Source organism: Anguilla rostrata, chromosome 4 (assembly GCF_018555375.3).
Source record: "Anguilla rostrata isolate EN2019 chromosome 4, ASM1855537v3, whole genome shotgun sequence".
NCBI lineage: Eukaryota > Metazoa > Chordata > Actinopteri > Anguilliformes > Anguillidae > Anguilla > Anguilla rostrata.
Genome location: NC_057936.1, coordinates 47687073 through 47831251, shown reverse-complemented (window position 1 = coordinate 47831251; position 144179 = coordinate 47687073). Strand labels below are relative to the sequence as shown.

The window sequence follows — 144179 nt, the reverse complement described above, 5'->3', positions numbered from 1 at the left end:
ATAAAGTAAAATAAATAAAACAAATCAAAATAATACCTGCTTTGTTCCAATGTCATGTACACAGGCCTAAACCAAATTAATCTAAACTGACCTGTCATAGTAACACCCCCTCAAAAGCAAGTATTTTCCATTATAACACTTTCTGTAACATCTCCGGAAAACCAAATTAGAACCGTAAAATCAGCACATGGGATCGCATCGTTTGATTTGGTGCGGGCCCCTGTGCTGACATGTGTGTCCATGTGCAAGTGGTTCCATGGCAACGCGATGGCCGCGGCGCTCTGCAGAACGCGCGCGCTGAACACTGCCGCAGACTCCTCCGCAGCAGCTGACGATGATATGTAAGATAACAGGCCCTGAGCACCGGAGCAGTGTTCAGACAGGGAAGCCCGTTTCAGACTCCGCCCAGTCCCGGAGAGGGTGTGACCGATGAGAGTGCCAGAGGAGCCGTGGAGGATGTGTGGGAGTGTGTGAGAAGTACTGGTGCGGTGCGGTTGGCACAGCCTGTGAGGTGACTGCGGGCACCACTGCCACAGCTGAGAAACGGCCTGGGGGGGAGGGGTTATCTCAGTCCGGCGCGTGATGTCATCCACTCCAAGCCTTGGCACAGTCTGACAGACACAAGACAGAGACCGATCAAACCCCTCCTGTATCTGACATGGCACACCAAAAACAGCACTGGTCTTCTGCAGTTTATTTCTCACAGACAGACAGAATCATTTAGTTACTGACTAGGAAGCCACATTGCTAGTGGATTTTCTGACCCCACCAGCAGAGGACTGTTCTGAGCAGACGCTTGATTGCATTTTGATTAAGTGTGCTTTCGTCAGGGGCAGACAAAATCTCAAGGCCCGTGAGGGAGTCTAAAGAGTGCCCCGCCCCGCTCCCCGCCCCGTCCCGTCCCGTCCCGTGGGAGCGCACTCACCCCTCTCCTGTCAGGGCGCAGCAGGACTGGATATGCCAGGGGTGATCCTTTATGGAGCTCAGGGTGAGGTATTTGGAGATTTCAGCAGCGGACATGCAGTCTTTCATATCCTGCTTGTTCGCAAATATCAACACAGCTGCCTTCCGCAGATCCTGGGAGACGAGAAAGCAGGACGTCAGAGTCCCACAGCAGGGGCCGGGGCGCAGACCAGCGCAGCGTATACCGCCACGATCCTCATTACATTACAGGCATTTGGCAGACGCTCTTATCCAGAGCGACGTACAACAAAGTGTACAACCGTAACCAGGGACAAGTGTTCTGAAAACCCTAGAGGGATATCAATAAATGAACCACACTGCCCGACTTCCACAGGCGAAAACACTCCGGAACGAATGCAGAGCCTGAACCGGTCGGTCCTGAACCTGTGGCGTGTGAGAGACCGTCTGGGTTTTAAACCGAGGGCAGTGAGAGGCGGGTCCTGTGGCTCAGAGACCGGCGGGGAAGGCCTCTCGCACTGCTGCCAGATGAGGGAACGCGAGCGCACTCACCTCGTGGGCCAGCATCCTGTACAGCTCCTCCTTGGAGATGACCAGTCTCTCCCTGTCCGTGCTGTCCACCACCAAAATGATGAACTGGGGAGAGGAGACGGCGCGTTAGGCGAAGTGAGCGCGGGGAGCGGGTGCAGGGCGGGTGTCCAGAAGTGGAAGGCGAGGGGGGCGGGATGCGGTCGGAAGCAGGCAGCCTGGGCTTTGGAACAGAGCTCTATTGAGTGCAGCTCCTCCTCTCCCCTCTCCCCCTCGCCTCTCCCCCCTCTCTCGCCTCTCCCTCCTCTCCCCTCTCTTTCTCTCTCTCTCCCCCTCTGCTCCCCTCTCCTCTCCTCACCCCGCCGCGTACCACCCAAGGTCCCGCTGACCCCGCTTTTCTTCCCGCTCCCTTTTGTCTGCCCCTGACCTTTGACCCCTGGCGCTCTGACGCGGCCGCCAGCTGCTGCTCCGCTCTGGGCAAACTGCTGCCCAGCAAAACTTTTGTTCTGCCGTCTGACAGCCTCTATTAGGGATTCCACCAACCATAGAATTACAGCCAACCGCCGCTAACTTGCGGCAGTAACTGTCCCTCCCCCCAACCCCCCCCCCCCACCCAAAAGCTCTGCCACATGCTGGGGGAGGACAGCCTGCCACTGAAGGGACATTTATTGTACGTGTAGCCTTCCTCTTCACTGGGTTGTTTAAAAGAGAAAGGAAGAAAAGGCTGCAGCCGCTTTTGAGAAAATGGCAGAAGGAAAGTCTTCTATACGAGGTCACGCTGCGCAGTCCTACAGGACTGCAATAAAACCATTAGCGCTGAGGCCCACATTAAATCTAACCACAGCGTGGTTTGTTTAAGCAGCTCTGTGTCACTCTTCCCACAGATAATTAAACACGGAGTTCAACTTTTGCTGACATGAATTGGAAATAAACAAGCCTATTTACATCTGTCATTCTAGGGTAAGGAAATCTACGTTTTAACTGAAAACAGAGCAGAATGTTATTGCCAATCAAAATTTGTTCTAATTTCCAACCCCCATAATACACTTGGCCAGAGGAAAATATATCCTCTTTTAACATTTGCAATAAATACATTACATATCCAAAGACTAAATAAACTTTAACAAACACTGTTCTTCCAAAATCTTTCTCCCGATGGTTTATTTACCTCTATATTTATAAGGAACTGCCAACCAGAAGCAATTACATTTCATAACGCTCCTGAAGAGAAAAGCCTTTTAAATATTGAAGACTGAACCATATCTTTAAGTTCACAGTGACATAAACGTGGCGATTATGAGGTATTCCCGCTGTGGCAGTAAAGCTGGGTGCGTGGCGGTTCCTGAGAGCTGGTTGGCGGTACCTCTGTGTTGGAGTAATACGTGTTCCAGGAGGACCGGAGAGACTCCTGGCCCCCGATGTCCCACATGAGGAAGTGCGTGTTCTTCACCACAATCTCCTCCACGTTGCTTCCTATCGTAGGCGACGTGTGGACAACCTCGTTCATCAAACTGTCAAACAAACAGACGGGGGGATTCAAAACATTTGCAAAACAACCTGGCGCAACTTCTTGCCTCAATCTGCAGTCAGCGCTGGGTGCTGAAAATGGCGTCTGGGAGCTGTGCGGGTCACAACCCCAAATCCTTCATTTTCTCATGATGGAAAAGAAAACTGAACGGCACTGGCCATTGTATTCTTTGGCGCATTAAATTTTATGTGAAATCTTTTTTTCCCCATTATCGTGGAATTATTTTCACATGGGCTGGCTTGGCAAAGGAAATAGTTCCACAGCCCCTGGAGAGGAGTATCTGTATTATTATGTGTCTGCTGACATTTCCAGAATGCGAAGCACATTTTCTCACACTGTGGTAGATGCAGATCGCCAGTCAATTTCTCTAAATAAATGAATAATCTTTTGAATGCCATGTCAAAGCAAAAAACAAAGGTCAAAGTGCATCCTGAGCGGGTTGCCCAGTCTTATTCAAGATTCAACAAGCCTGATTCAACAAATCAATCAAATAAGACTGATTAGAAGACTCTTGTCGGATGAGGCCGTTCACCACTGATCTTCACTACACCACTTACCCCACAGGCATCTTGCCTACTGCACACTACAGATAATCTCTCGCATGTCTGGCAAGCTAAATTGTTTTATACCATTTTTCACAATACTGCCACACTGCAGGGGAGACTGACACTGCCAAAACCAACGTTCTGAAAATAACCTTTCCTTTCTGACCCCTTCATTTTGTCTGAACACACAGCGCTGTGCGGTGTAGGGCTCTGCCACAGGCAAACAGAAACAGACAGCCCAGACTGAAAAACCCTCACGTAATTTACACTCCCACCTAAAACGCAGCGCGTCCCCACAACATCTGCTGCGCTGTGGAAAAGTTCCCACAATGAAATGTGGAGAAAAAGCTGTGTCGTGGTGGCATGGCCATATGGCGATCAGCAGATGCAACCAAATCAATGGAATACAATTATTAAGCCACAGAGGCCTTTTACTGACAACAGTAGTTTAGTTAGCTAATATTCCCTTCGGCTAAGGACAGCAGTACTTCAATGTGAAAATTAACTGGTTGAAATTGTATCATTGTAAAACCATTTACCCCACAGAAAATTATGTTTTAAATAGTCACAAAATTAATGTAGACAAATTGCAATGGGACACCCAAGAAAAAAAATAAGTTTTGCATACTCACAACTGATAAAGTATTGTGGTCTTTCCAGCATTGTCCAGTCCAACAATGATCACCTTGTGCTCTGTAATACATGAAAGAGAAACTCCAGCTAAAGGTGTAACACAGTGCTTAGCCTTGATTGAGTGAAACTAGAAAAACACTCCCCCCAGTCTTCCTCTCTGTACACTGCTACATTCCTCAGCTACTGGGGACATTTGGGGCAAATATCAAACAATGGTTATGTCCACATTCCAACAGTGATGCAAGTCATTTTTCCCCACATTATTACCATTTTACAAAAGTGAACTGAAGTCCAATTTACATTTTAGGAATTATAACCCCACAAAGAATTACTTGTGAAAAATGGATGTGTTGGAACAAAATGCCTCATCAAGTCCAGCACAGGAGTGTTGTGCTGAAAAACACTTACTCATTATGCATTCCAGAAAATCCCACTTGTTAGCTAGATTTCGACTGCATATCTGAGTCGAAACCTTTCCTTCAGATAGCATTCTTTCCACAGATGTGGAAAAAGAAACACCATGACATATCATCACAAACTGCAGTCAATGATGGATCAACCCAAATAACAAAGATCATAAACATCTGAAAAGTCAAACCAATGAAAACAGTGGACTGCAAATGAAGCTCCGCCTTCTGTGTCTGCATCAGAGATGACATCATTCTGGTTGCTTCCTTCCATTCATGATTTGCTGGCTTCCTTCTGCCAGAAGGCTAATCAGCACCAGCGTTTCTAATCAAAATATCCTGTTTTCAGCGAATGCTATCTGGCTGTCAAATCCACTTTCACCAATAAGTCTTAAGTTTTGATAAAACTCTTATCTGGCACATCAGACACATCCCAACATTTTGTGGGGCCATTTTCAAGCATGTTATCAGAACCCCTCCCATGTTATTCACAAATACATATGCGCTCCAACAATTAACAGAAAACTGGAAACTGTGGCTATAGTGAGCAGTTGGCCACACATAAAAAATGTGTGTGTGTGTGTGTGACAAGAGGAAAATACCAAACCTTCCTTCAGTCACATGTGGCTGAATTGTAGTACAAAATGAAGGGTATGGGCTTTTCAAAAACTTGTTTACAGTTTCCTTTCATTGACACCATTACCAAATTAAAACACTGTTTCAAATACTAAATTCCAAGAAAAGAGCTAGAAACAGCACTCAGAATGCGCCCAACAAGAAGGTGTCCTACCTCTAACGTGCAGACTGAGAGGAGAAGATGGAAAAATTTAACATCACATAGGAACAAATCCTGGGGCCAACAGTAACAGAGATGCCTCCAGGACACCATTAACTCAACTGTACTGTAGCAGTGTTCACAGCTGGAGGTAGGGAGTGGTTTGACCCTGTAACCCACGGCATTAGGAGAGAGCTATGGATTAGCAGTCCACTACACTAGTAAAGCAAGCAGCAGGTACCTTCTTTCCCCACCTCTTACCTACAGAGGAATTAGGTCAATCAGCTATCCCAGAATTCCAGGGGAACCCAGTACATTAGAGATCACAAGGCACATGTGAAGCACGCAGGAAATGACTGATGTGATCTCCATAGGCACACTGTGCATAGTTCAAACAAGTTACGGCTTGCCCAGATTAAACCTCTTCTAGAAAAGCTAAGTAATCACCAATGCAGACAGGCATGATATGTCTACAATGTGCTACATACATGATTTGAAGGACACAATTAATAAATAAATAATTTTTCTGGCTGTTTCTTTATCCCTCTTAAGAGTGAGGGAAAGAAATGTTAATCTGCGTCCAAAATAAACACAGTTTATAGCTACCCAAGACACTTTCTTCTCTTAGATGACAACTTTTCTGGCTATAGGCGACATACTATTATGCGCTGTTGTAATTTTTTTCATCTTTAAAATAGAAGTTGCTGTCACCACAGTCACTGACATAAAAGGTCAGCAAGTTTATGGCTTCCAAAACTCCATATTCAATGAAATCTTAAAGATTTTTTTGTGCAACTATTTATTGTTTTAGAAGAGAGGGCATTTATGAATCTCATAAACAGTATGCAATGTTGCAAAATATAACCACAATTCTCAATGCTAAACTATTTCACATCAAGAAGAATTGAATTGATCTGTGTTCAGAATGCAGGAGCTTGTAGAAGTAAAATTTGTAGAAAAATAATATTTATCTGAATGGGTACTGAGCTTACCCCCAAATGTGTAAGCCCTCAGTATATCACCCCCTCCATTCTTTCTATCACTTTCACTCACGTGAACTTCCTTGTTCATTAAATGGGTGTATAAGAGAGAAGGGGGTTTAATTCAATTGCAGCATCTAAGTAACAATGCAGCTTGCTGTTGCTCAGCTGGTGGCGTGACAGTCCCTGGGGGGCCGTGATGCTCTTTCTGAACTGTGTACTGTAATGAGGAAACAATGAGGAAGGAAAGGTCCTTCTCACACTCCTTTGTTACCAATTAGACCCAACCTTTGGGCCGTCTGCCATATCCTTTGAGGGAAGCGGCCCCCGTCTGCCCTGCAAACTGAACAAAAGCACCAGAGAATGGGGGTCTTTTCCAGCCTGCTATGAGAGGCCACCACCAATTCAGTTGAAAAAGGCACACTGTTGGTCTATTTTGCTCCATCTATTGTGCCCCTCAATGTTCGTCACTGACAAATATCATAGGTCAGTAAGCAGTGCAAACCATATAGGGTTTTTTATGCAAATCTAAAAATGAGTAACTATGCGTTAAAAGCGTGGCGGGTCTGGTTTTGAGATGGCATATGATAACTATTGGCGCGGCACACATGTCAGACAGTTCGTGGAACTACACACTGGTCACGCTGTCAAGATGTGCAGCTGCATCACGCTCCATTTGAGAGCTCGAGGAAGTTCTTTTAGACGCGATTCGTTTTGTTTGATGTCAGCTAGAGCAGGAGAGCTAAACGTGAAAAACAAATCCACTAGATGAGCTCTACTGTTAGTCAGCTAAGCAAAAATCTACCTGAGAATGGAACAGAAAGGGCATAAAGCCAATTTCAGAGGCTGGAATTTTAACATTGGATGGCTCGGCTGCATTGACATCACCTGAAATAACAAACCTGGCTGCCGACGTTAGATACGTTATTTAATTTAGTCTAGCTAGCTAAGGTTACATATTGTTCACAGTGAGATGATCAACAAGTTGGAAACGCTAACTATCTAGCATTACTGCCGTATGTTCTGAAACTAAATTCAAGTGTTAACGTTAACATGTTCATACATTGCAGAATGCTTCACTGTGGTTTCGACAATTTAGTGATCTTGCTAGCTATCTAGTTACATCAGCTACATAACCTTCTGCAACTGTTAGCTACCTTAAACACCAGTGGCCTAACCATTACCTGCTTTAGTTGTTATTGACTGTGCTTTGCCAGTGAGTATTTTGCGTTAGTTAACGTTGCCTAGCTATCGAGCAATTGAGGAGTTCCACGCAAGTTAGCCAACACTAGTCACGCATAATAAGAAGTCACGTTTTGTTTTGGCTTACGTTTGCTGTCTGTATAGTTTTCGAAAAAGATTACCGCCGTTGCGTACACCAAGCAACCATTAACACATAGCTAACATGTCATGTATAACTTGCAATCTATAGAACTGCATGTTGGCTAGCTGACATTATCCCGATATTGAGGTCGTATTCGTCTCAAAGCCAATACACAGACAAAACAAGTATTGAAAGCTAACTCACCTTGGTTACAAAAGAACCCCCAGAGTTTGGCGAATATCAGACCCATGTTTAGACTCAGTTCAATTAGCCAGCTAGCTTGCTACTCTTTGTAGCCGACTACTTCGCTTGCAAGATTAGCATGCAACCACACTAGCTAGCTACACACTGTGTTTTTGTCTCTCAAGGCTAAGCGCCAAATAGCAAACCAGCTAGCTAGCTAGCATTTCACCAACACAGAATCCTCTTTGCGGAACGTTTACTAACTACACTCTTCTGAAGTCGCATCCAGCAAACTGGCTTCACCCATACGAAGCGCGAGTGTATACGCATTTATGACTTCGTTTATTCTTCTAGCTCGCTGTCAGTTCTTTGTCTCGTGGAACCTGTGTCTCCGCATCTCTCCCGAGAAGTCTTGTGGAGAGGGTCTTTTCTTCACTCCCAAAATTCCGCTACATTGCGCATTCCTCCTCGCGTTTGGAGCGTGCGTAGGAATATCGACCTGTGCGGTGCAAGATGACGTGTACACAGACGTTCAAAAATAAAAATAAATAAATAAAACCAAAGGATAGGTCCCTAAACCCATCCACGGTTACTCATCCGACAGTACCGGTGTCAATCTGTCTACCCTAATGTGAGCAGAGCACAGAAATGCAGCTCAGACGCTCACCATCCCCCAACAGTTTCATGTTACACACCAGTGACGTCGCGCCCCTGCTCCTTTTTTGCAGACCAGCATGCAATAGCTTCGTTGTTTATCGACTACTAATTAATAGCTCCGTGGCCGTCTTAGGTAACTAAGGTAAACTAACAATCGTTATTGCGGTAGTTTTTACTATTTAATTACTCGTTTACCACGGATGTTGCATTTTTATACTAATGACTTTTCGCACTTATTTTATAGGATACGTATTATAATTGGGATTCCTACGTGATTAACATTGAAATTCCTGAAAAGTAATGTGTTAATAATACTAGAAAAAGTCCATCATTAAAATTGTAATGTTAGTTATTTACCTAGAAAAATATATGACCAACATGTACAGTTAAAGTTAAGGACAAATTTTGATGGCATAGGAGGTGACGATTCACCTTTTATGTGACACTAGTCCCTATAAATATGGTCACTGATCTTACAGGACCGGTTTGCGTAGACCTACTCGGATGAGCAAACAATGGCACTATTAATTCAACGTCCTTTCTTGAGACGTTATGCTCCCATGGATTTGGACCTGTTTAACCACCAAGTGAAAGATCCAGTACCCCTGGCATAGCATCCAGGCTTAATTCAGTGTGGTTACACTGGCTACTTATTAACATCAGCAAAGATTTTGCATAAGACCTCACTCCCATGTTCCCATTTCTGGAACGCTTATGTCGTCATTGTGTTTTTGCGCTCCTTGAATGGAATTCTTTATCACCAGAAACACAGCTTAACTCTGGCCTGCTTATTGCAGCACTGTGGGCCACTTTTTGGGGGAAGGGGGTATTGATCTGCCTATGCAAAATGGATGATAAACCAGTGAGCTTTACCCCTCCCTCCACTCTCTGTATTTACTGGGATGATGGCAGGCTGGCTTTCCACCATATCCTGCCAAATAATGAATGGGGTGGTAACTGAAGAATCACAAATACAATATTCCTGAGTTAGTGTTCCCTGTTGTCCAATGCAAAATAAACTGACTTTGAATTTGTCCAAGCAAAGCATTTGAGCCACCCTTTAAAAAATGGAAGGAAGAAAACTCAAAGAATGTTTTCTTCTTCAAAAATTGTAGAATAGTTTAACTCAGCTTGGACTAGCAAGTGATCATTGTGTAATTATGTGGTCTCTTTTTCTATGCGTGATGTTCTCAATTGTAAAAATTAAATTAGTTAAAGTATCTGGAGATAGTATGATTCAGCTTTACGGTCACAAGCCAGTTCGGAGACTTGTAGAACAGACTGTGGACCTAGTATGTCATCATTAATGGCATCAGAATGTCATCATTATTAGTGTATGGAGTAGCCTTAAAATAGAACACATTTGCTTGAAAAGTACTTAAGAGTAGTTTTTGAGCATTATTAGAGTGGGTGCAAGATGTCTTCACCGTTTCTGTTTTCTCAGTTCTGGAACTGTGTCAAGGGTATGTCTCCAAGGGCAATTCTATAGCAAATCCTACCTGTAAGTCTGCAAGCAGGATGAAGAAGGGGTGTTGCTATAGAGCTTTTACTGATCGAGAGGTGAGTGAAGAAAGAGTTAACCAGCTGATAGGGGTGGGAGAAGGCAGTGGCTGGGTCTAAGTGAAATTCTGTGGAAAGGGTGAGTTTTTGTGAAACAAGGGCTGTGGTCATGAGAGCTGAAGCTGGTATGCCAGAACCCCTGCAAAGCTTACTTGATATTGTGAGCCAGTCAACTGGAGGGTGCCCACTTAAATCCTTGCTGCATTCCCACAGTCCAACCCGAATGGTTTGCCATGCTGGTGGGTCAGGAAGTTCATTCAGGCAGCCGTTTTGAAATCATGGCTCAAGGAGGACGTGCAGCATGAAGAGGAAACATCTGGAAAGTGCATGTAAAGAAGAATGAGTGATGTCAGAGCCAGCTAGAAGTTTAGTTGATGTGGCCTTGGAGGATCGTGGCAAAACATTCATTGCTCAATATTAAATATTCATTGTTTTATTTCAAATCCAATGTGCTGGACCACAGAGCTAAAACAAAAAAACTTGTGTCACTGTCCCAGTACCTTTGCATTTAACTATACACAGTATATATTCTACCAGCATCCCCTCTCTGTTCTACCAGCATCTTGTTTTTCTTCCTGTCTTGCTGTTTTCCTTTGCATATCCAGCTGTCTTCCACCCCTCTGCAGACTTGCAGCTCCAGTCATGTTTGTGTATTTTCCTCTGACCTGTGTTCCCATTCTCCAGCTGCTGGAGAGATTTGAGCAGCCACTTCATGCTGGCACTGCAGCAACTGGTGGAGCAGCCACAGGCTAGCCTGGATCAGAGCCTGGCTAGGGCAGGGCTTGGCCTGGCCCATGTCCTCCTAAGACCCAGCAATTCATTTTTGTTTCTCTGTTGGGGTCCTGAGGCTCTGATCTATGCTGAAACATACACTACCAGGGACTCAATCAAAATAAAATACATTACATTTTTGAAAATATATTCACTGTGATGTTTTTGTCATCCATGATACATGATACTTGTTAATATCCCTCTGTGTCCAGCAGAGGGATATTAAGTGCAAAAAATTGCTGGCCCAGATTGGCAGCTTGGATGTCAAACTTTCAGCTATGGGACACACCCTCTACAAAGAATTTTTAAGAAAATGCATCTCTAGATCTGACCTCATTAGACAAAGGACAGTTAGCAAAGTGATAATCACAGTGGTGTCACATTCACTGTAGTCTATATTCGTGAATATAACTCTTAGGTCATATGAGGAAGGAATTCAGAGCACATAATTTAACATATTAATGTTTGCAGCTTTCATTTTCTATCAGTAGAGCGCAGAAATAAAATATGAAATTCATTTTTAAAAGTAGAGGTCACTGTTTTACATCTGTCTCTTTTCAGTCTCCCCCTGGTGGCCATAAATGTTAGCTGTATGCAGCAGAGTAGTTTGGATCATACTTGTAATTTACAGACATGCCTCTTCTTAGATCTCTCTCTCTCTCTCTCTCTCTCTCTCTCTCACATACACACATACACTGAATACAACATCACATTGCTAAGAAGAGCATGATACCATAAGCTATGTGATGTTTCAGTTCATATTAGCTGAATTTCTACTTAGGTGGGGAGGCAGTCTCCCACTACCTGGGGCAGTATCCTTGCAATTAAGATCCTTTCAACATGGGCAATTTGCATTTCAAGGAGGGAGAAAGGTGGGAGAAAGTTCTGTGTTGATTGCCCTGAAATATGAATTAGAGAGCAAATTATTTTAAGCACAGAAGTCACTCCAGTGAAACCTTCAGCAAATAATTTGAATTCAGTGCTGGTAATGAGGATTCCAGTGTTGGCTAAACCAAGTGGGGTTTGAGTCTGAGTGAAAGGAGAGAGCAGGGGAGGTCAGAATGGCAGTGTGATGCATTTGAATAAAGTGATAGATTGAGTGGATGAGGGGAGACAAGGGGAGTTCTTGGGAGGTTTGTGTGCAAATGAGTGTCTGCTAAATCCCGTCACTTCTCATTCATGTGGAGGCACAAGGTGCCAGAAGGTAATTTAATGGTTCCTGCATTGGCACCAAGAGGTCTGTCCTGGGGCAATTCCACCCCCACAAGTAGCGGCCTGAAGGTGCTGACAATAGGGGACATGATCCAGGTTCAGTGTGTGCAAAGCCAGATCAGTGAAACCCACTAAACGTGACACACAGGCATGGATTCAGTCAAAATCGGTCTCTTCAATCAAGTTTCACTAACTAATTCAAGCCCCGAGCATAGTTTTTGCCAAAGTGTTTTAAACTGAAGAAAATAACATTTAAAAAAAATCATATTTAAGAACATCTGTTGAGTAAAGCCAGATCAGACAGGTCACATGTCCCAGATCCTCTATATGACACCCATGTGTGGGAAAGCTCCACTTTACAAAGTTAGCTTCCTCCCTTCTAATGGTCCTCCAGCTCTCTGAAGTGTTTGACACAGCTGATCGCCACCTCCTGCTGTCTTTCCCCCGCTATCTGTGGGATCTGCAGCTCAGCTCTCAGATGGTTTGCATTTTACCTCAGTACTCACTCCTTCCATGTTGCGTGGGGGGAGGGGAGGGGGGCACAGTATAGAGACCTCATAACTTCTCTACGGGTATCCCCCCAAGGTTCCGTCCTTTGTCCTCTCCTCTGTATATCAAGTCTCTCTCTCGTCCGACCGCTGCCTTCCCATGGACAGGTCTTATGTTACGATGGCAACCCACAGCGTTTCCTCTCCTTCCCTCCCTCTGATGCACTGCTCTCAGCATGCGTCTCAGCTTGCTTACGATGCATCTCAAGCTGCACGGCATATCATGGCCTGAAGCTCAAACTGAGATGCTGTATGTCCCAGCCAAGTCCTCGCCCCTCATGTAATATAAGGAATCTCAAGTTAGGGCATCAATGATATTTCATCAGTTTTTTTATGTGTATGGGCGATATAGCTCAGGAGGTAAGACCGATTGTCTGGCAGTCGGAGGGTTGCCGGTTCAAACCCTGCCCTGGCCATGTCGAAGTGTCCTTGAGCAAGACACCTAACCCCTAACCTCTAACTGCTCTGGCGAATGAGAGGCATCAATTGTAAAGCTCTTTGGATAAAAGCGCTATATAAATGCAGTCCATTTACCATATTAAAAAAAAAGACAACCAATGTTTCAAGTCTTTGTTAATCTGTGACATTCCAGTTAACTCTTTCTTATCTAATATTTACATTCCATGGACATGCAATTACATTTAGTTTTGTTAATTGCATGGACAAACCTGTAATTGTTTTGCTCAGGATAATTTATTCACTTTTCTAAAGTTCAATTGGCTCTCAGTCCTAGCTGCTGTGCTTTGCCGGATACATGCAAATGAGATCACAAAATTGACTTTTGTTGTTTTCAATTTTTTCAAATGATCAAATTCATGAGGCTTTTCCTGCAGGCACACTTATCATTTCCTGCCCTTACAGATTAGATGCAACATTCTGTATTCACCCTCAGGCATGACCTTGCTCAGATATGCAAGCTGATCAAAGATCAGAATTTGAGGTTGTGCGTGATCATGCGGAACAGCTCATTTATCAAGAAGAAAATGTAAAATGTATTGACCGACCAGCCTTCAATTCAATGTGTTTCTGGTATTTAATGGTATGTAACATGGCTATTTGCCCACTGAGATGTTCTTGCTCTATTAACGAATAGATCTATATCTCAGGAAACATGTAAATGACTGAATTTATGACAGATACGCTATCTACAAAGAGCTTTAAAGTAGAAATGAATATGTAATTAATAAATATAAAACCAGCTAGAATAAAATCAGCATACTCAAGTGTATGCCTGAGGATATGGTTGGAAAAATGCTCTCCTATCCGACCCCTGTACTTGGCATCAGGACCATGACTCCATAATTGTGGCTCTTGAAAATGGCAACTAAATTCACATTGCTTCCATGCAACTGCACAGCCAGAATGCACTCTCGGAAATGTACAGGCTCCTCCTCAGAACTTAAGTGAACTATATGGGTAGGGCAAACTGTTGTTCATGGTTAAATAAAATAGCTGTCTTTATGCTTCATAAATTAATTAATTCAGGCTTCATTAATGTCGCTGATCTTTGTTTTTTCTTTCTTTCTCAGTCAGTCCTTTTGTGTTTTCTTCTCAGGTCTCTTCATATTTTAAATATTTCATTCAAAAACCAATAGCCAAATGAGGCTCTCAGTACTACCTCCCTTTCTGTGCACTGGTGAATTAGTCAAAAAAAGATGCAGGTTTCATTAGAGAGGACCAATTGAGGACCAAAGATTTACTATTATCATAGTGACTACTCCTTGAGATGAAGGCCTCATGGATGTTTACCGTATGGAGGCCAGGTCAGACACTGTACAACAATAATACAGGCATAGACCTCACAATGCAGGCTCTCTTGCGTATCTGTGGAGAGAATTGAGATGGTCACCTTGGGAAGAGGTTTGGGTAAGACAGTGTGAGTGAGTGACAGGTCAGTCACGTTTGTAGCGATGAACTGGACCCAAACAATTAGGGAATTGATTGCTCCTCTCTGCTCTTTTAAGTATGACAAATTAACCCAGAGCACCCTTCTGCCACAGCTCCTCAAGGGCTAATAGAATCCCTGCTACACCACTCATCGGTTTCTAATCAACAAACAAAAAAAATTCTTAAGCTGCTTTTACTATAGTACTCGTTCTTCTGAAAATAAAATAAAAGTTACCCTTAATATTTAATACATGGTGTAATTTCCTGTGGTAAAAATACACTGGGATAGATAAATCAAATCAAATAAAATTTTATTTGTATAGTGTATTTCACAGTAATTGTCATAATATGCTTCACAGACAACCCTGGCCTAGACCCCCACAGGAGCAAGCCTAAAGCAACAGTGGCAAGGAAAAACTCCCTGTGGCAGATGGGGAGAAACCTAGGAAGGAACCAGGCTCAAGGGGGAAACCCATCCTCCTCTGGTCGGCTCAAGGTGTTGATTGGTGACCAACATGGTCAGTCAGTCAATGTTTACGTTGTTCATATATAATATTAATAATAGTGCTTAACCGATGTGAAGATTAAAATGTTGTCTGATAAACACTTATATGGGAACAACTTGAATGAAATGTGTAATTCTTACTTTGGGAACCTATGTGGGAATGATTTGTATTATTTGTTTCAGTCCTGACTAGAGTTGGCTAGCTTCTTGGTACTGTCACTTTAGTGTCTTTTGGCATTTAGACACCCATTGTTTAAAAATTGAAGATGCGCAATGACAGTCATCTTACTTCATGCAGAAATGTGCCCCCAAAAGTCTGAAGTCTTATTATCCTTTTATCTCACTCTAATGATCAGATAGAGGAAAAAGGGTTTCTTACCTTTTATTCCCCCTGGAGCTTGTGTAGGTAGGCAAAGTTGGTCATGTCTTTGAAACCCTATATCACACTATGCTGGAGAGACTGAGTGGGACATTTTCTAATGCTGTGGTCATAAAGCATGAGTGATGTGAGATTTAAGAGGAGAGGGTGGAGATTTTACAAAATTAGCTCATTAGCCTTTGAGCTAGAGCCCTGCATGGGTCAATTTTTTGCACCAGCCCCCACCTTATTATTTTTATGGCTGAACTTTAAGCCATCCTCAGAAAAGTGCTCGGGCTTGCAACACATCCAACTTGCATAAAAAAGAACACTAGGGCTTCCCTGACACCATCATGATAAGACCAATTAATTAATTAAAGTAACTAAACCAATTAATTAATTAAACAATAATCCTAGTGCTCTATGATACAAAATATTTATTTTAGACAATGTAGAAATAAACTGCACTTTTCTAACTATACCATTTGGTCTTCTGCTATTCCTGTTAGCTTTCACCCCAGCTGTAACCTGTTCAACCCATTTTATTTGCTGACAACTACTACTACTGTCACTACACCAGGTTGGCCAGTGGAGGATGGGCTCCCCCTCTGTAGCCGGGTTCCTCTCAAGATTTATTCCCATCGGGAAATCTTTTCTTGCCGCCATTCGGGGGTTTTCTCCCCACTGGGAGTTTTTTTACCTTATGTACCTGCTATTTGGGGGTTCAGGCCTGGTGTTTGCTGTTTGCTCTTTTTGCTCTGTCTCTTGCCTTGCTACTTTGTAAAGTGTCTTTGTGACAGTTCTCTGTAAAAAGAGCTATACAAACAAAATTGAATTGAATTGTGCAATGTTTTTGGTCAAATAAAAAAGTAAGTAAATAATCAAACAAATAAAGATTCAAACACAGCACACAGCCCTGCTCTGAGTGATGTATTGTGATGTCTGAGCTGCCTCCTGTCTCAGTCCTGAGAATACTGCAGAGACACTGTGCACAACATAACTGGCCTTACCACAGCTGGCAGAGTCAGTCTCCCCACCTTTTATGGGGCTAGCTATCTGTATAGCTATAGGCTATAGCTGTAGGCTAGCTATAGCCTAATTTCTTTGTTTGTTTCAGCAAAAATCCTGTCATGCATTGCCCAGTCCATCATTACACAGCGCTGTAGGTGTAACTCATTGCTAAATTGTCTCTGTGAATGGATAACACTGCACACATGCCATGTTGCAGTGGAAGACCCATTCACTTCAAAAGGATTCAGAATACTGTCTGGCAGTAAACGTGTGCTTTCTGCACTGCTAACACACGAGAGTGACACCCTGAAAAATCACAAACACACACATCATGTGAAAGGTGGAGAGGGCACAAAACAAAGCTAAATTATTACAACTGAACCTTAAAAGCACAACACACAAAGCATGAAACATAAAAGCATTGCCACTGATGTCTCTGACACTTAGATCAGTGTATAGTCCACAGAGGTCCTGATCTGAGTGTAAACGACACCCGGATAGGCTGTAAATAAAAGGCAGCGCTGTCTGTAATCAATCTGTTCCCTACTCAAGGGGCCATGTGGCCTGGAGAGAAAGAATCTGCTCTGGACCTCATATATTTGTGTGATGGAAATATGGCCATGAGTGTTCCTGTTCTTCATTGATCTCCTCCAGCTTTACCTCACATATATTTTGATGTGTTGTACAGTAGTGTTACACTGGATGTGCTGTAATGTATTTATATTGCTTAGTTTCATTGACCATATTCAAGTTGGATATGTATGAATTGGTCACCACTGGCTCTGCATTTTTAAAGATCATTCCAAGTGGTCTGTTTTGAGGATATGTACATATACTGTACGTCATACAAATACCACAAAATATTGGTTTATGTTGCTGAAGGAAAACAGATAACCCCACCCCAAAAATCACACAGGTGATGATGCGTTTCCCTCCAACAACAGTGATTACACGCGGAGGGAAGCAGCTCATTTTTAAAATCTTATTATAAGAAACAAGAGTTATATTCCGGCAAATTAGCAAATTATATGTTGTTATTTGATTATACTGTAGCATTTATGGCATTACGCATGAAGAATAAACTGTCAAAATATGTTTTCTGAAAGATCGCCAAAACAGGTCTGACCTTCCTACTGGAAGCAGTGCTGGTCCAGGTTAGGGTACACATCTTAAGCCATAAGAATCTAGCTTTAATTATAGGCCTAGCTTTCAGGTTATAGCTAGGCAGCTAGATGTGCGACTCGTAACACTGTAAAGAACAATGCCTTTGAGAGCATTTGAATTTCAAAGTATTTCATTACATTTTCTGAGTGCTCCTCATCCCAAATGAGCTGCAACAATAATGAGCTTTAGATTTTTTTATGAGAGCTGATTGTTATTTTGGACCTCTTCTCAAACTCATTTGAACATTATTTAATTAAATTCTAATTATTGCATTCTTAAAAAACCCTGGACAAATAATTGCACTAATTTTCTAAAGTGTAAGGTCTGAACTACAGAAAATGGACCCCCAGATTGACTAAACAGACAGAGCTACACAATCAAACTACCATTTACTCGTCACTAGGTGGCAAGCAAGTACTTTGAGACCTGAAGAGGCAAAAAATGAGAGGACAGTCTTAGCAATATTTGTATTTACTCAAACATAATACGTGCTGTCCCAGGTGTGTGTGTGTGAGCTGATAACAGAAATAGCCCTATGCTTAAATATGGCTTTTTTTCACAAACAGATATTGAAAGGCAAAACTTTTTGTATCAGAGTGGAGGTAAAATGGCCATCGTTATTGACATATTTACTCTTGCCGCAAGTAAAGTACTTAGTTCTTACCCACCTATGTGCATTGTCATGCTGTATCAAGAAGTATAGTGTTATACCCTGTCAAATCAGTCAATCTTAATGTGACAGACTATGTGTCGGAAGCAGGTAGGAAAATGATCTCACATTAGGCCCCGCCCACCCCAGAAAATCCTATTTTCTGTGGGCTCCTGTCAGTCAGGGCCCTTGGAATTATCCTAGTTCCTCCCCCCCCTTACGGCGCCCCTGGTGGGAAGACACAGAGCCTCGCTGAAGTTAATGATTTCGTTAATCAATGTGGGCACTGACCAGTTTTATTGTAGTGAGCCACGGGAGGCCTCGACCTTTTAAGAGACACTTTTACAGTCAGTTTCCTCTCATGCTAAGTGGTGTAATTACCAGATGGAGATCTTGCTGCGTTTCCATGGTGCTGATTCGGAGTTTGGGACAGCTCTATTTGCTGGATCCTTGTCCCCCTGTTCCTTGCCGCTTGCATTTTAACGGCGATTTTTGAGGTATAGCCTACATTAGCACATTGAGAAATATGTTTTCTATGACGGCAAGATAACACGTCAACCTGAAACCAAACAAGGAACATGGCGCAAGGAACGTGGTGATCCATGTGTTTTTATGATTTATTGCTCCTGTCTGTCTTGTGCATGTAACCTCAATGCGTTTCTCTGTGGTAGGAAAAATGCGTTGATGACGATGAATAGAATGGAAAATCTGATCATTTGGTTAGCGATCCTGGGATAACACTGGTGAGCCTACCTGCTCACATTATCTGGTCCCAGTGTGCGACTGGGCAGTTTGTGTTTGTCTTCTTAAATAGTGCTGTTCATACATAATGCTTTTTTAAAGACACAAATTATGATGGCCCTTTACAACGCCCAAAGGCTTGTTCGGCGTTAATTCCCCTCTGTGGTGCAGTCAGCAGGATTTTCTTTGAGACGTTTTCAGCTCTTTCTGCTGTCTGATCAAAGCCGTCCTGGTGTTGTTGATCATTTCTGAAGCGAGCTCGGACGTCTTTCAGACATCGCCATTCTGGTCATCCACCTCTTTCATCTGTTGCATGTCAGTCATTTCTTGTATCTGCACAATGGTGGAAATGACTGCAGAGTGCTAGGGCATTAGGCTACAATATACCACCCCAGTGACACAGTCTTGTGAATAGATATTGTAGCACATGAATCCTCAGGCCAGCAGCGACTTAAGCCCTGAAATAATAAATAAAAAAAATACGAGAGTTTCATATCATTCGGTTTTTCAGCTGGTTTCAAGAGCAGTTAGCTAGCGACTGTTTTTTTTTTTTTTTGTGCAGTGTGAAATTGCTTTAGTTTGGTTCATTGTCTTGGTGTGCATTTGTCATTAATCATTTCACTGGGCCTTCTTGCCTTTCTCTGAGGCGATTCTACAACTTGCTGATATGAAAAATAGTTTGTATGTCAGAATTGGAAAGAGTTCAAAATCTTTCCCTCTGCATTTTCATTTTTGTGTTCCAGCTGTGCCACAAACAGTTGAAGGCTGTCACTAGAGATATATAAAAATGAAAGAAAATGACTTATATATTCGTTGTGTATAATATTAGCAATTTATGAAAAACAATTATTTTGATCACCCTATGCTGAGTGGACAGATTTGAAGTATGTGCAGTACAAGAAGACAGATGATCACAGATCTCTGATGATTAATGGATCATTAATAATTTATCAGAAGCAATCTTGTTGATATCCGGAAACTGAAGAGACTCTTGACATCCGTTATTGATCTAGTTTCTCATTTCCATTTTTATTGTAGTTCTGCCTATATGGTGCATTTCAGAGTGACAGGGTTGAGCACAGGTTGCCATGGATGGCTCTGGCTGTAATAAGAGAGCTGAGCTCACAAACACGGCTCCCAGTCTTTCCCAAGAGCCCTACCAGCTACACAACTTGATACGTTACAGAAAGTATTACTGCAGACTTGCATTAAGATCATTGCTATATCAAAGTCTGTATGTGGACATATAATAAATAAGAAAATGGCTACTTGCAGTATGCCTCTTTGTTGGTCTGAATATGTGTGGTTTGGAGACTAGATGTTCTTAACAGCCAACAAAATACACAGCTATCTTTGTGATGGGTCACCAGTAGTATGCCATATAACTGTGAATTAGCACCCTATTGGGGTTCACATTGCTTTTCAGCAGATACTAAAAAAATCTGGGAAACAGAGAAAAATAAACTAAAGAAGCATTGAGATCCATGACAGTGCCATACCTGTGCTGTAGGCCCTCGTAAGCAGCCATTTCAATGCATTCTACAGGGCGGCAGCGCACAACAAGTGGTCAGGGATGTGAAGTGCACATCATGACAGACACTACAGGTGGCCCCTGTTTGTTTTTTCATTGGTCTCCTCCCGGGCATCACTTCGTTTTCACAAGCACCTAATTAACTCTAATCATCATCAGTGTCCGGTTAAGTGCCTGGGAAAAATGAGCCTTCGCTCGCTGGCAATGAGTTGTTTCAGCCAAACATCCCTGGGAATTTTCGCTGTCAGGCACAGCGTGGTGAAAAACGCATTAGCGAGCGGGAGTCAGCCCACTGCTCCGTGTGGTTAAGCACAGCAGGAGGAGCGGCGCTGGGGAGAATGAGGAGGTGGGATGTGGCGTGTTCCCATCATGCATTGCTGCACATCCCTAGCAGGCCCTGCTGTGTTGGTGAAGCCAGGATCACTTGTACGAATGGCAATCAGACACTCTTGGTGTAGAGATTGATCTCCAAAGAAGCCCTTTTCCCTGGAGGCAAGTTCACAATTCCAGTCAGAATATTCAAATCCCGAGTTCAGGACAAGACCTTTTAATGGCGTGCTGTGTTTTATCTGACACCTGCTAAAAGTGTGAAGGCAGCACAACATAGGAGAGAGTGGTTCTTTTGACTTGTTTATGAAATGCATTCAGTGTGCAAAACACAGAAAGAATGGCAGGTGATAAGGCAGCTGATTAAACAGAAATAATGAAGGGGAGCGCAAACTACAGGGAGCGATGGGTGCCAGGACTGAGCGGATGGTGAGATGCAGTATAGACCAGTAGGGGGCGCTTTCATTTTCCTTCTGAATAGAAGGCGCAGCGAGTGCGGTGCCTGCCACCTGATGCAGTCACACACTGGGCAGGCTTCTGGGTGCCGTTCTCCACAATGGGCCTGTAGCCGAGGATAACAAGCTCCTGAACAAAAGCTCGGCTCGGCCAGACCGCTGGACTGTGGCTTCATAAGTGACAGTGAAAAAGCACTGCTCTCAGAGAAGCTCTGTATGAATTCACTTCTATACCAGGGGGATTTTGTTAAAACATGACACAGGAGCGAGAGCACCATGGCTTAACAGCACATCACAGGGCTGAAACTACTTTGGTGGGGAAGTGACAGAGCAATTAAACGCCAAGCCAATAAGAATCTGTTGCCAGTGCTTCCAGCATGAAAAAGGATAATACCACACACAGTATAATGCTGACAGTGTTAATGAAATTATATTACCACAGAGATAATGTTTCAACCAGGTAGGTCTGCATCAGGAGATCAACATTGTTACTGATTATTTCAGCATTATTTAGCAGACACTCTGTGCAGCTAATAGGTCTTTTTGTCTCAGAGTATTAAACCACAACTTGCTGATCCATTGAACCAATATAATTCAGGTCAAATCCCTTCAAATCTCTAGTGGGTATCTCACCTGAATCCACATGCCACTTCAGGTCATAAGACGAAAAGCCATGGGAAGTAAGGGAGTAGAGTGATATTTCAAATGGAAATAAAGTTGTTAACTGATTTTGAGTTACTGTTTTTCATAATTAGGTCTGTCCTAATTTGGCTCAGGTGACTCATCCAAGTTGATAGTCCCTTTAGAAAGAGCCGGAAAAAAACGCTGAGGAGAATTTAGGTTTGCGCTCCCACTGAGAGACACGTGTGATGCAGAGAAACTTTGCTTTGCTGGTGTGATCCTCCCTCACTGAACCATCTGTGACACATCACATTCCTCACACTTCAGGGACAACGATACTGTAGGTGGTGAAATATTTCCAGATCAAGAGGTGATTATTCAGCTGCATTTTCTTTTGCGGTCATAAAACAAAAACTGAATTCTTAACAGAATGTTCTTTTTTTAATTTCTTGAGTTAAAATGTCCTTTTAAATAAGCATTAGAATGACCCATCTCCTCAGGAAGCGAGAAGCACCCTGCATGGGGTGACAGACTGCTTCTCTGAACTAAAGATCAGAACTATGATAGTTGTGTGGTGCAGCTGTGAGGGAGATAGTGTTGTGATCAGAAGGGTTCAGGTCTGAGACATTTGTAATATGCGAGCATTCGATGTATGAGTGTATGTGTGTGTGTGTGTGTGTTTGTGTGTGTCTGTGTCTGTGCATGTGTGTGTGTCTCTGTTCTGAGCTGCTTGTTTTGCATTTCACATTGGTGCTGACCATATGGTGTTTCATGGTCAAAATGGGTTAAGATGTAATCCATAAGGTGTCAAAATGACATCTTGATCAGGAATAAACAGTAGATGCTTTCAGGTTTATTATGCTTTTTTTCCTCTTTGGCTTTGAAGAATCATTTAAAGAACACAATCAATTTCATGTAAATCATACAAGCTAATAAAAAATTATATTTGATTCTATACACTATAAACCTGTAGTTAATGGTATCAGTATAGTGTCAGGTTTGTGAGGACTATGAAATATGATATACTGTTCAAGGTGCTGCTATCTCAAATATATACAACTACTGCAGCATTCCAGGGATCAATGTAGTTCCATTGCTATTTATGGTAGACATAAAAAATGACTGATTTAATCCTGGAACCATGTGACAGATGGTATGCATTTTAATGCCTTTTGCATTTCCCATGAACAGAAAAATAAAAGCGACAGACAATCTTTTCAGTGTAGTTTTCATTGTAATTAATGAAGTATGGCCATTGATTTAACAATGCATTCAGAACAAAAAGCAATGGAGAGTCTATTAAGAAAAAGAGTCAAAACTGAGTTCAAACGTCGCTGAACCCATACTCTGAAAACATCATAGACAAATCTATAATGCTTCTCAATTCCCGAACAGACTTTGAAGGCAGAATCTGCACGGAACTAAATGACAGAATCATAACTGATAATGATCAAAAGACAGAATAATGGCTTGGTTTTCTCCAAGCTATGCTAAAAGCTTAGATTAAGCTTTAATCTCTGCTGTTTGTGGTCCTGTGATACGGTAGTGTCATACATTACAGTCACTCTTAAATCGCAGTCTACAATATTCTGTTTGCTGTTCAGTCTCACTGATGTACTGACAAAGGAAAATAAATATTTGAAACATTACAGATCCGTTCAATCAGTCATAAACAATGACATATTTTTTTTTTTAAATTCTGCATGGTATTTTATTGCTGACAAAGTATAAGGGGATTTTTCATGGTTTGATGAAATATTTATGGTGTGTGCTGTCTAGTGTATAAAGATGAAGCAGTGTTCCAGCTCCAGCAGAAACGATCGGCATCCATCTGAATTTTTTTGTATTTTGGTGCTAAAATATTGCACTGAATATAAAAAGTTGGAATAACTTGGAAGCAGCTTGCAAAAAGCATAAAACTTTATTTAAAAAATCACTGACAATGAAGTAGAGATCCACTTCTTGTAATTGTTGTCTAATTTGAAGGTTCACTTACAGGAATGCTATGTTTAGTAAACCCATAGACTACTTAATACAACTGCAAATATCCATATGGTTCAGCTATTTTATTACAACTTTGACATAAAACAGTGTGTACGCACTATTATTTTAAGAATCAGGGGTGGCTTGCTCAGGACAATGCTGCACTTTAACTCATAACTGGAAGTGAGCTGCACATGGTGATATAACTGGTGAGGATGAGACATCATAAAATGTGACTCCTGCTGGGCACAGCTCTAGCATTTGTGCCATCTTGCAGACTTGGGGGTGGGGGGTAGAGAGGGTGACTAGTGAATGCGGACCATTGGGGGGAAAGTGGGAAAGGGGGTGGTTTTTTTTCTTTGTTTGGCATCCATTTAGACCAGTGGTAACCAAAGGTTTTCATTCCAAACTTAACAAAGCACACCTCATTCAACAGCTAGATATCTTGTTGTGGTGCTAATCGGTAGAGTCAGGTCTGCCAAATCTTGGTTGAAACAAAAACCTACAGGAGGGTAGGTCTCCAGGAACAGGGTTGGTTGCCACTGATTTAGACAGGTGGCTGATCTCCCTTTTCGCCCACGCAAAGAGACAAATCTGACTGCAGCCGTGACTCTGTGGACTCACCTTGGCTGCAGGTCTGCTGTGCCTGCGGTGAGCAGGAGGCGTTTCAGGGGCAAACAGCGCCTGTGTCCCACGGGATATCTACTCTAGCGGTGACTGACTGCCATGTGCAAAGCCCATTAAGCCCAGGTCAGCGGAAACCAGGCGTAGCAGTGAGGCCTATAAAATGTTCAATTACCCAATGAGCTCATCAAGGGTAGTTTATGGAACCCAGGGAGCTTATAGCGCTTTAATTGATTGAAGCGCCGATAAGTTGATGTTGAATGGAGCGTAATTCATATTCCTCATCTGCACGGCCGTGTGACAGCTGTTATATTTCTTCCTGTTCCCCTCGCCTGCATGAGGGACGGCTCGAAATGCACTCCACTCTTTTGTTACGCTAGCGGTCCAATCAGAATCCGTCCTTGATTAATGAAGTACTCCTTTGAATTCACTCTGTTATCTTGCGGCGTGATTCAGACCATTGTGAAGTTTTCACTGTTGGTCTCAAGAGAGCAAGATTGCAATGATCCGGAGCGGAGCTTATCATCGCACGTATGGTTTTGAAGAGGCTTTTTTTTTGGCAGTACTCTGCATAAGCAAGGTCTTTGGCCTTCTCTGTTAGGCTCAATTCAAACACCTGATGCTGAGCGACTCAATGCTCGTGTCTTGATTTATCACTTCAGCATCCAAGTAGCCTTGTTAAGAGCTAAAATAAAATGAGTGCAGTCACCAGATGTTTTCTCCGGTAACAGAATGGAAGGTGATTGTGGATGGGCTGACATCACTGGTAAAGTGAAATATTTCATTGACCCAAACCGAGACCCCCTAGCAGCAGTGTTCCCTGGTAGTAATTCACCGTGAGTTATTTTTGTTCTCCGCATTAATTGCAAATTGATGTGGTAGACTACGAATTTACTTCCCCGGAGGCATCTTTGTTAGATTCCATTAATTTATAACTTTTATATGGCATGTCTGTGAGTATTGTGTTGTCTTTGTGCTATTGATGAACACTGGGTGAATAACTGATGTATACTTCCTTTTCTAATAAAGGAAAATGCACAAAATCATTTTGGTGGCATTAATCCAAGATTTTCCAGATCATGGCCCAAGGTATTTCTTCTGAGTATTCTGGTTGTAGTCCAACCAAAAGTGTACTGCCCCATGTGTAAGGAGATTTACTTATTTCTTGTCTAAATTGATTGCATTATGTCAGACATGGACACATGCCATGAAGACATGTTTTTTTGTTTACCACGTTTAATCAAATGATTTCTGAGTCAGTCAATGCACTCACTTTCCATAATGTATTGATGTTTTTAGAAATCAGAATATCTTATTGATTGACTTAATGATTAACGGATGAATGAATAGACTGAAAGGTTCTCAATAGAGTCTGGATTTCTGAAGTGCAGATACCCATGGAGGCACTGTAACTGAACATCTGTCAGTGGAAAGTAGAGACCAGTGAGAACGTACTGGTAATGTGCCAAACTTTCATTCTGTGGATATATATCCACATATTATATTTTAAAAGGCAGTGATAAAAGAATGTGGATACCCTAGATGGTATGACAGTGAAAACCATTAATATAGGCTGTGGTTTTAGAACCTTGGTTTTGGCTAAGCCTTTGAGCGCAGTGATTCTTTAACAAAAAAAGATGTCAAGTTGATTCTTCAAAATTATGCCAAAAAAAAAAAAAAACATAAACCAGAGCTGGACCTTGCTCTTTCACTGCATGCCTAGCTCCAGCTGATGAACAGTGTCGTAACTGTTTGACGATAGTTAAGATAGCATATTACGTGCACAAACTTCCAGTGATGGCCTACCTGGTGTTGTCCTGTTTCCCGCTGGCTGTGGAAATGTGGAAAAGAGCCAAAATGTGAGCAGAGCGCCAGGGGACCAAACGGAATATGACTCTAGAAAGTTCTGAAAAGTTCCCTCAGTGTTCCGGGGAGGCTCTCGGCCATCGATCACATCACCTTTAGCTCCTCCCAGAGCCTTTTTTTTGCTCCAGTTCTCAGCACCCTAGAATGGCGCGCAGTGCATTTTGGCTGCAGGGCTGTTGATCTCGCTGATGCAGCTGGATGCTGTTTCTGCATTCATGTCCCCATGGCCTCTCTGAGGGGACTCAGACTCTGGACTGAAAATAAGTACTGTCCTCATACCTGGGCAAACGGCCTGAACTGGATGACCTTCTTGGCTCAGGCTGAAGTTGCCCTCATGTCAGATGGGCAGTGTCCATTTCACTGTAAAGCATCAGGGAAGGCTGTGGGAATAAGGGTGTCAATGAAAAACTGTACATTCACGTTCCCTGGGTAATTATCCATCCATCCATCCATTTTCTAAAACATGTATTGCTAGTCAGGGGTGTGGGGGGCTGGAGCCCATTGCAGCATTCAGTGGGTGAAAGGCAGGAATACATCCTGGACACGTCCCCAATCCATTGCAGGGCCCACACACCATTCAGTCACACATTCACACCTATGGGCAATTTAGAGTCTCCAGTTATCCTACTGCATGTCTTTGGACTGTGGGAGGAAACCGGAGTAGCTGGAGGAAACCCACATGGACACGGGGAGAACATGCAAACTCCCCCTCCCCACGCAGGAAGGCCCGCAGTCGGGATTGGAAATCTGTAACTTGTTGCTGTGAGGCGACAGTGATATTCATTGCACCACTGTGCCACCCTCCTGGGCAATTATAACATTTGGAAATATTAAACAATTTGACTTTGAACTGACTTTAATCCCAAAGTTATAATGAGTTGGGTCTCTGAGGTGGTCTCAGTTATACTTGTTTCACTGAGACATTATCTCCCATTAATCAATTTCCTCATCCATCTGGTTACAAACGGCTATGAGTGTGTGTCACAGCATCTAAATTCTGTGCTCTGTGTTGCCATCAGTCTGAGAACTGACTTTGTTAATAAAATTTAACCCCAATTTCTTTCTCTTTTTCTCCCTGTTTAGTATGCCCAGTCACATACTTAAGATGGCCTCATAGCTTCAGAGCTCCTCTGCGAATCCAGGAGAGAGCATGAAGTCACACTTCCCCCTCTGAAACCTGCTTTTTTTCACTCTGCAGCTCACCAGCTGAACTCAGTCATGGCAGCAGAAGAGTATGCTTCATGCACACGTCGTGTTGACAGACTGCAGGGCGTCCTGGTGTGAAATTAGACGGTGATCCCGCTGACATTACGCGCCGCCCCCCTGAGGCTGCCATTCTCTTTCGGCACTGGCCCGGCTGGGCGATAATGAGCCGCTTAACACACCCCTGCTGGTTCTTCATTTCGGTGAGTTTAACAACGTTTCTGTTGAGACGCCCACTGCAAATACCAGGTTCTCCTTTGACCCGCAACCAAAACGACCGGTGTTGTGAACATTTGAGCCCATGCATTTACAGATGTACTGGTGGAACCAGTGTTACCCGTGCTCAGAGAAGCCATCTGTGAAACCTTCACTAGGGTAGTGCACCAGGACCATAGCACAGACACCTCCAGAGCCTGGTAATAATAGAGTGAACTGACATCACCAACACTGATTTAGCATTGACAAACCACAGGCACACTGGGAGCTGCTGCACACAATTAATGTGGGCGTAACTTCAGAAACCTCTCAAAACGTATGTTGGAAATGGTCCAGATCTCTGTAACACATAATATTCTTCTTATAAAATGAATGCATTGTTCTTTCACGTCTTGTGCCATTTTGTTTCCAAGGGCATTGAGCTAAAATAGCCATGTCTCACTGTTCAAGCACTTAACCCAAACACATACATCTTCTGTTCACCGGAGTTAAATTTGGATTTAGAGGTCCACGTTGGATTTCTGGCTGACTATACGTCTGATAAGCGCCCACCTTCCGTAAATCTTGTTCCTATACGTAACTGTCGAAATTTGCGCTAATCTAAAAATCACCTTTGACAACACCATCAGCACCAGAATCATTATAATTGCTACTATCGGTATGGACTAAACTAAATCTGCCAGCTATTTTGGAGTATCGTGTAAACCGCTCTCATGGGAGGGAAAGGTGCGTCACTTGATCTTCTTAATCTGCAGGCTATTCATGTTTTAATTGCACACTCATGTATATTCATGTATACATTCATGTATACTGAAGTCCTCCAGATGAGGACACTTCCCTCCCAAAGGAAACGAGCAAAAATAATAGTCAAACGAGGGTCTTCAACTTGACCGCACAAATCCCAAAACAAGTGTTAGTATTAATATTTATGTTCCTTCTAACAGTCTGCTCCCAGATAATCACAGTGCCAGGGCCTGATAAAATTCTTTTGAAAAATATTCTATTTACTAAATGTATATGGGAGGCAGTGCTGGCATTACATTTCCCTTGCCACACCAGGGCTCATTTATTCCTGCCTTGTTCATGCTCTGATTTAATTTAATTTGAGCCGGACCTCGACTGACCAATAACTCCCCTCAGCTTTGTCTGGCTGTATTATCTCTTTGGAAGTGTGGAGTGACACAGAGACACGGTGAAGCCCTCTGTCATTGGCCCTTTGTCTTTTTTGGGTTATAACACAAACGGAACACAGCACTGTTCAGGGACCGAACCCCTAGTCTTTGGTGATTCCACCTTGCCCAAAGAGAGCTCCGTTTTATCTTTTGTTTTTACAGCTAAGGCTCGGCACAATTGGCAATTTCTGACGGTGATTTTTTTTTCAGTGGTTCTGTTTTATGACTTCATCTGCTATACTGCTATGTGTGGATAAATGTATAATCTCTATTGGCACATTTCTGCCTCATTGTATGGTAGAATGACAGATCACTTGTGTTCCTACCTGATGTAAATCAATGCATGCCCTTATGAAGAATTAGCAGAATGCCTGCACGTTCATGGACCCACCCACCACCATGCTCTGATCTATCAAGTTGCTTGTGCTACATGATTTTTAATGAGAGCCCTGAAAATGCAGTATTATTAAATTTATATCAGTCTTATTTAAACTCATGCCACCTGTGGGACACAGCACTGAGGGAAAATCTTTCAGATGAATTATATACATTTTATGTGGGTGACTTTCTGGATTTGTTTTTCATTTCCACAACACATACATTTTATGTGGGTGACTTTCTGGATTTGTTTTTCATTTCCACAACACATAGAATTATTTTTCATAAATGGGTTTGTGAAGTCATTCCACCATAGTAAGAGAATAGTAATAGAATTGATTAATTCTTTTTGTAAACTTGTATTTTTGTCTTTGGATGGGATTTTTTTAATGGACTCTTCCACAGGGTGCGTAAGCTCTGTTTTTCATTACCATTCTATTGGAGAGGGAATGTATTCATTTGTCTACTTTGCTAATGTTTCATTCTTTTTACTTTTGAAGTAATATTTTTTTTCGTGGCTTGGTATGTTATAGTTGTTATAGTTATGATTAGTTCATGCTATGTGCTGCAATTCACATTTGTTTTGTAACTTTAATTCAATGCACAATAGGGAATAGGAATATAGAGAATAGGAAGCATATGCTTGTGTGCAGGCGTTCTATTGTGTGGTCCATACACACTGTTAGAAAAATGGCCTCCCTCATGCATTTAGAGTTGTGTTGTTGGTGTTTGACAGGCGTAGTGGCACACAATATTGAGAGACCTCATGTTCATAATTTCTCGTATGGGATTTTGCTTTGTGTTGTTTCATTTAATTGCATTATTTTTGGAGGGTATTGCTCATAACAGTTTTTGGGTTTTGTACAATTGTGTTAGAGATGAGTGCACTGTGATTTGGTGCCACCCACTGGTGAGGATGTATTTTGCACACGCTCCTTGCCTGGTGAGAGAGGGTGCGGTGGCACACATTGATTAGAGACCTCATGTTCACCATTACTTTGCACTGCTGTAATGCAGCTGGTGGATGAATAAAAATGCCTTTGCCTATCCAGTTCATGCAGTGTCATCTCTTCCCCAGCACAATGCATCCTGTGGTGCGTCTTGTCATGGCTGTTGCATAGAAATTGATTATTTGAATTCAAGCTTGTGCTATTCAACAGTATCTGGTATTTGAGGTTTTTGTAGAGAGACATTGTTTTTCTATGGTTTCACTTTATACGCCAAGGAGCAAGGAGTATGATTAAAAAAAGATGGATAGCAGAATTCCTAAATGAAAATATGACAGTAGATTGTTCCTGATGGCTTCTTCTATGGCTTTCTACTTGACCCTCTAGGAAAGCAATACTGAAATCTAACCTTTGAGCCCAGTAGTACTGCTGGTCATTTCTACCTGATAGATAATTGATTGATCAATGACATTGACTGGCCAGACATTTAACTCACCCGGTGTCCTTGTTTTAAAATAGACCTGATTAGAGGGGCAGAATGAAACCCATCAGGACTCCTGACCTCATGGGCAGGGGCTGAATATCCCTGCTCCAGGGTGATGGAGTCACCGGTTAAAATCTGTGACATGTGGACAATGACCTGCACATGGTTTGGCAGCCATTATATGCTGTTCTGATTTTTAAAAGCTGCATGTTCAAGCTTGAGCTGATGACCAGCTTTCAAATATTTCAGCTGACTGAGCGTACTTCATTTTTTAAAGTACTTTTTTCCCTTTACCAAAATGAAAGATATGATATGATTTTTAAAAATGATCCAGGTACCCGAATGTGACAGATCTTCGCTGGCTTTGCACTCCTCTCTCTAGGGAGATGCAAACAGAAAAGAAGCAGACCTGCCTGTAGAACCCGCATATGGAGGCAGCGCTGTTGTTTTTTAACTGATATTTCACAACTGTTATTGCATGTGGGACATCTGCAGCATTAATCTGTGTAAAACCAGTGTACCTGTGTGCCAGTCCCTACAAATCAGGTGTTTCAACCTTCAGGAGTGTTGCACTGCTTGGGATTTATTTATAAAATTTATGGTTTGGCAGAACTTCCCAGTCCTTCTGACTAAGATTATTTTGGTTTGTTGTTCTCAGTGTTTGCAGATAATATATATATATATATATATATATACATATATATATATATTTGCGATTCAGTGAGAGAGCAGTGTGTGGATTTCTCTCTTTTGAGGGAGTGAAAAAGATCATGGAGCTTGCTGTTTGGTCAGGGGGTATCTCATGATTTTTTTTCAGCTATTGTGCATTCACTTGGCAGATGCCCTGATCCAGACAGACAGACAGGCAGACAGACAGCAGCACACAGACACATAAAGTCATAGAACATTCCTCCTTAGTCACATTTGATCTTACTGAGAATATGAGTGGCTGTCGAGATTGAATTATAGTTTCTTTTCGCCACTCAGTTCCTATATGTGTACAGTGGAGGCGGTGATGCAAGAGGACACACCCTCCCCTACTCCACATGAACCCTCGCTATGCCCCCCACCCCCCCAAACCTGCACACTGCTGGCTGTGTGTTCTCAGTTCCCAGCATCTATGTGCAACATTTTACTCCTTTCCAAGAAAATATATTACAGGGGTTGTATTTCAGTTCTACCTAAATCATTTTAGTTTTGTTCAGAACCACCCAAGCTTACGAGCCTGTACACGGGTGTTGTGAAGTTTTGGCAATGTCTTGCCTGTAAATGTGATTATAGCCTAAGTAGTCATTTGTTGAAAGGTCATACACTGTGCTATTGAGTCTGTACTATCTGTGTATACATATTTTTGTATGGTGTTGTTTTATGCATTAATTTGACGAGAGGTGAGTTAAGAACAGGAAATGATTTTAGTATTTTTTAATGGATTGGAACTGCACCAGCAGGAAAGGAAGGAACCTGACAGGAAAATGACAGAAGCCTATTTAAAATGCTGCAGAGATGTCTCATGGTTTACCAACCAGCCTCACATTAGCTGCACGTAGACAGTGCTGTAATACAAAGTGGCTCTGCTTAGCCTACATTGCTGAAAATATTGTGACAGAAAAAATTTGAAATTGAATATCATGACCCAATGCTGAGATTCCCTCTGCTCTACGCTGCATTCTCTTGATGCAGTAAGCTGTGGAAACGACACGGCACTGAAATGTTCAGGAGGGTAAAAATATGCAGCAGAGAAAGGTGGGGCGGAGTGGTACCTACTGCGCAGGGCTCGCTGATATAAGGGGCTTTTGATCATTGTTGTATGCTCTCCAGAGCTTCCCAGCCTGCAAAAGCTTTCACCATGTATGTGAGCTGAGCACGATTGCCTTACCAATTCAAGTTTGGCTGTATGATTAGCCGATTATGAACACAGTAATGGGATCCGCCCATGGGTTGTGTATGAGAGTCGGCTAGCTTCCCTTGGCTTACAGCTGCAGTAATTCCCCTTGTGATGTGCTACTTGGTGCCCATAAGGTACCAGTTGTCACAAGTAAGATATACACCTCACCTCTGAATGCCATTACTCTTTAATTTCTGTTTCATGCTCCTTGTAGTAGTACCCCTTCTTCCACCTGAGGGATGATGCCAAGGAGGTTTTGTCCCCGCAGCCTGGTCACTAAATTCACAAATTCACTTTTTTTGAAAGACTGCTGACTCTGGAACTCTCAGCAAAGCTCTTTCTTTCCAATTTTCCAATGAATACATGGAGAAAATCAGATGAAAACACAATCCTTAGACCTGGATCTGTCAGCTGTCACAACGTGAGCTTTTGTGCAAACAAGTAAAATGATCGCCCCACATTGAATAATAAGTGGTCTCCTTAGCATCCATGGACTGTCTCTCCAGCAACCATGGACTGTCAATCATGTCACAGTCATAGCATGAAATAAAACAACTGTCACCCGGTAAAAACAACCCTAAATGAAAATATCAAGGCAAAGATTGACTCTTTTTTTGTGGCAGCAGTGATGCAGAGGGTTCTACTTTCTCAGTTTATTGTTTTTTATTCTCTTCATCCTCCGCTAATTGCTATGACTGCAGATGACCTGTGTAATTGGCTGCAGGACTTGTGAGATGGCTGTGATTGGCTGAGTTGACAGGGTTCATTTTGGTTTGAAACTGCTGAGCCTAGCAGTGGATCACACTCAAAACCAGTTCTAGAGGTGGGCAAGCATCCAAGCATATTCAGCGACTTTGATAAGGACTTTAATAATTATGGGCAAGCGGGAGCATAATTATAATAATAGCTACTCTGAGCTATCCTTCAATTGTGAAACAACAAAAATGGATTGTGGGCCACAGCCAAAAAAATAAAAAGGCAGCCATTTTCTATTTCACTCCAAACCTAAATATGCAATGGTGCTGTGTCCTTGTAAAGTGGATTTGTATAATAGAAAAAAGTGGTCCCCAAGAGCTGAGGCGGGCAATGGGGGCCATTATCTGTTTCTGGTATTCATGCCAACTTCTGCCATTAATGACTTAATTAGGCCTAACATTCACACCATTTGACATTTTAACTACATTTCTCGATAAGCACATGAATGACTGCTGAAGACTGTTCTTGTATCCCTATATTAAACCTTTTACTATGATCTAATCTACGAGTGAGCCAGAGTTGGCATGTACAGCCAATTAACTCATTTAGCCAGCCCTCCAGGACCAGAATTGGCCACCCCTGCCCTAGAGTCATCTGACAGATGAAGGACCTTGTCCACTGCAGCTTGTATTTCAACACACAGGTATCCTTTTCCAAGATGTTTAAAGGTGAATGTATAAAGATATCTTGGGGCTAGGATTGGGGCAAATGGGACTTTTCACCTGAAATCCCCTTGTTCTCAAAAGGGTTCTCTCTGACTAATTATAGGGTTCTATCTGAAGATTTTGTGATACATATGTTATTAAAATTTAAATGCTCTTTATTGTGTATTTTTGGTATAGAACAGAAAAAGTATCTGTAATGACCTGTAATGTATAAAAATGTTAAAACAGAAATATAACACAATTTACATATATGGGTGTATTTTTACTAACATAACTACTCAATAGTATCCATAGTTTATATTTAATGACTAACACTTCAGATGGGAGGGGGCCTGGACTGCTTAGGGAGTTGTGCACAAGCTTTCTCTCAGGAGCAATAAATCTAACCTTATTAACCTTATTTGGGAGAGCAGTGAAACAAAGCAAATGATGATTTGCTAAGCTGAAAGAAACACAAATGATGTGCTATGAACGATATAAATGAGCAGTGGGACTGCCTCTCTGCGGGACTTTGAACATACATCTTGTTATGTGAACTGAGAAGAAAGAAAACTGATGTTTACAGTTCCTGCCTCATACCTTTTTCTACCAACTCTTGGAGTCTTACAATATCTCAGGACTGTCATTTTTGGATCTCACATTTTGAAACGTGGTGTCATTCACCCACTTTCAATTTATATGAGCCTTGCTTGCTGTGTCAGGAATTTCACACTCATCTGAAGAGCAGCATATAGGGTAAACTGTGTGGCTTTGGCCACAGGGGTATTGTAAAGCAACGAGTGAAGGATGAGGAGTTAAAACAGACCGGTGTGAAATAGTGAGGGATGAATTGAGGTGGGGGGGTTCTTTTTTCATCAGTATTCTGGGGAGGCCCTACATCGTCTTTTGGGTCGGAGATGAAGAGCAGGAACATCAAATGCATGCCGGTTCTTCAGGACAGGAGCTGTTGCATTCCTCCCTGTGCCTGCAGAACTGGACCGCAGTTTATCTCTATACGCCCTTGTGAGCAAACCCACTGCACACCGAGTAAAATGGACTGAGCCACTCACAGCTGTACAAACACCAATGTTCTGGCGCCGAACCTCTCGCCACATCTGCTTCTCAGGATCCCGATATTGGACAGAAATGAATCTATTGTGCAGATGTGGAGGGGGAAAAGTGATGGAAATGCATGATCAGGGGCCCTTCTCTTGAGAATAGACACAACTCCTGATCAGTTATTCAGTGCGTAGGGTTCGTATTGATGTGCGGCTTTATTGTTGCGGTGTCATTACCCATGGTTCTTTTGAATACCCAACCCCAGCATCAAATCCAGTGGGGTCTAGGGTAGAAATTCTAGCTTGGTTCCAGCCTGGTTTTAAGATGGTCCAGCTGGTTTGGTGATGGTCAAGCTGGCAAGAAGATGGTTGAGATAGAAAACATGCAGGCAAGACCATGTGCAGTTGGTGGGCCAGCTTGGTACGGGCAACAGACCATCACCAAATTCCAGATGGTATCCAGCTGGAGCAGAAGCTGGTTCCAGCTAGATTTTACCTTAGGCTGGTAAACTGGATTTTCCACCCGGGTAGGATCCTCTCTGACCATCTGAGTGAACCTAAAACACCTGAGGATAAGGTCAGAGCCCAGGGTGGCCCCAATTGGAGCCGAGTGTAGTTACCCATGCTGACACAATCTGAAAGAGAATGCTGCAAAACATTTGCGTTTCGAAAGGGGATAACAAGAAAAGGCTTTCACATAAGCATGGCCATTAATGCCTGCCTTACTGGAAGAAATGCTATAAAATATAATGAGGCAAGTAAACTTTTTGGCATTTGGCGGTTTTGAATATTTTTATATCCATTTTTATTTCCATTCCTGGCACTGTCTGGATGGAGACCTTGTGTGTGTGCTGCTGTTCTTCCCTTTCTGCACCCCCAGTGGCATGCCATCAGCAACTCCTCAGTGGAAAACACATTAGCACCATTTAAGTTAAGTGCAAATGGTAACAGTTTCAGAGTCAATAGCAATTCAGGTCATCAAGGGATGCTTGTTAGAGGGGGTTTTAACAAACACAAATAACCCCTAAGGTCTTATGAACAGCTTGGGCTATTTGATTAAAGAACATCGCCATGACTGTCAAATCCAATTATGGGACAGCATATCAAATTAGCATATTTAATGTAGTCCCCTTTAAAATGAGCTAAAGAGCTCCCATTGTGAAAAGTCCCCCACACACACTGAGGTGACATCCCTAGACAGTAACATCACATTTTGTAGGTCTTCTGTCAAGCACTGGTGAGCAAAGTCTAGACTTCTCTTGCTTGAATATTTTAAATGATGATAGTATAACTTATGTCTTTTATTCTGTCTCATGAATTGTACATGGTTTTAACCTGTTGTGGGCTGTAAAATTCAATCAAGCTATCAATCAACAGCACCACCTCACAAATTAGCCCATAGGAGAAAAAGGAACAACAAAAAGCATGCTTTTTCAACCACTCTGTGTGTCATTTGCCTTGCAAACATTTTGAATGAAACATATGTCACCCCCTACATGATGTAGGCATTAGCAGTACTAATGGATTGAGCAGAGGGAACTGTATATCAGAGTCAGACATGGGCCTCAGCCACAGGAGGTTTTTAGGGCATCAAACTCACTCCGGAGCTCTCCCAGTTTGGTCAGTTGTACATGTCCATTCAGTAATGCTAGGTACTGTATATTTAACAGCAGTGTATTTCTCAAATAGCAATATATAAAAGCAGCAATATACTTCATATATTTGCCTATATAGTGTGAAGTGTTTCAGTATCTTGACAATATATTTCATTTCCATATCTTTTCAGTTTATTCAATTTCTCTGAGGCTTTAGCACATGCTGGCACAGTCATAACGACAAGTTGAGAATCTCACCATGTCAGCACCGCCATCACCAGTCCCAGTTTCCTCACCACTGCACCCGTCTGCTTCTGTGCACCAGACGACAAAAGAAGGCTCACACCGAACGGTGAGTGGTAAAGCTACCGCTGCCTAAGCCACCCCAGCACTCTATCTACTTCATATGCAGGAGGGCTGGTCAGTGCGGGTACAGGAATGAAACCGGTCAAGGTGCCTTTTCACTTTTACCTGAGGGAATACTATGAGTTAAATTCACACTGACAGGTTAAAAGCAGTTGAGTGAGGCATGAAGGGGAAGTGTAGAAATGGATAAGCACTTCCTTAAGGGCAATGGCCTCACGGTTTCATGCAAACTCAGTTCTCTTCTGTTTCGTGTAATAACAGTGTGTTAACCTGCTGAACAGGTAGAGAGTGAGGAAAGCCTCATAGGTGATGAGAGTTTGTATGCAGTAGGCACTATCAGCCTGCCTGAGGGGAATGAGGAGCCTGCATGTTAGAATCTGTGATGTTGGGAATTACCTGGTCAGTTGGGGTAATCGTACACATGAGTATGACTGACAAAGATAGCAGAGTCATTAGCATATGGACCTGATATAAACCAGTCTCTTGACATACTTTAGGTTAGTCTTCGAAGAACTTATTCATGAGGATTTCGCTGTCTGGACTCAGTATATATCCATCATCTGTCATCTATGATGGGCTTTCATCTCATTCCTTATGATCCATTATCAGTGAACCAGCAATTCACCTTGGTTGCACCTTAAGTTGCATCACATACAGAGAGAAGAAGAGTCTTAGAAATATAATTAATAGAAAGGTACAAGCGGTGAAAGTGCCAGTCAGATCATCACAAGCATAAGTCTGAGAGCTTTCTGTGCTTTGAGATGGTCAGATGTTCTCTTTTCTAGCTGTCCTCATTTCATCCTCCTTTTTAGCGACCTGGCTGCCTCTTGCTCTGCCAGTGAAGCAGCCAGCCCCATGTGCTGATAGGAAATGATTAGACTATAAGGGGTCATTACTGCGTAGCTTCGGTCAGAATGTCATCTGCACTTAGAGAAAAAAGAAACAAATTTTGATGGATATCTTTTACAGACCACAAAGAGCAGGATTGTGTGGAAATGGGTCTTTATTTCTCTTCTGTAAAATGTTTGTGTTGCCTGCTGCACACATTTGGAAAACGAGTGTTAATTTGACAGATTAATATGACAGATGGAGTGGATCACTAGAGTCTTTACTCAGCATAAGGCATGAAACCACATCTTTGCCCTTGTCTTGTCTCGTCTTAGAGCATTGGAGCCAGGCTTTTTCAAAGAAGTCATAGCGTGTAGCTGTAGGATGCTTTATCATTGAAAGACCACACTTTATATTTTATAAAAATTTCCATTTTATTTTATATTTAATGGACAATAAAGTTTTCTATTCTATTCTATTCTATTCTAAGCACAGCACCCAACATGAGGTTGAACATATCCAATTCCCACCCTAATTTGAGATTGTGACAAACAAGCCTGCCTGCCACAGGCCACCGAAGTGGCTTTCCTAGGGGCCCTCCAGCACAGAGACACAGGGAGATGATGTTCAAATAGTCCACATTTATTTACAAGGTTGGCAAGATGTTACCGCCAAGGAGCAGATGTAAAACTGTCATGACAGAGGCTCCCTTCTGTGAGTGGGGATGGCAGATTTAACCTGTGCGCACTGATTACCTCACTACGCACAGGTGCAGCCACTCCTGTTCCCGGGTCCAATTAGCCTGGCCAATTATCTAATTCTTAACCAATTATCCAATTGGCCAGGTCTAATTAGCTTGACCCAGGGCAGGTGTGGCTGCTTAAACCAGCCATCCCCACACCACAGAGATGTTAAATTATCCGCAACTGCAGCCTCTGCCAACTCGGTAGAGTGGAGTGTAGATATTATCGGTTCTCCTTTGAAACATGAGGTGTCACCAGCTGCATCTTTTCACACCTATTGACCAGCGTGGGTCACTGTAGAGTGATGAAATGCAGAACCCCAATGGAAACCTCCCGTACCCTTGGTGATGCAATTGCTAACTGTGCATCACCCTATGGAGCTAGCAGCTGCCATTGGCACTGGTATGGTCGACATTCGATCTGAGACCATGGGCACATCCTTGCACCACAGTATGGTGCCTTAACTGAATGCGCCACCCAACAACAGTGGAACTATCCTTAAGAGAGCTCTTGGTCAAGTTCAGCAGTCTCGGTATACAGATAAGATCCTTTTTCTAATATATAATCATAATATACAATGGAATATACCATTAGGAAGCAAAATAGCCGCTTATGCACTGAAATTGCAACCAGTGTCAATTCTGGTGAGTTTAATTGGTTGCACCTCAACTGGGACCGTTGGTTTAGCAAATTAATGTCAGCGCCATTAATGATTAGCCATGCGGAACTCAGTTTAATCATGCTGGATTAAACACCGCTTCTTCATTTACATTTCTTCTTTATTATGCTTTTTTTATTTCCTGCAGATTAGAAAATACAAAAGTGCAGGGGAACATTCTCACATTTATGAACAAATTGCATTGCTAATGGGACAAAAATGTTAATGACCTCGCTGAGAAATTTTACAATCCGTTTCATCTTGGCCCGTCTCATTGACAAAACATCTATTTGTGCTAGATCATTTGCTCACTTGTGCTTGGTCATTACAAAGTGAGGCATTATTGAAGTGGAAAAAATGGAAAAATATTAAGAACATTAACATAAGCTAGGGCTGCTGGTTTGGGGTATTTATATACTGTTTTATTAAATGGGGAATTCAGTTACTGCAAATTTAGCTCCTGCTAATCTCTGGGTTATCTGAAAGCATTTGGCTCTCTACAGCTCCCAGTTATGCATTATGTTTTGACCGGGATGTGCATCCCAGCCAAAATAGATGCAAACAAACCAACACATGTGAACATTTAAAGTTATATACTTCACATATGGAAATGCAGCTCACATATTAACTTCTGAGTTAACTTTCACACTCATTAAACCTAACATTTATCAATGTCCTTGTCAATAACTGAGCTTCAGTGTCAAGTCAACTCTTCAATCCTCCAGTGACAGTAACCAAAAGACTGTTTCATACTGTGAATATGCAGAGTCAATGCTATTTAAAATATTTAAAATATAAATACAGTTTCTCCATTTCAGCTGAAGTAATGGCTTTGCAAAAACTTTCGTATGCAAAAGGTTTATGTGTATGGTATCAGTGTGGTGTGTGCGGTAAAGAAACTCAGATTTTCAGGCTAAAATTCTGTCCAGAAGATTCCTGGCATATCTCTCTGACAGTGATAGGCTGATGTTAGCTGCTTGTGCCTTATGGCCGTCATGCAAGGGTTGCTGGGTGATGTGTCCAACCAAAGCAACCGTTTTCAGTGCAGTGATGCATGTAATGGCCTTGAATTGAGTGCTGACTGTTACAGTGCTGACTGCGTCTCTTTGGCGGCCCTGTAGGTTGGTCCATAATTGACCATGATATTGGCTGGGGAAGGAGCAAATCCTCAGGTTGACTGAGCACCTTAAATCTGCCTGTGCTCACTGTTTATATAGTACAGATCTCTGATGCAATGACTTTGTCGAAAAACAGTTAAGCATTGCATATTATACTACATATATTACTTGGCTCTGTGACCATCATTATGATTCTAGTGCATGTGCAAGGGAATGGTGGGCAGGCTCTGTCCACAACCAAACCCCAGTCTCAGATGTGGCCAAACTCCACTGTCCAGTCATAACCCTCTCACATTTTGTGGAGTGTGATATCATGGACCAACAGCGACACATCAGTCCCTTGTTTTAGAAGAGAACAACTGGCAGCACGAGCATCAGGGAGTGATATTCAGGGCAGGTCTGGTGAGATGCTTCCCTTTCCCCAGGATCAGCACTGAGCCATGCGCCTTACAGGAATATTGCAGATTCCATCTCCCTCACAGAATATCTTTGCCCTGGTGGTTAACTGCATTATTTAACGTGGTTATGAGATAATGAATCAGGCCATTCTCTCATGATGGTGAGCCCTTAACCAACCTCCCGGTAGACATGAAAAAGGCTTCATTGTTGTGAACGTGAGGGTGCGTCAGATACTTCCCACATTACAATTTCTCATATAATAAATTGTGTTTTCAATAATAACATCATTCCACCTCTTGTATGTTTGTGTATGTGTGTGTGGTTAAATGAAAAAGTATTGGGACAGTGACACAATATTTGGCTCTGTACTCCTGCATATTGGATTTAAAATAAAAAAATAAAACAATATTTATGAAGTTTGAGGTTGAAGTATTGACTGTTGGCTTTAACTTGAGGGTATTTACATCCATATCTGGTGATCACTTTATATACATAGCCCTTTTTATAGACAGTTGGACATATATATCACACTCAGCTTATGGGCTGGTCCCTTGTTTTGTAGTTTTTGCCCAAAGCCTGGGGGGCTGGGAGGCTGATTTGGCACAGCTTCCAAATCTGAACTTGAGTGGCAGTGTGGGGTTCATCAGCGAGGGTTAGTCTGGTTACTGTTGGAAAAGTTCCTGCCAGCTCAGCGGAAAATGTCGTTAGAAGGCTTCTTATTTTCAGGGAGAGATGCGCCTGTTTTCTGATCTGAGCTATCTCTGCTCTAGTTCTGTGTGGCCTGTATGTGATATCCATTAACTTGCAAGCAGGAACATCACAGGAGTGCACACAATCGTGCTGTACTGCTCCTCCCACAGGTGAGAGTAAGCCTGGTGGGCCCTAATTTGGAAAATGTTTTGAAAAAAATATTAGCAATTTCTCTCTCTGAGGAAGCGAGGCATCAACATTCAGTGTTTCCGTTCTTTTGAACTGGCGGACATAATTGCAACTGTGGGGAATTTAATTTTCACTGGTGTCGGTTTCCTACATTCACAGATGTGGACAAAAGCAATGCTGAAAACCAAAGCTTTGGATTACACACTCCAAATAGATTCTGGAGCCATTTTGTTTTTCCTCCACTTTGTCAGTGTATAACAGTTAAAGGAACCTATAACAGCTACTGGATAACATGTCAGCTAATGGAAAATATGACAGCTAATGGAAAATACTTTAAAATGCTCTATTTCAGTGACCAGTTTAATGTGTTTTGTCTTTAAGATCCCGTAACAATTCAAATATTGCACAAATTGTACTAAGTGGCACTATCACATGGAAATTTGATTTACTTCATTGCAGACTAAACTATCTACTAAACTATAAACTATCATGAAATATGACAGAATGAACACTAGATATATTCTCTTTATATCAGTGTATTAGTATTCTAATTACATATAGCTGTAACACGATGCTCCTTTCCTATCAACAAATTTGATTAAAGCACTTTAATTTGTGCAGGTATAAACATACAGGAAATAAATTTATCCTTTGGAGCCACTGGCAGCTGTTCAAGATGCTTTTTCCTCTAGTTATGCAAGCAACAGAACATTCTACTTCAATTCCTTCTTTCCGAGATGAACTTTTTATGCCTCGAGCATTAAATAGTGACACATGGGTATCATTCACACTGACTGCCTGCCTGCTTTGCGCAGAAGTCAATCTTTATTATAGAAGGTAATTGAGTGAAGAGGTCCATTCATTTTATTTATTTTTTCCAGGTGTGACAGTAAAGCATAACTTCAGTGTACAGCCCTGCTAAGTGTATGTGCTTCTGTACTGTGGTCCAGGGTTTGACCTCCCGCCCTGGAACCTTCACAGCTCTGATCCCTTGTTGCTCTGTGCTTTCACCTTGTCTGAATAAAGCAGAAATTACAGTCCGCTCGCCTTTCACTTCTTTTTTTTAAGGAACATGGCTGACGCTAGCCAGCGTCTTTTCCTATGAACTGGATGGAAACTCTTTACCCGTGTTGTTTTCATTGGTATTAAGACTGCAGCCCAGACAAATTCCAAGGGTACTCTTCACTGTTCCAGCGCACCTACCCACAACATAACAGTCAAATATTTATGATCTCTTAATGAGGGAATAAAGAAGAGGGGATGGAAAAGTGAAACTGAACAGTGTAACCAACCGGTGGACAACATCCAGGAGCACTGAGACCAAACCTGCCTCCAGTCTCAGTTTTAGGAACAGGGGTCTAACTAGGTCAGCAGTTTCCCCTCACCCGTACTCTCTCCCATGCTTCAGGACACATACAGCTCCAAGCAGCCAGGGGCAAACACTGAGGCTTAATTGATGTGAGGCACAGGTCTTAGTAAGCAAAAAATAAATAAATAAATAAAATAAAGAATAAAAACTTTTTCATAGCTCTGTGCCATCTGGATTTATGGGGACACAAATGCTAATTGTGAACTTAGCTATTAGGCTGATTCCCACATTTATGGTGTCCTGAGCCTCTGGATGGCTGCCGGGGGTGGGGTGTTGGGGGTGGAGGTGAGGTGGCAGCCAGGAGGAGGAGGGGTCCTGTCAGGAAGTGGCACACTCAGTTCCCTTGAGGTCCAATAAATATTGTGGGATTTATTAAGGGGGTAGACTTTAATCAAAGCAGGCCAGAAGTCATTAAACCTTTCAGTAAGCAGTGTGGGGCACTGGTGTTCTTTTTTATCCCCAAGCGTGAGTGATGATAATGCTGATGGTGGAACTTTGCTGTTCCAGTAAGCCTGTCCAACTGCTGACCTACAGAAGTAACCGGCCTACATGGCTCCCCTACCTGCTACTTTAACTGGCAGCTTTAAATAAAGGAAATGCTGCCATTTTCTGCTAATACATATGAAATACAGGTGTTTGTTTCCTCTGGAACTTTAAGTATAGTTCAGGGCTGGGATCCAAGAGCTGTTGTTCTCGGTCATTTTTCAATAATTGTTTCAAAATGGTATTTTGTGCAGGCGAGCAGAGATGCTGTTAAGGAAGTTTGTGGGCTGTAGTCAAGCTCTCGCTTGCCAGACAAAATAGCCCTCAAACAAAATAAAAAATATTAATCTCTTCTCAGGTAGGCCCAAATTAATTCGATTTTAAAAAACAAATGTCAAGGTGCTGACTCTCAAAATCCCACAGTTCATATTGTCTGACCTTTAAATTTAGTGCACACGTGAAGTTCAGTGAAATTAGACACTTTTTGTCTCTAGCTGAGGAGGCTACCTAGACAAGAAAGAAAATCTGAAGAAACCTGTCATAAAATATAACTGCATAATGAAGATGAACGAAATTAAAACACATTATTCCACTGATAACGAATTACTTTGGTATCACCCCTTGACATTACATTTAAACTGCAGTTTTATAGTTTTTTAAATAGCAGGTTCTCCTAAGGTAGAACACAATGGCTCCACCCTTCGGTGGTCTATGAGCCATCATTCCCACTGATCGGTAGGGAATTCAGGACTTTATTTGAGACTTCATTCTCTGATTACCTCTGTGTTTAGGGTCTCGATCTTTCTGTTTTCATTTTTTCCCTCTTGCTTGTTTTTGTTCTGGGTTCTTTTAAATGAAAACTGCTATGAAAAAAAAATGAAAGAAAATTAGAAGATTCTTATATTTATAAAACTATTATTTCTTTTCCATTATAAATATTTTTCCATGCTCTGATTCTTATTATTATTGACATGTCTGCATCTTTTCTTCTGATCGCATCTCAGCAAAGGAGAGCTTGCATTTGGGGCAGCACAGCACAGCCCTTCACTGGGTCACTCGACTGCTCTTGGCTTTGGGCTATTTGGCTTTGCTGAGGGTTACCAATGGCCACAGGGCAAGGCCCACAATTTGGCAGGCACCGCCATTACAGACTCTAAGGAAAACCCAGAAGCAACTGAGGGGGCAGCTCACTTTGAAATGACCCTGTCCAAGTTTTCTGACCAACAGTGGATGTGAGGAGAATCAACAACAGTAAAAAACAGAAACTGTGCTTTCCTCTGTACGTTCCATCTTTCTCAAGGCCTTATACATTGGTGCACGCTAACAAAAATGAAATATAATGATGAATGAGGTATGTGCATTTGGACAGGTTTTGAAAACACAGAAGAATCCTATCGTATGTCATAACTACTGCAGCAATTTCAACAGAAGCATGTCATAAATGTCACAGATTTCATTCAGACTTAAAAGGAAGATGATCTTTTTTGCATTATTTAGCAATGCTGGACCTCTGAATGTCCTGTGCTCCAGAGGGTAGTAAAGTAATAAAACTTTTAAGGGAGAGGGAACCCTTGGACATGTTTACATTTAGAAGACCTCCAGCGTGACCCTGGATGTCTTCAAAATGGCCCAAAGACACCCCTTTCCATGCTAGTGGGAGGAAAAGATGCCAACAATAGAAGAGAGCAAGTTATCAAATGATATTGTCTTCTCAAAAGCAGTAATCTAAAAACTAGATATCCAACAATTGTATTTTATAATTTGCAGGCAATCTGTTCTGGTTGTTCAGGCAATACAGTACAACTTTCATTGTTTGTTTTATTGTTTGTTTTACTTTGTCTTAATTATCATTTATATTCTACAGCACAAGATTAATCTTTGCTCCGCTATATATACATCCCTGAGACATATAGTATGTACTATACATGTAGCTGACCTGCACATCTTCAGTATAATTTTCTCATTTTAAAATGATTTTTGCCCTTTGCCCTGCGATAAATTGGTGACCTGTCCAGGGTGTGTTCCTGCCTCTCACCCAATCCATGCTGGAATAGGCTCCAGAACCCCCCCCCCCGCAACCCTGTCCAGGAATAAGTGGGTATAGTTAATGGATAGGTGGAATAACGATCCCTATAATTTCTTGTCTAAAACTTCACGGGTTCCACTAACCTATTGTATTGTACTACTGTACTATAGGTCTCAGGCAGACGTTTTTGTAGTCATAGTTACAGTACAGTTACCCTGGTGTCTGTGCCCAGCCCAGCTCCCCGACTGAATGAGACACAGTCCAGACTGTGACATCACACCATCGGGATGAGGTGTGATGAATACTGTCCACTCTACAGGACTGGATAAATAGGTGCCTCTGCTAAGCTGTAAAATAACAGATCCAATGCCATTCTGTGCAGACACGGGGAGCCCATTGTTCACGGCCACCCATCCTGTATTAGTCATTAAGTTCAGTAATAACTGCTGCCTCTTTGAACTTGTTTTGTGCACTTGGCCAGGGCAATGTCTGCTCAAAGGGCTGAAAATGAGCTCAGTACTCCCTTTCCTCAGATGTCCCTTTCACTCCACAGATAAAAGACCCTTCTTGGCTACATGGGTGAAAAATACATCATTTAGGCCTTATGTGCCTTATTGCTCTGAATATGCAGATACATCTCTTCTGGAAACAGGAAAAAGCAGTTTCATTGTGTGATCTCATTTTATTTTCACTGTCTGTCTAGCTTGGAGCCCTCTGCCTTTTTAAATCAATTGGACAAATGGGTGCATCACGACTAAGGGCCAGTGTCAATGATGTCAGCAGGCATGCAGACGTCACACATCACTTTGTCAGGAGCTGTAGGGAGCAGAGGAGAACCGACGGCCTTTCCGTTGGATGGCTTTTCAGTTCCATCTCATCTAAACCCGCAGGCCAGCCACCTCCTTCCACGGCCCGTCAGAACGCTGTCAACGGCGGTTTTCTCTTTGTCCTCATTTCAGGGAGGACAGAAAAGGCATCTATCACAAACCCCCGGAAATGTGAATCCATGATCACGTCAGCCACCTCAGTTCAAAGTGGTTTCTTCAATGACTTTGGCTCCAGAACAGACCCGCTGAGGGGGGGGGGGGGGAGAGCAGGGAGGCTCCTGTCTCAGAATGCACACTGAAAAGCATGTGCCTGCCAACTTTTCGAGAGAAACATGGCGCGCGCTTGAGATGGATGCGAGGCGGTTTTTGGAGCGGGCCTTTCTCTGAAATCGGCTGATCCCACGCTCGTCCTTGCTCTCGTCACCCGTCTCAGTAATGAGCGGCGGCCCGTACGTAGGCCCTGGCAGGACCGAGTTCTGAGACGCCAGTCTGCTCCCACACCTCACCTCCAAATGCAAGTCTCTCTCTCTGCGCTGGATCACTAATGCGCCTCCTAGCACTCCCACCTCAGAGGGAGTGAGGATTCATGGGAAAGCCATCCGCCCCCTCCCCATGTCCTATCTACAGCTCTCAGTCCATCTGTTCCCCCTGCACTGAGTACACAGTGCAGCCTCATCTTTCCTGTTTGCATTTTTTCACAACCGTTGGCCCATTTTGCACAATGTGCTGTAGATCGTATTCATAATGACTGTGATGGCTTTATGTGCCCAGTGCTTTGGTTGCTAATACTCTTAGCATAATACATAACTCTCCCCATGCTGCCACTTATAAATGGCTACTGGATGGTCACAGTGTAGCAGGCAATGGACAGTGAGAATGGCTCGCTAGTGAAGTAGGCAGCTGTCATTTTAATTGGAAATGAATGTGTCCTAACTCATGGATATAGCATGGTGTGCCGAAAATCTGATTGTAGGACACATGGGGGAGGGAGCTGGCGTGGGGGTTTGCTGCCGATGGGTTTGAAATTCCACCCCACCCATCAACAGGTGCAATTGGTAAAACAACATTCAGCCTTCTCTGCTGTAGGCTGTGCTACAGTGGACCCTTTTGTTGGTATCTCCTTGACAGCAAGTCTGTAACGTAAAAAAAAAAAAAAAAAAAAAAAAAAAAGAAGCTGATTCCCATGTAGGCTCAGTGATGCTGTGTTTATGCTACATTCTGCTGAATTTCCCTCTCACTTTATTAGTGCAGGATGGCCAGAACCTCCAGGCTGAACATCAGGACTGAATTTAATGCGTGGATGCACTCTGCTACACTGCATTGACTAAGAGAAGAATTACACAATTACACATTTGACATCTAACCAAAATGATTTCTCCTGTGTAATCACAGAGCTAAGATATCCCAGAGCGACTGTAATCCTTCTGCAGAGCTACTTCCCAATCAATACCAGTGCCAAGCTTTTCATGTATAACTGACTGTGATGGCCAGGACACTGTGTCTCTCTGTAGCTAAACTTCTAAAGCCAGCATTGCTTTTATAAGTGCGAGAGTACTCTTCCTGGATAAATTATAGCCATATTAACACAAAGGAAGACAGTGGCTCTTACCTCATTGGAATCAAATGTTCCCATCAGCTGGCTCTAAAAGGAGGCTATTTTTCAGCTTGTCGTTGTACAGGAGATGATGATGACTGGAGAGATACCCTTCTGAGGAGAATAAATGTGCCCCCGAATGAATCTTACCGTCTGCTATTCTGCACCATTTCTGCTCCAGCGGTTAGCACCAGCAGTTAGCATCACTCGGCACTTCTTAATTACATGTCCTGTTCTCATTTCATTGAGGAGCACTCTGTCAGGTCCTTAAATTTTTATTGGCACGGGCACATTTCGGCAGTCAAGCTATAACGCATCCGTGTCAATAAAAATTTAACGACTTGATTGCAAGTGCTGTCCTTCTCATTGGAATGTACATTTATTAAACTAAGAATGTGGCACTCCCTGAAACTACATTAGAGGATTAGAGCAGAGCACGTGAACACTTTCATGTCCTGTTCTCAGTCACAGTCTTCGTCACAGTCGTGTATTTACTGCAGCCCCAGTGATGGAGTCGTTTGAACATTTTGACAAAAATATACATGGATTAGGTTTTGTTCAAAATAAAGTCTCAGATAGGCAAACTAATAGAACCAACAGGGCACATTAAACCTCTGTTTATTTTTTAAAGAGGCAGAACATTCTTTGTGAAGGAGTTCTTGGTACGCATCACAGAACACATTGACTTCCAGATTGTAGGCCGGAATTCAGGCAACTTTTGTCCTACGTTTTCACACACAAATAAATTTGCATTATTAATTTCCTCAGAAACACAGTTTGTCCAAAAAAGTAAAATGTCTAGTCTTAATTCAACTTTAAGGGAGTTTATATGAAAGAGAAGTTTACACTGCAAGAGAAAACGTAACACTGAACATTTTACTGTGTAGTTAATTGTAGTGATCACCAAACTATCCTTGCCCCTGAATTTAACTGTTTGTCAGACTGAAGTTTTCAAATTAATTATTGAATCTGGAGGCAATACTCTGGTGATTAAAGCAAAATGAAAGTGCTGTCTTGTTGTCAAGTCAGATTACAGTGCAATTGAGACTATGGGCTAAAGGATTCAATTAACTGAACTGAGTAATGAATGTAAATGGAATGTAATTTTAACAAGCAAAGAAAATTGGAAACTGACATAGCAGAATACATACATATTCATTTATAAAGTTTTGCCAGCACCAGCAAATATTTAATTCAATTTAATACACAACTTTTCATTAATCAGTGAAAATTCATGAAACAGTGACATAGTATGTGTGTCTACACTGGTGCACACTCAGCAGGGAAAAGATTATGAAAGGATTTTAGCCTCAGAAGGTTAAACTAGTATATTTTCACTGAGGTCTGATAGCAATGGCTGAGTTCTGCAAGGGAAAGGGCTTTGTCATTCAGCACGGGAATCTGTCAGGCAGAGAGGTGAGGACTGAGTTCCTCTGTGGCAGTATGTGTTTGGGCTACTTGGTTATTGCGAGGAGTATTCTGGGGAAGAAAAAAAAAAAAAAACTATTGTGCAACATTATTTTTAATTCAAGGTGAATGGTGTGAGTGTGTGTGATTGTGCGATGAAGCGAGGGCAGCGGACCTGGGGGGGGGGGGGGAGGGGGGGGGGTGACAGGGAAATCATAGACCAGAATCCTAACACTGCTCTTCCAGGGAACTTGTTTCCCTGCTCGTAAGGGAAGTGAGCCGGCTTGGATGGCCGTGGGTGTGGGTGTCTGTTGACTGTGACTGGGGTCTGACTGCAGTTTATAATCCTACTTGTTCTGCATATAAATGCTAAGGTTGTGGTCGGTGATAGCTGGCTTCCATTTCTTAAGATCCTCAGGAAGCTTGTGATTAGGGTACATATATTCAATTTGTGGTCAGTGCATTATAATTATTCCCATGGAAGACAGCCTTTTTAGGTGAGAAACCTGTTTTTGCAGATTTTTGCATTTTGTTTTATAATAATCTTGCGCATGTGTCATACTTATGCTGTACAATTACACTGATGCCTAAAATGTTTTAAAATGCAATGTTTTTATTGACAAGTCAGCATAATATGATGACAAGCCCTTCTGTTGAATGTGCTGTGTTTTTATTTGTCAGGTTTGATCCTCCTCTTTTGTTCAGAATTTCTACCCCCTCCAGATCTGTCAACTTTTACACAGAGACATACATTTCACCTGATCACATTTGCAGTTTGAATAGAGGGTAATCCACTACAAGATAGAATACAGAGATTGATGTGAAAGCAAAAGCTATTAGAAAGCTTGTCACTTGTAGCTTGAATAAGGATCACCTGGAAGATTATTTCCCACTGGTCATGCTGTTGACCTTTTGAAATACATAGCAGGGCTCACCACTGACAAAAGAGTACTTCTCTTCCCAGTAATGTCAGCATTTGTTTACTTTCTTATAGTGCTGCAATGGACATTCTTGCCTTGGGCGTATTTGCAGGTGAAATCAGTGATCTGTTGTTGCTGACAATGTAAAAGAAGAAACTCAGCCAATTCTTCTGGTTTTGTTCTTTTTTCCTCACCTTGACATTGCTTTAGGGGCTTTGGGGTATTTGCCCTTATGCCTTATTCTCAAGATCGAGGAAAGAGTCAAATCAATTCCTCGTGTACAAATCCTAAATTCTGTACAGTGTGAAACCAAGAAGCTCTTAGGGTCTCAGAAGGCCTGGTGTGGATTTCCATGCGTGGTGTTGTAAGATAGGAATGAAGAAAGCAGCTACATACATACCTGCCACATCTTCCTCACAGCCAAAGCCTTGCACAGGGAGAGGAATGATCCAACCTGTCTTGAATGTCTTGCGTATCATGTACAAATGTTAAAGGATTGCATGTTTGGATTAAGTCTATCAGGGCTGCATTAAGGTGTCAGTAAGATGACTCACAGTGCATGTGATATACTCATTCTACATTCACAAAGTTGCTGAGCTTTGCTATAATGTCAGTTGTGTTTAAACAGGTAATGGACTGCTTGATTACCACAGCATTTACACATTCCAATGAGGGGGCAGATTAATTGCATGTTGTATGAAACATGGCAGGAAACTTTCAGCTCAGGGAGTGTGAAGAGCAAATGAGGGGAGAGAGAGAGTGAGTGATTGAGAGAACGAGAGAGAGTGTTAGAGAGGTTAAATCCCCGTAGACAAGACAGCTTGGACGCCCCACACTAATCCATGATGATGTCTGTGTGCCCGTGTAGCTCTGATGAGGAGCACCACACATAATTTATTTTTTGTAATTCATGAAGCAGTTTAGCACTAAAACCTTCTCCAAAATCTGAGAAAGGTTAGGGGTAGTCAAAAGAACTACAAAGTTTTCTCAGCAGCTTTGTGAATAGGTTTTAAGAGGGAACTCCCAGCTGGGAACTTTTGGTACCACTTAGAACTCTTAGCGGTACGATAAAATGTATTGTGAATGCGGCCCCTGGCCTTGTAACTCAGGTATTGGCAGTACAACTCCTGGTGATGAGCGGCTATAAGGTACTACACCGAATTGCTTCTGTAAATTTCCAGCTCTATAAATGTCAAAGAAAAAAACAAAAAAAAAAAGCTCACTCTGCTAAAATGTAAATGCTTTTATTGTACAAGATACTTAATTGCAAAGTACCACATTGTAGCAAACTATAATTTACTATAGCTATATTAGCAATATGACATTAGTTAATGCTACCTAACATTATGCGAGTTTGTGTAAGCAACTGACTGTAGCTGAGGGGCAGACATTAAAATGAAAGCTTGCAAGCAATCTTTGTTAACACTAGATAGTGAGCCATGTGTTCTTGGCCACTGCTAGCCAAATATGTTAGCAACGGAAGTTACTGTATATGACCATCTAGGTTAAAATATATGCTGTCAGATGGTTGCCATGTTTCTTTGTTGCCTAGTAGAATTTAGATTTGTGTTTTAATGAATAAAATAATTTCTGGCAGAGAAAGTGTTGCTCAAAGACATAGATGCAGCCAATGTGTTTGAACATATTAAATATAGAATTAGTTTTAAAAGTGAGAACGACCTCCAATGCATTAGGTCTATGTAGTGATACTATGTACAGTACACTAGGCGAGTAACCAAAATAAATAAAAAAACAGGCAATCAAAATCAAAGGCATGTTATTGTATGTATATATCCACTATATATTTCAGATACACTGAATCCATGAGTTATGTGTAAATTATATTCCTTGTCAAATCCTTAGACACATATGTTTTGTGACTCATTGTCATAAACTTCACTGAGAAAATTAGCTCAACAGAACATTTTCTTTGTCGTGATGCATTTGCTGTAGATTTATGCAATGCTATAAATCTGCATTGATTTTCAAGATTTTAATGTGAATGAGCCAAATCGACTACAGTGATTTGATAAGTAGTGTTAGAAAATACACAAATGGAAAATATGCCTAGGATATGTATGTGTGTTTTCTATGAGTTATTAGATTTATTTGTCCTCCTGGAAACAGCGTCTGCAGTAGGAGAGAGACCTAGACTCTGACAGGTAATCTGCAAGTTTTATGTAATTTTCCAAAACACTTATAAAGTCAATGAAGTATCACTGTGTTCTAAAATAACAGCAACAGCAGCAATAGCAAAAAGAACAACAAAAGAAGCTGTGGCAAATCTCCAGGAAAATCTAAATATTGGAGCTGAGCTACTGGATTAAAACAACAGAATATCCTCCATTATTGTGTACCTGCTCATCTTGCACTCTTATTGAATGTTTGCATCTGTCATTGTGTCCCAGAGTGCATTAAAATTCATGTTTCATTGTGCTGGATAAATTGCCACCGTTTCATTTACCATTTAATTTTCACTTTTGCCATTAATCTCATTTTGAAAATATCTTACAAATGTCATTTGTCAACTTCAGAAAGAAAGTAAAGTATCTTGATACAAACTCATTCTATGTTTATTTCCGACCACAGAATTTGGTTTTGGTCACACCTCTAGGATGTATCACAGACTTACAAGAAGGGTCTCTGCTGGAATGACGGAAGGCATTGTTGGTAACACTTTACACTAAGTTGTCGCTATACCTGTGTAGTAACATTGTAAGAAAGTTTGGTAGGAAGCATTTGAATAACTGATGTTGGTAACATGGAACAAAAGTTTGCGGTATTCTTAATTACTTAATTACTTACTTAAATATTTTAAATACATCATCTTCATTCTCATGATGCATGACAAATAAACCTTACATGCTAATTTCACAGTGCATCTTCATGATATGGAATGATTTCATGTTAACAGGAGAGATGTAACAGGGCTGGCCTTTTTTACAAGTGTAATTATTGCAAGCTGTTGTTCCACGTTACCTACATACGAGTTACTTAGTAATAACCTCTTGTTACAAAATGAATTACAATTTAACTGCAAAGGTATTGCTGCAACTTCATGTATAGTGTTATCACATTGTTTTGTATGGTACAGTACATACATTGCCCCATTGAACACATTTGGCTGTGGGGTCAGGACCCAGGACTAATACCACAGCGGTCTTCCTGGTCTAAAGCCTTATAATGCTAGATGGTGAAAAAGAGTCCAGCACATGTCATCCACCTGATGCAAAGTAAACTGGGAAAGTGTAGCTGAGGCCCACAGACGACATACAGCTGCAGGTGTGGAGATTAAACTGGGGGCCAGAGTGATGTGCTCTTTTCACCCCAAAACTGATGAATCTGTTGTTCAGCAACCTGGACATCCATCTTTGAGGATAACCGCACTCGTGAAGAGAAGGATGAGAAAATGAAAAATGAGTCCCCTCCCCCCGCTGGTACATTATAATTAACAACCTATCTAAAGCCAGCATAATGAAAAGACCATTATGAAGATAAATGGAGAGTCAACAAGAACCTGTTTCATTGTGTCTCCTCACTCTGTATTGCTTATAAATATGCATTGGCTGAAATTCTTGGCTTGTTCACACTCAGATTGGCTGCAATCAGCTCCTATGCATCTGCTCTGAATGAAACAACTGCTGCAAAGGTTCAAGGTGCCATTTTAGGATTCTTAAAAACAATAATGAAAGACAAGATGCACCATTGGAAAATGTATTTTATAAATGCTGTGTTGTGTTGCCCCTGCCATTATACTTATCAAAGTTTTGAGTCCGGTTTGCACAAATTGAGTATTATTGTGCAGAGGTAATCTGGCCTCATTTGTAAATGTTCATTATCTTCAGTCTGCATATTTATACTCAGACATGACAATCATTAAACAGTCATTTTATATGCCAGTTTATACACTAAGGAGAGTGGGTGAGAAATTGCTATTCAAACAGGCTTTCAGAATAAAGGCCTGTAGGAGAGTAACTTAATTGCTAAGAGTAAACATGTAATTGAGTGCAAGGTGGCACTGAGTTAGAAAAGCCCATTGTACTCAGGGGAAATTCACAAAACAACATATGACAGTTCTTGAATGCAGATGCAAATACAGTGTTTCAGCCAAAGTGATCTTCATCAGGCAGCCTTTGACAATGAGTCCATATTTATATTGAGATATTTCCATATATGTGACATATGTAATTGTCTGTTCACACGTTTATAATGAGTGTAATTTCATGCCACCTGTTTAGACTGATATACTATTTATCCTCTCAGCTCTTGCACATAACTAACTTGAAGACCATATACTGTATATCTGATTAAAGAATGCAGAATGCATCTACTTGCTTAAAGACTCAGTGCTTGCTATCATTTGTAAACTCAAAGACTGAGCTCTGTGGTAGACATTTACAGATGATAAACACATTCATATAAACAAATCAAGCAATCAGGTCAAGCCTTATTTAAAGACCCTTGTTTCTGTAGATCTTATGATGTGACTGCCCCAGTGGCCAGTTTTCCTGGATTGCAATGAAATGCCCTGGCAGTAAGCCTGTATGGATTTTCATTAGGTCGTGATTTTCCAGACCCTGTTGCACAGGGCAGGGCTGCCCAACCCTGTTCCTGGAGATCTACCATTCTGTAGGCTTTCATTTCAACCGTAAGTTGGCTCTCCTCATTCATTCATTCACACCTGGTTGTACTCATTAGCAGCTAAACGAGATCGCTAGTTGTTGAGTGAAGTGGTCTTTGTTAGGGTTGGGATAGATCTCCAGGAACAGGATTGGGCAGCCCTGGCATAGGGGCATAATTTTAGGTGTCATTTTTTTCTGTCCAGGCAGGGACATGTGTTCTGGCTCAGGCTAGGTGTTAGCAGGGCAGATGGTTGACCACACAGCCTATCTGGAGGCACACAGAAACATGTAAAAGCACAATCATTAAAAATGGATTGTGGTGACAGGCCAATGTAATCAGTGGCATTACCACGAACCTGAACAAAAATTCCATCATGTGTATGTGCATTTAAATCTATATTGGTTACCCTGGGGGAAATTACTTCTAAAGTTTGCCTTGACTCTCGTATGAGAAAATTATTCTTTCATGATTCAGGTCAAACAATTTCCTTTAGCGAAACATGCAGCACAGTGCTAGCAACACAGCGCTGAATAACATTGATTTTCACTGGGGAGGAACATGATGAGCTTTTTATTCATGGAAAAATTCCAAGTCAAACTGTAGGATAATTTATTGTAACCGTGAGTGTGATTGACAGACAGTTACACAACAATTTTAATACATACACCATTTTCAGAACCCATATCACAATCTATGCAAATTACATTGTCTCACTCATGTAGGGTTTAGCATGAGTGTGACGTTATAATTTACAGTGGCACTGCAATAAATACTGCAGCCTACTCCTTTCCTTTTGATTGAACAGGATGCCTGAAATAGAAGCATCCTTATCTAACTAGCTGCACTATTTGGATTGCACTAGTTGGTACTTTTGGGCTAACATTCATGTCTAGGTAATTGTACAACCTAGGGCAATGATATCTAACTGGCTAATGTTGGTCATCAACTGTGCCTACTTAAAGCAGACTAGGTCAAGGTTTTGACAGGCTTTTCTGAGTTTACCATTACATGCTTTTGCCCAAAATACTCAGTTAGATGTGCTAAATGCAAATCATTTTAAACATAATCATTGGTGACACTTGCAACCTTTGTAATTAATAGGCCAACTAGAGATGGACCTGTTTTTACCTATGATTCAAGCACAAATTGAAAAAAAAAAACAGTTTTTTGTCCCAAAATCCCTTGTATTCTATGGGCACTATGTTCCCAGCTGTAGCAAATGTTTTCTGTACTGAGAAAACCAAAGGCAATGAAATGTAAATTAGACAAACACACCTGATTGCTGTGACATTTGAAATTTTTACACATTTAACACAAGTAATTGAATCTATTTTAATCCTTTGCATACAATATCCTCGCAGAATAGCTAATGAGTCTTTTAATGAAGTTCACAGAATATGGGAAAAAACAAGTTAGTTAACAAAAAAATGAATAAATAAATAAATAAAAAATCAACAAATGAATTTACTTAAATACAAATGAGTTCAGGCTATTTAGTACTTAAGCGTGCCTGCTAATGAAACTCCAGATAATACTGGTGAATCCAATTTAAATAATGGCACCTGAGTAATATTTGCTTTAAATCGTTTTTCTGAACAACACTAATAACTGATTAATTATCCACCTGTCAGTAGATGCTATGCTTCACCCCATAATAGAATATATTTTTCTGCTAGTTCTGCTGTCACCACATATTAAATATTACAGTTAGAAATTTTGTCTGTCATTATGAGCACTGGTCTTTTAGGTTCAAAACTGAAAACAATGATACGATTGTGATGAATTATAAGAATATTATTTTTATTTGTAATCTGTGACATGAGTGAAGTTTTACAATCATGAAACATCTTTGGAAAGGACTTCTTTAAGTAAGGAGGAATGCTGAAGTAACAGTGGTCTTGCATGTTGAGTGCCTTTATGGGTATGGATTGTGTTAATGATTCAGATGGGGTCAAACAAATCAATATACCAGTGATCTCTCAGTTATATCATTAACTCCAAGAACTCAGTCAAATGTCTGATCATTTCTCTTATTTCAAGGTTAATGTCATTTGGGGATTCTCTCTGCTTATATTGGATTACATAGTGCAACTGAAAGATGTCCTTCCATTATTGATTCATGTGAAATGAAATTATGTTTGAATGAACATTTGTAAAGCAAGGCGGGAGCCTGTCTGGTGGAACTAATGATGCCTGTGTAGTTGATATTTCCTCCTTGAGAATGACGCAGCGGCCCATATAACCCTATTAGTGCTTAATTCAAGTTTTAGAGCCTTTTCACATAAAAGTGCTTCTATTATATTAATGTGCTGTGGGACTTTCTGCTTTTATCAGTGTTGTTACTAGTAATACTACACCATAGCCTACTTCAGTACATCACCCGGGTAATTTTCTTCCACTGCACAGTTTGTAGCTAATGTGTTTAGCACTCTAATTGGGCATGCTTTGTGATTACAATTACCCTTTTGTAATGTGATCGTTTTTATTGTTTCAAAAATTAGCTCATTCACGTACCATGAGGGCCAATTTTAAGCCTTTGACCCACCTAAAAATAAGGAAGGGAAAATTGGCTGGTGTTGTGGGAACCAAAAAGTTCACTTATTACTTTTCAATGAAATGAGCAGACATTGAATATTGAGCATTTCTTTCTGTGTCTTCAAGCTACAACATAGGGCCATGGCTTGTATCCAATCCACATTAGTGTTACAGTACCACATAATGAAGGTGTTAGTTGTGATATTTGAAAACATAGTTTGGTCAGGTAACTTTAATTATCACAGTCCCTGCTGAAATACTTTGGTGGTTAATTGTAAGTCAGAGTTATTCATGACCGTTGATTGCATCCAGTTCCATGCAGAGTAACTTGGCCATTGGTTTCTGGCCCTGTGATATTTTTTTTCGGCAGGAAAGAAACAGTGTGTTTTACAACTCTTTATCTCCGCTCAATACCAGAGTAATCCTTATTACACCCCATGGACCTACACCCCGTACACCCCCCCACCCCCCTCCTTAAAGTGCAGTGAGCAATGAATACAGGGAATGGACCTGTTGAGTAACAGTGATAAGCCATTTATTGTCTGCTGTTCTAAGCAAACAGTTTTGCTAGGGGCATATGTCCATATCAAGTGAGGAAGAAAGGAAAGCATAATATCTGACAGAGGACAGTTTTAGAAACGAGAGATCTGCACCATTTCTCAAGTTCTCCTTCGGAAAGCATGTATTTTCTTGGGGTGCACGGCGTGTCCTAGGAGAATCTAAAAGAGTTTCCGAATGGCCTGCAGGTTCCAGCTGTTGTGGGTGCTGTGTCTGCTGGTGCATGCAGGTGCCAGGAGCTGCACGTCGGGAGACTTTCGCTGTCCGGGAGCCTCATGTGTGCCTGCTGACAACATGTGTGACTTCACAGACCAGTGTGGGGACGGCAGCGATGAGAAAGACTGTGAGTACAGTTCAGTGTGTACACTGGTCACTGACCATGCATGCGTGAGTACAGTATGACGATACTAATACGAGCCATTTAAACATGCCAAAATATTCCTCATTTATGCTTCTGTATATGTGTGTTTTTATAATACATAGATAAATATTCAGAAAACACTAGAAAACAAATGATTACAGCTTTTTTTCCCATTCTGTTGTACTTCATACAATTAATTTATTATTCTGGTTGCTTAGAAAAATTTTTTTTTTAATATAGGTATTTTTAAGATATGACTTTTTTGTCTTTTTTTTGACAACTGTGTAGAAAGTGCTTGTGTGTTCTTTGATGCAGGAAATTACATATCAGATCTGATTTCTCAAGATTTAAGAATGGAAAATCCCAGAAGCCATGCAAATATACTGTAAAACTGTGGGCTGGATTCAGTCGATATTTACACTTAGCTTTGCCTTTCAAATAAAGGCTTTGAAATGAGGCGTTAATACTTTTCCTCAAAATCTCAGCTTGGCATGTTCAGCAATCACAAAACTTCATTCAGCAAACTTTGTTAGCAAAGAAAAAAAAACCACTTGAATTTCTTGTAAATGGAAGGTACAGCAAGTATTGACTGAAAATTGGATCCAGGCCTGTTTCTTATATATACAGTATATACTGGAAATCTAAATCATTGAGATGTATTCCTTTTGTCCTTATCCTAATCCCAAACCATAGAGTTTAAACAGTCTATTTTTCTACACATCATTGTTAAGACATTAGTCAACATTAAATAAGAATTAAATAAGATGGGGTGATCCATTCTATTTCATTTGACTCTTTTTTTTTTTTGGCCTGGAAATGATTTCCTCTGTTTGAAGCTGACCGTTTTTTTTGCCCTGTTCCGGGAAAGGTTCTGGCTTTGAGAGATGTGACTTTGAAAGGGACCTCTGTGGCATGTCCCTGTGTGGAGATAATCCCACAACCTGGACCAGGGTTACGGGTCTCACTAACACTGGGCCCACCCAGGACCACACAGGCAGCTGCACAGGTACTGGAACAAACCTTACTGTGCTCTGAGCTACTGGAATCACATGCACCTTTGTCCCCACATAAAATACAGCTCACTAGTGAATAAATCTTAGTCCCTACTTTTTTTATCTTAAATGCATTTACTGGACCCTGTGTGTGGTGTGGTCCTTGGTCCAGTAATGTGCCCCATGGTCTGGAAGTGAAGATCTGTCTTTTCACACAGGTCATTACCTGTCTCTGTCAGTTCAAAATGAGAAGAGGTCTTTAGCTGCTTTAAGAAGCGCAGTGTTCCTTCCGACAAACTCCTGCCAGGTAGGCATGCTTTCGTTTCAACCACGTTTCCAGGTGAATGGGACCGCAGTGTATTTTCATTCAGCAAGACCCCTTTTCATGGCGTTGTCGTACTCCTTACAGATGACCTTCTACCACCACTTTGGGAAGATCACTGGAACACTACGAGTCTTGACTCAAACTCACCTCAATGGAAATTACACGCGTGTCTGGACTCGGACTCTACCTGAACAAGATCCATGGCAGCGCTCTGTGCTTGTCTTTAACAGCACCCACAATTTCCAGGTTTGTTCTGCTGGTTATTTGGCATTTTATTTTAATTACTGCACAACACATTGTCTGTTATGCCTTATCATATAATCCATAATATTTTAAATAATCAGAAATTTCAGAATATGATAGGAATATATACTGCATTTCAATAATGTAATCTAGATGCCAATTATGAGCTTGGTATCTTGCTGTTATTCGTTAATCATGGATATGAACTTACTTTTGATCCTGAACACCAAGTATTACATATAACAGTAAACAGCCAGCAGTCCTGCATTACAGAATCTTGAAATGGCACAAACAATGAACACCATTTGGCACATTATCCACTCAGATAATGCCATGAAAGCATCCGCCATCAACATTGCGTATATAAAGCAATCAGGATTCCTAAAGGAGAATGTTACAAATTAATCTTAAGGAAACTGGCAGTTAGGAGGGAAGGAGGGGCGTTGAGGTGGGGTGAGGGGGTGGGACGGGGGGGGACGGGGGGGGGGGGGGAGGAGGAGGGGGGTCCTGGGCCATCTGGATGGATGGACAGTACACCTTCTCCAGCGCAGTTATTCTGGACATCCTCAGGCACAGGCCCACTCTCACTGCGGTCTGCGGCACCATCTGTTGTTTTCTTTACTGAACATGTGGAGAGCCTAATGCCTCGCAAATGGAGCCCTCGTTTTGTGGCTATGAAAGTTGTTTCTGAAAATTGAGAGTTAATTCATTTTGGTACATAATAAGCAAAACAAGTGTTTTGAATTTTCTGAAATTTGTCCGTAAATTGGGCCTGTTTGTAAATGCAACCTTCTGCCATGCAAATATACTTACACGGCTTTGTAATATTCCCCAGAATGCTGCCTCAAATAAGAACTAGATCAGCATGTGATGAAAACTGCAGTGTTCTTTAAACAGGGAAAAGATTAAATAACACTCCCCCATCCAAAGCAAAGAAAAATAGAATTGTCTCAGTAGTCACAGTAGACCTATCAATCAGACATGTTTTGTTTTTTTTTTTTCATTTTTTACATCTCGTCATTTGAAAGCACAAATGGAGTCTTTTCTTGTTGACTCGGATCACCGAACGATTGGTGCTCTGGCACAGCACACTGATATATGTGGCTGTAAATCACCGTGTGCGCCATAAAACACCTCCCCGTGGAAACATTCCTCCTGCACTTTGATCGGAGTGAACGAGTCATTAGCTTGATACAAGCAATGAAAAGGGGAGCTTGTTTCGTTTGATGACTACTGCCCTGCGCAGCCTTCGCGTGTGTGAATTGTGATGTCACAGGCATTGAGCAAAGTCCATGCCCAGATATTTATGTGCTATATGCAATCAATGTAATAATCCATTCAGACGAGAAAAAAACAATATGGCACCTGAAGTTCATGATCCCTCTTTCTTTGTGGAAGAATGGTTTGATAAAGGTCAAATGTTCATATCAATTCCACAGTACACCCATAAGGGTCACGCTGAGAGTGGACACTCCATCAATCACAAATAAAATGTTCATATGCTTGTGCACCTATCCACTAACCTCTGTCAAAAAAACAAAACAAATCGTTCTGCTTCCCCCCTTTTCCCAACCAATCTGGGAGCCCCATCACGCTCACGCCGTGCTGCTTATTGCAACCTCCAGTCGATTAGAAGGAGTACAGATGCACTCTCTGAAGCATGTGACGTCGCTGCCACTTGTTTATGCACTTGTGTCGTCCTCAAGTCGAACTCGCGCAGACGTGAGTCAGAGGAAGACACTTCAAGTGCAGACAACAGCCGAACCACTAGGGTCTGATGGGTTAGCGAGGGTCTCTGTGTGCGTGATGAGGCATCACCATCCCTAATGGCTGTACTAGCATTGGCTGAGCACTGTGTACTGTCACACGGGGCTAATTTATGGATTTACACACAAAATCACATTATTGCCAGGCACCCAAATCTAGAATTAAAATGTATAGCACGTAACCATCTTCTTTTTTTTTTTTACTGAAGCAAGTTAAATGTGCATCAGTAGTACCCCACCTTGGCTTCATGCTCATGATCCAAAATCGATTCCCTAGCTGCTATGAAACAATTAGCGCTCAGATGTACTGTGTGATCTTTGCCAGGTGATTATTCAAGGGGAGATCTTTAACACCAGTGATCCTTCAGAGGGGCTGGCCATTGATGATGTTTCATTCGGGGATGGTTGTGACGCAAGCTCTGGTAAGCCTGATCTCACCTCTACATAAAAACAAGTCGTTTTCAGAAAGAGATTTTCAGAAGTGACATTGTTGACCTTATAGTAGTGTAACAAAACTGTAATTACTGTGGGAACAAGTGTGTGACACCACGTGAAATAGCCTGCCAGGTCACGTAGAAGGGACAGACACTCTGGGGGTTTTCAAGACTTGAATTGATACGGTGTTAGATACTATCTAGCCTGTCAATAATCAGAGCACTAGGTATAATTTAGTCAAGGAAATGGCGATCATTGTTGTGCTGAATGGCCTGTTCTTGTCAGTATGTTATGTTATGTTGACAGATTGTTGGATATAAAGGAAAACAAATAGTTCATATGTTTTATTTCACAAACTACACAGCTACATTCTGCATTAATTACTTATACAATTCAATAATATTGTCATGACCAGAACAGCATATATATTACATTATTATAACTTAGAAAGTGTTTATATTTTCATTTTAGGCCTTACACAGCTAATCTTATCCAGAGTGACATATGCAGCTTGAATCTTTACGTTTAAAATATTTACACAGCCATATTACAGAGTTCATATGGCACTGATTGGACTCTATTGTGTATCTATTGTGTTAAAATTGAATTTACACTGGACATTTTACTATGTACAAGCCCAGTCCCCTAACTAGTATGCTATAATACCACTCATGTTGTGTTGTGTTGTGTGTGATTGAGCACTCATTTTGAGCATTGCACCTTCTCCCCCATTTTACCCTTTTTTCCTTCTCACTTTCATGTTAAACTAAGAGCTTAGAACACATGGAATTAAAAAAAACACACACACACATATATATAAATAAATAAGTTAATTTGTTTGTGCTCTGTTTGTACAGATATAGACATTCATATTTGTCTTTTGCTCTGTAAGTGCAGGCAATTTTCAGCTGTTTGGTCTTCACCCAGTGGATATTCATATTCCAGTACATTTATATTTGCCTGAATTTTGGGTCGCATTCCTGTTGGTGTGCTATCACACAAAATAATGTTGTGCCAATGCTCCTTCCCCCTGCTAAAATACCCTTCCCCAAGAGCTTCACCTGTTCAGACTATAAAAAAACAACATCAGCAAAACATGTTTTTTCCTTGTTTCAAATTCAGCCCAAAGCCCCCTGAGCTAGAGTGGCAATTCAGCAGCTCAGTTTGAAATCGAGCATATTGTTAGCATTTTTCTTGTATTGCTACAGTGTTCTCCAGGGCATCTGGGGACAGCAGCAGCCCAGTCTCATATTTACATGTAGGTGAGCTTTGGGCTGCTTCCTCTCCGGGGACAAACGACAGGACACGTCCTCGGGACTGGAATGTTCTATGTCCCTCTTTTATGAAGTGGCACACATCCAGCTCTCCTTAGATGAATGCTCTTAAAATCATGAGCATAAATAGCAGGATATGGTCCCTCAGCTGTCCTTCAGCCTTTCAGCTCGGGTGGTGGGGTGATGGGTGGGTTGGTGGGGGGTGGTTATTAAATGAGACAAGCAAATACATTTGTTGCATTAATTACTCAAGCCATTCATTAGCAATCCCTCAAAGCAGATTTGTTTTCATGCTCAGATTCTACTTTGCCCTGCACTGAAGGATTCAAGATGTGCAACGGCAAATGTATTCTGACAAATAAGTTCTGCAACTTTTTTCATGACTGCCTGCCCGACTTGGTGGATGAGAGCGGTTGTCGTAAGTAACATCACAATGCCGTTCTGGATACAAGTGGATAATTCAGTTGTGAATAGATGATAACATCACCATTAACAGATCTCAGTGCACCATGTTATTCCAGAGTTGATAACCCTGAAATAAACTGTGCGGGAAAATGCCTTTGTGTGCAATCAACCTTCAGAGAATGCACAAATGGCCGTTTGATTATTTGTTTGAATACAGTGGGCTAGTGGGGGAGTTTTTTGTATGTTTTTGAATGCTGTTAAAAGATATATTGTGACCAGGCAGTCTTAAGGAGGAATAGCAACCTATTGTTCCTTGTGTTTGGTTGAAGTGTACTGGTGTGTGTCTCTGCAGCCATGACGTGTGACTTTGAGTCAGGGCTGTGTGGATGGAGTACAGTGGGGACAGACTCTGGCTGGAAGCGGGTGAAGGCTGAAGACGCTGTCCTCAATGGCAGTGCGCCCTCACAGGACCACAGTAACAGGTCCTCACAAGGTGTGTGTGTGTGTGTGTGTGTGCACGCATGAGTGTTTATACCTGTTTCTCTTTGCTTTCCTTGATTAATCACACAATTCATTTGCTGAAAAATCAATATCAATAAGAAAAAGATGCCCATTTTGCCTATCCACAGATGATCTGAAATTGTGGATAACTGTGCACTCTTTGTTCTCTGAGTAAATTTGGGGAATATTGATGCAAAATCGGCTCTGTGCAGATTCAGCAGTCTAAATACTCGTTTAATTTAAAAGTTTGTTCTTTGTAATGATTTAAATTATTTTACTAAATTGAATTTTGTACTGTGATGTGAAGAAGGAACAAGCTGCATGAGATTAAAGACAGCAAATATTAGAATAATTAACACACAATCCCAAAGTGTTCTTCTAACTGTGTCCCATTCTGTAGCTTTCTTTTCTTCACATCACAATGCAAATTAGAAAACCACATGGCACCAGCTTTGAACACAATTTTCACTAAAGGCTTGTATTCCCACTAAGGTATCCGCTGTCTAAGTAGCTATTTCAGAGAAAAAATATACTGAAACATCACAAACATTTGTGTTGATTATAATGTAGATCACGTCAATGAATAACCATGTCATTCTCCTGACATTAATTGAAACATTATTGGTTTAACTTTGCTTTGTAATATGGAGGTACTCATATAACACCACTGGAATGTCTGTTAGTGTCCTTATTTCAAGTAGGCTTGAATTAATAATCAGTAAAGTCTTTGCCAGATTTAGTACTTCTAAATTTCCAGTCAGGTCATATACCATTTATGTCAGTATGATCAGATGATTCAACTTATCAACTCAAAAGGTATGAGGCTATGTTGGTGTCTGCAGTTTAAAATGTTTAATAAATTATGATATCGGAGCTTGCATACTTGCACACCAATGAGTGTTCTTTTTGATACTCAGATGCCGTTTATACTTAATACCTAACACTACCATGTTAACTTTTGGAAACATTAAATTATGTAAGGCATATCACCTGTTACTTACATTCATAAATTATAATATACCCAGATATTCCTAGACTTACAGTTCCCTCACTGCCCCCTCCCCCAAAAAGCAAAAAAAAAAAAAAAACAAATAAAAAAACTGACAAACAATAACAAATCCCTTACCTTAGACTATATTAGACTGTAATTCTTGCTTTGACACGAAACTGTCACTTCTGAAGTTTAACAGACAGGCGTATTGTGAGCCTGGTCCAAAGCCCTTTGAGTTGACAGGCTGATATCTGACCGCAGTGATGTGAAAGGATGACAGTGTGGGTGAGGAATGACCCCTGTGCGCTCTGTTCTTTCCCAGGCCATTATCTCTGGGTGGGGGGTGAGGGTGCCGGCAGCGCGGTCCTCCGCAGCTCTGTGCACCGCTCCACAGCGTCTTCCTGCACCCTGCGCTTTCACTACAGTCTCCAGGGCAACGGCACTCTGAGGGCGTGGCTGCGCACCGGGCTGGTGAGAGCCCGCGGAGGGGCGCGCGTGCGCGTCGCTCAGCCCACTTCACGTCTTAATTAGCGCGATCTTCGCCGAAGCGCTAACGAGCTCCGGCTGCCAGATGTGTTCTTGTCTCTCACCACGCGAGAGGAAATGACACAGAGTGGATGCGTTTTCACGCAGCGCTGAGCAAAAGAGAGATCGGAGACATAACACTCAATGCTGCCGTATTTCTGACTTTTAATTGCTTCTTTCAGAATATATAATTAGATTTGTGATTCTACACTTGAGTCTCGTCTCATTATCTGTGCATAAATATTCACAAAGAAAAAAATAAAACGTCCTATAGCGCAGTATGGAGAGGTCTATAGGACATTTAATATCTGAGCATTTACAAGTAATTTGACATAGATTTGAGGCTAGATACAATCAAAAGATCAGTAACAAATGTTGGAGGATATAAATGTGGTTTTTCATATTTTTTAAATGACTTTTTATCATAGGAAAACCAGATGGTCTTCCACACTGAAAAGGAAACAGAAAACGAATGGATGGAGGGTGAAATCCCGCTCTTGATCGGTCTGGAGGAATTTCAAGTAAGCTTTGCGCTAGTTCATTTCAAGGCCACTTACTAAAATTCTTTCTGAATCTCCAATGATTTCTGACTGGGTATTACGCCAGGAGGGTATGACTGTATCCCTGCTATCTGCTGGATTAGCATGGGAAATAAGATCTTGCACCTGTGTCCATCTCGCTCCAGGGATTTGTCTTCTTCATTTCCCCTATAATGCCTTCCTATCAGCGGTGTAAATGAGACCCCTGGCTCACGACGAGCGGTAGGAAGAGGTTTTCAATTCCACTCATTTGCAGTCTCAACAAGGTTTCATTTCGCGGGAAAATGAAGAGCGCGGCGGGAAAAAAAAGGAAACTATCCAGGGTCCGCTGCCTTGTTATTGTTCCAAAAACCTGGGCCAGTATCTTCTCTGTGTCAACCTGCTTGGCTGTTTGAGATGCAGGCCGGGATGAAGTTGCTCTTGGTTCCCTCTTGTGTTTGTGATGGCTATTGATTGTGCAGCTGACGACTGATGCCTGTAAGCCTGTGGTCTATTGCCTCTGCTTCCTGTTAGAGGGAGAGGGGAGGGCAGCTTCCATACCGCGTGTCTCTCCCTGGTAATTAGTGCTGCTGTCACCCCCAAAGCCCCAAGCCAACCTCTGCTTTCCTCTCTTTATTAATGCTGACCTCCTACATAATCAGGCCCCACAGAGCTCTATGATGAAGAGAAAGATTGTGAGAATGACATCTTAAAAAGACCAGAGATTCTGCCACTGCCTTCCCAAAGGTCCCGGTTTATTTTACCGGTAATTTCACAGCTTCTGTTTCTAGGTTTCTAAAATGCATTGCCTATGGTCAATTGGCCATTTTTGTTTATTCATAAACACTGAAATATTATCATCAGCAGCTAGCAAACTCGTCATAACATTTCCATGCTGGCTGTGTGCAAACTGGTTTGGCTAGGAAGTGACTGTATTCTGTGACTGTTAAATGTCACACCAAATGAAATCAACAAGTCTAAGCAATGTAAAATGTCAAAATGTTAATTTGTCAATTTAACTGTTTGTCTGGGTGCTTGAGCATTCTTCATGTGTTTGAATATCACTAGAACACAAATAACATTCCTAATAACTAGCAATAAGTTCAACAACTGTTATCTAACAGTGTAAACAGACCCCATACTATCTAATTAAACAGACCCATATTTTCTTTCATCTTGTTTGTATGACACAATGGGCTGTTTATAGAGATGTGATGATAATCTGTCCCATCGCTGCACTTTTGGCTCAGAATGCTGCTCTGTAATTGATTCCATTAATCTGGCCTTTCCTCTGCAGACAGCAGGGTCTGTGCAGCAATTATCACATTTAATCGATTGTACTACTTTGGCTTCAGGCGTTTTCACAACTTTCACAACTTTTCGCAGTTATTTGATGGATGCTCTGTTTATCCTTTTTTGTATATTTGCTGTCTAACTACCCTTTGTTCTTCGTCCTCACTGACAAACGACTGGAACTTTCTGAACGAACACGATGAATTCAGTCTCCTTTGGCAGCATCGGCAGGCCTGGCTGTTGTAAATATGCGCTGCGATTGTGGTCCTCAGATCGCGTTTGAAGGCCGCGTCGTGGGCGACGGTGGGTTCCTCGCCCTCGACAGCTTCCTGTTCTCTGACTGCGGGGAGGCGCTGGTGCCCGGCGTTTGCCCCGAGGGCACGTGGGCCTGTGGGAACGAAAGCTGCGTGCCCAGATCGGCCCTCTGTGACTTTCAGCCAGACTGCCGCCTGGGGACCGATGAGGACCCGCTGCTCTGCTGTAGGTTCCTATTACTGCATGCTCGTCCCCTCAGAGAGAGAATGCACAAAAGGATTATGATGCGTACATATACATTAAATCATTGCAAGTACCATAAACAATACTGCATGATTCAGAAGTGGGTGGAAAGCTCAATACAGGGTGTGTCTGATTAAGTAAGGTAGTCACATACTACCATTCGCTGTAAACATGAATTTTTTGTGGATGGACCTGAAACCTGGTGGTAATTTGCATGTTTTCTACAAGAGTAAATCTCTTTGGGATTAACATAAATAAATAATTTGCCATTGCAGGCTGAATACAGTACAACAAAGACAACACTAAACTTGCCTTCTGTAGTTTGTTCTCTGGTATAAGAGAAATATCCAACAACTCCAATGAAAAACCATAATCATAATAACAATCATTCATTCCACATGGCCCTGTTCTTTGAATTGAGATATATTGAAACAACTTCACTTTCCTGCAACAATATTTATGTGCTGCATTAAATTTAGTCCCTTGTAAAATTACAGGCAAGTTTATAATTATAGATATGCAATGAGAGTTTACTCAACTTAAAAATAGGTGGGAGTAAAACCAGCCTTCTGTATGCTAAGATACACTACATGGCCAAAAGTATGTGTATACCTGACTTCCAACTATCTCATCCAAAATTATGGCCGTTAATATGGAGTTGGTCCACCCTTTGCTGCTATAACAAGTACCACTCTGGGAAGGCCTTATAGTAGATGCTGGAGTATTGCTACAGGGGTTTGTTTCCATACAACCAGAAGAACGTTAATGAGGTCGGGCCCTGATGAACGAATAGGACTGGCGTGCAGTTGACTTTCCAAATAATCCCAAAGGTGTGGTATGGGGCTGAGGTCAGGGCTCTGTGCAGTCCAGTCAAGTTCTTCCACACAGTTCTTGACAAAACTGTTTCTATATGGACTTCTCCATGCCCGGTGGCATTGTCCTGCTGAATCAGGAATGGGCCTTCCCAAAACTGTTGGGGAACAACAGAATTGTCTACAAAGTGATTGTGATTTGCCTTCACTGGAACTAAGGGGCCCAGCCCAAACCATGAAAAAAAGCCCCAGACCAAGGGGTGAAAATGGGTCTTGACTCCAAGACCCATTTTCAAATAAATAAAAAATAATTACAACGGAAATGAGGCTTGGCCTCAAATGTAAACTAATGCAGCATAGAAGTTGAATCTTGGCATAATCCTCACTCAAAGAATATATTGTGAAGGCTGAGCTGATGTTCGAAATGCCACTGAAAATGTACTTGCGAGACGCACTCACGGACTATTTGGAGTTGGTATTTAATATGCTGTGGATAGCATTCATCACAACACAATAACAACAAAAACATAATCTGCACTCATAGTCATACTTTTTCTTAATGAATCTACCCACAAGTGTCCATCCCCACCTCTTAAAAAAAGACACATCTAAAGACAGAAGACAGAAATGAATGACACTAAAGACAGACTCCCACTTTATAGGAACACCAGCAGGTCCTACAGCATATAGACTCACTCCATAGAACACACCCTCACCACTGGACACAGAACTCATTAAACACGTTCCACCATTCAACGCCCACCCCCACCCCACACCCGCCCCCCGCTCCCCGCCCCACCCCACTGAGTGTTATATTGTACCTTGCTGTAGCTGCACTGTGTCAGTCCTAAATCAGTAATTCAGATAAATAATTTTAATTTCTGTTCATCTGGTCTAGTATGGACCTCACAGCAAAGATAAATGCACTAATTTATAGGCTAAGCATGCTGCATGTTTGTACTATGTTTCTTTGATACTCCACTTTATTTCTTTAGACACAACCATATTTTGCTGTTTCAGTACCTGAAGCATCCCCATCTTTATGGAAATCTTTAGTACCCCTATAATTCACACAACAGGATTATATCCCGACTCTCTTTTTCTATAAAACAAATGGAGGTCACAACCTTACATCGATTTTCTCATTTGAAAATCCATGAAATGCCTGTGAACTTTAAGGTCCCCCCGGCATTAAAAGTGCTAGGGGTCAACTGGCAGTGGAAAAAACATCTATGTTTTTAATTTTTGCAGACAATTCAACTTTAGTAGTCTCTGGAGTGCTTTGGGCCTTTTGGTTTGGGCCAGTTAAATTCCACTTCTGTTGTGACTAACTGGAGTGTAGCAGGGTCGAAGTCACTGCAGCATTCTGTCCTTCTGACTTTGTGTCCTTCTGTGATGGCATCTTGTGGACCATTTAAAAAGTGTAACACCTCAAACTTATCCTCACATAATAAAGCAGGCGCCAATGTTGCCAGCTGTACACGCAAGTGGCGTTGGCCTTGTTTTGGAGTATCTCAGGGTATTAAGAGTATGAGTTATCCATTAAAAGGTTGACATGGAGCACATTCTGACAAATGCTGTACAGTATGTACAGGGGTGACATAGCTCAGGAGGTAAGAGCGGTTGTCTGGCAGTCGGAGGGTTGCCGGTTCGATCCCCCACTCTGGGCATGTCGAAGTGTCCCTGAGCAAGACACCTAACCCCTAATTGTTCTGGTGAATGCGAGGCATCAATTGTAAAGCGCTTTGGATAAAAGCGCTATATAAATGCAGTCCATTTACCATTGACCATCTTTCAGAAAGAAAATTGAGCAATTTGGAGTCATCAAGCTATTCAAAGTGTCTGAACAATAGCAGCTTTCCCTCCATATCCCCTCATTATGTTTTGTTTACTGGTAGTGTGTTGACCAATACCATTTATTCATCCATTGTCCAAGGCTGTAACAGGTTTCTTGTCTTTGGTAAGAAAACTGAAGGACATAATTTTGCAGAGCATCCATTGTTGATGCAAGAAATAATGGGTATCCACCAATCAGAACCTTTTGGCATTTGCGATTTTACAAAATGAAAGGGCATGCACTTTGACTAAAAGAATGATTGACCTCATTAGTACATGTTGAATCCCATCCTTCTACATATACTGAAGTAAATGTATTATCAGTTTAACCCCAAGCCTTGTTTAGTGTTAAGTCTGTACACTTAGATGATTTTAATAATCATAAATTATTATAAATCATTATTTCTGATTTCTTTATTTTAGTCTTGGTGACAATGCCCTTGCAGTTGAATATCCTGATCATTATCACTGTGCAAATCAAATTTTCTTTTCCTTTGTTGATATGTTCTTCCATGCTTATTCCTCCACAGAACCCCCACCAGGACAATAATGTTGTTCCCCTTCTTTTCATATTTTAGCCAGCTATACTACGTGTGATTTTGAGTCTGACTGGTGTGGCTGGGAGCAGCTGAACTCTGGCAATGCAAACTGGAGCAGAGTCAATTACCCAGAGTCCCCTGGGGCAGACCACACAATAGGCACTGGGAATGGTGAGTGAGCAGTAAGAAAAGCAAAGAAAACTTGATATGTCTAAATTAATTTTATAGTGAAACTGGTGGATGATGGATGGTGGCCTGCTAGATGTTCACACACAATGCGGTCTTCTGAGCTGAAATGCGTAATTGGAACGCAAAATGATGTTTTTCAGTAAATTATTGGCAATGAAACAAGTAATAGTGTAGTGAAGTCTGTTAAAAATGTTCACTAACATATAATACTGGTGATCCATGAACATAAGTCAGTCAATTAGACCCCATGTGATATAGCTATTTCCTCTCTTTGGGACAATGGAGGACATAGTTCTAGATTTGGTGTAGTTGCACAAGAACTTATGGATGAAAGAGTGTTTAGTTTTATTGTTCCAAGTATCGTTATTTGAACAGCTGCGTTTACGCTTTCCCTCAGGGTCCTTTGCTTTCATCAGCACCAGCATACAGCCTGAGCAGACCATCGTAGCCCAGCTCGCCAGTCCAGCCCTGCGGAAGGCACAGGAACTGTTTCTTCCCTGTCAAGTACACAGCTCTGCTCTTTGAACTCCTGTTTACTACAATTAAGACCGAAATTTCCACAGTTCTGTGAGGCTTATGCGTACTATGTTTGGCCAACTTTATGTTTGCTTGGGGTCATCTCCACAGCTGAGGTTCTGGTACCGGCTGTCTGGGCAAGCTGAACTGGTCCTATTCACACGGACAGCGCTGGGAGGAGATTTGAGGAAATGTACCGTCATCAATGAACCCACCATCAACGCAGGGTGGGAGAGGGCAGAGGTGAACATAGATCCAGTAGCCCTCGAGAGCGGAATTCCTTTCCAGGTAAATTTGATCATGTATACTGCTAAATTTTACTCATATGACATGTATTGCTAAAACTTTTCTCACAAGACGGAATGTTGACAGAGAGAGAGAGAGCGAGAGAGAGACTTTAAACAGTGCAAAAACAGAAGCACCTAAAATGAAATTGAAAGGAACCAGGCTCTTGTTATCCAGCAACTGGTCAAGCAATATGAGCCCGCAATCAGTAGCAGTGCAGAGACAGATGCTTTAATTGGCCTGGAGTCTGTGGTTTGTACCTCTAATGAGGGCAAACCTATAATAAAAAATTCCAGAGCATTCAGAATGTCCCATGGGGTGGTAAACACAGGAAGTGCTCACAGAATGTTTCCATTAATTTGACCCCCCCATCCCCCCATCTCCCCCATCCCCCATCCCCCTCAGGTTCTTTTCCAGGCCTCTTTGCATGCAGCTCATGCCATGGTGGCTTTAGATGACATCAGCCTGATGCCAGAGTGCCATCCGGCTAACACCACACCTCCGGAGACCAGCACGGACATCACAGGCAAGAAATTAATCAAGGAAACAGATCACGGTGGGCAGTGAGCTTGGCTCACATCCCAACATATAGCATGGTTTTGGCAGGGAAAGCATCATCAGCTATTTTGGCCTTGTGATCTGTCATCCTGGCACATACAGAGGCTTCTTACTGTTCCTGTGCATGTCCTTTATTGTCATTCTTTCCCCTTTACATCTCCTGCTACTGTTGTAGCTATGGAAAAATAGCTCTCAAAGATGTATGACCAGCATTTTGGTGCTTTGGTGCCATAAAAAATGGGGAACTAATCACCGAAAACAGCGATTCAATTAAATACCACCTGTGAATGGAGGCATATAAAGAAATACAGCTGTTTGTTTATTTTACTCACCATCCAGTTAAAATATTTGGCTTAATAGCCCAAAGTACTTTTCACCTCTGGTTATAAATTTTAGAGCCCATGTATCCACATTCAGAGCACGCAGCTCCAGAGGAATCTCTCTGTCCTGCCTGAATAATATTCACAGCGACTTTTCTGGACTCTCCAGTCAGTGCAAAGATGTTCTATCTATGGAAAAGAACAGAGCGAGCGTCTTGGTCCTCCTTATAGATTTTCTCACAGAGTCAGGGCATATCATCCTTCAATGATGCCACCCAGGAGATAAGATTTATTTGGCCTTGAACTGGGAATATGGCAGTGCAATTTCACCTCATTAAAATGTGAGTAAGTAAATAAATAAATAAACCCTTGCCTGTAGACTATTTACAGAACATTTGATCCAGGTGGTCTGTGCTAAAATGTAAAATAAAAATAAAAAAGTGTTTTTCTGTAAAGCATTCAACTCTAAACAAGTCAACTTGACATTGAAGTGAGCAATGAAGTAAAAGAGTGGTGCCAAAAAGGCTCACTGCTTGGCACACTACTACTAAAGTAAACCAATAAGTCCCCTCCCCAAAGAGACATAGTGATTTCCTCTCTGTGGCATAGTGGGGGCCATAGTCCTGGATTTGGTGTAACTTTAAACAACTGGCATTTTGCATAAAGTAGTTAACGTGAATAAGTGAATGATGGTGATCATGCAGTTGACTCCACTGCCAGGTTTTTTGTATTACCTTCCCCTCTGGTCTGGTTCATTAGGTAGGCTATTTATTCTATCAATAGTTTATAGCATCTTCTGCAGCAATTGGTGTTGTTTCTGCATGCTTTGACACACAAGCGTGTGTGCATCGCATGCTAATGCAAATCCATTCATGTGATTATTATCTCCTCGCCCCCACACCCGTGTGAGCCTGCTTTTATTCCACAGATTACGGGCCTGTCATGCTCCTGAGCGGCGGCTCCCTCTCTCGCTCTCTCGGCCTGACGGTGGACGGTAACCGGCTGGCCAAAGTGTCTCACGTCACTGACGACCCCTCAGCTGTGTTCAGGCTGGTCTCCCCAGGGCTCTACCAAGGCCTGGTCGGCTCAGTCTCTCTCCTGTGGGCAGTGACCAGCTCCTTTTATCTGGCGCACCCCCCCTCCGGCCCCCGCGGCCTGTTTGTGGAGGAGATTCCAGGGCACGGGGCAGACTCAGTGAGGGCTTCCTTTTGGCCGCACAGAGACAAATGGCTGCCTGGCTTCACGGCTCTGGAGGCCGTCGGTGTGCCAGGTCACTACATTCACAGGCTGGACGGGAACGTCTCTGTTGCCAAGGACGACGGGAGTCAAGATTTTAGGGAGAGAGCCAGCTGGAGAATCATGCAAGGTAAGTCTAAAGTATCTTTACTCGTGCATTTCTTCACAGTTTTTTTTTTTTTTGGATGCTTGAGCAGAGAGCCAACAGAAGGAGAGAACATTGACCAGGCCACAGTATTTTTTCACTTTGTTAGACAATGGCTTTGTTTAAATATGTTATGAATATGGCATGTTATAGATACTGTACTAAAATGCACTTATCTTTCAAAACTGAAATCTTTCATTGCTGAAAGGCACTTTATACGTGTTTACACATTATATTAGCCACATTTACTGTAGCATACTGTGTAATGCCACGGCCAATTTGTGCATTGGTGAATACAGATGTGTCAGTCAATTGGTCTAACACAGTTATTGTTTTATTTGTGTGTTCCTTTCCTCATAAAACACAGTTACAAAAAAAACAAAAAAAAAAACAGTGTAATTCCTTAATGGAGTATGTTCTGACCTCACTGCATCCTCATCTGTTCTTTGTTGCATGGGACTGTGGTCAGAGCAGTGATTAAACATGCATCAGTAATAACCTCCAACAAAGAGAATGCAGGATGTCTAGAACAACCAGGTTGATGTAAAAATGTAAAAAAAAAAATCAATAACAATTGAAAAAGGGCTCTGAAATGGTGAAATCACTCCTTGTTCTAAGAGGCCGGGTTCTGTGCAACAGCATTATCTTTTATTAGACTTGGCATATGGAGCAGGTGGAGTTAAATCTCCTACACAATGCAGGTTCCTTTTATTAAATAGATAACCAAACATTATGAGTCTGGCTCGGTTGGAGATACGTGAGCTTCAATGCGAAATTCATAAAATGTGGAGTTGGCCCCACTCCCAACAGGCCTGGGTGCATTATGAACAGGAGAGAGACTGAGGCTCCAGCTCTATTGCCTGGCTCACACGCATATTGCACAGTGATGTGTCACTGTGGAAGTGTATGCTTAAACTTATGTTCAATTGTCACCGAAGATACATGGCATGGAATATCTACCATATGAAACAAAATTGCATCTATTTTTTTTTTGTTTGTTTTGTTTTCAGCAAATATGAGCATGATCTCACCTGCTCCGCAGTGCCCACCCCTCTCTTTCCGCTGTCGGAATGGGGAGTGCATCGACAGGAGCAAAGTGTGTGACTTCACCCCGCACTGCTCTGCTGGAGAGGACGAGGCAGACTGTCGTGAGTACAGCGGGAGAGATTTGGACTCAGCAGGTCTCAGTTGTGTTATCAGTTCTTTTTGCACATTTTTTTCTAACACATTTCTGAGACAAATATTAAAATCTCTATGTTCTATGATGCATGGATTAAAGTAAATTCTGATAAAGTTTATGGGTTTACGACAACTGTCGAGCACACTCACTTTGGAAGAATCACATTCTTATTCCAAACAAACGGACTCTGGTGAATGGCTCTTGCTTTCTCAGGTTGATCAAATTGGTCTGTTTACTGTGGCTGTTGCGCAGACATGTTACTGTTTACTGTTACTCTTTTTCGTGTTTAGGTTCTTGCGTTTTATAGAGCTCCAGGTTCAGAACATCTCAATAGCCCAATCCAAAGCTGGCCCTATAACTTGAAATCAAGCTTCAGCACTTTGTTGCCTGACAAAATCGTTACACAGACCTCTGCTGTGTATGGCTCATTGTCTGCGGCCCACCTAAATGGGGGAGACTTTATCACAAGGGGAGAAACCTATTACAGAACTTAGCAGTGCGATAAATTAACGTGACGATCCAGTACTTCAGTAATTCAGTAATAAAGACTTCATCATCATTACAGCCCAAACTGTTCCCTTTTGTGTCCATTTAGTAAAAGAGAATCTGAGGACTGTGTATAGACAGTATCCTGTGTTCAATCAACATTCTCACTTAACTTTCATTTGCAATTACGTGTTATTGGATGTACATTTTCTTCTCAAGCACAGTTTAACAAGTTCAACGATCAGCAAATTAACTTGCCAAACTGTATTAGTTAAGAAAAATGTATTTGTGAGTTAAAGAGCCATGTCAACTGAATTCATGAAAGAACTGTTTGCATGAACCACCTCATTGAAGATCTAAAGACAATGTCTCACTTGTCCAATAGGAATTTGTAGCGAGATTCAAAATCACTGCTCATCCATATGGTCATGTTTGTGCCGCTACCTTTCAGCTTGGCTGTGGTTCTTCCTGAGCGCAGTTTAACAGCAAGCCTGTGCTGTCTCTGTTACAGCCGCACACTGCGACTTTGAGCGGGACTCGTGTGGCTGGTACGAGTTCGCCGAGGGAGACGGGTTCGACTGGTACAGGAGCTCAGCTGCCGAGGTACCCGTGGAGTTCCAGCGCCAGTCTCCCCCGCAGGACCACACCACCAACACCACTGAAGGTCAGCGGGCCGTCACCAGAGCAGAACGACGTTAGGCATTGAACGCTCTTGCAATCTACTAGCCAGCTAGCTTGAATGTTAGCTACTATAGGTTTGGGCGTCGAAATTTGAATAAGACTACTGCATTCTTGACCTTAAACGGTAGAATACAAAGGATTCCAGTGATAATTAGCTCTGATGTTTCAGCATATTGGATTACCATAAAATATTGTGGATGGTGGCCAATGAGTTATTAGATGTTCCAACACGTACCATTCCTTGATTGATATGGCTGACATTTCATATTGTGCCGAAGCAGTCATATAGAATTACCCCAGACACTGACAATTAATATGAGTCTTAGGCTTTGAAGAGGGGTAGAAAATGCTACAAATGGAATAAACCCCCTCACAGATTGGATTGAGCACTAAAGAACCTTTCCTGAAGTACAGAGCAGGACTTGGGGAAAATGCTTTCTCAGCTGCTTGAATAATGGATACAAATCAACAGCCCCTGAGCCTGTTATTAAGATGGAATACCTCAGTAGATTATTTGAATTACAGCCATTTTTTAAATGCCTGCAGCATTTAAAAAAAAAAAAGTTTTTGAATTTAAAGCATTTTAAAGCAGTTAAAGTCTCTCTCTCTCTCTCTCTCTCTTCTCTCTCTCTCTCTCTCTCTATCTATCTATCTATCTATATGTGCAGGCCATTTCATGTTTGTGCTAAAGAACAGAAGTAACCTCGCCCAAAAAGCTTACCTCCGGGGGCCGAAGTTTCAACAGTCCTCTTCTGGATGCATGGTGACATTCTGGTGAGGAGCTGTTCACTTTCATCATGTTTTTATTTGCACTGAACAGTCATCTGAACTACATTAAAACAGATAAACATCAAAGAGCCGCATACAGATCCAGTGAAGTCCCAAACATTCCTCATGTCCTCAAAAACCCTCCATTTCCATCGCTGTGAGACTTGGCATGCTGTATAGACTCACCACCAGGGTGAAGCGTCACAGTGCTTCTCTCTGAATATCAGAGACAAATTCTGTTTCAAAACATTAAATGGTGTGTAAAGATCAATGTACTATTTGGAAAAGCTATTGCTAGTGAAATCTTCATTAAAAATGGTTGCACTGTTAGTGCCATGTTATTTTCAATTTTTTGAATATGACAATGTTTTATTTGAAATGTATAAAGATCCCAATTCAATGATGCTATAGCGCCTGTCATAACCATCCATGGAAAATGACTAGAAACACTTGCAAGCAGGGAAACATACAGCAGCATGTCCATTGACAAACCCAGAGCTTTAAACAGGCACACATTATAGGCTGGTGCCCATGAAGACCAGATTGTAAAAGAGAAAATACATGGACTGTGAACTTCTGCACAGGAGGGGACGTAATCTGGCATACTTCCTCTGATTTTGGATATTTATAGGTTTGAACTGTCATTTTAATTTACATCGCCGTACTTTAAAATAAAATTTAGGGATATAAACCCCATCATTAAACATAGATGAGTCAGGCTGTTATGTGCGGACGTGATTTGCAATCCTTCCCAGGCATTATAACTACGGGCTTTCCGTGGGTGCGGCGGACATGTACCTTCGCATCGACGGCGTGGAGAACGTCACGGTGGTGTGGCGCACGTTGTACAACCAGGGCAGCAGCTGGCATCCCGTGACGGTGCAGCTGGGCCGCATCGCGCGGCCCTTCCAGTTCTCCCTGGTCAAGCTCAGCCTGGGCATGTTCGACGGAGTCTCCGCCCTGGACGACATCACCTTCCACAACTGCTCCCTGCCCCCGCCCGTCGCCCAATGCGACAGCCACGACCGCTTCCACTGCAAGAGGAGCCGGGCCTGCATCGACCGGCAGCTGGTCTGCGACCTGGTGGACGACTGCGGGGACGGCTCGGACGAGGAGGGCTGCTGTGAGTCTCCACTCTGCGCCACGCCTTTCCATGCTAATTGCGCCGTGGAATCCATGCGCCACCATTTTGGCTCTATGCTTTGTTGTTGCAGCCCCGGAGCTAATGTGCAACTTTGAGGAAGGCCTCTGCAACTGGATGCAGGACAAGCTGGACGACGTCTTTGACTGGACCAGGATCCAGGGCCCCACCCCGACCCTCAACACGGGCCCCTGGAAGGACCACACCCTGGGCAACGTGAACGGTCACTACCTGTTCATCGAGGCCTCCGTCCCGCAGCAGTTCAGGGACACGGCCTTGTTGGTCAGCCGCGGCTTCCAGCCCACCGCCAACCGTGGCCAGGGCAGCCGCCCCTGCACATTCCGCTTCCACTACCACATGTTCGGCAAGCACATCTTCAGCCTGGCCGTGTACCTGAGGACCACGGCCAGTGGGCGAGGCCAGCTGCTCTGGGTACGCTGGGGGGAGCAGGGCAACCTGTGGCACAGGAAGACACTCTACCTCAGCAGCATTCGGCCCTTCCAGGTACAGTCAACCCAGTTATAGTATTAATTATGATGATGATGAGAAGGAGGAAGAGTATGATAGCGATGATAATCATAATGGTAATAAAGAAGTATGAGGATGATCATGAGAATTAAGGGTGTATGAGGATGGTGGTTGCTGAGGATCAGCATGTTTGGGTATGCTGATGACGAGGCTGAGGATGAAGATGAGTATTTGATTGACGGTGACTGAATGATGTGCTTAAGCATGATAATCAGGTGCAGGAGGAGGTGAAGGATGCAGCTGGTCTGTACTCTTCTCTCCCCTCACAGTGATATCAGAGTCGTGGTGTTTTCTTAAGCTCCTCTTGCTGCAGGGTAAATATTCTCTAACTAGCATGTGCTCAGGGCAGCCAGCCTCCATGCTGCTTTTTCACCTGAGGGGGAAGTGTGTTTTCATAGTGTGCAGCTCTTAGATACAGGAACAGATGGTCGGATGAACCTGGATGAATGCTGATCTCAAGGTTTTCTTTTTATCTTTTTTAGAAGGTGGGTAATTCAGGGTACTTCCTTAGATTTCTTTTATCCCCAAACTATTGTTCAGTGCATTTCACATGGCTTTCAGATCCTCCAGATGTTCTATTGTGAATCTTTCATTGATGTGGGAATTCTTCATAGTATCCAGTATTGCCATCTCATCCAGCTTTAAAAGCCTTTGACACACCCTCAAAAGCAATACCGCCCCCCCAAAAAATGAAAATCACAATATACTGCAATTATATATATAAAAACTACAAAAAAACTAAAGAAAACAAGAGCTGGATTAGGGACTATATTGCAAGCTTGAATGCAGAAAAAAAAAAATCCTGTGAGCAAAATATACCCATATTGTTTCCAAATTGATCACTCCACAGAGCCACAATAAGCTATAATGCACCGGAGCATGGATAGATCCCAGGGCTGAGATACATTTGATAAGGAGCACTGAAAGACACCAGCCACAAACGATTGTAGGACTGACAGCTGCACGACTTTCAGTGGATCTATCGTGAATTTTGGGTGGTATCATTGTGTTTATCTCAGTACGTTCTGTGTGCTGAAGTCTTATTTTGTTGATCGAATTGTTCAAAAAGAAATATTTGTAGATTTTTATAATAAAAATGACCACAGATATTACATTTTCTTTAGGTTTCTAGTGGTCATAATGAAATCTGGCACCTCTCTGTAGATCAGTTCCAAAGCTGACACCCTCATTTGTGTTTCGGGCGGGGTTAAAGAGGTCACACTGTCAGAATAATTATTAATTTGATGACACAATGAAATCTGTCCGAGCATTCTTCGGTAATTTATTCTATGTATATTAATGACCACGGTGAATGTCAAAGGCCCGGTGAAAAGGCCAAACTGCCTGTGAGGGACTTATTCCGAATCACGCTGATATGTTGCTAGAAAAAAATTTTTAAAGTCACGCTGTATGTTTTGGAGCAGTGCAGTTAATTTGGTTTTTCCGTCCCTTAATGTCAGAGATATATTTCTGCAGGTGACAAGTAAAATGAGGCATAGACAGTGAAAGACAGCCATGGTCATTTTTTTTAAATAATTTTTTTCATTGTCAGGTCTATTATATTTTTTTCAGGCTAGAGACCTCAATTTCTCATGGTGTTTCTAATTTGAGGAGATATATGTTTGCTTTCTAAAAATGACTCCCAGTTACCTGATTTCAGTAGCATTTTGAACATATTTATTGTTCTTGTTTGCTAAAATAGAAGAGCCTGTTTCATCCTTAATGGCATTTTAAAAATATCTTTCAGTCAGTATCTGATTAGGATAACACGCAACTCTCTTGTTCCCTTCATTCCCCAATGGCCTTTTATACCAGAGTTGGACTGGAGAAACAGAGACCGACCCAGGGTTGACCTGAAGTACCTCTACACTTCACACCCAATTGATTTTAGCCAACTCAATTTGAGTTTTAGAAGAAAAATGGAAGGATGAGGGCAGGACTGTGTGCAGGTTTTGTTGCAGTCTGAAGATGCTGCTGATAATATTGCTGTCAGGAAATTGTCTGATGTGGCATGGATAGAACCCAGATTACCTGCCATGGTAGTTTATTATTATTATTATTATTATTATTATTATTATTATTATTATTGTTGTTGTTGTTTTTTTCATTTATGCTGCGTGCACATGCTCTCACACCAGAAATGGAGTGATGATCTCCTGGTCTTAGTATGGACATGCACACTCTGTTGGCATAAACGTGGTCTTGGTCTGAATCTTGATCATGACCTTCAAAATCTTGGTCTGAGTCATGGGATAAGACCATGGACTCAGACAAAGCCAAGCTCTCTCTCTCTCTCCAGTGTTCTCAAAAGACAGCCCAATCGGCATAACGCTATCCAACTTACTTTGTTCAGTTTTCTCTTTGAGAAAAAGCCTATTGGGGCTTTTAGTTGGACAACATTATAAAGCATAACCAGCCTATTACTGTTATTTGTGTACATCCCATACATAAATTCAGCCTTCAGTGAGCTTCAAAACAATATGTTTGAGATGAGAAAAATGTTATCTAGCTAACTGAATTAGCATAACAAATAGTACTGCCTGGTGTCAACTGTGATGACCAGACTTAGTCTGGGTTCAGCATAAATAACATTGCAATTTGACTAAGCTATTTCTTTGATTAAAATGTCTAAGTTTGGAGGAAGAAAAGTGAGTTATAATGTGATTTAAAAAATAGAAATTCCTTCTCTGTAATTTTTTCATTTTGCATAGTTTTGCCGACTAGCCTCTTTTCCCTTGACATTTCTTCCTTTTGAGACTGAAAATATCCATCCAGGCATATATTATTTCATACTTGTATATGACTGTCTTGTTAGATTGGCCATTCTTTGTTGTAGTCCTAAAACAGCTTGGCTGGAATGTTATTTTCTAACAGAGGTACACAAGAATTGAGACAACATACTGCTGCTGGAAGTCAGTTACAGGAATTAGTCATAGGTGTAGTTGTGTAGTGTGTGATCATGGAAATAATTTTTTGTGGTTTTAAAGCAAAGCAAAAAATAATTTCATTAAATTCATGTGCATGTATTGCTGGCTGGAGAATAAATGGCACTGATGTCTCTATGAGATGTGGTCCTGGAGCTGCTGTTAGCTAACAGAGAGCCTGCATTAAAACTGCACTTTGACAGCTGAACTGCTTGTTTTTTCATTACAGTTTGTTGATGGAGAAATTTAAAGGAGCTTATTGAACAATAAATTGTTAAGAGGAAATTTGGTTCAGCTGCAGAATAGATTCTTGAATAATTAATACATACTTTTTTGGGAGGGGGGGGTGGGTTCAGTATGAATACAAATCAAAATAATTAGACTCCTGAACAGAGGTTTACACAATATATTAAACAGCACAGAAAAGTATACTGCTTATTATTTAACCTTCCATAATTCTGCTCTTTGTTGGATTGGGTCGTTCGCTACTTAACCTTGTAACCCTCGCAGGCTGATCTGGCTGCATTGACAAGGGGAGGATGTGAGTCTCATTAGCACTAATGGTGCTCTCCTGCCATGGTGGGGGCGTTTGGGCTGGTGCTGTTCTCTGCTCAGTGTAAGAGAACGGGAGCGACCAGAGCTTCTGCTTCACATTACCCACCCAAAAATAACAAATGGCTGTACACCACTATTCATATTACTATTGTTGTACATATCTTTTTATTGATATCATAATCTTTTTATTTATTGGTGTTATTATTTATTTTGTTTATTTAATTAGCAGACTAGCTAATCCAGAGTGACCTCCTGAAGGCAAGGTACACTAGTGTCTGTCATAAGAGCAGCAACAAAAGAAAACGTGTATCCATAATTTATTACATTACAGGCATTTAGCAGACGCTCTTATCCAGAGCGACTTACACAACTTTTTACATAGCACTTTTACATTGTATCCATTTATACAGCAGGATATATACTGAAGCAATGCAGGTTAAGTACCTTGCTCAAGGGTACAACGGCAGTGTCCTTACCCGGGAATCGAACCTGCGACCTTTCGGTTACAAGCGCAGTTCCTTACCCACTGTGCCACACTCCGTCCCCACTAATTTATGGGCGATCAATTGGCCCGTTTCTTATTAGTGTCCATGGCATTCCTTGACTAGTGTCCTAATGTATTTCTCATAAAGCATACATGGACAGTACCTAGCCGTCATTCTGTGACCGCTCCCAGGTGCTGTACAAAGCATCTGTTGTTCAGAAGGCTAAATGTCTGTGCGCAGTCACAATTTTGCTTTCTTCACATCTGCTGAGTCGACAAAGCCAAACTCTTTTGCAGTGGGTTGCAGACAATTGTTCAAAGTGCAAAGCCGCGTTGCTGTCAATGTCTGAATTATTAGGCTGTGGGCTGAAACTTCCGGGAGCCAATTTTGTGCAAGGAATGACAATAAAGCAATGAACTGCGGTCAGATCTGCTGTCAGCAGAACAGGCCACCATAGATATATACGGTTCACTGTCATCACCACAGAAACACATCACCATAGAAATAATAGTTTTCTGCAAGATTTTGTCCAACAGGGTTTGCTAACCACGGTTGTAATGTCTGTTCACAGATGTACTTGCACTTGCAATTCCAGTAATGTCCCCCATGACCCATGAGTCACATACTGTTGAGAACACTGTTATTATCCACCACATTCCACATCATGTGATGGGCTGCATCACGCATTTCACATCGTATGATTGGCTGTTTCACTGTGACAAGGGTGAACAGCTTGACAACCCTGGACTTATGATGTCCTTTCTGGTCATAGGTTTTGGTGGAAGGCACAGTAGGCGATGATTTCAACGGCGACATTGCCATCGATGACTTGTCCTTCCTGGATTGTATCCCATATGACGGTACTAATTATATCATCGTCCCCCGATCATGACATAGCTGATGCTATTGATGTGGAGAAAAATAATTTTAGGTCAACCTTGAGAACTACAGCTGTGCTGTATTTTTGAATTATTATTACTAATGACTGTACCTGAACCTGGAAATTTGAATCATTTTATATCCTGTCCCAAGTTGACCAGCATAAGAGCGTTTGGGTTATATAACTATGATGAAAGAGCAAGTGCTGCTCCACAGATTTACACTGTTGGTTGCCTGGCCTTTCCCCCCATCCCCCCATCCCCGCACTGTGTGTTTTAGGGGATCTGCCGTCGGAGGTCCCTACGACTCCCCCAGGGACCATCACCACAACCACAGTGCGCCCTAACAGCTGCTCCGAAGGGGAGCTGGTGTGCGATGTTACCGGGGACTGCGTGGATCAGCAGAAGAGCTGCGACTTCCGCCATGACTGCTCTGCAGGAACAGATGAACTCTACTGCGGTGGGCGGCCACACTTACTTTTCATACGAAAATAATACCCCCTTTCTCTTTCCTGCTCTCTCTCTCTCTTTTCCACTTACTTTTCCTCTCTCTCCTGTTCTTTCTCTCTCTGTTCCTCTCTGTCTCTCTCACAATCCCTTTTTTATATGACTATTGCATTTCCTGAGAAGAAATATAATCTGTCGTTTTATCAAGGAATTTCGTCAGAGCACTCAAATTAATTTCTTAGAAACAATTCATGAGATATGTTAGCTTACAGTTACTGTAAAACATGGTAGAATAAAAATATTAAATATCTGAACTACAACATCAGAATTACAAAAACATTGGTGAGGAAAATGGGAAACCTCCCAAAACTCCTGCTGTGAGTTCATGCCCATTTGGGTGGACAGAATAATTGACCCACTGTAGAGGAGACAAAGTTACAGCAGATGCACCGGCTTTGGAGTATTATCAGGGATTAACTGATAAACTGAAGCAGAGGAGCTGGAGTTTGGCTTTGCGCTTTGTCTTGTTTTTTCCACAGTGAATGAGGTGTGCGATTTTGAGGGGGGCAACACTTGCGGTTGGTATCAGAGCTGGCCGTCCACAGTCCGCTCCATCCACTCCTTCAGCTGGCTGAGCGGCCAGGGGAAATCCATTCACCATGGGGAGGAGTTCCACAGGCCGGCCACTGACCACACCCAGTGAGCACCTCTCCCCATGAGTATCGCAAACGGGTTTTACTTTCAGGAGTCATTCAAACCACCCTACTTACTGCTGCATCAAAGTAGCTTTGCTGATACAGGATACAGGAATACAGGAATGTTTTCCTTTTGGCCCCTGTTCATAACATCATTAACTCATGAAGGAAAAGATGGACAAACTCAGAAAACCTTTATTTCTAAATATACAGTACAGACACATTATATACTGTATATAAATGTTGATATTCAATATTTATAGTACCAAACCTAGACCCTACAATTGTGTAATTGTTTCTACAGTCACTTTTTCAAGACCTGAAACATAAATGCAGTCACTGACGTATTTCCCAGCTCGAATGCCTTCAAGTCAGTATTTTTATAGAACGGGAAATGATGGGAGTCTGCTTGTCAAAGTGGCATTGCGATTGTTCACACATGCCTCCAAGGGTCTTGGTGCACTTGGATAGCCTCTCTGCACTGAATGCACCCCCGCCTGAGAAAATGACCACCCCAGGTCTCACAATTTTCCTTGGCATAATGCCTCCTCAGCTAGCGGAGGTTATTTCAAGTCAGGCTTCACACGTGTTTGTTGGGGCTGAGACATGGATGACCCTCTCGCTCACTGTGCGGTTATAGAGCCGCTGCTGACAGTGGATTTGATTAGGGCTCAGAAGCGCTTGTGCTGTTGGAGGCTAACTGCCCGCTGGTCGTGATTCATTGGTCTCTCAGAGGGAGGCCTCAGGATTCAGGTGCAGACAGGCGTGGGTGTTTCTCACCGTGGGGTGTGCTTTCCGCTGTCGGACGATCGATCCCAGTAGCTCTGAAAATGAATGAGAGATGCTGTTCTGTTTCCCTGGGCTCAGGGCTGCACAGTGACCTCTCCTATACAGGGTTGGGCTCAGCCGGAGCACGAGATATCAATCGGTAAAAGGTTTAGAAGGAAGAGGAGCTTTGCCTGGAGAGGCTGTGCATCCCCAGATGCCCTGTCATATCCTGAGGTTGTAATTGACAGGCTGAGAGTCCCCCTAGAGGCCTCTGGATCCTGAGGAGCCTGACCAGGTCTTTGAATGACCTGGTCAAGTGTCTTTTGACTAATAAAGATTGTTCTGTGTGGCCGTGAGACCAGAGCTGTGTTTTTCTCAATGGGATTGTGGCTAAGAGTAGGGTGTGTGGCTGAGCAGTGTTTTTGAGTATGTGGTCTGGGTCTTTATGTACGCGAGAGGGTAGGAAGTGTGTAACGTGTGTTTGTAAGTGGGTGTGTGTGTGTTACACTGCAGGGAGTTGGTGTAATGTGCATTTGAGTACAGTGTGTGGGTGTTACTGTATGTGTTTTAAGTGGGTGCTGTGTTGTGTGTTTTTCAGTGTCTTTATGGACGCAGAGTGTGTGTTTTTCTGTGTATTTGAGTTTGTGCGGGTTATCGAGTTTCATGTGGAGCGAGCGCCGTCGTTCAGTGAATGGAAGTGGGCGTGCTGCTGTCTTTTGTTTAAGTGCAGGGAGAGGGTGTTTTGATTTTGAGTACAGGGAATGGGTCTTTTGTGCACTGAGTACACGAGATACATTGTTTTTGTTTTAACTACAGGGTGGCGGTGGCCTGTGTTTATATGGGTGGTGGATGTGTTGTGGTTCGGGCCTCAATGTACTGGAGATTATAGAGGTTTGGTTTTCATCAGAAGCACTTCAATCAGGCTGAACTGAAACTTCCTGAAGTACCCAAAAAATGTGAGTGCGGCAGTCATACCTGTCTCAGTCTCTCTTACCTTTATTAAAAATTAAGGACTGATCTTGATTGAATAAAGGCCTCTGTATCCTTTCTTATTTTTTTGTGGCTTAGTGTGACTGATGTAACCCCCAGGATTTTGGGACTCATGAAAAGATCTCTCATTGGGCCCCATCACCTGGGAAAATCAGGGTTTCTAATATTTTTGAGGGCCCACGTCAGTCAGGCCCCAGGACCCCCGGACTGATGGTGTTTTCGTGAGGCTGTCATACTGAATCTCTGCCCTTCCTTCCCAGTGGCACACCGGAGGGCTGGTACATGTATGCTGACAGCTCAAACGGCGGGTACGGCCACATCACTGACCTCCTGACTCCCGTCATCTCCGCCACCGGGCCCCGGTGCACCCTGGTGTTCTGGTACCACATGGGCGGCTTCACCGTGGGAACACTGCAGGTGAGGCCAGCCATGGGTGGGCGTGGCTAAAGGGGACCAATTGCTGGGAGCGTTATGGAATTACTCTTAGGTACAACCGTGCTATCGCTAATGGTAACTGGGTCACACTGCTCTCAGTGTGGATGCGTACTTTAGAGCTGATTTAACACTGGCTATTTTCCTGTGTAAACATTTGTGGTGGATGAGGTGAGCTCTTCACTAGAAGGAAAGTAATTTGGATCGCAAAAATCGATACAAATATTAATAATAATAATAATAATAATAATAATAATAATAATAATAATAATAATAATAATAATAAAGTATATTATTATTATTATTATAACATGGCAGTCCTCGGTCCTTGTCCTGTTTTTGGTTTCTAGGTGCTCGGCAAATTTGAAAACGTCACCCATGAGTTGTGGTCCCAGTCTGGCAGCCAGGGCAGCAGGTGGAAGAGGGGAGAGGTCTTCCTCGGCATTCGCCATAACTTCCAGGTCCGTTAGCCTGACTAAGCCTTCTCTTTAATGGAACAATTGCTGTGCACTGCTTAAATATACAACAACGAGCACCCAGCTGTGGGGTAATAAACATTTCATCACGCAGTAACCAATTAATGCGTTTGGAGATAAAATATGCTGGTGTCAGAAGTCACTTCCAGTGAAGACTGTTTGCTGAATTCATATAGATAAAAGTCATAGTGAGTCTTATATTAATAATGAACATTCATATTACATTATTACATTACATTACAGGCATTTGGCAGACGCTCTTATCCAGAGCGACGTACAACAAAGTGTATAACCATAACCAGGAACAAGTATGACGAAACCCCTAGAGAGAAGTACCGGTCCAAGTACAGGGAACAACCGCATAGTTCAACCTGGACCCTGGTGGTTAAACTGATTAACACTAACAACGAGAACGGCAACAACGCAATCTATGGAAAAATAAAAATAAATAAAAGATACAAGTAGTCGTTAAGACTGGCGCATCAACTAAGTCACCTATTAAACAGCTGCCTAGTTACAACCCTAAGTTTAGTCATTTACAGGGGGGGAAGGGATGGGGAGAGGTGCAGCCTGAAGAGGTGGGTCTTCAGTCGTCGTTTGAAAATAATTTATATGCCTGAATTATATACATCTGCATTAATACCACATGCTGCAGTTGGTCAGTACTACAGGCAGCTGAAATGTTAATGGTGGATGAAGCTGGCTTTAATGGCGGTTAATGCTTCTTTTTTTGTTCAGCGTCGAAGTGGAGAATTGTGCCGTGTTTCCGCGGTTTATTAGAGATGCAGTCATGCTATGTTGGGATGAGAGTCCCCCTGATTCAAATGCAATCAGCATTAATACAGCTGCGGCCATTGAGCGCATGCGAGGCGGATTCCTGGAGCGGGTTCTGGGGTTACATTAGGACAGGGCCGCTCGCGCCGAGCCACTTCAAACGGGACAACTCATCCGAGTCCAGAAATGCCGCGACCTTCACGCACCCGCGCGGCCATTCGTTAGCATTTATCAACAAATTCCTATTTCCGCGGCGAGTCAGTCAAGATGCTGAACTGAGCAACCATCTGAAGTTGGAGTGCCCTTTACTGCTTAGAATACAATGAATCATGTTACGACAAACGGACAAAATATTTTCTCTTGAGGTCTTGGCTTTGGATGTTAGCACATTGGCCTTTCTTCTGATGAATACTTGAATTGGTCAAAATGGCTACTGCTATATGAACTTTTAGAAAGATGTCCTAAGTATGTGGTTGCATTTCATGTTAGCCTTACATTGCGCTTGATAGAGCTACAGTATGTTTTATATACATATTTACACAGTTTATTATGCAGTCTCATACAGACCATTGATTGACTTTGTTTCTGTACATGTATATATTTCTGAGATATGTGCATATGACTGAAAGAGATTCTATTATAGATTGTATGAAGGCACATGAGATGTTTTTTCAGGCAACGGTACAGTCTGTGAAAGAGCAGGGGATTGTACTGCATGAGATGATGTGAACAAATGAGATTGTGTTTGACTATGACCGATTCTGATAAAGACTGAGATTCTCTTACATGGCTCTGGCCTCTCCAATACTTGGCTTCACTCTGTGTGTGTCGGCGCGAGTCCGATTCCATCAAACTGCAAAAAAAAAACTTGTTTGTGACTGTTCTCCATTGTTTGGGTGATCCCCTTCCTGCTCCCCATACTCTATCTCTGGATTCATTCAGATGATTCTGCGGGCCAAGCGTGGTATCAGTTACATGGGAGATGTTGTGCTGGATGATGTGTCCTTCCAAAACTGCATGCCGCTGCTGGTCCCAGACCGACCCTGCAGGACAGATGAGTACGCCTGCGCCAACAAATACTGCATCCCCAAAGACCACCTCTGCGACTTCATCAATGACTGTGGAGACTGGTCTGACGAGAACCCCTACATCTGCAGTAAGATACGCCTTGTCCTTTTCCTCAAACCCGTTAGGTTTAATTAGACGCTATCTGCGCATACAAGCTTTAGGAAGCATTTTGGGGGATTAGCCCGCACTGTGAAGTGTTTGATACAGGAATGCCATTCACCATAATCTCCTTTAAGGGAATTCTTGGATTCCACGTAGATTATCTTCATTGGAGCTTAGCACTCAGATGGACTGAAAAAAAGAAAATCATTTCACCTATTTTTTCTCTTATTTTTTTGCTGAAAATCCTTTGAATCCGTTGTAAACATTTTAATTCTGTACAGTGTGGTTTAACAGGGATCCTGTCATTCACACAGGCTTACTTTATTTTTTAAATTTTATTTAACCTTTATTTAACACTAAGATTAAAATCTTTTTTGGCTTACTGTGTGATTTAGTGACGCATAAGAGCTGTTGCTGTGCAGGAGTGGGGTTATCAGTGGGCTTTTTTTAAAGCCTGCACACTCTGAGGTCAGGATGTGTTTGTGTTTGCCTGTGGAAAGGCTCAGCGTGCTGTCTGTGATGATGCCTGCTGACCCAAGCTGTCTGTTTGCAGGGGGCTTTAACAGCCAGTGCAACTTTGAGTTTGACCTGTGCTCCTGGCGTCAGTGCAGGCAGGACAATTTCGATTGGCTGATCAAGGCCGGAAGCACCCCTACTGGGGGCACAGGCCCGTCCACAGACCACACGCTGAGGGACCCTTCCGGGCACTACATCTACCTGGAGAGCTCGTTCCCGCAGTCAGCGGGCGACGTCGCCCGAATCTCAGGCCCCACTTTCAGCTGGCGGAGTCGGGAGTGCAAGGCAAGTGCCGTCCCTTTGTCCCCTTTCTTTTGAACGTCCAATGAAAGTCTTTCTATGCTGTCTTTGTGAATAAAATAGGAATGGTCTCATTTATTTGAAAGTCAACGTCAAGGACAAATTTTCCTTGAATCTAGGCCATTGCGATGGATAGGGAGCATAGCCCTTTCATCTGGTAAAAGCCAATCTGTGTGTTTTTTAAAGTATTTTAAAACCTAGCCAGGGCATACTGCGATGGTTTTAGTTCCATCCAGACTCGACGCCCGTATCCTGGTTTGGAAATTCCTGCCTTGAGCGATATATTGAAAAATACATGCATATTTTTATACCTACACTCTTGTCGCAAGCTACGTAAAGGTCTTTGATTGCTCAAGATGGTCATGCTGTGAATGTTGTGAGCTACATAATCTTGACCAGTAAGAGTCTGTGCTGGCTCACACGGAGTCCAAATGTGTGGTGGACTTATACCTGGCTGTTTACCACTGGTTCGTTTCACACCTGACAGTCCCGCACAGAAATAATAAATTGATGCTCTCCTTGAGGATTTTGAAGACCTGGTAAATGAGAAAACTCGGAGGGACATTTAAGGAGAAGGTGCCCGCCCATGCCCCCCCCCCCTCCCCCAGCTTGTCTTCAGCGCGCCTCTGTGTTTCGACAGTGAGAGGCGGCAGTGTGATGGATGGACTGGCCCTAGCGGAACGCTGTCTGTCACACAGTCCAATGGACCCGTCAATCACTCACACACTCAGCTGACAGGCACCAGTTAAACTTTGGAGGCTCAGCTTTATGCCGGCACCTGCATCTCTGCATTAAAGGCTGCACACTTGTGCCCCTTTTGGGTCTCTGATCACCGCTCCATAAATCTCATTAATTAACTTCAGTTTGTCACGTTAATTTGGTACAGGCACTGCTTTTGTGGGGGGGGGGGGTGGTTTGTGTGACCACACAATCTTAGATTATTATTTTTGTTGTACTTCATCATTAAGGTGTATTAGGCACCAAAGTTCATCTTGTGCTTCTTATGCACCTTCTGCTGTTCTGTATTAGCTGCAACTAATTAGTTAAACACTGTTTAAAAGGGTTTGTGATATTGTAGGTGGGCCCACCCACACATATGGGTATTTGATTATGGTATGCTAGCATATGTTTTACAGGTGGAAAAAATTTTCAACCCAACAGTAGTCACGGAGAAAGGAAATAATAGTTTGGAGAATCTTACACATGACTCCCACATGTCCCAACTGCATGTCTGTCTGTCTTTGTCAATGTCTCTGTTATTCAGCCTTGTCTGCTGTAATAAATCGCTGAATGTTATACTCTTGGCCATTAATCATTTCTGACGACTGACAGAGTACCTCAGTTCCACACCACACCACATTGTAGGCCCTTATGCCATGAAAGCCTTTGCATTTCAATTCAGCGGTGTCGCTTGTCTTAGACATGAGGCTTTTAAGGGGTAAACCCTCATCGCGTTTCCCCCTCTCCTCTCAGGTGGTTTTCTACCTGCACATGTCTGGGGACGGCGTCGGCACGCTCAGCGTTTTCCGGGCGAGCGGCACCCAGCACCTGCTCCTGCTGAACCTGACCGGGGACCAGGGGAACTACTGGCAGCGCCGCGAGGTCGACCTCGCCGCCCCCGAAGACTTCCAGGTCATGTTCGAGGGCAGCATCGGCAAGGGCAACAGGGGGGACATCTGCCTGGATGACATCACCTTCTCCCCCGGCTGCCTCCTGTCCTCATCCCCAGTCCCCATGGAGGCCACGCTGCCCCCAACTTCAGGTGCCGCTTCCCATCTCAACATTGCATTCTGATGCGCTCAACCTGCATGACATTGATATGCAACTCTATCACTCTGGATAAACAGCGTGAAGCACAAAATAAGGGGTAATTGATGACAGTGATGGATTGCAGGTATATGCTCCTTTAATCTCACGAAATAGGTAGTTACAGCGAAGGAAGAAAAATTGCCTCAACCCACACAAACATGTAGCACCTACCTGGGTATGCATGACAGGCCTTTGCACCACAACGCTCGGCTTTGGTGGAGAAGGCGGGGATAATTATGTAAAATAAGCTGGGGGATGATTAGGTGGCCAGATTCAAAGATACAGGTTGGGAATTTACATTTACACAGCTTACATTCTTTACATACCATCCATTCATACAGCTGGATATTTACTGAAGCAAGTACTGTGCTCAAAGGTGCAGTGGTAGTTCCCAAGCTTGGCATCAAACCTGCAACATCTGAGTTACAGTCCAGGCTCTCTGAAGATTATGTTACACTGCCCCCCTTTATGGAGTTATGGGGGGAGCAGGGAGCCAGGACCTCAGTTTTACATTAATTTGTCTTTCGGTCTCGTCCAAAAGAGAAATGAATTTAATGTAGCATGTAGATGAAATTGTATTGTATATCATATATAACCATGCTCCTGACGGATGACTGTTACATTACATAAGTGACTGCCTTTATCCAAGGAGACTTTTATTGCTTATATTTGGCACACATCGTGTAACTGCTGGGTACTGCATTAAGGTATACCAGCAATGCCCTGTACTGGATTTGGTCTCAGAGCCACCTGATAAGAATAACAATACCCTACCCTGTATCTAAGCCTTTATGTTATAATTATAGTGTCGTTTTGGGGATTCTTAATCTCTTGGTTTCAAGTTGTTTTTATGAATCTCTTGAAATGTCAGTACTGGCAGAATGGCCTGTGCTGAGTCACCTACAGACCACTAAATGCTACAGTCATTTTATTAATATAATATAATGTAATATAATATAATATAATATAAAAATACTATTTTATGCTGATGTTATTTCAGTTCCAACACCACGTTGATGGAGTGGATAGCACTGGTGTCTCACGGCAACAAGGTCCAAATCCTGGCCGGGGCTTTTCTGTGTGGAGTTTGCCTGCTTTCTCTGTGTCTGCATGGGTTTCCTCTGGGTGCCCTGGTTCAACCCCCACCCCCAGTCTTCGGTCATGCAGTAGGCTAATTGGAGAGTCTAAATTACCTGTGAGTGAATGATGTGTGTGCCCTGCAGTGGATTGGCTGCCTGTCCAGTGTGTATTCCTGCCTCTTGCCCAATGCATGCCGGGATAGACCCCAGCCCCCTCATGACCTGATGGATGGAAGTCTGAAAACCCTTATGTGTCACCAGTTATTCACTCTGTCCACCATTCCCTTTTATTTCCCTTGCAACATTTAAATTACCTTGCCTCCTCAAAGCTAATTGCAATAATTATAAAAATATTTTTGGTGATTTTCACCTTGTGGAACTTTTAAATCTTTATATCTAGAAAATTACCCAAGTGAATCTCAAACTAAGTATTGGTAATATTTTAAGGTCACATAAAAGGCTGGTAATCATTTTATAGAATGAAAGATTATTTGTTAGGTATTTCATTTCTTTCACCGTCACTTGAAATATTGCATATTACAGTACATAAGATTTGTGTGATGACATGAGGACATACAGTAATGTGATGCAAATCAGGTTTCAGTATTTAATACTTGCATTACAACTTTGTAATGCTGAAGCTGCAAATCTGAGTAACTACAGTATGCACTCTACTTGCAAATATGAATTATATATGAATATGTTCCATATCATATGAATATATGAATTTCAAATATGTTCCATATCAACAAAAACAGCCACCTTGTGCGCAACATTATCTGGATCTGGTTGTCCAGCAAAGTATGGCACATCCACCATTTTAACTTAAGTCTGGTTCTGTGGACTCATTCTGTGGAATTCTATTCAACAAACTACATATTAATTCATGATTTCTTCCTTCAAGCCAAACCCCTTGCTGGGAAGAAAAAAAAAAAGAAAAAAGAATGTACTGGACTTACTTAGACGGTTTGTCTTCGGTCTAGACGTTTTCAGCGTGATTGCCTGTTCCAGTTAACAGTGTGTTCATTCTTGCTGGCTCACGGAGCGCTGAGAGTTTTTTTATTCGTTCTCCTGTTGCCAAATGCTCTTTGGAGGAGTGGGAGCTCTTTGTGTGTGGCCTGTCCTCGAGGCACTCGGTCAGTCGGGCGGGGCTGGGAAGCCCGAAGACAATGCTCTTTTTGTGCACTCCCTGCACCGTTCCAGTTGTGGAGCCGATGCTCTTTAAGTCAACGCAGCACAATGGCAGCTGCTTCGCGAGACAAAGGCCAACATTAGCTGCAGAATAAGATCAATGTTAGTTTTGTACAGCATAGGCCTGTCCTTTTTGCGAGACCTCTCTGTAACAGTGTGAGATTTGTATCTTTTGCACTTAAGCAAGCTGGCTCTTGGCTATGGTGCTGTTGTGAACTGGCAAGTTAAAATCTTGCAATTATCTGGCTATTGGCTCTAAGCAAAAGTATTGACAAGGCCTCCTCATATAAAAATAAATAAATAAATTTGCGATTTCCCACTCATTATATCTGTTCTTGTAAAGCAGGGGGCTGTGTAATTGAGGCTGGCAGGAAATTCATATTACACTAAAAACAGCTCAGATTCATGCCTTACAACTGTGGTCCCTAATCGTACCCAACAAAGGATGGTGCGGGCACAGGTTTTTGTTTAGCCTTGCACTACAACATCTGATTCAACTAATTAACTAATCAAGGTCTTCGATCAAGAAGACCTTGATTAGTAGAATCAGGTGTTTTAAGTGGTGGATTAAAACAAAAACCTGTACCCACACTGGCCCTTTTCAGGTAAGTTTGGGGACCCCTGGTGTAAGCCGTGTATCTAACTGGGTTTTTGCCCTAACATGAATTTCATGTCAGCTTTTATCTGTTAACCATAGGCACAAAGTATCATGTGACCCTGGCACTGTTGTGAAGAAATTAAACACACTGCCCACAGCTGTAATAAAACACAGAGAACAGAGGTAGATTAAATGACAGGATTAGGTAACATAATTACTCACCAAGTCTGTTGTGGGCTGAGTTATTATAATGTTATTATAGTCTTATTAATCTTTATTATATTGTGGTCACATAAATGCAAATGTGTAAAAATGTGTTTTGTCCATCTGAAAGTACATTCAGTAATGTACACACAGATGCAAATGCATGTGTGTACACAAGCACCACACATGCACAGACACGCACACACACACACACACACACACACACGCACACGCACATGCACACAGTGGGGTCAGGTGATATGGGGACAACTGCAGTAGGTCCCTGCCTGTAGGCGGGTTAAATGATCTGTGTTCATGGTGATGGTGGCTCTACTCCTGAGGAATGCACTCAGTTGTGACCATAACAATAAAGCTCACAGGACTCCTCCCGACAATAATCAGCACTTCTCAAGTTAAACCTTACAGACCCCATGACTGCTTTTAATGAAGCTGGCTGTGCTTCACTGGAACACTTCAGTATGACCATTTCTCTCCTATTCGGTCACTGGACCAATGCTGAGCTTCTTTATTTCTTTCCAAACGTTTTTTCTTTCTTTTTTGTCATTTCTGATTTGCCTCTTCATCATTGTCATTATCCAGATTTGTGATTTTTTTTTTCTGTTTCAGTTAAACAAAGGAGAGAGAAATCAGTCAGCTGGTTTCCACCCATCATGTTCAGCCGATAAAAAGAAAACTCTCATTACCTTTACTTGCTCATGAATCCAGTTGTTGTTTATGATTGATTTTGTAATTTCACTGTAAAAACCTTGGTTTTTGCCCTTGGGACGAATCTTTCTGGGAGATTAAATAATATCAATGATAAATGATAAATGATAAATATTTAAAAGGCAATCTCACCTGCCCTCCACTACAGTTGTTTTTTTAAAAATCTGGTTAAAGGTGTCTTTGACACCACCCATGCTATGAGTGTATGACTTGCGATATCTGCCCTACCAGCATAATGTCTTGCTCTAATTGATTCTGGAATTGAGCCACTCTGTGACAGATGTGACTCATTAAAGATCGTCATTGGCTAACTTTGGTTTGATTGACATGTTAGATACAGGGTACCTTCATCGCCATGACCACATCTGCATACTGTAGCTCTCAGTCGAGTCTCAGAGTCTTTGCATAGGGGCATCCATCATGACTACATGTCTTCTTAGAAAACTACATATCCCTCCAGGAGGCTGTATCCTAATGAATGCAGATGTACTTCAGGCTACTGGCACAGTGACAGGTATGTGCAGCCTGCTGCAGACATTTAGAGGAGACCGTTTCTGGCTCTCTCAAATACCTGGAGCGAAATAGGTCATCCGCCGCCTTTAATGTGAAAGCCCAAGCGATAAGGGTGATAGGAAAGGGAAGACCCTGCAGCTGTCAATCTCAGTAAAAAAGATCACAGGAATGGTCATTAAATCCAGGGCATAGTGCGCATTGGGATTCTGAGTTTTTTATGCCCCGTGCCCTGCTTTCTCCCCATTTCGCACGTATCAGTGCTGCTCATTGCTGGAACCTCTGCTGTCGATTTGGGACAGCCCAGACAAGCGTGTCCTCTTCTCCGAAGGCGAGTGCCACTTCTTCCCACACCGCAGCTCGTAAAACGGTCTTGCACAAAGATTAACTGGAGGAAGACGGTTCATGCGCAGCATAACTGATGCACTTTCGGGTGCCTGAACGGCCAGCGGGGTGTTGGTAGACAGTGATAAGACCCGGACCCCTGCCTGCTGAACCCTCCCTAACCCTGTGGGGTGACACTGCCATCTATTACGTGTCACCCCACAGGGCTATCAGCCACACTCAGCACTGCCACCAGTGAGATTCAGTCCCAGTCTGCGGGGTCCATCCGCACACTGGTATTAGAACGGTGCCTTAACCGGATGAGCCACCCAGCCGGTCACTTTTAATAAAGCAGGCAGTGCAGAAATCTCAGCCACCATATCCCTGAGAATGTAGAAGAACAGGAATCCGGCAGGGTGGGCTGGGAGGCGAGGGAGATTGGGGTGGGTCGGGGGGGTGGTGGTGTGGGAAGTTTTGTGTGACGGCAAGTGACTGGAAGCGTGTGATCTGAAGGTTGATCCGAGAATCCGTGCCGGGTAGTGTACCCAGCGAAGAAAGGAATGGTATTGCCAGGATCTCTTGTGGAAAAGTCTTCCCCTGGCCATCTGAAGCTTAACAAGAACAAAGGATTAACATGGATTTATTCCTTTCTTCTCCCTAATTACTGAGACCACCCCTATTTGTCACGCTCCAGCTCTTGGCTTAATATTCTACCCTGGCCTGACCTCTCTGGAATGTTTCATTCTAAAGAATCCAGATTCCTTCTCAATGTAATGTGCATGGAGGGGGGTGGGGGGTTGGAACCTGCTGCAGAAGCCTCTTTATAAATGAAATGGATAATGTATCATTTAAATGCAATAGTTTCACTTGATTTGTTTTGCAATTTTCAAGCTGTCCTTTCATACTGTTACAGGTTCTTTGTTTTTATATAATAATATATTCATATTATTATATAATATATATATAATAATATGAATTTTTATCAATTTTCAATGAATGCAGAAGAGTCACTGTTCATGACTCAGTCAATTTTTTTGTTTTTTGGAAATTTTCAAATTGTGTTTTTCCCCTGGCCTTGTATATAAAACGCCATGGAGCCCAATCCCTGATGCTGTTCATTTAAAAACCCCTGAGGGCTTTTTGCTGCGCACACATTATGTCTGTCACGGTCAAGTGTACTATAGATGAAATGTCAATGTCCACTCCATATACTTTTGACTTCAATACAAGCAGTCAGCTTGTGCAGCCTTTCTCAGGTTTGCTTGTTGTAATGAGGCTGGTTCCTGTGTACATTACATTCCACTAAAAGCAGTGTGACCTTTCTGGCTCGCTGTAATATGGCAGCTTGTTGGGTAACAGCTTGATCTGTGATGCTGTTTCCTCGTTGTGCCTTGGAATGAGAATGCTAATGCATGGCAGCATGTTAGCCTCCAGACCTTACGAGCGCTTTAATCTGCAAGTAACCTTTTCGCAGAGTCGCTGAATCCCATTTTGCATCCATGCCTAATTGTGACTTCACCTTGAGGTTCCATGTGCATCGTGAGAACAGATTCTCTCTCTCTCTCTCTCTCTTTCTCTCTCTCTCTCTCTCTCTCTCTCTCTCTCTCTCTCGCTCTCGCTCTCGGTCTACCTCTCTCTATTTCTCTCTGTATGTGTGTCTGTGCATGTGTGTGTGAATATGGGTGTGTGCTTGGTATGCTTTCTGCTACTCAAGTGAAGGACATCAGACAGCAACTGAAATATATTTGGGCCCTTATGATGTATTTTATAAATGTGAACCTAAATAAAAAATCAATGTTTGTGTGCACATCTTAAATCCACAGGGTATTGCTCATATGGATTCCTGGAGTGTGGGAACGGGAAGTGCTTCCGCCCGGAGCAGAGCTGTGACTTCGTGGACGACTGCGGAGACGGGACGGATGAGAGGGACTGCGGGACGTCCTGCACGTTCGAGAGGGGGCGCTGCGGCTGGAAGAGCTCCCTGGCGGACAACTTCGACTGGACCCTGGGGCTGGGCTCCATCCAGAGCTTCAGGCCCCACGCTGACCACACTCTGGAGAATGAGGAAGGTAAAGCACACAGTCCCTGCTGCTGCGCTGTAGATGGACTTTAGCTTGTGTTCAGGAGGGGCACTGGCATATGAGCAGGCCTTGGGGGGACTGAACCCAGGTTGGCCCCACACTGCAGAGGGGGACGGCCCCCTGAGCAAGGTCACTGCAGCCATGGTGTCCTTATGTCCTGCAAGGGGGAGTCTGACTCATTTCCTTTTTCTCTTCTCTGTGGCTCCTCTTTGATGGCACGATGGCCTGATCTAATTCACTGAATTAATATATTCATCAAATCCACAGTGTCTGGCCAAATGAGGTCAATGCCGGGTGTCAATTTAAAAAAATGAATTAAAAAAAGTAAACCCAAGAAGGTAAGTCAGATAGTTTGGTCATTTCAATGACAGGCAAGCGAGAGAAGCAATTACGATTCTTTCTCACAGAAGAATGTTTTGCCAGAGCAAAGAATTATTTGGAATTTAACATAAATTGCATTTGTACTCTTCACCACACAGACGGCTGTCCCACAGAGTAATATTATCTCCACAATGACTGTTTAACGTGTTTCAACATTCAGAGCCCTGTGTGTCTGTAGTAGCGTACTGGGAAAGTGTGCAGAACCATGAGAGAACAGGTGGTAATTGTCTCGCCTGCCTATTTCAATTAGCGTATGTCACCGAGGAAACTCCAAAGAGGATTATACACACGTTTTAGGAGCCAAAATAACTGAAGGGACGTTTACAGAGAAATCACAGTTTCCTCAGATGTATAATGATGACCATCACATTTTTAATGCATGATTTCTTAGTTTCTCAAGACTTCTCAGAGGTTGCAAAAAATAAATACTTGTATATGTACAGTACGTGTGTGTCCATCTGCTGATGGAAGTTCTTCATTACTTCATTGACTTTCATTCTAGATGATGAATGAAGTGGAGATATGTGACAATGCAGCCCTGAAACTGATTTTTAATCAGCTAAGACTTTCTTCTTTGTGATTCAGCCAAAATGTAGCTTTGAAAAGACAAATCTCAAAGAAACTTTGAAAGCGGCGTCTAGCTTTTTTGCCTTTGAGTCTGCTGTTTGAAGGAGGTTTCTGAATGAAGAAGCATGTGACCCCGTCACTCTTTCACCTCCTTTTGACCCCGCAGTGATTTGAATCCAGGTGCTCGCCCACAGGACGGAGGTGTGGAGGCAGCAGTCAGATCTCCATCATCTGACCTCATCTCCCTTCTTCCTCTCTCAGGGCACTTTGTCTATCTGGAGGCCACGCCCGTGGGGCTGAAAGGGGACAAGGCGCACATGAGGAGCTCCGTGTGGAAGGAGTCCAGCGTCACCTGCAAGCTGACATTCTGGTACTACATATCCTCCAAAGCCACGGGGGCCATTCGTCTCCTGGTGAAGGTAGGCCCCGCCCACTCCTCCACTCCATGTCTCACGTGCCCTCTGGGGGTTACAGCACTTTATATAGGTGTCTAGGAGGTCACACCTACTCAGTTTTTAATCTCACACCAAACACACATGACCCCTGACACTGTCCGACGTGTTTAACTGGTAGTTTGATCAGGGCTTAGGTCAGTTTCACTTCAATTCAGTCAAGTCAAGAAATGAATTGAATTTCAGTTTGTGAAAATTTCTCATCCTGTCCTGTGACAAATTTTATTTTGATTAATTTTCTGAATGGGCTGAATTGAAGTGGAACTGAACCTAATCCTGAGTATGACCCTAATCATGATTGTTTACTGCTGGCTTTGCACCAAGTTTCTGTGAAATAACTTAATACAGAATTGACTATGAAATTAATAGTGCTGTGATGGCAGTGATGGCAGTGCAATACCAGCTTTGTAGTATGGCACATTGTAATTCTTGCGAGTGCAAGTGGGCCATGCTAACTTCTCTCGATGACTGTTTCAGCTGAACTGGGGTCTATTGCTTTCTACTCAGTGTTAATTTGCAAAATGTCGCAATCTCACTAGAACAGATACATTGAAGGTTAATTGTGTAGTCTCTTTCACTTTAAATTCATATTATTGATTACATGACGCACCCTTGTCATATTTTCCCTATGTTTATCGTGTGAAAGCACCTTGCGCATACCACACCCTCCCTGGGAGGGAGCCCATTCTCCAGGTCATATAGTTACCCTTATCATTACAGCAGCCATTGAACCAAGGCCCAGCACAGCATGCAGGCCCTGGCACATTTTACATATCAGCATATCAGCCATTTCAATATGCAGGATTCAAGTGGGTGACTTGTTGCCAGGGTTACCTTTCTCTTCTAATTGAACTAATAACCGATTGGCTGTTTGAACAGCAATTCTAAATGCGTTTTTTTTTTTTTGGAGCTACTGCTGTGCCAATATGTTGTTGATAATATCCTCGGGCCAGGCCAAACACCTGTCACTGTGCTGGGTGTCTATGGGAGGCTCAGTGGTGAGGGGCATTAGTGCTGCCCACTGGCAAGGCCAAGTCTGACCGGCCCATCTGTGCCCGGGGCAGAACCCCTGGCAGACGAGGGCGGTACCTCAGAGGGCGTCTATTTTCAGCACACATACAGTATGATGCATGTTCATAATTACACTAACCTGTAATAAGTGGGCTATCTGCAGATTGCATCATTTTGAGATTTCAAATCGCAGAAACACGCACAAGCCAATGCTACAGTGCTCTTTCGTATTGTGTTGTGCACACGAGATAATTTAAACAGATTTTTTTAAGTTATAGATGAGTGATTACAGCAGCGAAAAGCTGCTGCAAAGCCCATTCTTAAGTTAACTCATTTTCAGAAAAGATGTAGAAACCTCTAAATTCCTCGATGAGCGGATGGGACTATCATTTATCACAGCTTCTTTACCCTTTCCCCCTTTCGAGACACATTACAACAAGAATTCCCATGGCAGGAGCTCAGAGCGGAGCTTGCAAAGCAGGTTGAAAAACCACCATGCGGTTTTAAAGCAAAGCTTTTACATTTTGGTCAAAACAGCGAAGGGTAGTTATCCACCCCCGGGTCTGCCATTTCCTTGAGGTTTGTCAGAAGAATGAGGAGGCTAGTGGCTACTTGTGCTGTCATTAAGTACGCTCGGAGCACTAGCTTCCAGGCTATGTCACACGGTACAGATGGGACTGCAATATTAAATTGAAGTATTAATATTAAAGTGATTATGAGACTGAATTAACCAAACTCTGGCATGAGCTTGTACTTCAGTGAATGGCACGGGTTGCCGGTTTGATGGCGAACAAATGAATGAACTCATTAATATTTCATGAGTGATTGAATGAATTCGACCATTCATTAATATTTCATGAATATGTCTTGCCTCTTATGACTCCAAGAAAAACTCATCATTTCTATATTTACAGATCAGCAAAGTATTAATGCAATATCTTTCTCCACAATCTTCACCAATTGCCTTATATGTGTAAATATTCACGTAACATCCGGGGACGTTCCTGTGAGGTCTAGTCCATTGGCATGCGGCTTGACATGTGCAGACCATGCAATGTGTCAGATTAGAGATGCATGAGTGATCTAGCTCACATTCCTCCATTGTCAACATTCAAACAGTTATCCTTCAGGTAAGGACATACATTACTCGTCCGCAGGTCAAGGGTCAGTGTGTACTGGCAATAACAGGACAGACTCAGATACAGGACTATGCTCCTGTGAATGATACTATGACCTCTATCACCTCTATTATCCACTAATGTTTGATGACATAGAATTTTTCTTTTCAAACCATTTTCAAGAATTGAGCAGTTGTAAGGAAACCATAGAGAGCATATTGCCAGTCTCAGGTCATGGTTCTACCATGCTGCACTGTTTCATTATTGTAGTTAAAGAAAGGCATGGAGGCGACCCTGAATGTCACGGTGTTGCTGTGTACAGTTGCACGACTCTCTGCTTTAAAGACTGAGTGCTTTCCCCCATCTGTCTCCTGGTTGCCAAGGGCTTTGGGCTTCAACCCCCCGTAAATATTTTAGAGGCGTTTTATTAGGCACTATAATGGGGTTGTTAAACTGGCCCTGTCCTCCTGGGGGTGAGGGAAATACACACAGCTGGACTCCCTAAAATTGGTGCTTGCCAATTTTGCAGAAATTCTTCTTCTTCTTCTTCTTCTTCTTCTTCTCCTCCTCCTCCTCCTCCTCCTTTTTCCACCTACTCCTGATCCTTCTCCTACCATTTTGCATTATCCATATCCATATATGTTGAGTAATTTACAGTACACAAGACAATCAAAATAGCAATTTCACTGGAAATGCACAGTAAAACAAATTACAATCGACTGAATTAAACTTGGTATTACTATTCCTGAAAATAAAATGAGTAAGAGTTGTAATGCAATTCAGTTTCAAACCGCAGAGATGCAATACCTGCAAAGGGGGAAGAAAATTGATTTTTCGTAACATATTTATTGTAAGGGGGAAAAAAACAGATAAACATGCATCTTGTGTAATGTTAAATTTGACTTATTTTGTGTTCCTCTTTGCTCTGTTTTCCCTGTATACTGTCTCACTCAATATTACATGTTTAATTCTCAAGGTGAATGGTTGAGGTCAGAAGAGCTCCTTATTAGTTTTGGATTTAACCAAGTTTTGGATTTTCATTGAAACCAGTTTAACTTTTCCGCATGCATGTTGACCTTCCTTGCTGTTTCCCAGGACCTTATTGATTAAGTCAATAAATGTCAAAGGATTGAATGTGAGGGCTTCCTGATAGTTTTCATCCAATCAATTGGTTCCTCAGAATGCATTCTTGTGATACTCTCCGTCAAGTAATATTCCTTTCTTTGTGCTTCCTTGCAAGATATCTTAACTTGCTTCATAAGCATGCTGCTTCCATTCCCCTATTCAATTCTATTCTCTATTGATTTGATATTGTTTTAGTTCACCTCATTTTGTAAATCTTATAATTGTACCAGTTTATCTAGCAAGTCTGCCTTACATACAATGTTTCATCTCCGGCAAGTCATTGTGATTTATGTCGCATCTAGCCTTGTCTTCTCTTGTTATTTTTCTTGAAACATTATTTTGCATGTTTGAAGGGTAAAGTATAGAATGCAATCAGTTCAGTTAAATGAGCCATACAGTAAATTGTCCCACTCCCACTTGCATTTCCCAGTTCTATCTGTCATTTTCATTGATTTGGCTAATATGGTTTGTGGTTCCTGCAGGCATGAATGCAAAAGCAAAAAGCATTGACCTTTAAGCAAAATCATTGACCTTGTCCCTGTTTGAGCCGCAGTCAGTCTTTGTTTCTTTTAGTATGTAAGTAAAGGATGAACATTCACCCTCCTGTCAATAGCTTAGCTTCAAAGGTGATTACGCTATACAGAAAAAGAGAGAGAGAGAGAGAGAGAGAGAGAGGGACTAATTGTTGGTGCAGAGTGCTACAAAGCCTTTGGGAGGAAGAGACCATCTTTAACTGTCGTGACAGGCTAAACGCCAGTCCTCTGAAGTTGATTTCAGGCTCTGTGGGGGCTGTCCTTTTATGCTTCCTGGCAACCGGTGCCCTAAGCTCCCTTCACAAGCCGTCATTCACGGAACGTGTAATTATCACAGCAAATGACAACCTGTATGGTGACAGCATTTCCCACTACAAAAGAAGAGGAAATGAGGGTCTCCAGCTAAGTAGCCGCCACACCGGAACAAGTTCAGGAGTTTGAAATATGTGTTTATTTTACTCCTTAATTCACTCAGTCTCTTTATGGGCCCGCATGTTTAAATCTCATTTATTAAAAAAAAAACTCAACACAGGTTATGTTGTGATACATCAGTTAAGGGTAGTCATATTTTGAATGAAATTGGATGCACACGGTTTTCTCGGTTCCAAACCTTGAGGGAATTTAGACAATTTTGAACGAGTTCAGGCTGTGAATGTGCCCATCTGTTGTGTGGTAATTAGTGCAGTTGTCCAACAGCAAAGAGATACTCTTTGATCTGAGAGCTTGTATTTTTCATGCAGACCCTTGTCTTTTTGTGAACTTACAGGAAGTAAAGAGGGCTAGATTTTACTTCATACTGGTATTCAAGACTAGAAATAAGGGAAGTTATTCTTTTCCCCAGTTTTCAATTTGAAATGACGTTCAACCACAGAAAGTCTATAATCCTAGGGCAGCAGGCTTGATGGGTCTATCACTGGTGGCTTGTGAGATTGAAATATATGAGCAGCAGTCTTCCCATTAAACAGATAGCTGCTGTTCATTTCTTCCCTTTGGTTGATTGAGGATCATACTTTGCCTTAATATCTCACACAATACACTAACTTACCAATTTTCATTGTCATCATTCATTTTTATGCAACATTTGCCTATACAAATGTATGGATATGTTTATACTGCTCTATGTTCTCTACTGGGGCATACCTCAAATAATAAGCACAGATTTTGCAGTTTAAACTTTCCTGAAAAGCACAAATTTGAAGACCTGATCTTTGCTAGCTTTAATTGTATATTGAAACGTGGTTTCTACTTTAAAGTAAAAAGCTACTTTGATACACAATTAAAAACACCTTATCTGCAAATAGGCATAGGTTATTCATACAGTTAAAATATTACATCAGTTTGCCCCTTCACTCTAAACTACGTTGAGGATTGAATGCACTATACAAATATTTTCCATCCATTATAATGCAACTGATACAACTTATGACAGAATTTATTGACAGGGCACAAGGATACACCAGCAGTCCCTATCCCAAGGGACTATTATTGTACAGCAACCTGATAGATTTAATCCTGTTACAGGGCACACAAATCTCTTAAAGTTTTGTTTTCAATGAGAATGGATGAAAATATATTTGATCATTTCCTTACTTGAACCAAGGGTCAGTGTGCATGATTCGTACGACAAATTAGTTTCCTTACTCATCAACTTCATCCCTTTTTTCCACCCGGTTAAATTAAGAGATTGTATTCACAGTAGGACACGTTCATTTCAGAGTCAGTCTTGTAATTTCAAAATACAAATAATTATCTGTGGTAACCGAGTAAACTGATCTCATTCCTTTCCTGCTGAAAACCATCTTCAATGCAATGTGTGGGGGCTGAAGAGAAATGTATCATCTTGTCATTTATCTTTTTGTAGCTAGATACGTGTTCTATACATTGAGGGGTAAATGGTATATCTGGGAATTGTGTTCGTAATATATCATTTTGTTTGTATTGCAAATCCAATTTCGGCTTTGCCAAAGCAGCTGAATACAATGTAAGGCAGTAATAGAATGAAGCTGTTTAATATGTTTACCGTGTCCAATGTCCATATATCCATACAGGGAAATCAATTTGATGTAATATGTCGACACTTCATCATAAAAATTGGCTGTCTTACATTTTGTGCCCATTGGCCCATTGTTTTTCTTACCTTTGTACCTCAAATTATGTGCTACAGTACAAGTAACAAGTAACACAGACCCAATTGCTGTTTACTGTCTCTGGCGTGATATCAGAATGTGAAGTCACATACATAAAACAGTGTTGGTAATATTTCATGGTGTATGGTGTGTTATATAAACACAGTTCTTAATCCTTTGAATATTGTATTCTTGAAACTATCACAGCAAGATGAAACTGATTACTACGTTTCAGAAAACAGACACGGATTCCCTTGAAGTATGTCAAATGAGATTTAAATTGGAAAAATGTACTGTACCATGAGGTCAAGTTAATTCATTTTCTTTTAATTGCTTCCAAAGTAAATCCATACTGGTGAACACAATTAGTATTCCATCAAAACAGCTTGTTTCTGTCATGGGTTGTTTTTTTTGCTCTAGAGTTTAATTTATAAGTATAGCAGTTTCATAACATTTTTCTTCAAAGATAGAAATGTGGGGGGTGGGAGGGGAGAGAGAAAAATGGAACGTGCTCTATTTGAAGGTGAACTGACTGCATAACAGCTGCTAGTGGTCCCATAAAATAAAGGACCATGAATATAAATTGGATTTTGGCTTAACAGCACATTTAGTGTAGTGGGGCATTGGGGGAAATTTATGCAGAATATTTATTTCTTGGAAATCCCCTGCCCCCAAACCCTTTCTTAAATTTCCTTTGATTCCTTGGCTGTGTTATTTATGATAAATAAGTATATTTATGATAAGTATATTTGCAAAATGTATTAGTTGTACAGTTAAGTATCTTTAACTACATAATAATGATCTTATAGGCACTTATTATCACTCTTATGGTGGTAGAGTGATAATCTAATTTGTGCTAGCATGCAGCAGTGGGCTCAAACAATTGGTTCATTGTTTTAATATCTTACACAAATACAAGTCCCCAGAGGGAAATGCATATTGCTCATTTGTGTTGTTAATGGCTCATACAACAAACAAACAAGCCAATATCAGGGGTACTGTACATGAATGTTAAAAAATAATTAAATAACAGCAAACATATAAACTATTTGAATATGTTGCAAAAGCACATTCAAATATACAGTGTTTCTAGTCTTCTAAATGTATTGCTACCCTGTTAGTGGCATGCATATAGTAACTCTTGTAACGTTCTTTTACATAGTTTTGGCTGCTTTGTAAATTGGCATGGTACTGCAGAAAATGGCATTAGAAAATTAAAACCATTAAATCTGGTCCATTGAATCTTTCAAATCTAATCCATCCATCCATTATCTATACCTGCTTATCCTGAGCAGGGTCGCGGGGGGTGCTAGAGCCTATCCCAGCGTGCATCGGGCGTGAGGCAGGAATACACCCTGGACAGGCCACCAATATATTGCAGGGAACACACACACCATTCACTCACACACTAATACCTATGGGCAATTTAGAGTCTCCAGTTGGCCTATCTGCGTGTCTTTGGACTGTGGGAGGAAATCGGAGTACCCGGAGGAAACCCATGCGGACATGGGGAGAACATGTAAACTCCACACCCACAACCTTCTTGCTGTGAGGCGACGGTGCTACCAACTGCACCACCATGCCACCCTTTCAAATCTAATGGCAGTACCAAAGTAGTTAGTAAACTATTCCTTTAACCTGAGGATTTCCTGTATTTTGGTGGGGTATTAAGCATGGAACCTAACCTAAATGACTTGGTAGTATACACTAGTCAACACATAATTAATGGATTGATTGATTTATTGATTGAGTGATTTTATTTTTGGGTAAAAGAATATATACACCATCCAATGCAATTTCTGCCCAGAGGATAGCACAAAAGCATTAGCAGCACTTGTTTCCAATGTGACAGAAGCATCAAATGACATACTTCAGACAATAAAAACAAGTTATAAGGACAAGTATGCAACGTTTTAAATATCCTGTTGTGTAAATACTGTTGGAATTATCCTGGCAACTGTTTTTTCTGTTTAAAAATAATGTATGAGTACTTAAAAATCTCTTTGGAGTCATGGTTATTGGTTTTTCACTTTATAAATGCTGTAGCACCTCTGCTTGGCACTTAAACTAGAAAAATGCACACACTCTGCACATATATCCTGATGGTTATAAAAAGACTCAGGCAAGTAGGACAACCTCTTTATTTTGACAAGATTTAAAGTTGCTCTTCTTGGCTATCCCAGAGTTCAGGTATACTAAAATTAGAGATGCATAAGGGGAAAACCATTAAAATTATATTCAATATATAATATTTGTTTATTTATTGAACACTATTTATTATATTCAGTGTATCTGCAATTAAATATTTTAATTTGCAATTTAAAATATTTTAAATTATTTTATTGAATACTGTGCAGCCTATACCCATATCTAGGTGTGTAGGCATCTGTATTTGAAATAGTTGTGTTGATTTGGTTGGTGTTATTGTAGGCTGAACAATCAGTCTAATTGGCATAATGAGGAAGCGCAGGATAAGGAAGAAGCTAACAAATCTGTATTTGTGTATGACAACCCCTTATTAGAGTTTCAATCAGTGAAATATATGAAATCCATATAACCTCCTTTTCAGCAATGTTCCAATTAGGCAGTGATTGCAGTGGTCTGGTAGGCGAAATGGGGCTGCAATCCATCATGTCGTCGATTGCCAGTAAGTTTAAGTGAGACTAAAGACTAAGGGTGGGGTGGACATGTAGACTGCAGGTACAATGCAGATGTCCAATCAGGGTAGGTAGACGTTTTCAGTTGAATTTACACATTACTGCAGTGACCAATGGTGATGTCATTCCATTCCAAATGAAACCGTATTACAGTAAGTCCTTTTTCAGATCGTATCACCTGTGTATGAAAAGTAATCCTTGTTTACCTGTTTCTTTGTATGCCGGGTCCCTGAAATCAATGATCATTTAAAACAATTATTTTAAGATTATTTCTCCCCAACTATATGTGATTATTTTGAATATGAGATAAATTCAGCACCCTTCCATCCACCCACATGTAGCAATCTTTCAGAGTTTTGGAAAACTATCAACAATATTTAATCCCCAAAAAATGTTTACTGATCCAAGGAGTCATTCATGCATATTTGTAGTGTCTTCATACAGAAAGTATGTGCCAGACATATGTGAGATATAGGGACGGGTCTTGACACAAGATGCAATGGACATTAAGTACAGAAAGCTTTGAAATTGAGCGATTTTATGTGGTAGTTCAATTCGAACATGACTGAACAATTTTCATATTGTAAGAAGCCGAATCACCTCCGAAACTCAGAGAGCATGAAAGAGCGGAATGAATGCCTTTTGAAATAACATGACCTTAATGGAATTCATCCTGTGATTCAATGGTGTTTCAGCAGCCTGTGAAAATACGTATTAGTGAAGTAATTAAATCTTGGATTGGTTTAATCTATTTGACATGCAATGTGATCACGGTCATGAAATTCTGGCGTGAAATACAAACTGGTACATTTTGAAAACCTGTACAAATATCCAAACAGAAGGGTACAAGCTCATTAAGACAATGATTTACAGGACTAAATTTGTGGTTAATAATGCTGTTGCTATATCAGTGTATTCTGCAGCATACCTGCCTAAGGCCTCTTGTGTTCAATGCTTTTATTGGGTAATGTCAGACTCAGAGTCTTAGCAAGGATCTGATCCGGGTTCAGTCAACATTCGTCCTTGCCTTGCAAATAAATGTGATTTCTTTCTTGGTAGATGCAGTTTGGCATCTTAATGTTGGTGATTAATTAACATGCCAAACTATGTTCGTGAAGACTAATGCCTAAAACTATTTAGTAGTGTTAAGGTAGGGCCAAAGTAAATTCCAAATGTTGAGCAAATCCAGATCTCGTTTTACTGAAGTATAAAATACACCTTTTTGTTAAATATGCTTTTTTTTTCAGGTGGACAGTGGCTTAACGGAAGTGTGGAAGAAGAGCGGGGACCAGGGAGAGCGGTGGAACAAAGCAGAGGTGCCCCTGAGGAAGATGAGGAACTTCCAGCTGATCTTCGAGGGGATCCGGGCGCAGGACGTCAGCGGAGGAGCTGCTGTGGACGACATTGAGTACAGCAACTGTGCCCCCAGTGAGTGTCACGGCAACCCATTTAAGAAGCGCCGCTTTACTCTGTGGGACAGGGCTGTACAAGTAAGCTGTGTGAAAAAACCTTGGCAGTACTGCAGTAACGGTGAGGTATTCATTTAACAGAATAGGTTTTCCACTTTTCATCTCCATGAGCAAAAAAATCTCCGCTTTCCTTTATCAGCAGATCGGTTACTTCAAGTGCATCTTCAATTCCTGGCTTCACTGTGTCTCCCTGCCTTGTGCCGTCACAACGATGCTGTCAGAGCTTCATTTATGCTGCAAGTGATGTGCAATAACGAATTGTAATTATATGGAGGTGTCTGGACCAGAAACAAAGTACTGGAGTGATAAACAGATGGGAGTTTAGATTTTTTTTTTTAAAACGGAAACTCCATTTAACTGTGAGCTAAAAGAACTTAAAAACTACTGAGGAAAGTTTAGCTGCAGAGATCACTGCAACACAAGTATACAGAGAATTATTTAAAGATATTATATATCACCTGAGGGTGCATATAAAACTCCTCATTATTCGTTTATATAACTTGTATCAGTTGACATAAAAAGTTATTCTATTTTCTTTTTATCATTGAAAGGTGAGTTTTTAAATATTAATTGTTTGCCCTAATATTCAAATATTTAGTACAGTACGTATATCAAGTAACATTATGAGGGGGAAAAAATTGAGAAGCCATATACAAGCTATGTGCAGCTCTATAATAATAATAATAATAATAATAATAATAATAATAATAATAATATGTATGAAAAGTATTTTTAGAGTACTTTTCAAAACACAATTACAAAATGTTTCACAATACAGGTAAAAAAGTACAGGAGAGCACCATATTTTACCTTTTGAAAGATGAATGCATAGCCATGTGGCCCTGATGGAATAAACACTTCAACTGTTGCATGACTAATGCCCATTCAGAGAGAGGGGGGGTGGGGGGGGGGCGGAGCTGTTCAAAGTCCAAGTGCCTCCCTGGACATTCGGGACGGAGCCAGGAAACGTAAAATTCCAGGCAACAAACTCGCTGTCAGCTTTCTGGGGACGAGAGAAAATGGCTTGGCCATGATCAAAGTTTTGCATAATTACCCTGCGTACCCTGTCCGTTCCCTGATGGATTGTGGGTGATGTAGTGTGACTCAGCCTCTGGCATTGGGGCGAGGCCCAGACTCTCTGGCACAGGGGCTGGGGCTGGGCAGCTGTTTTGATTTGCTTTAAAGGCTTGGTCAGGTGTTCTGTAATGGGTCAACCTCGGATTAACCACCCACTGGCAGGGGACCCTGTGGCATAGCATGGGGCTCCAGATGGCCTTGACTACGCAGGCGGTGTCAGAGAGTGCTTTCCTTCAATGCAAGGTGTCCTCCACCCAGCTTATATTCTTACTTTTTGCTTTGAAGGCCTTCTGTAACATTATTCTTTATAAACTTGGAAATGTGCTCTTAATTAAGTAGTCGGGTAAACATTTAATCCTGCTCTCCCAAAACTGATTGTACCGAGCCATTCTGCACTGATTTCATTTTTTTTGTACTGTAATGTCTGTTATAGTCAGGAAGACAACTGAGAAAACCATATGGTGCTTGAGGTAACGAGTGGTAGAGTATCCAGAAAGTTGCTGCGCAGATTAAAAAGCCAAAGCTTAATTTTTATATTTCTACCAGCAATGCTGACCTTTTGAGTTTATTTTGATATCCACAGAGGCCAAGATTTATATTAGTATAGGTTAATACATGCTTCATTCAAATAAGGCTGACCATATGTATTTAGAGTGGGGGAATAGTTTTTTTTTTAGTTTTATTATTTTTGCGCAATTTAAAAAATACACAAAAAATTACAAAGATAACAAATAATATGCAGTGCAGGGAGAGGCAGAAAACCCAGTGGGCTTATTTGAAGCCTCCACCTAAATAATGTGAAAAAAACATAAACGTCACATACAGAAAATAATACACATACACTATGGGGGAACGTGCGAGTGGTACACTCTGAGAAAGGCTGAATACCTGGTCTAACATTGTGGTTAGGGGTTAACCTTTAGAAGCTGATATATACAAATACAAGCAAATAACACCTCACACTGCGAGCATCTCAGTGGGTCCAACCTAAAGGTTACAGATGTGTGTGTGTGTGTGTGTGTGTGTCTGTGTGTGTGCGTGTGTGTTTCTCTGCTTTAGGTTCAGAACTGCCAGCATCCTGCCCAGCGGCCACAGATTTTGTTTGCCGAAATGGAGACTGTATCGAGTCGCACCTGATGTGCGATAACAAGGCTGACTGCGCAGATGGGTCGGATGAGATTGACTGCAGTGAGTGCACACTCTCTCTCTCTCTCGCTGCCCTTTAAACTCACGCACTGCCAAAACTGCCCAAGGGGAAAGGCCTCTACCCTCTGCACTGCATCACTGTCTATCGAATGCAGCCAACATTAATGACCACAGAAACAGTGTCCTGCCATCAATCTTACAGTTTAATGTGAGGATTTCTTTTTTTTAAAGATTGGAGAGCAGAAATTACCAATCGAAACAATCATGCCAAACTGTATTTGAGAAGAAAAAAAGTTTAGATTCACATTTATTTATCTCAAAATCAAGGTCACATGGACAGTGGCTGGGCCGAGCACTCTCTGGAGTCTGGTCTGGATTCACACACAGGCTGGTTCTTTTTCTGGGCCCAGGTCACATCCTGGACCTCCCTGGCGCCTGCAGCTTCTCCACGCCAGAGTCGTGGGAGGACACCTGCCAGCTGGCTCAGGACCACAGCGATGACTTCGACTGGAGGATCGGTTGGACCAGAGTGACCCCAGGAACAGGACCGTTGTCAGACCACAGTCCAGGTCAGAACCGTCTCACCCGCCTAGCCTGACTCACTGGCAGACTAAAGGGCTTCTTTCACAGAATTTATGAGAGCAGGTCTTCTAGCTAATTTTGACTCATTATTTGTCTGTGTCTGACAAATAAAAATATGCTTTATGAATGGCCCTTAAATAATAGATTTTATATATAATGCAATATACACATGCATGTATGCACACACACTATATATAATTATATATTTTGGTATTATACAATTGTTTACAAGTTCATAAAATGTAAGTGATGCTGGTTATAGCTTTAGAGTTTTCAAAATGCAGATTTATTTTCTTTCTGTTGACACATCTAGGTGAATTGTGCATGTTTGTTTTATCTGGGCCATTCATCTGAAATGAGGTGTCGCATATGATTGAGAAGTTTTTTTGTTTTGTTTTTGGGTGGGGAGGGTTGGGGGGGAAAGGATGAATTCCAGCAGAGGAAATGAAAACATTCTTCTTTTTATTGGAAAAATCGCATGTACGTGCAAATACGTGTATACCAGCAACACTCAGCTGTAACGAATGCTGTGCTTTAGAGGAATCAGAGAGGGGAAATTGAGAGGTTGTGCTGTGGGGATGATGTGTGGATGGCAGATAGGGTCTTGTAATCATTTCATCACTATCAGCCGCACTGTAGACAGGGACACCTTGTGACTGACATATCAACAGAAACGACTAAACTAAATGCGAGAAAATGCATTATACAGTGACATCCATAATGCATGAAATGTTGTGTAATTTATATGTGGTGAAACCAAATGTCAGTTGTTTGATACACAAATGTAAATTGTGGAGAATAGAGCCAAATCAAGAAAGAATGTCTTTGTCCCAAACATGGAGTCACTGGATGTATGTATGTATATATACTGGGACACAATTCCACAATTTTAGATTTGTAATCAAACAATGTGATTTAAGTTCTCATTCTTAGCTTATTTAAGGGTATTTTATACATTTTGGTTTCACCATGTATAAATTTCAGGGCCCCATTATGTTTGGGATGTATTAATGTTATGTAAATTAAAGTAGTCATGTTTAGTACTGTCTGTCTGCTTCCTGTTGGTGGAAGTCCATTGTTCTTGCTGCTGGCATGAGATGTGTTCCATCAAAACTGAAGTCTTGGATTAGCATCTTTGCGTTGGACACTTGATCATGATCATCAATGCTTCTTGCTGACACTGTCAGAAACTTCACTCAATCAATAATGCTACCTGTAGCAGCTATACATGCCCAGACCATAATACCCCACCAGACGAGGGGGTGGGGGCAGCTTGGATCTTGTGCAGTTCCTTTTGGCCTCCACACTTTGCTCTTATCATCACGCTGATACAATCTATATATACGGTATTTATTTTATTTGAAGTAATCAAATTACTTTAATGTACAGTAAAATAACTTAACATATCAGGTTCTTCTCAAAGCTTGGCTTTGTACAATCCCTTAATGCTGTGTTTCTGTCCGTATCCCTAACAAACTTTATCAATTCTACACTGTGCAGTACTGCCCCATTGAAAGTAATGAGTCTATATATCTTTATTTCTAAGATTTTTCAAATGGATGTGGCTTGTGCTAAACAAAAAAAAGAGAATTTTAAAATTGTTCCCTTTTTATGGGGGATAAATGTAAAGAGAACAATCAACATCCAGATGAATCATGTTTTGAAATTGGAAGTAATTACTACTAGTCTTGAACAAATCCTAATTGAGCACAATTGTACATAATTGGACATTGGTTCTTTAAAGTAGAAGAGGAATTTTCTGATGTTTCTGATATTATTCAAGTGGGTTGAGTTTATAAAAAGGTAATTGGCATCTGATGGTCTTTGAAATCGTTGTCTCGTATTGATTTTCCTGCATAGCTTTCACTGAGATGTAACTCAAGACGTCCCCTGGTGATTTAAATGAGCCTCCAGTTCAGTGCAGAGACATTACACTGAGCACCCCGAGGCTTAACTGAACATTTCATTTCCTCTGCATGTCTCTTATCCCAAATATCGGCTTTGTACCCACTGTTTCTCCTCACTGAAGCGATAGCAAGGTTTCACTGACCAGGATCCACCTGGAAGATATACGCCCCAGCGCACACCGGGCACAGCCGTTCAGGAAAAGGATCTCCTTATCCAATGAAAGCAGGGGGTAAATTGGGTTGCCAAATTGGGAGCGCTGTAATAGAGATGTGGCCTAGACGCCTGGGAGGTGCCATAGTTTTTTTTTGTAATTGCGGGCACGGCATCCTCACTGGCTGCAGGGAGACAGGACCTGGGTTCGGCGTCCCCCTGGGGAAGGCGGATGTGATCTCGCTGTGGATCACTTTCGATTGGCCAGACATTCAATTGTACACACCGACTTCCCCTCTCCTGAGCATCAGTAAGGGCTGCAGCTAGCTGGGAAAGGGCCAGAGTGCAGCCACGAGATTGAGTTAAGAGAGCAGAGGAAAGGTCTGAAACAACAGAGTAAGACTTCAGAAACAGGGTGATGGGGAAAGTTCATTTCCACATCCAGAGATCTAACGTAAATAACACAGCCTTATATGGAGTGTAATAACTCATTGTGAATGCCTTCATAAGACAAGAAGAAATTTATAAGAAATTTTTCTATTTTGTAGTAATTTAGAGAAAATAAATGCAAATGTGAAATCAGACATTCCCGCTGCTAAACAGAATATTTCCTAAGACAATATTGCAGAATATAGCTATATGAATGTAAAACGTAAGACAATTCTCAGAAATATTATTTATAATATATCCTCATTTGAGTAATGAGACACTGCTGTGAAAACAATTCCGTATCAAGAAACGCATGTCTCAACATCCCCTGAATTTGTTTTGAACTGGAAAATATGCTTTTGCCTTTTTGCAGAATTCATTCAAGGTAATTTTGCTGCATCAGCATCAAACTCTAGAACAGAATCTAATCAGAGGGCATCTTTTTTTCATGTGCTTGTGGATCAAAACATTTACTTTCATAAATGTATTGCCTCATTGCCAAAAAAAGGTTATTCTTCCATTTCATGATTGTTTTGTAACTGTCCATTTTGTCCTGGATGTTGCTGAAGGACAAGCAGTAACTTGGTGTGTGTGCTGCCCCTTGGTCTTAGTGACAAAATGATCAGTACGAATGTTTTGGATTTGTAGGTTTTTTTTTTTTTTGGTTGCATGTGTTACTGTATGTAAGGGATAATCCCCAATGAGGCGGTCAGCTATCAGGAAATAATGACTGCCGCGGAGACAAGAACCCTCTTGACGAGAAGCGGAGGTCATTATTTCCTGATAGGTGAGCACCTCGTCTGGGATTATCCCTTACTTACATTCCGTTCTCATTTCCTGACTGCATTATATCACGTGTTAGTTTCGGTGGCTTGGAGTTTCTGACCTTGGTTTTGTTCTTGTTAATGTGAGGGAGTATGAAGAACAATGTTACGGGAGGCTAGAAAGAACTGTCGTTCAGTCCAGTGGTTTGTTGCTATTGTTGTTGTTGTTTAGTTTTTAGTGGTCATTCCCAAATCTCTTATTACCATCACAGCCATCACAGTTTGACAGCAACCACAAGTATTGACTCATCTTCAAACACAAAACAATGTAAAAAGCGTAACCACAGACTCAGTGCCATCCTGCGACAATACCTTTGTCATGCCCGAACCCATAAACAACACATAGTTGAGTGTCAAAGTGTCTGGAGCAATAACTGTGTCATGATACGGAAGGGTACTTTTGTTGATGGAAAAAAAAAAGCAAAGCGCTATTTACAACTGGACAGCAAAACGGAAAATGCAAAAATTGCACGTACATGGCAGGGTCCTGAAAAGAACTGGAGAGAAGTAAGGGCGATACGTCCCAGAGGAATGTGAATTCAGAAGGAGGATATCGTGTGGTCCTTCTGAAACAATCTGATATTCCCTTTACTCCATCTGAAAAGCACTCTGCTATTACAGCACCTCAGCTAGCTTTCATCTTATGGAGAACCTGGGCAGAGAAATTGCCTCGGCGGAGGAAAACCTCCCCGAATTCTCGGTTTACTGTCGTACGACATGTTTTAAGGAGAAAACCGCTGACATATTCGCTTAAATTGATGTAAAGCGCTCCCCATTAGAAAAAAAAAAAATGTTCTGTGCAGTTGATCAGATAAGGACTCTCTGTCTTTTTCTCTTTTTGAAGTGCTTATAACTTCAGCTTTCTAAATCCAATGTAAATGCAATTTTCAAAATCAATAAAGGACCGGTGAACTGTAATGAAATGACGGCATGAGTGTGTTCCAGCTCTGATCTTTATCATGCCTGTAGCATTTATTGTCTGACTGCCTGTAGGCAGTCAGCCAATCCAGGAAAAAAAAACTGAATTTTATAAACATGTTTTATTGCTACATGAATACATAAGTTAAAGTGGTGGACCACATATTTGTATTTGTAAGTTAAACCTGTATTGTGTTTATCGGGCACACACACAATGCTCTCTGGAGAGAATACTGTATAGGTGGGGACAGGCACAGCTTTCCCCTGCCTGTACATTGTAATGTGCTTCAACCTAGACCAAGCCTCTGAGTCAACAGCCTTTCGGCACCCCATTTTTCTCCCTATGCCCTTTTTGGTAAATGTTTTGTTTTCAAATGCAGTTTTTTTTTTTATCTTGGCTCTCAACAACAGAGCGACTGCTTGGGAAAAAACAAAAAAAACAAAACTGCTGTACAGCTGATTTTTTTTTTTTTTTGCTTTAATCATCATATAAGAATTCATCTCGGAAACTTTTGGGCGCCTTGAGAAAAGATAAGGTATTCAGCCTTTCACGTTAAGGGCTGTCTATTTTCCTCTCTCTGTCCTTCATTATGGATTCTTTCAAATGTTTGGAGCCGTCAAACGCGTGCGAGTCTGCCCGGGAGGACATAAGTATTCAGTAAGCCTCGTGCAACCGCTGGTTTATCGCCGCTTTGCCTTCGCTTTATGAATCTGCAATCATATTTGGTTCACGGTGCATCCCGTCACTGTTTCCAGGGGATGGTCTCCGTGTCAGTATGAAATATGTGGACGTGACTGTGTCGTGAACGTGATGGGGAGAGCGGTGTAATTACCCCTATCGTGTCCCGTCTGAGACTGGGACAAAAATAATTTCTCATTTGGCTCTCCTTAAAGCCTCGTGTGAGGACAGCGGAGCAGGGGTTCAGTCGCATCTGTCGTACCCGATGATGTGGTTCAGATTAACGGCACCCCGTTCCAAATTTAAACTGTCACTGCCTTCTCACGATGGCAAAAACACTTTTTAGACACAAGCCTTTTATCTGAACAATGAACCGCCGTGTTGTTTTCACTACACTGTCTGCCGCCGGAAATATAGCTACAGATACTGATATTAAAAGGCAATTGATAACCCTTTGAATAAGTCTCAGGAGGTGAAAAATGGCTGTGCATTTCTTCCCCCTGCAACACATTTCTCTAGCGGCTGTGATTCACATACTGTAGAGCCTGCAATCTTTCTATATGCTAATGTAATGCTTTCATTTCCACATTTGTGATTGTGTCTCTTCCTAATCTAACAATCTGTTTTGGGGCTGCAGCTGCAGCTGCCGTTGCTTGCGGTCAGAAGTCACTTCTGCCAGACCTCCAAATTAGAAAATGGTTTTAGTTCTCTGTGATTGCTGCTATAAGTAAAAGATTAGTAAAAGTAGGTAAACAACATATTTTACAATTTTTATTTTTTTATTTTTATAGCATCTTTCAAATTATGAGCATGATCGGGGTATTTAAAATGTGCTATTATACAATGTCTATTAAGCTGAAGTGTAATTAACACATCAGCTTCACACGCTCGACACTCATTGTCAGTATATTGGCCAAGCACTCAGCACAGTTAATGACCATTTTATAAAGCATCTGATGTGCCACATGACAATGAATATAGTCTCTGTCATCAAAGATCTCAGTCCATTTTGCATGCGTATTGTGATGAAGCCAGCTGTGACATCTGAACATTTTGCTCATGATTCTCTTGTTTAGAGTACCAGGTAACAGGTAGCTCTTTTCGGCCACGTTTGAATTGGCAGTTATGCCTCTCATACCGCAGCTCGCTGTGTACTGATCGCAGCTCCTGAGTCATCATCATGCCTGTGGCATCCACGCATGGAGCACAGCAGCTGAAGCTTTTGCACTCCTCCCCTACGCTCGATCATGAGCTAATCACAATTACACAGGCCACACAGTACTACAGGGCAGGCATAGCACTCACTGATAAAAACCAGTGGCATGTGGATATATTACTGGGAGGGGCAGATACAGCTTTAACCACAGGAAGCCACACTGGCTTTTGTAAGTAAGTAAGTAAGTAAACTTTATTTATATAGCACTTTTCAAGGACAGGAGCCACAAAGTGCTTCACAAAGTGCAAATAAAAGCAGCAAATGTATACACACACATACACACACACATCCGTAAAACAACAACATTAAACAATTTGAGCATCAATTAAAAGCCTGTCTAAACAAATGGGTCTTTAGACACCGATTAAAAGTGTCCACAGTGTTCACATATCTAATATCAATGGGAAGGCTGTTCCATAAATACGTCCCTTGTAAATACATCCTACGAAGCCAGTATTGCCCCTCCACTGCACTCCATCTCGTGACATGGCCAGGGATCAATGTTCAGCCTACCACACCCAGCCTGCTGTAATGTCAAGTGCCTTCAGAGGCACTATAAAGCCTCAGCTGCAGCCTCACCAGTAATGCTTGTCATGCCATACGCATCCATTTGCAATCTATGTAATTCATTGTATAATTTAAAAAAATTGGTGTTGTGATTTCAAATTATTCCTTTCATGTCTGTTGGTGCCTCATTTGAGTCCTGGGGAAACTAGGGAGGGGGGGGGGGGGTGGTGGATATTTTTAGATAACATTTTTAATCCTTAGACCATGTCAAATCAAGCTGATCAATTTGAGCTAGTCTTGAACCTTCATCCTACCTGTGCCAGTCCCCCTCTACATGCACAAAATAAGAATACTTCTAGTGTGCGCACCATGCTTACGAGACCACAGCAAATATTTCCTGTGAGCAGCTGTTAAAACAGTTCAGGATTGGTTGTGGTTTGGCAGTGTAATGTATGACTGTTGAGATGGTTTAATGCTCTACAACTGATTCTGTGACATGGTTTCAGATCCCTGTTGATGGAGTCAACAATGTGAGATTGATATTTGCTTCTCTGATATATTTATATGTACAGCTCTTTGAGAGAACCTATTGCACCATTGCACAATGCATAATGCTGTCAGATTTCATTCTGGTCCAAGATATGGGCATGCAGGTATACGCCTTGTCCTTGTAATATTTCCTCACACATGCTGTACTGTTTTTTGGAGGTATTATATAAAATCATTTTATAATACTAAGTATAAGGTAATGAGTGCCCATATAATGGGACAGACTTGATATATTTTACATATGAGTTGGAGATAGGGCTCTTATCTCTTGTATTTGAGTTTATACATTAGTGCTATATTTTTGCTTTCTTATTTTGTCATGATATAATTGGGTTTGGCTTGCTATTTTGCTAATGTTTGCAGAGTATCATTGTGAATTTGAAGACAGCGGAAGCAATAACAAAAATGTAGCTTTTGGCAGGGAATTCTCTACTGATAAATACAAAAGCTCTTTCTGAACATTGGAAACGGCCACTGAACAGACTTTTCCACAAAGGGATTAAAAAGCGCACAGAAATGCAGTGAAAGAAATGATTCATAAGTGGGCCTGTTGTTCATTAGTGTGATGTGGAAAATGTTTGCTTTTTTGCCAAGTCTAACATACTAGTCCACATGGTGTCTTGGAAACATCACACAGGTCTGCGCGGTATCTTAGAAACAGGATCATTGTAGAGTTGGATGCGCTTTGCACTAAAAGATCACAGGCTGTGAATTCTGTGATTTTAACATTGCCGTTGCTGTCTTTTGTTTCCTTATGAAGATGGGCGAGGGAATTTTTTGTACGTGTACTCTGCTGTGCAGAGAGAAGGCGACATCGCCACCTTTGCCACCAAGACTCCCTTCCCAGCCAGCATTGGCGTGTGCCATCTCCGATTCTGGTACTACATGTATGGATCTGCCCGGATGGGCACTCTGAAGGTGAGCGCTGAGTAGGCATAACCATGATATGCACTTTTGTATGTTGCGTCTGCAAAATAAATGTAGTGTAATGTAACCATACCAAGGTACCAATGTCTTTACTGAACTGAGCGTGAGAATGAGCAGTAAAGTGAAGATACCATCCATTGCTGGGAGGTCCTCGGAGGACATGCTGCCTTAACCACAGGAAGAGGAAGGCAGAAAAACACTCAGAAATCCCCTGATTATCATCAGCGAGGTTCTTTCATCGAACACAAGATAAACTGATGCTGTGACACAGAGAAAGCCTGCAGGAATACATCCTACAGATTCCCCTACTGAACTCATAACTTACTGGAAGAGAGAGCCGATGTATTTAAGTGCAGCCATTTCCAAAATCAGTGGGGAGTTTGTTCAGCTCCACATGCTTGGAGGAAACTGTAGAGGAATGCCTATTGGAAAGAGACAGGGTATTAAGTAAATACTTGCGTTAAACTGTGGGTGAAGTTGTTGTCTTCCAGGGAGCTGTATTTCATAGTTTTTTTTTTATCTATGGCAATTGGGACTCGTACTTGAACGCTTTACCACATGTACTTATTGGTTTATAAAGAAAAAAACAGAGAGGAGGGCCTTCACATTCTACATTCTCATTGATTCTGTGCTGCAATTTTCAATACTCTCTTCTCAACAACTTTTAAAAAAAATAGAATTTTACTTTGAATACATACTTACAGTTACATGAAATATCATTCAAGCCATAAGTGGATAACAAGGACTACCTTTTGATGGCTATGAAGGACTATAATATTCATCTTGGTCACTGAAATACCAATTAAAAGCTAGAATCATTACATTGCAATAATACATTTAGGGGAGTTGAAATGACTAATGAGTATGTTTATCAGATGTGTAATTTGCAACAGAAACAGGCTTCTCTGAGAGTGGTTGTTCTATATGCTGAAAGCGAGGTCACTCAACAGGTGTACACGGTCGGGGAGAGTGGAACCCCCCTGCTGATGTGGGCCATCAATGGCAACCATGGCGACAGGTGGAACTACGCCAACGTCATCCTCTCCAGCAGCGGGGCCTTCAGAGTGGCCTTCCAGGCGGAGGTCGGGGGCGACATGCGGACGGACATCGCCCTGGACGACATCTCTTTCTCCACGGAATGCTCGGTGGGAGGTGCGTCGCAGTGAATCACGTCCCCCCAGCGTCCTCTCTTTTTATTTCCCTCTGATGGATTTTTCTCTTTCTCTTTTTTTTTTCACCTCTCCTTTCCCCCTAAAATGGCCCATTGTGCCTACGAGTCCAAGGTGAATTTATGAACCTGCCTCTGCGGCTGACTCGATATAAATTCAGCGTGGAGGCGGGCTGGGGCTGGAGAATGTTGTGGGGGGGAAAGCAATTACATTCCCATTGCGTTTCCTTTTCACACAGCCATTTACACTCTCGCCCCTCTGCACTGCCGCCTGCATCTCTTGCCAGAGTTTGCGGGGAAAGCCGCTTTTCTGCTTTAGAGAGCCAGGCAGAGTCGGTTCAGCGTCTAGAAATGTTAATGAAACCCTCCAACTCAACCAACACTGTCAAGATGCATCACAGTCATATTTCAGATGACCAGCTGCTGACAGAACTTGGTGAAAAAACTGTACCTTCAACAGAAAAAAAGGATAGTCTAACAGAAATAAATATTAATAATTGATTAAATTAACACAGATGCGCTCCCAGGCACATGTTCTTAGTTCAGTAGTGTAAACTGGGGGTTGGGGGGGGGGTGGGGGGTGTATGACTGGCCATTCAAGGTGGGGAGGGTATTCCCTGCCTCACTGGGCAATAGTGCCTCCACTGGCTGCACTGGGGAACTGCACCAGCAACTGCTCCCGTTTCAAATGTGTGGCCTCCTGAATAAGTGGAGAACACCTGGCAGTTGTTTATATTTCAACAAAAAATTACAGGTGTGTTCTTAATATGCAAATGTTGTGAAGTATCCCTCATTTTTAATTTAGCAGGGATTCAGAAAGGAAGCCCCATATAATTACAAATATTGGCAGGTGATGTTATAGTTAATGGCTTTGCGCCTTTGCATTTTACATTCTGCTTAATAGAGCAAAATGGGTCAGTTCCATGCCTTGTCAATCTTAATGGTGGACAATGGTGCAGCCAACCGCTGTCAAATTGGATTTTACATTAAATATTGCGGAGAATATGTAAAATGAACAAAACTTGTCAGCTGCATGCTTAGGCACTAATAAAACTCATAAGATTCATGTCTGCTGTCAAATATAAATCTGGACTGACTAATATTTAACATTTTTTACATTGGTTTAGCTCTTCAGCACAGTATCTGGACAGTTTATTTAAACAGTAAATTTGCATTTGTGGCATGCCTTCAGTTATGGTATAAATTGCCTTGAAAGTTCCAAAAGAAGAGAAGAACCTACAAATGGCCGTTATCTTTTTCAATGTATGGCATCCCCGAACACATGCTTGAAAAACACTGTTTAATTAATTTCTAGCCATTTGTGTGCTACATTTCACATAGCAATGGACCTAGGAATAGAGATACATGATAACTGCACTAAATAATTGTGTGTATACCTATCTGTGGTCGTGTGTGTGTGTGTGTGTGTGTGTGTGTGTGTGTGTGCGTGCTTGTGTTCGTGCGTGTGTGTGTGTGTGCACGTGTGTGTCTGCGTGCGTGTGGTTGTCTACGTGTCTGTGTTTGTGTCTGTGTGTATACCTGTCTGTGGTTGTCTGTGTGTGTGTATCTGTGTGTGTGTGTGTGTGTGCGTGGGTGTGTGTGTGTTTATCTGTGTGTGTTCTCCAGGCCCAGTGACCCCTGAGACTCCTACCTGTGGGGCGGACTCCTTCCAGTGTCTGCATAGCTTCCAGTGCATCCCCCAGAGCTGGTGGTGTGATGGGGAGGTGGACTGTCGTGACCTCTCTGACGAGGAGCTGTGCCCCTCCAGGGTCCCTGGCACACTGCCCCCTCAAGGCCACTGTGGGGAACAGCAGTACCAGTGCAGCGATGGTATCTGCCTCCCTTCTCTGCTGCGCTGTGACGGAGTTCCAGACTGCGCCGGCGGGGAGGACGAGTTCAGCTGCCGTGAGTGTCCCAGAATGCCCCAACTGAGTGTGCGTGCATGTGTGTGTGCATGTGTGTGTGTCTGTGTGTGTTTATGTGTGCGAACATGTGCCTGCTTCCCTGTGCATGCGTGTGCATGTGCCTGTGTCCCTGTGCATGTGTGTGCATGTGTTCTTTATTCTGAACCTCCCAGTTTTCAAGGGAAATGGATGGAGATTTTAGACGAAATCCTCTCTGTATTAAAAAATGGCATAATATGCCATTTGAAAATGGAATTTAGTGGGACGCGTTCCGTATGACCTGACCTGATGCTGAAGTGAGTGGATTTTAGCACTGTTTATGCTAGCTCAAAGCCAGTGCCTCCCACAACTGCTCCCACTGACACAGGAGAGAGACCTGCAAGCCATTTGTCTCTGTCCTCTGTGCACTGAAGAGGACAGTTTGTCTTCTTAACAGCATTTGGAACTGGGTGAGGCACAAGTGTAAAATCTCTTGTGTCACACGCATCTTTGATTTAGCTGTGGGTTTTGTGGAGAGCTCCAAGTGGAGTATTGGGAGTAAATGAAGAAATCTGATTCTTGTTATGGTCTGAGACCTTTCTATTTGTTTTTTGGTGAAACATTTAATTGGGATTTATTACACTGACTATACATACTGCCTTTCAGGCTGCGGCTGGGGGGGGGGGGGGGGGGGGGGGGGGGGGGCTGTGTAGTGATGCTGTTTGTAGAACTGAAACATTTCAATTAAGAACTGACAGACAAGTAAGGTGGAACCAAACAACCTTCTGCCAATGAATATTCATGATTTTGGAAGTCCACAGAGAAAATAGCTGGTTGGTTTAATAAAAACACTTTTGTAAAGTCTTTGAGGCTGTTGCGAAAATCTGCAGCTTGCCCTGTCTTTTCCTGTGAGAGGTATACCTCTGAGAAGTGTCCTGTATGTTTGATGCCTATGAATTTCACAGAATATCTTATTCTGTGCTGCTCATTCTTGGATGTGACACTGTCATCCTTGCTGCGGTATATAGCAGGCTAATAAGTGAAGCTGGTATGGTGAGTTGTCCTTATACCAGTGTAATTATTTCATCATTAGATTATGAGCAAGTGTATAACAACACATTGTAACGATCACATGGTAACAAGTATGAAAGAGGTCATACAACTGACCCTTTCTCCCGCCCCCCCCCCCCCCCCCAGCCTGGCTCACACTCAAGCCATCACTCTAGGACAGTGGTGTCAAACTCGTGCCATGGAGGGCCGTGTGTATGCAGGTTTTCATTCCAGCCTCAGATCTTGATTATATAATTAGTTAAATTATTTGCTGAATTAGGGATGCAGGTTTGTGCACAATGGTGACCCGACGTCTATGGTGACCCGCATTGTCTAAATAAAAATTTTCTTATATTCTGTGCTTCAATGCAGTTAAACGCATATGGCTGAATGAGTAATTGGACTCAATTAAGGCAGCATTAACTGGTTGGAATGAAAACCTGCATACACACGGCCCTCCATGGCACGAGTTTGACACCACTGCTCTAGGACCTACTTTAACATGTTAAATTCCAACTTTAACATATAACCAAATCCTAATCCTGACAAAGTTCAACATTGACATCTCTAAGTGATTACACCACTTGTGTAACATGTTAATCTGCATAGCACTTTTCCAACAGCACTTTTAATTACGTAGACTGCATGGATAGATAGATTGCATAGAGAAGTGTCAGCTTAATGTGAAACAATGACAAAGTGGCCACCCCGTGCAAGGACAGCATGTACTGAAACTGTAAATGGCAAAATCTGTCTTACTCATTGGCTGTTGCTGGTTTCAGTTATTTATTTTACTTCTGCTATAGCGAGTGTGCTCTTTGTGTGTCGTGTTTTGTGAAACGATTCATCTCAGAAATGTCCCCGGCAAAAGGGCGCGTTGTGAAATTTTCAGACGGGAAAGTCGCTACTCTTCCTTAAAGGGCTTATTTTTAGTATTCGGTGAATACATTTGGTTTAGCTTTCTGTGGTGTGAGCCTCCCTGTCCTCTGTGCTTCACTTGGGCCTGTGAATGAGTGGGAAAATGAGCGTGTGACAGGCCCTGTGTTAGCAAGGGGACGTGCCACGCGCGTTGTGCAACGATGGAATGGCCCGTGTTGCCGTTGTGACAGATGGGCAGGGGAGAGATGGGAAGAGTCCCTATGATTGCTTGAGGAATGGCCACAGAAACAGGCAGCTGTAACCCTCTTTAGTGGCTGACATTTCCTTCTTTCTGATTACATTCCAGGGGGGGGGGCAGGTGTCATTGAATGGCACCTGCCCCTCAGGAGAAGAAGCCAGTATTGTTTAACACGAGGCCCACACCAATAATTCTTTAGTGAATCAATTCAAAGCAAAGAGAATAAATTAGAGCCATGTTTTTAAAGACCTGGAACTAAAACCATCTCTTGGATATTGCCTGTGCTACAGCTTATTAAGTTTAGTACATGATTTAAAACAATTGCTGTATGTTATGACAAATCAATTTGGGATTGTGAGCAAGACACTTGCATTATTTTATGTGCCAAAATAAGAAAAACACAAATATTAAACTTCTGTTAAACATTTAATTTCAGTTGGCTGTTAGCTAAAACAATAATCAATTATATTATACACCTTAATCTTTCAAAGTATTTGACAAGGCTATTTGTTACAAGCTTGGTTAATGACAAAACTTAAATGGGGAGGTTTTTTTAATGAATTTGGGGGTTTTTCACCTTTATTTCCATTCTGCTACTCTGCAGTGTATTTGTGACAGTTATCTGTAAAAAGCACAATGCAAATTAAATTGATTCGATTTGACCACCAGAAAGACATTTAATCACTTGACTGTTCACGGTGCCATTGTGTGTCTTGCTTGGGTCATTTGTACAAATACATTGCATATGTGTGTTATCCTGCTTTACAGTACAGATTCAGGTGATAGAAACAGGGAATTGTGAAATGAAGGTGGAGGTTGACTGAAGCACTCTGCCCAGCTGGCAGATAGATGCTGATGCCCAACTGACATTCCCAACAATGGCCAGCGATCACTCAAGGAACAAGGGTACACCGGAAAATGATTTAGATGCTACGGTACCTCTCTTATCTGCTCCTGACATTCTCACAACACTGTGCCATGACAAGACCTTACCCAGGATGCATTTATTTCAAGGGCAGATGATGATTCTGTTCAATTGATCTGCCACATGACTTGATTTGAGAAGCATGCTGTATGAAGGGGTTTGGTCTTTGTTCATGGGTATAATTTTGCATGGGTGGACGCAGGTTTGTCTTATTTTTTTTACTAAAGATCCTGCACTCAGTATTGGGAGACCGAGGGAGACTTTTGTTTTCATTCAAAATTTTAATAAAATGATGGACTAAGACCAAATCAATCATTAATTTCAGTGATCATTTCTATAGGCAGGTAAGCAGTTGCAGCACATAGTGAAAGAGAAAGTGAACATAAATCAAGTGCAATTCATAGTTTACTGTCGGGAAGTGATAAAATGCATTACAAAAAGCCCTTATAAGGGTGTTTATTGATGGCTGGCACCCCAGGGTTCTGCTGAGACGGCAGAAACATGATCCCAATGACAAAAAATAGCTGACCTTTCAACCACACTGTTTTACAGGACTTATTACAGCATGCTGCAAGCATGTACTTCCCTCAAAGCCACCTTCTTTTCTGATATTTTGTTTTTTTTTAAGTTGTTTATCTACAGTTTGCTCATTCATTACTTGACATCGGTTGTATTTGATTTTATTTGAATTGTTATTTTACAGTTTTACTTTTCGGGCATGTAAGAATGGCTTGGACAAATGCTACTCAAAGCTTGCATTGAGTGTTCATGTTTAACTGCACACTGGCACTGAATGCTCTTGGTGAAGCTTCTCAGATCTGTGTCTTGGCATCTTTATTTCAACCTTCATCTTAGCCTTCGTGCTTCGGAGAATGCTCAATATGCCAGCAATGTACAATTAGTAGTAACAATGACTTCAAACTGTATATTCCCCTTCATCCAAGGACTGTATTGCACTTAAAGCAAGGAGACAATTCTCTACTGATGCAAATTCGCAGAAGAGATATGACATCAATTTTGCAGCAGAAATCTTACCTCAAATCATTTGGGCATGGATTTAAGATGCCCCCTGGGAGCCAGTTATTAAGACAGATTACAGGAGCCAAATCAGACATTTGACTACGACTGCTTACCCTGAGCCATAGGCGTCTTTTATGGCCACAGTTAAGGCCGTGCAATCGTCTGGGTGAATGGAGCTCCTGGAGGTGGTGTCATTGTTCTAAGACTCTTGCTCTGTGGGAATTCTAGGCCAGGGTTCTTTTGACTCGTCTAGCCACTGACCCCTATGATATAAAAGCATTTATACTTCCTCTTTTTATACGGTCTCCTTTTTTAGCTTTGTGTTTGTCTAGTACACTGTACAGATACTTGGTGAGAAGTTGCCAGCAATATCAGTTTTTTTTTGTTTGTGGTCCTGTGTTCATATTCCAGATGAGAGGCTTTAGCTTGTTACATGGTTTTGTTTATATTGGTTTCTGGCTGGTTTAGACCACATTTAAGTAACACCAAGTGCCTTCTGAACATTTCCCTGCAACACATTACCCTGACATCTCTGTTCTAGAGCTGTGTTGGCAGCTGTGAAATCTTTTCCTTCTGACCCTCTCTCTCTCTCTCTCTCTCTCTATCTGATTGACCTTTGCCCTCTGTCTGTCCTGGTGCAGCTCTGCAGCAGTGTATTGATGGAGCTCTGGTGTGTGAGGAGAAGACCAGTTGCATCGCTCCTGAGCAGCGCTGTAACGGCTTTATTGACTGCTATCCCTTCGAGCCTGACGAGTCCAGCTGCCTCGGTGAGACACTAATCCAACACGCCCTTCCCGAGCAGTCTCACTCTGCACCTTCGTTATTCTCCCATTATTGCTTTTTTTCAAGGAAGACATTGGCTCTTACATAATCATAACGTCTTTGTGTCATCAAATATATATTTTGAAATATGTATGCTTCATCCTCTTTACCCCTGATATCAAAATGCCCAGTCATAATTGTTGACCCATCCTATAGCTGCAACAGCAGTCTAGGAGAGAGCAGACGTGCACCTGGTTCCTTCCAGAATTGTGTGCTAGCTGTCTCCATCTCACTCTGCTGTCCACCAGCCAAGCTGCGCAGTCATTGATTTGACCAACTACATTTCCCATGCAGAGTACTGCCAACTGAGGAGTGAGATGCCTCACTATTGCATGGCAAGGCGGGGAGTGCTGTGCCATGCACACTCTCAGTGGGTTGCATTATGGTCAAATGTGCATTGCCTTGTGGGACTCCCAGTCATAGTTGGCAATGACTGTCAGGGTTCCGTTGTGGTCTGTGGGATGCACTACTGCACTAAGGTCTAGAGTGTTAGGTAGAAATGCAATGCAGGAGACCATTTGTGTCCCTCTTTGATATTTTGCTTTGTGACATGCAATGGGAGATGATGGTCATGGAGTCATGACAGATACTTAACAATCATTCCAGTCCATTTGTGGAATTTTATTTTGTATTTTCCTTCCATTGGGAGAGCTCAGTCATGAAATTGCGCCTCAGATGGAAATTCACAGATGCCGATTTCAAATCCAACACCCACACTCATTTAAGGGACATGTCTGAGAGCTCAGAGCCACTTCAGACATCACTCAGTTTAAGGAGAACCACACAGTTTCAGTTCCTGTCTCATGGAGAGGAATTCAAACCTCCAACTGTTTTAGAATTTGAAATGTTCCGCATATAATACATATGTATGAGGAACTAGAATATTATTGCAGCGTCATCTATTCATGGTTCAAATAGAGAACTGCAAACAATATTTATTAAACATTATACTAAATAATAACAAAATATAAAACCATAAAACCAGTGGCAGGCAGTGTCAGTTTTTTGATAATGGTCGTCACCTCACATGCTGAAGGCCTGGAGGTGTTAGGGATAAAAGGATATTTCTTTCTTTGTGGAAGAAGCAGTATTTAGCATGCAGCATTTGTGCATTGTTGCCTACAGGTATAAGTTAAGAAGACATTTAATTTGAGGGCAAATTTTTGTTAAGAGAAAAAAAAAAAAAGTTTATACCGTTATCAGTTGCTTGTGGAACTCTTTTCCAGGGAGATTTGTAATGCTGAAGGATGTCATCATTAAAACCCCAAAATAAAACCTTTCTTTTTAACTGCAAATCCACAGTGAACATATAAAAACTCCCTGTGGGGTCAATGAAACCCAGTAGACTAGATTAAAATGCAATCAAATAATTTCAATATTGTTGGCTCTGTGCCATATCACCTCTTAATCCATGTTCAAAGCTAGAGTAAGAATGCACTCGGTGAATTAAAAAAAATTAGCTCCAGAAGAGTATTTTCAGCTGAAGCTGCCTTCCACGAGTTGGCCATGGCAGGACGCGGAAATGTGCCTCAGAGCTAGAAGTTCTGAGTTCTAAGCAGGTGGAGGCGAATCCATAGACCCTGAAGGCAGAGAATGGGAAGAGAGGCAGGGCCACTACCCCCCCACCCCACCCCACCCAACTCTCTCACCTGCGCCCCTGAGCCCTTTACTTGCAGGACGTCTTGCAGCCGAAGACAGACCAAGCACTATGGGGCTGATTAATTTTACATACACTCACACACACACACACACACACGTGCCCCGACATGAGGCGTGTGTTCAGTTAAAGCCATTAAAGCAATTACAGAAGACGATGAACTCCAAATGGCCGTCTCCCCTGTGTTAAAGCTTGACATTTACTCGTCACTCTGAAATTACTCGTCATTCTGAAACGACTTGCCTGCTTGCTTTTCAGAATGTCCTGCGGGATACTGCCTGAATGAGGGCGTGTGCCTGGTGGAGGAGTGGGGCCCGCTCTGCCGGTGAGTGCGCTGCGTTTCAGCCACGATGGATTCGTTGTGAATTTCACTCGTCGGCCTCCAGCTATTGCGTATTGTATAACCCGAACATATTGTATAATATTGTATAACCCGAACCCCTGAGGTTCGGGTTATACAATATGACTGTTCAGCACATCATAACGGAAACAGAATCACGACGATCGGCGCTGTTTTAGTGTGAGAAATTAACTGTGTAATAGCATCGGCTTCAACCGCTGCCGCTGAAAATCACCCAACACGAGTCAAATAAACACTGATGACAGCCCTCATGCTTTATTTAACTAAGCCATACTCTGTGCAAGGCCGGGAAGCTTGCCTAACATCATCATGGATGTGGGTGTACTCACACATACATTACACGCATGACATTTCCTGGCAAAGCAATCCCAAAACCCTCAGCAGTGAAGTATGGGCTTTTCATCCCACAGTCAACCACAGTCCGAGTGCCTGTGTCTGCAGATAAATGCAAAAACCCTGTGGGTAATTCCACTCTGCACGCCGCGGAGATAGCCGGCCCACTACCCAGAACCCCCCTTTTCCCGGCCCCCAGATGGCACGTGGCCTTTTTCATGCGCAGGGTCGAACCCACCACCTACGCAGCTCCCGGAGTCTCGAGTGAGAAGGGGGGGGGGGGGGCGCTCCCAATTCGCGCCAAACCCAGAAACACGCGTCAGCACACACTCCAACACACTTCCACCGGCCACGGGTCAGCGGCGTGAGGGGAGAGGTGAAGCAGCCAGAGCAGGCCCAGAGCGCTCGTCCGTCCCGCCAGAAATGTGCAGCCCTTTTCTCTCTGACTGGCAGCTGCTTCACCCAGCCAAATCCAAAGGCTGTGGAAAAAATGTAGCTGTTTATTATTTAACCAAGGTCTGCCAAAGTCAGTCCAATACTCTGTCATCCATTTCCTCTCACAATCCAGTATAGGTATTTATGGGTTTAAGTACGCTGATATACTCATAACCTAGAGCAGTTGGAAACTTGCTCGGTCTGGTGCCTGGTGGGTGTTCCCCTCATGTTTTTGTCTTCACGAGTGCCAGAATGTTCCGCAGGGGAAACGAATCGAAGACGGAGGGCGATCGCGTTCATGCTGGGATTCTTGGAGGGCGGGTCGTGCGCGTCGGCCTCTGAGGACCGCGGCTGTAGCCGGAACACGGGACTCACATCGGCGTGCGGCACTTCCTCTTCAGAAAAGTCACGCTTCGCGGACCGCGGGAGAACCTGAGAGCCGATCCCGCGGCACGAACCGCTGCGTGCACTCTTCCTCCCTTTCCCACGGGTCCTCGCAGACGCCGCCGCTCCTCCCCCAGGCGGGTGGCGGGGAGACCGCGGTCTGGACGCCAGACTGCGCTAACCCCCCCAGTTCCTGCCGGCTTATGTGACCCCGTGCGTGAGCGGTTCAGCGAGCTGTGCGCTCTGCCACACACTCCAAACCGCACGTGTGGCTCGCTGCTGAGGGCTGTACGAGGAGCTGCTGGGTGTGGGACGGCTGATGCTTCCGAGACGAGTTTCTTCGTCTAGTCATCTGCTGCATATATTTCCTGCAGCCAGGGGTGGAATTTTTACTTGCCTGAGATGCAGTGAAGTCCCTGTAGATATGGGTGTTTTATGCAAATAACTGCTGGCAAGTGCACCTGCCGTGCACGCGTTATTGATGCTGCTGACATTTATGGATGCTGGTGACTGTTAGCTAACATAGTGGCTGCTTGGATTAGAGGGAATCGTTTTTCAGGTTTTCACGATAACGCGCAGCTCAGATTTAGCGCCCGTTTGTCCGAGCGTCGCGAGGAAACGTTGCCAAGGAACAGGGCCGCGAGGCTCGTGGCAGTTGTAAAACATGGCCGGATAAGTTTTACTCTCCCCGGCCGGCGAGCGCAGCAAAGCAATCAGCACGCGGGACCTGTCCGCCAAGGCGGCGAGATTGATGCAGGGCTGCCTCACCTGTATTGCCCATTCCCACAATGCCGTTTGAATGTCACATGGAAATGCAGAATGTATCCCTCAAGGCGAGCGGAGGGGAGATTTAAAAATGCGCGTTTGAGAAACGAGCGGGACGCTTGGGCGGTGATATTTCCCTGCTGTTGGCTGAGGAGACGCTGTTGGTAGCCCCGGTGTCCCCTGGAGAGTTACGTAACTGGCTGTGCCATGCAACTGTCAAAGGAACCTCTATGTGGAGGTGTCAGTCTCAGCTTTTACCTCATGCTCCTCTGTCTCTGTCTCTCAGCAGGCAGGGGATTACAAGCCCACACTGTTTACAGCTTAGATTCACCCGACACCTGTCTCCAGCTTTAAAATCAAAAATCCCCTTTTCCTAATGGAAACAAACAAGCAAAACTCCATTTTGGAGACTCTTGCATTTAGTTGTACAATTGTTTTATGGTCAGAGTTACAAACAAATGTTGTTTGAGTCCTGGCCCATACCACTCCATATGGCCTGTTTTACATGATGAATAATGAAGGAACTAGGAGCCGGTGGCTCGTATATCCCCTGAACACTGTGTTTTACGTTAGACCAGGTGCGGTTTGGTTTTAAGAAGTTGATTCCCCATGGCTTCCCCCTTCACCCAGTGGTCTGTGTCAGACAAACAGAAAACACCCACTTTAATTATCTCCGCTGTCTTGTGGTTCCATGTTGTTTGATGCCTGCAGACATAATGGCGCAGGCACCCAGCACTAGTCGCGTCTTTAATTAACTGTTGCATGACAAAGGCAGAATCCTCTCTCACCGTTTTGATATACGGTGTCAGCGTGGACTCTGCATCATCGCCAAGTACGGAATGCAGCGATGCGTTCTGTGCTGCCGGCTGGCAGGCTGGCTGATATGCTGTCTCTATATCTCTCTCTACATCGCATCAGAGTTTCTACTGTTCTTCTTTTTTTATCAAGATCAGCCTGTCAGTCAATCTATCTCTATGCGTCACTCATGAATTAATTTTTTTGTAGTTGCATATTCTTGTTTATCTGGTTGAAATTTGTGAAAGTCTGTCTGCTAGTTTCTGTGATAGCAGGAACTACTCCATTACAATGTGCTTATCGTGAAAGTACTGATGTATTCAGTATTGACCATATTGTTAATAGCATCTGTAGAGTCTTTAATATATATGAGTATTTTGGCCATAGCTGGAATGACTGTTAGCCGATTTACCTTTATGATTGCCGAAATGTCCACCCAGATTAGACAGTGCAGAAAGAGATTATGCAAAAGTTAAACATGCAAACGAGTTATTTTTTTTGTGTCTCAGGGGTTAGTAATCATCTGTGAACCATGTCCTTTCTCCTCCCAGCTGTGTCCCGGGCTGGAGAGGCAATCGCTGTCACTTGAAAGAGAAGCCATCACCCCCTGTCCCTCCCCCAGGGCCTGGAGACATAGGACAGGGTAAGAGACCTGGTCAACCTGCCGTCTATCACCTCTTACCTCTCACAGTCTGAGGAGCAGCACACAAAACAGCTCCACAGATGTCTGCTGCAATGCAGCAGTCTGTGAAACTGGAGAGCCCCATTAGCTGAGTTCAGTTACAGTGAACTGAAATGAAATTAATGATCCTCTCATCAATAAAAACAAACAAAAAGAACAAAACAGGTTTCACAGACACAGATTAAGCTTAGTCTTGGGCTAAACTGAGTTTTGAGGTTTCAAATCTCCATTCAAAATTGAATTTAGTCTGTCAGCCCCATGTGTGTGACCCAGTACCCCATGTTTGCTGAACTGTGCATCCTCTGTTGTGCTGAATTAAGTCCAAGGCTGTATGCTGTGTGCTGAACTGTTTGCTGCAGGATGCAGTAACGCATGTGTTTGACCCTATCAGAATCTGCGTACATTGGCCTGGGGGCTGGGCTAGTGTTCTTGGTCCTGGGAATGGTCGTTGCTGTCTTCGCTGTGTTCAGAAGAAAATGCTCTTCAGCGTAAGTTCATAAATGCAGCGATGATAATAGTGGTAGGGATAGATGTGAATATGTAACTCTAATAATACTTAAAATTATTAGATTATTATTTAAACAATAGGCCATTAATTTAGAATAAACAGACACAGATAACAGTTGTCATTTAGAGTGCCATAACACACTTGTGTTTGTTTTCTGGGTTGTGCAGGAAGTCCGAGGAAATGAACTGTGGAGTGATGGATAATCCAGTGTTTGACCTCTTTGACCAGAGAGCAGGGGCAAGTTTTCTCTCTTCTCTGTTTCGCCAGTTTAATAGCGCATGACGTTTCCTGATGAAAACACTACTGTCTGTTTCCCATTTGTAACACTTTCATAGTCCCCATGCGTCGGAAGTTATTGATTTCAATGGCATGAAAGCCAAGCCTGTTTTCTTCCCTTTCACACTTAGCACAAGAAGAAAGTATATGTTACCTCCCTGTAATGCTGTGGTACTGATAAGGCTAAAGCACAACATGGCTGTGTCTTCAGTTTTACTGTCCTCAGCATTGCAATAGACCATCTCCTGACAAGAGTTCCAATTACAGTTATCTGACAAAGGAGGCCATGGGACTAATATTAACTAGCAGATTGCTTAAATTCAAGTGCCGTTCACGTTCAGAAAGTCATTCTCATTTGCTTTCTCCTTAGAAAGATGTAAACATTCTCCTTTGTCAATGCTAAAGTCCTGGTTTAGCACGTCCAGACTTCCAGAGAAATCCATTGAATAGTCAGATAAACACAGACCATGAAGGGGGATTGCGGGGGTCAGTGACAGATGGAATTATAAGTGAAAAGATAGAATTGCTGCCGTTTCAGGAAAGTCGTAACAGATACGATCCGGAGATGCAGTCTGTACGCTGCCTATATTGAATTGTGTGCTGTAATAAAGCGGGTGACTGGGAGACGGGGCCGACACGTAGCCGATACTGACCTCCGCAAGGCGTGCCTGTTTACGTGTGGGGCATAGACGGAGGAGTTTAACGCACGAGACGTTTGTCTGCCATGCGCGCGTGGATCCTGGTCTCCCGGTGGAAATGTGACCAGCGCTCTGACAGCAGAATGAATAGCCTCCGCACTCATGGAGAAACACGGTCTCAGGCGGTGCCCGAGGAGAGCTAATGATGATTACATCACCACGTCCTGTTCAGCTGGATGCACACAGACGTGGGTGCATATGGACTATTACAGGTGCCGCCGATGAAGTCATATACCAGCAAAAACAAAACGAGAATTCAGGAAATAAAAGGCTTAGTGGGTCTGCCATTAATGCTGTTAATGTTTCAGCAGCATTCATTGCGTTTTGACTCATATTAGCACAGGGTTAAACCACTTTTTTAATCCACTCAGGATAACGGAATTCGAAGTGTCTAAAAAAAAAATGTTTGAGCAAATTAAAATACTGCTTTGGTAATGTTTCCTAACAATGGTGACTTACTTGAGAGTCCAGACCATGGCCTTCCTCCTTGTTCAATGCCTTAAACAAAGTTTTCTGAGACAAAAGCGCAATCATTCAAATTAGCCTAGATCTGCTTTGCATAATGAGACAATACTGACTGCAGAGCTTGAGTAGCAGGAGAATCATCGGCAAGTCCAGTAACAACCATTCTTTCCCTTCTATTAATTCAGTTCCCTTCCATTGAAAAGGTGCCTGGGACTTCTATCAGTGTGTACCCCTGGAAGACTGAGATGGAGGTAGGGACCATGCTAACAGGGTTCTGCTGGGGGGTAGGACGCAGTTTGCCTTGGGCTGAATATTCAGTTGGTGACAGATGCTATTCTGTTGATGTGAAAGGACTCCAAATACTGCATCAAACATGTATCAAACTTCCCTATTTTTCCCTTGGTTTTCCTTTTCATGGATATATTACATATGCTGAGTCGTCATATTGAGCAAATACTTTGACTTCATCAGAACAATTTTATACTTTCATGTTTTTAAATGTATATTATGTAACTAGCCTTAACATTATATTATGTTGTTTTGTTATGTTATTAACTAATCCTCATTTGATAACTGCATTCATTCTGTTCAATCACTTCAACTCTACACAAACAAATGTACACTTGTGATAATTACTGTATTTCTGGTGATTAAGTTGTCCATTACAAAGAGGAAATTGTGATATTTGGTAATGTGCATGACACACCCCTGCAGAGGAGATCTTAGGGTCAGCCTATGTCATACTCATGACACTGTAGCAACCACACAAGTAGCATAGCTCTAGCGTGTCACTCAATATTATGTCTGCTTCTGAAGCTCAAGGTGAGCAGAGTTTGTTTAGGCAGGTCAGAGTGCCGTTGGAGACGTCCGCGAGTCGTTATAGAGGTTTTTGTGCTCTGTGTGTGTGTGTGTGTGTGTGTGTGTGTGTGTGTGTGTTCCACTTCAGGGCCTGGACATGAGAAATTCCAAGCTGTCCTTCAGCAACCCACTGTACCAATCCCACACTGGAGAAGAAGGCTTGGACTCCAGGAGCTCCGTAGCTTAACTACCTGGAAACGTCTGACATTAAAACCACAAGACACAAGGATTTATGTCTTCTTTTCAAATCAAATCAAATCAATGTATTTTGTAGAGTGCTTTCTACAAAGAACTGTTGGGTAGGAAACCAGGCCTGAGCCCCCAAAAAGCAAGTGAGGTAGCAACTCCACAGCACACACAAAACACTCAAAAAGAGCACTTAAAAAGAATTAATGCATCGTTACTGTAATACAAAATGCTAATGCTAACCAACAGAATATTTTCTAACAACATGGAAAATTACTTTCCTAAGTCAAACTAGGTGGAAAAGGGCGGAACCTTATAGCAAATTATCAGTTTGTGTTTGGCTCGCAAAAACCACATAATCATGCAGCTCATTTATAGGCAATGGAAATCTGTGCTCTACCCACTTTATTAAATTATATGATACTGTGGGAAATATGTGAGAACACATATTAGAATCTATATTTTATTGGGTTTTAAATATTACTTGCAAATGAGAGTTTTACAGTGCCATTATTTTCTTTTCCATAAAGCCACTTTCAGCACATATGCTACACATTACTGAACTAAAAAATGTGCTCAAATCTTCCGGAAAATGTGTGATCACAAACAGCCAGAAGTAGTTTTGGCCTCAGTTTAACATCAGTAGTCATCTTGATATTTCCTGCTTTTGTTGAAGTTCAGACATAAAAAGAATCCAGGCAAAGACTCTCATGCTAAATAACAATGAGGTTCTAATTATTTTGACCAATATTGGATATTATAACATATATTTTATGAAATATAATATAATGCCAAATATCTTTCTGGGATAGTGGCTGTTTTACATAAGCCAACATCCTGTATGTGTTATTGTTTCTATCACATTACTGTTCATGGTCTGTTGGCCTATGCATCACATGCTTCTTGCCCAAACGTACCCAGACAAAAGCATATCTATTATTCATGTACTTTAAAGCAGTTAAACCCAATGAGCACATGCAGTAAATAAGGCTTTGTGTTTTCTGAATCAGTTATACAGTACAAGTTTAAATTGGTAGTTGTTAAATATTCTGTTGCAAGGCTGCTTTACTGGATTGAGAACAGTGTGGAAAATAGTGTTTGATTTTTATTTAGCTGCATTGCAGTTCAGTTTTATTGTATTTTTCATATTTTCAACAAAGTACCAGAAACGGTGCTTTCAGTGCTTCATTAAATCAATGTTATCCAATGTTAAAACAAGGTAAAGTATTATAAAATTAAATATTTCCCCATTACCAGTATGGTTTGTTTTGTCTTTGGTGAAAGAGAACAGAAAAAATGCAAATGCTGCAAGATTCTCTTCATTCACAGTAAAACATCCATTGTTAATTCAACTCTAACTATAACAACTATAACATTTGGTCTCACTTTGGAATGTGGGACCAAATGCCATCTGTTGAGAGTTGAAATAACACTGGACATCATACTGTGCGCAATGAGGTTTCCGCACCACCGGAAACTAACAACTAACATCCCAAATACTGAATCCATGGTGCCATCACACTCTTGAGAGAGATGCCGTCACTCTCCATTCTTCCTCTTCACAAACTATCAAAATGAAGCATCCAATGAGAAACGACAGGGCCGCTCCTGGACGACTGCCAGCAGGAGATAGCCAGAATAAATCACTCTTTAAAGCCTGCGCATATGCCATCTTATTATTCAGGGATGAAACGGAGTGAGGAGAAACCAATACACTTGTACTGGTGTATACATTATTTATTCCTATTATTTTTTTTATTTTTTGCTGAAGCCATTGAAGCTGCTTGTGTAGGGGCCCATAGCCAACTGAAATTTCAGCCTTTTTTTCTTTTGATGCTCAGGGTGTGACAGACACTATTATTATTATTATTATTATTTCAAGATTGTCTTTTTATTTTTCTTCTTTATCCTACCTTTTTTCTGACACAATGCGTGGCACAATGCTAGTTCTTCATTGCTTGCAGCTGCATCACTTTCCAGAACTGAGTGAACGATGACAAAATCAGCTGTGTTTTTTTTTCATACAGGGAGAGCAGCCAATACATGAATAGTCTTGTCAGTTCAAGTGTTGAAAAAACTAAAACTTGATGCTTTTTTCTGACTTGTCATCAATACTGATGGGGGCTTTGTCACAGAATGAGTGCTACACATATTTGAGATAAATTTTTGATTTCGACTTCCTAGTTTTCTCATATAAAATGCTTCTGCATACCAATGGGATGAGATTAAATACATCAGTGAATCTCTTGTGAATGTAATAAAACCGATGCAGTGTACACGGACCAGTCTTGTGCCAGATCACATTCATTGTTCACGTTGACAAGAAAAAAAAGAAGATGTTTTATTGTTCCGAGCTTTCACGGGGCATATTGCTGCTTGTCCACTTCTGTTTGCATTTCCACGAGTGCAGCCTGCCCATCCTGCCCTCTCCAGACACTGAAACTCAAATTCCGTGCCTCGCTCTTCAGAGGATGCCAGGTGCATTTTTTGTGATTCCTTTTCCTCATGCCCCCTTCAAAGAGCAGCTACTCTTTCATATTCTATACATCTCAAAATGCAACTGGCAAAGTGAATACAGATCCACTCCACTGCGCACTGTCCTTTTTAAAAAAAACAAATTTCAAATCGCAGCATGATTCTTACAGTATGCTGAGCATTTATTATTTTGTAGAGTATATGAAACAAAAATGAACTAAATTAGGGAGTGTTTATATTTTTTAATTAATTCATTTGTATTGGCCTGACTGTGTTTATTTATTTATTTATTTTATTCTAAATGCACAAACATATATATACAAAAAATACATACATACATAAATACATATAAAAATAATGTTGCAAAAACAACTAAACTAAACTTTTATTTCTTCCTTTTTCCCCCTTTCTTGCTCTCTTATCTCTCCCCTCCCCCCCTTCTCCTCCCCCTCTGTGTACCTTTCCCATTTATATTCATGATTTTTTTATTAGTATTATTTTTTTACATTTATTTATTTATTTTTCCTTTTTATCCCTCTATCATCTTCCCCCTTCTCTACTCTCTCCTCCCCCTGCTATCTAACTCATCTACCTCTCTTATTCCTCCCCGTTCCTTACTTAGTAGCTATTCTTTTCAGTTAAATACTGTTACATGTATATGCATATATATCACACACATACTCATAGTATGCCTAAAGAAGTAAACAACAAGCAAATACATATTACCAAAATACATAAGATAATAATAGAAGAAAAAACGGAAAAAAAAACAAAAACAAAAAAAAAACTGTGTGTTGATGTGGTGGCCTCCTTCTTGAGTGTGACCATTCACATATCACTAGTTTGTTCCTGGCCGAATTCCTGTGATAATGCTGTGCTCAGTGTACGCATCAGGTTGCGGTGGTATCTGCCCTGGCTGTCTCCAGATAAACAGGCAATGGACCCAGAATGGCGGTTTGACGGCGGTGAGCCTGAAAAACTGCAGTTCAGCATTCTCCTACTAACTGCAGCCATTTTGGGTCTTTTTTTTTTTTTGGGATGGACGAGCGATATTTCAGCTGTAGCAAAACAACAAACGGCCAACGGCCTCTCTCCCATTTCCCCCCGACCTAGTCATCGCTCCCCTGCTTTTCACATGATGCTCAGCTGAGTGAGAAAATGTTCAGCCATCACTTTTTCCAGTTTTTTTATTTATTTTACTCTTTCTCTGCTTCTCTGTTTTGTTCCCAGAGCTTGCTGTCAAACCTCTGGAAACCTCGTCATTCACTGCACTGAAAGAAAGTTCCATTTACTGCTGAAGCCAGGCTAGCTCAGAATGCAAGCACAAAGCCATTGTTCAAAAGAGGAAAAAAGCTAGTCAGCCTTTTTATTATGTGTGTGTGTGTGTGTATATATATATATATATATAGTACAGACTAAATATATATATATATATATATAGTACAGACCAAAAGTATTAGGTGGCCGTATACGTTATGTTCAGAAGAATTCCATTAATTTAAGGGCATCTATTTAATTGGTTGAACATAAACTTGTTTTTTGGTTCCAGATAATTCAAACTTTTGGTCCAGTGTTGATGGTTCTTAGCCCATGGGAGTGTTCTTTTTAACAATATGTAGCAAGGGCTTTTTTGCAGATACACATCCTTTTAGACCAGCTGATTGTAGTTTCCGTGTCACTGTAGTCAGGGACACTGGTTTCTAGCTGGATTGAGTTCTTCCTTTAGTTGTTGTGCAGATTCATGATGTTTTATTTTGCTAGACGTCACAAGAGATGTGTCTTCTGCCACTGATGTTACCCTTCTTCTTCCTGGTCTTTTCCTGTGAACATTACTGCCTGTCAGTTGGGCCCTTCTGAGTGTGTACTGAACACTGCACCTGGAAATCTTAAGTTTCTTTGCAATTTCTCACTGGAAATAACCTTCTTGCCACAATATGTTTACTTTGCCCCACACATTTAAGTCTAACTCTTCTTTGCCATATTTCCTGCAACTTTAGTATCTATTTTACACACACTATTACAAAGATATTAGGCTAGCGGTGGTTTTAAAGAAAACCAATGTAGATAAGATTTCTGTCAATTTAACTACCCCTCCATCTTCCACTTTCCAAAATGATTGGATAGATAATCGGTTTACCTTCCAATAACTGGTTTATCTGCTAGTCTAGCCAATGGAGGCTGTTGTGAGGAAAGTCATGTCTAAGATTATTTTTGAAGAAAAACTCATCTTTTTGTGTTCTTGTGGTAGAAATAGAAAAACATTGTTTATGCTTTGGTTTGCTATTCAGTAAATGTGCATATATTAACAGAATTGATCTCTACCTAAGGTTTAAAAAAAAAACACACACACAGGTGGCCTAATACTTTTGTCTTATACTATATACAGTATATAAAAATGTGAACGTGCCCTCATAGATGATTTATCGCACTGTTCTGTGATAACCCCTTTTTTAAACATGTCAATAGATTTTTATTTTAATCTGTTTGCTATTTTTTCTCTCTGTTAAAGTTTAATGTTTTAAACATGATATTTATCTTTGTCAGAACCCACTGATGAAAAATATATCTAATTGCATGAATTCATTCATTCTAAAGCTGGACATCCCTCTTCTATGTTTATACGAATCAATATTAGTATCAGTGGTAATGAGAGGATGGTTTCCCAGTCTTTAACGCGCATAGTAAAATATTATACCAGTGCATTTTTATAGGTCTAGCAGGGGTCTATTTAAGACTGAATTTTTTACTGTTCAGTGTGACACAACCTGGGCTGACTTTTCAACATCATATTTTCTGCAAATGGAAACTGGGTGTAATGCTGTCGCTCACTGTCTAGGCCAATCACAAGGTTCCCTAGCATTCAGACAGCCAGGTGCTCCCTGTGGTATGCCAGCTCAATCTGCAGTGTGAATCTTGCCTGTCATTGGCGATAGCTGCTGGAGGCTATCTGGTCCCGCAGCTCAAATTATGCTGTTTGCTAGAGAGGTTGTGTCACATGTATTACAAGAAAAGCCAAGGAGCCAAGCACGGTGTCATTTTGGTTGAGTCACTGTGCCATTTTGTGCCTCACATAGATTTTGATCAAACAGCCTGAGGGATGGTATCAGCTTTTTTTTCTTCTTTAAAAGTTCTAGTTCATTTGAACCGGTGTTCGGTAGTACACTGGAAGTATTTTTGATCTGGGTTTTGGACCGCCTGACACAATGCAGCTGCTCGTTACAGATGTTCCGAAATGCCGTGACACAGTTCGCTTCCTAGCATATCACTGAGGGACCTCAAACATGGCTGGATACACTGTCTCTGTGTCCAACGGTTCCCGTACGTGTGCTTGTGATTATAAGTCATTTAAGGTCCCTTGCACACCAGTAGGCTGATGCATTCTGGCTTCATAAAGCCAAGAAACATTTTTCCATACAGCCCACCTCCATTCAGACTGAAACTGAAAAAATTGTTTATTGTTTGTTGCCCTGAGGGAGCAGATTTGGAGTCTTCATAGTTTTTTTTTTTTGTTGTTATTTTGTGTGTTTTTCCATTATGAACTCAATATCGAATGTAATTAGGTCCTCGACTGCAGTCACTTCATTAAATCCATACTCCCCCATATTTTTTGCTTTTCTGAATGGCACGCTATTTTATTTCCCTTATCATTTACTTTTTTCATTTCATCTGGCTTTAACAGGTATGACTAGCTACAGAATCCAAGTTCAGCAGCCGAATGCTA

The 144179-nt window shown here is 42.0% G+C and overlaps 2 protein-coding genes and 1 long non-coding RNA gene across 4 annotated transcripts in view; 2 read left to right on the top strand and 1 right to left on the bottom strand.

Annotated features, from left to right (window-relative positions):
• The window catches only part of arl8 (ADP-ribosylation factor-like 8), a 10190-nt gene extending 1607 nt beyond the window's left edge, over positions 1-8583 (bottom strand). The window contains exons 1-6 of one of the 2 annotated variants that reach the window (XM_064332854.1): positions 8520-8583; positions 4155-4215; positions 2813-2960; positions 1474-1557; positions 926-1077; positions 1-611 (exon numbers count right to left, since the gene is read on the bottom strand). The exon at positions 1-611 is cut by the window's left edge and continues 1607 nt beyond it. In XM_064332854.1, the coding sequence (XP_064188924.1) occupies positions 563-611; positions 926-1077; positions 1474-1557; positions 2813-2956 (429 nt within the window). In that variant the 5' untranslated portion in view covers positions 2957-2960; positions 4155-4215; positions 8520-8583 and the 3' untranslated portion in view covers positions 1-562. The other variant, XM_064332852.1, reaches the window with a different exon arrangement.
• LOC135253501 (uncharacterized) lies at positions 8423-10923 on the top strand. Its single transcript, XR_010329633.1, has 3 exons — positions 8423-8623; positions 9926-10041; positions 10255-10923. It is a non-coding gene; the product is annotated as an uncharacterized LOC135253501 (long non-coding RNA).
• Positions 10924-57969: 47046 nt separating this feature from the next.
• malrd1 (MAM and LDL receptor class A domain containing 1) lies at positions 57970-139239 on the top strand. Its single transcript, XM_064332837.1, has 43 exons — positions 57970-58308; positions 59195-59332; positions 59537-59625; positions 59728-59889; positions 61978-62074; positions 63660-63779; positions 64119-64259; positions 65581-65729; positions 66212-66304; positions 67867-68074; positions 71319-71450; positions 71866-71972; positions 72096-72272; positions 72675-72795; positions 74076-74513; positions 75539-75676; positions 76706-76858; positions 77544-77649; positions 78399-78766; positions 78858-79288; positions 84049-84136; positions 84435-84614; positions 85141-85300; positions 87315-87471; positions 87837-87947; positions 89679-89892; positions 90460-90707; positions 92196-92484; positions 98987-99232; positions 100454-100611; positions 110462-110642; positions 112820-112948; positions 113317-113475; positions 121429-121586; positions 122546-122747; positions 124390-124668; positions 129400-129525; positions 131496-131562; positions 134862-134965; positions 135384-135480; positions 135668-135737; positions 137125-137190; positions 137886-139239. The coding sequence occupies exons 1-43, from the start codon at positions 58143-58145 to the stop codon at positions 137982-137984; spliced, it is 7122 nt and encodes a 2373-aa protein (XP_064188907.1). The 5' UTR covers positions 57970-58142; the 3' UTR covers positions 137985-139239.
• Positions 139240-144179: the final 4940 nt, after the last annotated feature.

Coding starts and splice junctions, on each gene's coding strand:
- malrd1 (XM_064332837.1), top strand. CDS start 58,143: ATGGCCTGCAGGTTCCAGCTGTTGTGGGTGCTGTGTCTGCTGGTGCAT. Junction 75,677..76,705: donor AGAGGACGAGGCAGACTGTC/GTGAGTACAGCG, acceptor TCTCTGTTACAG/CCGCACACTGCGACTTTGAG. Junction 84,615..85,140: donor AACAGATGAACTCTACTGCG/GTGGGCGGCCAC, acceptor TTTTTTCCACAG/TGAATGAGGTGTGCGATTTT.